A 144,179-nucleotide genomic window follows, 5' to 3' on the forward strand; every position below is an offset into this window, starting at 1 on the left:
TCTAATTAATCCTGAGTGAATTCAAATAAATAACACCCCAAATTACCGATTGGCTCTTATTGAAACTATTTGTACATTATGCAGAACAGAGATTTTTTGCATTTTATAAAGTTGCTATGTGGTTGCTATGAGGTCCGAGTCAAAATTGGGTGGTTTTTAATCACAATGTTTGGGAGTTGCTGCACAATTGCAATTTTAATTGTATTTTAGCATTTGCTAAGTGTTTTCTAGTTCGTTGCCATGAGGTTTTTAGGTGTTTGCTTACTGAAACAAGTCAGAAGAGCCACAAGGCTGCTATGTTCAGAGTGGTTTTTGGTATGTTTCTAACATAGGTAGACGTCGGCACGCCCACCATCTTGGAATGGACAGTGTGTCGTCACTCACAGTAAGAATCAATAATGGCAACTTACTCTTGAATGTACACAGACCAGTTTGACCATTCCAATATGGTGGATGGCTTACTTTAAGCGACCCATAGAAACAGCCACTAATGAGGCGTCTATGTATATAAGTATCTATGGTTGCTAACATGTTCTGAATGCTTTATAGCATGTTGCAATATAGCCACTAGGGTGTTCTTGATACTATCACGTTACTATGTGGCTGCTATGTGGTCCTTCTCACCCCTCTCTGAGCGGAACCAGTATCTCCGGCATGGGAGGTGGGTGCGCAAGGACGCTAAATTTAGCAGTCTCTAGCGTCAGACGCTATTGTGCCTCTTACGATCGGGGGAGTTAGGTTTACCTGCACAGCTCTCACTAGCTGGCCTTCGTTAAACTCACCGTAGAGATGCGCGGATGGGCTATTATTTCATCCGCAACCGCATCACAAAACTCATCATCCGTCCGCCATCCATACCAACGTTTTTGACCAATTTTCAAAACCGCACCTGCCCGCCATCCGCTGATTGGTGTATACATATATTTTTCATTTGATTGCGCGGAAACCGATCCGCGGTTTATCCGTGGAGTCCGCGGCTGTAACGGCCAACCGCGCATCTCTAACTCACCCCCTTAACTTTACTCCTATCTGGGTCACATCACCAATGTAACCCCCCCCGGTCATTCTCACCCTGCTCTGAGCGGGACTCAAACCGGCGTCCCTGGCATGGGAGGTGGCTGCACTAACAAAGACACTAAAGACCGCAGCCTCTAGCGTCAGTCGCTAGCTCGCCTCTTGAGATCAGGTGAGTGAGGTTTACCTGCACAGCTCTCACTAGCTGGCCTTCGCTACACTCATCCCCCCTAAACCTCACTCCTATCTGAGTCATGGCACCAATGTAACCCCTCCGGTCCTACTAGCCCCACTTCAAGTGGGACTTGAACCGGCGTCTCAGGCATGAGAGACAGGTGCGCTAATAAGGACGCTAAAGACCACACTGTCTAGCATCAGTCGCTAGTGTGCATCTTGAGGCCAGGGGAGTGAGGTTTACACAGCTCTCTGTAGCTGGCCTCCGTTACACTCACCCCCCGAAACCTGATTGCAGCTCTTACTAGCTGGCTTCCACTACACTAGGAGAATACCTGCCTGCCCAAGTTAAAAGTACAAATCCTGATGTATAAGGTATTATGGCTGGATACTAGCACTTTACTCTGTGGTTGCTGCAAAATTACTTTTTTAATGCGTTTTAACATGTTGCTAAGCTTCTTGGACCAAGTCATAAGAGCCACAATGCGAGGGTGTTGTAGCTATGTTGTTGATAAGATGTTCTAAGTTGTTTTAACAAGTTGCTATTGTTCTGTTTGCTTACTAAGCCGAATCAAAACAGCCACAATGCTACGTTGTATCTGTTCAGCTAGGAATGTATTCTGAATGGTTTTTAGCATGTTGTGCTAAACCCTGGGTTTTAGGCACCATGAAAGTGGTTCGGCTTTTAGCAGTGTTCAGTGGCTTTTACCTGCGCTAGTTAAAAGTACAAAACAGTATGAGAAATAGTAATAGTGACACTAGCCTAAGTAAACAGTACCAAAATTTAACCCAAATGACTGATTTGGGTTTGGACAGATTGGTCAGTAGGAACTATTACCATATTACATTGTGCAGTAACTTTATAAAAAGCGTTCCCTCTAAGAGTTATGAAGGAGCATTACTTCAGTATACACAAATGATCAAAAAAGCAACCAAATGTTCATTAAATATTCAAATGCCTTCATGGCATGTTGACAGGCATATATCCGACCGCGCCGTCCAGAAACATGCGTATCAGGGAGTTTAACGCGTGTTTGTAGAGCACAGCTCAAGAGTCTATTGTCTACGCTTGACTTCCCTCACTGGGGCCCTTTTAATGGAGCCCCCAGATCATCGGATCAAGTTACTTAAGTAGGCATTCAACATTTAACAACTCCGTTAAACTGTGTTTAGACAAAAAGAGGAAAGGGGAGCGAGAGCGGAAAAAAACTTTTTAGGCCATTTTAGACCAAACATCTCGAATTCGAAACAAACACATTTGGAATACTTTATTCCTATCAAGGGGTCTTGCCGGTCGATTTCGGTTGTACTTGGCTTCATCTCCTATTCGGAATACTACTTCTCTGTCCCTTCCTCGTGTGTCTGTTCATGAATAAAACAACTGAGCTCAATGTCTGAGCTCAGCTTACACACACACAGCGCTGGCATCTTTAAAAGGGGGTCCCTGCCTACTGGCTTTATCATCGAGCCAAAGGCTGGAGCACTTCCAGACTCCTATACGAACACACACACACACACAGTCGAACACTTTCCATCACAGACATCCCCTCCATGAAACTCTCACCTTGGGTTTAACGGCGTATCAGTTCGTTCATTACACAAAGGTGATTAGCAACTAAACTCAACTGACTGTTCGGTTGATATGACGCTTGTAACTGCATGGGATTTTATTTCACTGTTTATGGAAAATGGCTCATATACATTTCTGCACGGTGAAAAATGGAATAAAACTGAACTGGTAACAGTACTTTTATGATAAATTGTTTACCGCCAGTTTTACAGCATAAAAAATAAATCTTTATTTGAAAACGAATGGCCATTATTTTACTACTGCTCCAGAGCAGGTTTTTGCAATGCTACTAATGGCCAACAGGTGGCAGCCAATGATGCAAGTAATCTTTTTTTGATGCAAGTAATCAAGATGCAACGCAAACACTTTACTGCGTGCTATTTGAAAAAAAATGTAAACTGTAGTATATTTAATTTTTGTCCCATTACGTCATTAATTCAGTGAGTGCCATTCAGTGATCTCAGGGGGAATTAAAAAAAAATGTATAATAGTATATTACTGTGTATATATCAAATGATGAGTGTAAAATGCAATACTATCCGCTCAACATATTGCTCCAAAAGTCAGGTCTAATTTAACCCTAAATTAACCTGTTTTATGTCTAAACGACTTTTCCAAAAATACAACTATATTTCTATACGCTCATCCTCAGTTTCATTCGTGTAATTTCAAAAAGTCCTTTAAAGGTGCCATATGTAACAATTGAGGTAAAAATATCCCAAAAATGAGCTACACACATCAAAAGAATGAGAAGAAATAAGGGCGATGATGTCATTAAAAAAATGTCAAGTTATAGTGCTGCAGAGATATCAACCTTAATTAGCATTAGCATTACTAGCCACGGCCCGACAGGTGTCGTAATACCAGTTTCGGCCATGGGAGGCGGTATACGGGCAACATAACCACCAGCCAAACATGCAATACACGAATAACTCGCACGGCTTGTGGGCGTACTTGAACCTGATGTGGAAAGTACAGCCCACTACTACATTTCAGTTCAGGGAAGAGAGCGGAAGGATGGCTGAAGCCCTTGGCAAGAGACCCCTACCACCACCCGCTGCAGGGAAAAAAACGCGCTCTGAAGCACAAATAAAATCTCAAAAAGCTATCCGCCACACTGGCGGGTGAACGATCATACCAAAATATGACATTTTAAGCGCGCACGCGCTCTTCTGCCTCTAAGAACTAGCAGAGAGAGAGAGCGAGCCCCGGCCGCGCGCGCGCGCACTCACTCACTATATTCAGAGCGGTCAAGTTTCCCCGTACTTTTTGACAAGCGTCCTTGACAGGGCGGCCAGAGCTTCTTTGCAGCTCAAGTCGGCGGCGGTGTATACAGTTTTAGTAACGCTCTATCTGTTGACGGCGCTGAGGAAAAAGCTCCCGCCACTGGAAGAAGCTGTCGCCGCCCATTTGTGTCCTCCTGCGCACCCATCAAAGCCGTGCAGAACGTCTTCAGCACTCACGGATCGCGCATACTCCGCCGCTGGCCAGGCTGCTTCTGCTTTACACACCCTGGACGCACGAAACGTAACGGAAAACATTGCAAGGTGTAATGAGACCGAATGTTTTTTGGTGACTAATGATAACTTAGCTAGAAGTGGTATTGCTAATGAAAATCAAACTTGATATATGCTGCTAAATTAGCTTCAGGCGGGCAGCGTAACACTCTAAATAGATGTTGTCCCTATTTTAACTTGTATATGTGCAGCTAAGAAGGTAGGGGCGGAGCATAGACCAATTCACTTTCTGGAGGTATACTGCCCCCATCTGGTATGGAATGTGGAGTATGACTTGATTTTTTTTTGCCAGACATGACATATGGCACCTTTAATGAAAATTTACAATTAGCCAAAATATCCTAATTCATCCTGAAGAGCGGAAAAGCAGCACAGCGTTTGTCAATTTCACTTGACATTTACGATGACATGAGACTGTTTATTTAACAGCATTCAAAATTACAAACACGTTTTCTTTTTTTGTGATGACAAATACAGACAATACAGTCTTTCAATTCCTCTCAAATCGGTCAAAAAGGCATAGAGGAAAAAGAAAAGAAAAAAACAACCTAATAATGTATGAGACTGACTCTTCCTCAGTCCAGCAGAGTCCAAAGTCAATTTGAATATCTCGAAAAACAAACCGTAAATGCTGAGCACCATTTCTGATCATCTTGGCATAAAAAATATTAAGTGCCCTTGTATGTAAGAACAGTCTGATGTGTGTAGGGTGAGGTGCTGGCCGTCCTGGAGGGTTTTGGATGAGTGTGTTACTGAGGCGGTAAAGGGATGCCGCGGGGGTCCGTGACCTGACCTTCCTGTAGGTTTTTGACGAGCTGTGAGAGCCAGCGTTTGGTGGTGGAGTCGTCCTTTAGCACTTGAGCAAACGTGGTGTCCTTCAACTGGTCCGGCAGACACTGACGCAGAGCTTCTCTCGCCCTGAGAAAGAGGAAATACAGCGTTTTAGAAAGTCAAGTACACTGTAAAAAAATTACATGATCAATAAGTTATGACAACATATGCGTTTACATTGCTTTAACTTAAGTGGTCTTCAACTTTTTTTATAAGTTATACAAGATTTAACTCGTTTTTTAAGTCAGTTTAATGTAATTTAAGTTGAAATTACTTAAACATCCAAGTTGATTGTATTTAATTTTTTTCTAATTTGTATTTAACTTTTTTTTACAGTGTAATATATATATATATATACACATTTTAATACAAATTATTTAAATGTAATTTAATTAAATCAAATAAATGTTTTAAATTAGAAAAAAATTTAAAATATTTATACGAATATAAAACATTTTCTAAATATACATTTTAAATTGAATTGTATTTTATGTTGTATCCCTTTTTTTTTGGTTCAAAACGTATTTGGTTTAAATTTGGTAATTTTGTGAAATATTATTACAATGTAAAATAATAGGTTTTTTTTTATGTAATTTTTCCCTGTGATGCAAAGCTGAATTATCAGCATCATTACTTTAGTCTTCAGTGTCACATGATCCTCCAGAAATCATTCTAATATTAGTGTATTTAACCAGGTTTTTATATTTCATATTGCAAACATCAAATGATTAAGCAGCACAAATGGGCTCCCAAATCTTCAACTTTTCCCAACTGCAACGTTTGTGCACCTCCTACAGGCTAAAAAAATTAGCAAGGAACTAGAAAATCAGAGAAAAATAAATACCTGGAGTTGTCAGAGAGTCGTAAATAACATCGCACGACATGTTTCAGTAGGCGAGCCGAAGGCTCCTTAGACAACTGAAGAACCATCTTCCCCTGCAAGACAAAAAGCACAAAAAACCCACACATAATCCTTAAACTTAAACAGCATTTAAATGAGCCAATCACAATCCAGAACTGCAAATAGCCAGCGAATCAGAGACATTCTGCCCACAGTGTCCAACAACATGTTTAACTTTCAGTCTGATTGACATAAGTAACAGATGCCAATCAAGCATAATAATAATTCTGAACAATACAAATAAGTTACTCACCAGAATCATGGCAACATGCGAAAAGCGTTCGTAGGTCTGGCAGATATACGCAAGACCCGTGTCATCCAAGAGGATCTTCTGCAGTATAAAAGTGGCCACCTGAGAGAAAGAAACAAACGCTTATGTGGTTTAAACACCTGCAATACATGCATCTTTCTGAATTCTGGATTTACCCCAATATAAGGTCAAAATTGGCCAAAATTTTATATGCGAGAAGAAATGTTTGTGTTGTTTTTGTAACCGTACCGTTTTCGAAAGCTCGCTGCCGGACTCCATGATGCGCAGACAGAGAGGAATGATTTCTGTGGTCAACAGGAAGTTGATCACCTCCTGCTCGTCTGTTTTCACCAGCGCTCCTATAAAACAACCACATGTCATTGCACTCTTTTTTACTAAAACAGTTTTTGGATTTTTTCCTGCATTAGCCGGTTTCCTTACCGATAACACCCAGACTTGTGAGTCGCAGGTATTCGAAGGGTCGAGTTTTACTGACCGTGTGCAGGAAGGGATACAGAAACAGAGGGATGTGAGCTGCCAGGAAAGCAGAGCTGAGGATAAAAAATAAAGTCAGTGTGGCACAGGATTAAAGACAGTGTCATATCTGGTGTATACAGGAAGTGAGTTACCGTGTCTCTACGTGAGAGGCCACACACTGCAGCAGTGCTAAAGCGTTACACACTCGGTTAGACTGGTGTGCTGTCAGTGTAGGGGGATTTATGGATGGGTAGATGTTCACGATTTCCTGTAAAAAAAAAAAAAAAAGAAAAAAAAAATGAAACATAACCTAGTAATATCCCTTTAAAAACAAATATAAACTGTTTGAACCTTTATTATGAAATCTAACCTTTACTGTTATTATTATTTATGTTATCCGTATATCATTTTCTAATGTTTGGATTAGTATTTGAATACCTGAAAGATTACTTTCAAATTATTTTACTGTCAAATATCAGAATTTCCATTCATTATATTTATAAACCAAATTTATAACCTAAAAAAAACAATCAAATCAATAAAAATGCAGTTACAAGTCACTTTATATGTGAACATTTTAAAGTAATAATTTTTGTGTATTTCTTTAATAACTAAATTTATCAATTGCAAAAATTTCCATAACTCCATAAAATCAATTTTCCCCCTTCAAAATGACAAATTACTTATAGATAAATATTATTAAATGTTCATATTATTGATATCCCCTTTAATATTTCAATTAATATCTGAGTTACTGAAATGTCATTGTCATCAAAATAAACATCAATAAAAATGCAGTTACAAAACACCTTTTTCTTTTTGTATTTCTTTAATTGTTTTTGTATTTGCGAAATTTGATACTATATTTTATACATATTTTAATTAATAATTTTTATGCAAATTGATATTAATTTGTAATATTTTAAATATTATTTTAACTTTTTCCCTTAAATTTTTTTCTGAAATTTGAATTTAATATCTAAATATTTGAAAAATTGTTGTACTGTTGTACCATCAAATGTCATTAATTTTTAACACAATAAATATAGGTAAATTAAAAAAATTGTTTAATCAATAAAAATGTAGTTACAAATCTCTATATATTACAAATCACAATTTTATATAAAAATATTCAGTTTAATAATTTTAGTTCTGTTTTTTTTTAGGCCTGCACAGTTGTAATTTTATTTAAACAATATTTTAAATATTAGTTAGTCATTCTTAATATTTTATAATTAATAACTAATCAATAATGTGTATTATTAATCACACATTCATATTTTATCTAATGCCAACAGGTTTATAGCCTATATCAACAAATAAATACAAAGTTCACTCGTGAAACTCTGCCGAGCAGCTGATTGGTTCTCTTAAAGCCGACCCCTTTGGCCAATCGGTCTGTTCGTTGCATCTACCTGACCTACTGATTTCCGTCCCAAACCGGCTCAACTCAGGGTGCTTCTCAATACTCAAATTGATGCTTCCTCGCTCCTACGCCCTCCAGCCTGTGACCCGGAAACCGATCATACTCAGGCATCTTGAAGGGCATCTCAATTCTCTAATTGCACATCAAGGAGACAAAGGAATGAGGAAGCTCGCCGAGGAGTCATAAGCGAGTATCCTTCCCTCACATCCTAAGGGAGTTGGAGCCAAGACGTGAGGGAAGGAAGCGAGGGAAGGAAACGAGGATGCACAGTGCAGCACGCTATGGGAATTTTCCTTGCCCTCCCCTTCCCCAGCATCCCCTGCCTAGATCTGATAGGCGGTTCTCACATGCTTGCCACTGTCGCCTCTGGCTTGCTTAGTTGGGGACACTTAATATTCAACATTATTGATCTTACTGTACTGACGCTGCTGTATGAGAACTCAGCTAATCTGGACGATTACATAATTTTATGCAGAACTGATTTCTAGATGAAATTAAATAATTGATGATCTTTACAACTAAACTGAATCAACACTGAACAACCACCAAAATGCATAATTTTCCTGTTATCACTGTAAAGGCCTGTTCACACCGGGACGAATTTCACGCGCGATATTCGCCGACGTTTAACGCCTCGTGACTAAACAAAGGGCGCCAATGTGAGTGTGCACACCGACGCGAAAAACGCCACGCGTAAAAGCGTAATTTTTTAAAAAACGCCTCGGGTTCGGTTTTTTGGTTTGACGTGCCGCGTCAAAAACTATCCGACCAATGAGATTGGCGCTTTTGTTCACATGTCTGGAGCTTCTGAAGTTACAGTAAAACACAACTTGGGGGCGCTCAAACATAAAACGGTCTTGCCGAGCACACATACGTAACAGCGAAGAAGATATACGCCGAGTAGCGTCTAAACACTGCCGGGAAGAAATAAGACGAGGAAGATGCAAGGCAAGATGAATGTAGAGCTGCTGGTCTCGTTGGTGTCGGAACATAAAGAACTATATGACAAACGTGACAGCGACTACAAACATCTTGATAAAAGAGAACTGTTATGGAGTGGTTTCTGTTTTACATTAAGCGCCATCTAATGTCAGGGAATGAATTTGCATGGTCACTCGGCTCATTGTCAGCGAAAATCGCTTGGGTGTGAACACAAAAAACGCGTTGAAAAACACTGGCGAATAACGCGCGCCGATATTCGTCCCGGTGTGTATGGCCCTTAAAGATGCTTTGAAACAATCTGAGCTACGTTTTCCAAAAGCATTGTGAGCCTTGATTGTGAACTCCACTGCCACCAATGTTCTCTATGGTTCTGCGTTTTTGGGGAAACGCAGCCCAGAATTGTATAAAGCGCTATGACTTGACTTGTTGAACTCAGCATTAAGTGATTGACAGGCACCTGTAGGAGAGCCGCTATAGTCCCGCAGGAGTGCCAGAGCATCGGGGCCAGATCCGTCACGGACTCCCTCTTCTTGCTGAGCTCCAGCAGGGCATTCTCGCGTGTCTCAGGACTGGAGAGCTCATTGATCCACTGATAGATCTTCTCACGGTCCACCTGCGCCAGACCCGCCGTGGTTACAGTCTACAGGATAGACACAAATCACACAGCTTACTTCAAACTAAAACAAGAGAAATCCAAGCAACTGATGTATATTAGCAATTCAGAACCAACTTTTATTAGGCAGTCAAGGCTGATTCCCATTCCCATTTTTTATTACTGGAAATGTATTTATACTCTGTTCTGCTCAATTTCTACTTCTTATTATTGCTTGTTTATGCTTTTACGTTCCTTCTAATTATAATGCAATAAACAATTATATGAATTACAGATTTGATATCTTTAAATGTTTAATATTCCTTATCTAATCCTTAATTCCACATTCATAACTAACTAATTCCAACACATGTTTACAAACAGCACAGGACACATGTGGAGAAACTCGATAGACTCACTTCCTTACGCGATACGCACGCGAATAACTATATAGAGTCACACTGCGCAGGATATATACGCATATTCTAATATAAAGCAACATATATGCTTTAATATATCACCATAGTAACCGACTGCAATAGCTTTAGCCGTTAGCTCTCTCAGGCCCCGGCATAAACAATCGTAAAACGCCCAAAACCGTTAAAAACTCACCGCTCCTGTAGCCAACATCCTCCCTACCACTTTATTGTGATCTCCAGAGTAAAATTGAGCGGTAGTTTTTAAAACAACGAGAAATATACCGGGTTTACATTAGCAAATGAGCTAATAACAAAAAAAACAACCGCCTTCCGCTGGTGTTTCTTCTTGCACGGTTCTCTTCCGGTTGGCGTTTCTTGTTCTGCGCGAGTAGTTGGCGGGTAATGACGCATCCAGTGTTCTTTGCTGCCCCCATGCTGACTCTGTTAATAAAATGTATTGTTATTTTTATATAGAATTAATAATAATATGATAAATTATAATCATTATAACTTATTATTGCAATGTATTATTATAAGTATTAAAATAATAATATATAATAATAAGGACAATAATAATAATAATTTGAATCTGCATTGAAAAGCATCCTGAAAATTGATATTGCTGAATTTTACTCATTCTGTTTGCATCCCCATAACTGTTTTCTGTTTTTTTGTGAACTTTACACTTCTCATTCTTGCATAATGTCAGTGTTGCTTTGAGGGTATTTTTGTGCCATCCAAAAACATGGGGAGGGGTAAAGTTGTCCTCGTCCAACTCTTTGACCCCTTTCTGGATCATTCATTAACCAGACATCACAGCCTGTTTTTTGTTTACTTTTTTTTTTTTTTTGGATCTGATGCAACTCTTTTGGTTCTTTTCATGAGTCATTTATTAAACTGTATGCCTTATCTAGTCTTAGGCTATGTTTTTTGCTATTGACACTGAAAGACAAATGTCATTAAACAACCATAAACCCAGCCGCAGCCAGAAACTGTTTTCAAAATGACAATGTATAATGACCTTTTCGGGAGGTTTTCCCAAAGTCTGAGCAATGTTTGATGGGAAACCCTCCCCAAAACTGGTTATCTGTGAAGATAGAAGAATCATTGCCAAATGACCTAAATCCAGTCCACAGGACAGGTTAATTATTCAAAAGATATGTTTGCTGACGCTTTATAAGTTCCACTTTGGGGAACCAGGGTAGTCAGTAGACAAGTGGATGAAAGGAAAGTTAGTGTTTTCTTGCAGTCATGGCTAAATTAGTGGAATGTGTACCCAATTTCTCAGAGGGGCGGAACAAGGAGGTAAGACTGACTGGATTAATTAAAAAGGTCATTTGGTACTGAAAACCAAAATTATGAGTAGCCTACCTATCAGGAACTAAATTATCAGGTTCTTCCGTCGATGTTGACTGAACACTGTACTAAAATACTCTGACAGAGTTTATTCAACGAAGCCTCAATCAAAAACATGCAGTCCGTCTGACTGTAGTCCGATTCCCGAACGAAATGATTCACATGAGCCGGTTCTAGTCCGACTCCCGAACGAACAACTCTAATTTGGTTGTTTTAGTGCATTAAAAATATACACAGAGTCAAATCAGAGAGTCGTTTCTTTTTATAATTTACAGCACGACCACTGTAGTCTTATTCCTGAATGAATGACTCGTATGCGCTGGGTTCTTTTAGTGAATCAAACCGTGCAACCGCTGTCCGATTTTCAAACAAATCACTCGAACGAATCGGTTATTCTTAATTTTCAGCAAGGTCAATCGATTCTTGAACGAATTATAACGAAGTAATTCTTTTAGTGAATCAAAAACAAATATTGTGACCTTTGTAACCATATTATAGAACTAATGACTCCAATGAGTTGGTTCTTTTTAGTGAATCATTCACTTATAGTTTAATGCAACTCTTAAGAGTAGAGTCATTACCTGGTTGTTTATATGACAAATACACATTAAGTGTTTTTGTTCCGTTTCTTTGTTTAGTAGCCTACACAAAATTAATAATGTTTAAATGTTGTTGTTGTTGTTTGTTTATAGACCATATACAGTAATATTAGTGTACATTAGCATTACATGACAATATTTTGGCCAATATAATATCTAGGTCATTGATGCCATAGCCGATGCCATCTCTGCCACAGAGGGCTGCAGCTTGCTGGACGTTGATCCAGGGTCTTCGACGAACAGGACGGTGTACACTTTTGTGGGCCCACCCGAAGCTGCAATCGAGGGGGCGCTGAACGCTGCCCGTGTTGCGTTTAAACTCATAGACATGACCAAACACTCAGGTACAGCTGTGGAGGCAGTAGCTGATATACTGTAAAGTCATACATCACATTAATTTATTTTGTGAAAATGATGTTTTTGAACAGGTGAACACCCTCGGATGGGTGCGATGGACGTGTGTCCTTTCATACCGGTGCAGAACGTCACCATGGAGGAGTGCGTACAGTGTGCCAATAAATTTGGCCAGAGATTGTCAGACATGCTGCATGTGCCAGGTGGGTTTATATGGGCCGAGGTCATGGTGTCTATTGCCTGAACTATTTGAGAATCACTTCAGTCCCGTCCTCCATTCTTCTTGTCTTTGTCTTGTAGTCTATCTCTACGGAGAGGCGGCTAGAAAAGAAAGCAGAAGGTCACTTCCCTCTGTTCGTGCAGGAGAATACGAAGCATTACCGGAGAAGGTAAGAACTCACCTAGACCTCAATTCTCTGACCTCTCATTTCTGAGATCTCATATGATGTCATATGATGGAGTTGCGATAGTCTTTTCTTACCTGTTGTGACATATATCCGTGTGAAACAGCATCGCGAACAAGAAAAAATGTAGAGCGGGACTTGATTTTGTCCAACGGCAATTCATTGGATCATTGGACTGTTGTGGTTTGCTATTGGTCGATCTCATGTGAGTGACAGGTTGCCCCGCCCTCGTGCAAGTAAACATGTCACCAGAGAAGACTCTGCAAGGGAAGTTATTTTGATTAAAGATTACGGGGCCACATGAATTGAAAAAAATAATGTGCACAGATAAATCATTTACCCTGAAATCAAAGAACGAAGTGGTGTAATTTTGAACAACATCAGGCTAAAACGAAGCTCATTTGTAGTTTGTTTTGGGAGTTTTGAAACAGTTTGCCAAAGCAAACTTTCCGGAAATGTTTGCTCCAGTTACATTTTCAAGCTACCATTGGTCCGTGGCGATGACATAATAGTTAGGTGTGGCTCTGGGGCTCTTCTTTTTACTTCTAAAAGCCCCGATAAACTCATGGCGAAGTTCTTTTTCGTTCTTCGCTTTAGGGGTAAAAAGAAATTAGAAGTATGCAAGCAGCGGTATATTTGTGAACATCCTGACGCCGCCCACACCACTGAGAGCGGCGTTTAGATGAATATGTAAATATGTGCTTCGCACTTTGCTCTCAATAACAAAATAAACACAACAGAAATGACAGCGGAGAGAAACCAACAGTTAAGAAAGCATCCGATCATAGCAAACAAAAGCAATGATCCAGAGAAAATGTACACTCCAAGTGGGCGGAGCCACAGAGCCACACCCACCTATACGTAACCGCCACTGACCAATGGTAGTTCGAAGGTGTTAACCAGCAGGAGAAAACTCCCAAAACGAACTTCAATTGGGCTTATTTTGTTCAAGACGACTTAACACCAGTTCGTGACTGAAAACTGAAGTATACTTTGACCTTTAGACCTCAATTATGTGACCTCATACCTGTGGCCTAATTTCTGAGAAACAAACAGCACTGTTTACATGCCATATTTGCAACGAAATAAGTATACACCTTGTTAAAATAAATTATTTTCTTGCCCTTTTGTGCTTTGTCCCCCATGCAGTTGAAAAAAAGCGAATGGACCCCTGAATATGGCCCTGCCACCTTTGTCCCCTCTTGGGGCGCCACGGTCACCGGCGCCCGGAAGTTTCTCATCGCCTACAACGTGAACCTTCTGAGCACAAAGGAACAGGCTCACAGAATCGCACTGGATATTAGAGAACAGGGCCGGGGCAAAGATCAAGTATGTCTTTTTTTGATGTCACTGTATTGGTCTCGGTTTTCAGTGTGCGTCAAATCTAGAACTTGAGAATCTATCTATCACTTCCTTGAGGTTTTTTATTATGTTCTTCTTCCTTCTTGTTTGTGAATGCTTCTGCTGCAGCCCGGGCTTCTCAAAAAGGTTCAGGGAATGGGATGGTACCTGGAAGAGGCCAACCTGGCTCAGGTGTCCACTAACATCTTGGACTTTGAGTTGACGCCCATGCACGTGGTGTATGAGGAGATCTGTAGAGATGCCAAGGTGAATCGCTTTCAGTCATTCAAATCTCAAATGGAAACAGAATCAGAATAATTTGAAATTGCATGAATGAAGAGTTACATTTATATTCATTTTACCTGTATAGGATTTGAACCTGCCAGTGGTGGGGTCTCAGATAGTGGGTCTGATTCCTCTGAAGGCCATGCTGGACTGTGCAGACTTCTACATCCAGAGAGAAAAGCTGTTCGTTGTGGAAGAGGAGCACAAAATCCGACTGGTGGGTTAATATCAACACGGTCAAACGTTCAACACGGTAGCAAATCAATCTCTCATTATTTTCCTCCCTCAGGTTATCAGCAAACTGGGACTCGACTCTTTGGGGTCATTTGTTCCAAAGGAGAGAATCATTGAGTAAGTCGCAAAAGTATGTTAGTGGAATAACAATGATTTGCCATCTCGATGACTAACAGAAGCACTGTATCTAATTGGTTCACGCTGAGTTTAGGTATATGGTAAAGGACAATCAGGGCGATGGGCGGCTTGCGTCTCTGTCTCTGCAGAAGTTTGTCCACAGTGTTGGGGCCAGAACAGCGGCTCCTGGTGGAGGGTCAGTTTCTGCTGCAATCGCTGCTATGGTAATCATAATTATATATATATATATATATATATATATATATATATATATATATATATATATATATATATATATATATATATATATATATATATATATATATATATATATATATATATATAATTTTTTATTTAAATGTAATAATAAATGTTATTTATTATTTATATATAATATTTTTAGAATATCAAATATTTATTAGATACATATATACATTATAAAATACATATTTTATAATATATATATAAAGTATGTAAAATAATTCTAATAATTATTTTTAAGCAATTTTATAAATGTATTAAATATAAAATGTGACTGTAATGACTGTAAATATGTATTATCTTGAACATTTCACATATAAATAACATTTTATATTTCATATATTCAGTTATTTTTATTACAATTATTATAATTTGCATATACATTTGACATAAATTTTACATTTATATTTATAATTTACATATAAATATACATTTATATTTAATTTATTATAATTTTTGTTTTGTAATACCTTTAAATGATTCTATAAATACTATTGCTGTCAAATCGATTAATCGTGATTAATTGCATCTAACATAAAAGCTTGTTTAAATAATATATGTGTACATACATTATTATATTTATATATATTATATATATGTCTGTGTGTGTATATACTGTATACACACACACACACACACACACACACACACACACACACACACACACATATATATATATGAAGACTTAAGATGCAAAAGCCTCTAAGTGCCATCTGAAATTTTCTTCTAAAATGATCATTTTTATAAAGCTTGTATGTTTATGTTCAGTTATTTCACTTTAATGGCAATAAAAACGACCTATTAATTGTCATTAAAGTAAAATTACTGAACCTAAATATACGAGCTTGATAAAAATGCTCATTTTAGAAGAAAATTTCAGATGGCACTTAGAGGCTTTTGCATCTTAAGTCTTCATATATATATATATATATATATATATATATATATATATATATATATATATATATATATATATATATATATATATATATAATGTAAATAAAATAAGATATATTCACACAAATAAGAAATAAAAACAAACTTTTATGCTAGGTGTGATTAATCGTGATTCATCGATTTGACAGCACTAATAAATGCATGTATCTCATTGTAAGGGTGCAGCTCTGGGATGCATGGTCGGTCAGATGACATACGGTAAGAGGCAGTTTGAGTCTTTGGATGCGGAGATGAGGAAACTTATCCCTCCATTTCATGAAGCCATGAATGACTTATTGTTAAAAGTGGACGCTGATTCAACGGCCTTCAACAGCTACATGGTACATAACCAAACACAAACAACATTCAATGACTTTAAAAAGAATATTAAATGTATGAATGAATTTGCCATTTTAAATACACCACTTTTGTAACATCAGACCATCGAAACTGCTGTAAAATATATACAGTAGAATCTAGATGACAATAACAGGGTATAATTATTTATTTTGTTACAGGCTGCCCTGAAATTACCCAAAGGCACAGCAGATGAGATCAAGCGGTGCGGTTTATCGCCTTTGTGACGTTTAATCAAGCAAAACAGAGCTTCTCATCCATCAAACTAGAGACCAAACATGTCATTGGACAATTGAGGAACATTCTGTATCCTGATAAACCAGTTTAATTGTTTGGTTGATGTAAAAACATGTCACGAATCACAAAAAGAAACAAGAAAGCCTAGCAAAGACTTGACAGTTATATTTGCATAGGAGAGCCTGACTGATAAAACTAATATTACACAACCATTCAACCTGCGTTTATCTACCTAAGTAAACTTCTTCCTTTGCGGAAATGTAGTTACAGAACAGCATTGGCAAAAAAACACATATAAACATGGCACAGTAGCTACAACGACCTTTCAAATGGATCAGACCCTTAATGTTGCTACAATTATTTTAATAATTGAGTAATGAATACTGAATCTTGTTCATGGATTGTACAGGAGGGAGGAAGCCATGCAGGAGGGTCTGAAGGCGGCGGTGGTCGTCCCTCTGTCCCTGGCTGAAAGAATAAACACACTGTGGCCCGTTCTCAAAGAGATGGTGAAATACGGAAACATGGCATGTAAATCAGACATTCAGGTGAATTACTAGTTGTCCTTCAGCTGCTGCTTTTGAAATAAACCTCATTCAGTTAATGTGAACTATATCGATGTCTTATTCAATCTATTATATTTTAAAATATATGACAGACATTGTACATTAGATTATTTCATATTTACCATGTATACAATATATAATATGATAATTATATAATATATTATGTAATATAAATCAATATATTTTTCAACATATTTAATATATGTTCCCATATAAATCTGTTTATATTATCTTGTACATTGAGGTATATTATTGCATATAATTTTACATATATATTTACATATATATACAATGCCTCTTCCAATATATAATTTCATATAATGTGGGATATATTTCAATATACATAACAATATATTAAATAGTATAATAATATGTATTTATTCAATATATGAAAACGGCAATAATTGCAGTATTGTCCCATATATTGCAATATATAACTTACATATATAATATATTATTATATAATATATCATATGATATATTACTATGTCAATTTCACAATATATGGAGAACCATGAAATATATTGTCACGTAATATATTGAGAAATATATTTTTGTTGCGTAAGGGAAAAGACACAAAATTAAAACATCCTTCCAAACAAAGCACTTTGCACTAACAGTAAAAATCTTGACTTAACAAAAATGGCATGACTTTCAAGGTTAAAAAAGCTGACATCAGTATTTATTTCAATGCGTGATTCCTGTCATGTGCAGGTAGCGGCTAAAGCTTTGGAAACGGCAGTGTATGGAGCATATTACAACGTCATTATAAACCTGAAGGACATCACGGATGCTTCATTCAGGGCTGCTGTGAGTATCTGGAAACATTTAGGTCAAGGTTTTCCCTGCATTTAATAACCCACACACAATGTGATACGAAACTTGTTTTGAGGAACTCATAAATGTCAAAAAACCAAATTGCTATTGTTCCTGGTGATCATGAACATTTTTGTGGTTTGTTGATTTTTAGACTGAAGCGAAAGTGTCTGTGCTGTTAAAGAACGCCAGTGAAAATGCCAATGTTGCACTGCAGATGGCTGACCAGAGGAAATGATGACACAGACGGCAACTCACTACAGATCAAATAAAGACTCTAATCTAGACACACTGGCATGCAATTTGTGTTTTGTTTTTTATCTGCTGTAAACCTCTACTGCATTACTCTAAATGCATTTCCCATTTCTTTATACCCACTATACAAACATGAATGATAACTAAAAATCGTGCAGCTTGTTAAGGATATATTTGTTATTACTTTCTTAAAGGGATGGTTCGGAGTAAAACCAACCTAGGGTCCTTTGCACCATGACCTCGAGCCAGAAGCTGTTTTTCCCTTGGTTGAACATTATTGAAGTTAGAGCTAATTTAGAGATATCAGCCGAATGGCCTAGTGCAGGCGCTAACGAATCCAAGGTTGTATCTCGTAAATTACCCCATTAATAATGCCCAGAATGGCACCAAACTTCTACAGTAGTACAAATAGGTTCTGTACTCATAAAACGACGCATTGGAAAGTTTGTAAGTACATCCTTATCGCTTTCTGCCAGGACTTTTACGTGCTTTGCCCAAATCACTGAAGTGACGTCGACGTCCGGGTTAGCGGTAGCATTAGCCATCAGGCAAGTGTTATTTAAATAAACTCTTGATGTACTTACAAACTTTCCAATGCCTCGTTTTATGTGTACAGAACCTATTTGTACTACTGTAGAAGTTTGGTACCATTCTGGGCATTATTAGTAGGGTAATTTACGAGATACATCCTTGGATCCGTTAGCGCCTACACTAAGCCATCCAGCTGATATCTCTAAATAAGCTCTAACTTTAATAATGTTCGACCAAGGGAAAAAAGCTTCTGGGGGGTGTTTGGCTCATGGTGCCCTAGGTTGATTTTACTCCGAACCATCCCTTTAAGGAACTGGATTCACAATTTTACCATGCTGGACCATAAAGGTGAACGTGATTTCAACATCTTTGTTGATCCTGGAACAACATTCCAATCAACCAATAAGATTTGAGGGACAAGTTTACAGTTTATATCATGTTTAGGCTTATAATCAGGGTTTGGTGCTTCTACATAAGTGTTATTCATCTATCATTTCCCTCTGATTTTAAAGATAAGTGATGGGTAGGGTTAGGTTTTAGTGTAGGGATATAGTTAATAGGACTACATTTTCAGGCAGAAATGTTGTTCTGGGATTAACAAAATATGCTGATCCAGGAAAATCATGGTTGCCAGACCATAAAATGGGCCAGAGTAACAGAGATTGAGGTTGGATTGACTCAAGCAAACAGCCAGAACATAGCAATCACCTCTCAACACCCTTGCAACAGCCCAAAATAACTTAGCATAATTGCAGCGAGTTTTGCACTGACAAGCACCACTCATATTTTCATTAGACAACATAAAACCTTCTTGCCACTTCCAAGTAATTATTTAAAGCTTGTAACAATGTAAGCAATGTGATAATTGCAATGTAAAAAGTTCTAAAACTTTTTAGATATATGCAAAAGAGCCTGTTTAAATGACATTTTTCATAAATGAGAGTTTGTGCAGTGCAGAGTTTGTGAGTTTGGCTTGTTCAGTCATATTTTGAATTAGCAGACCCACCCGGCATCTGCATCATTCTTGAAAGAACTTGATAATCCACCAGCGGGTGGTGCTGTGACTGACCCACCAAAGGCCACCCTCAGTATCCCACTCCCTCTGCTATCAGCTGTTGTTATTTATGCATCTAATAAAGCTGCACTGCTGGACAAAGAGAGACAGGGAAAGCAAAGACATCTGTATCGGCAAATGTTACAGAACAGCTGTAGCAATAATTTCCTCAGTCCACTTCCCTGCATATTCAAGATGCACCACATCACCAAAACACAACATTAAAAGTTACAGCTGTGGTCGAAGAATGAAAAGAGCCCATTCGCCAATATAAACTGGTGAATGCACCTATTTTCAAGTGTTTAGACAGAAGATATTTTGTACAATACTAATCAGAACAATAGCATCCTCCTAGCAACTCATATCATGACATGATGACATGTAAAACAAAAAAGAAAAGAAAAAAACCCAGAAAACTCAATGCACCATCGTATAGCAACAAGACAAAAATCACTCAGAAACCCCAAGCAGCCACCTAGAAACATTGTGTCAACCATATAACAACACTTTAAAAACATGTCAGAACAACCTAGCAACCCCTAGTAACAATCCATAACACCAAAGTCACAACACAACAACGTTTTAAGAAGAAAATTCTCCATTGTATAGCAACAAGATAAAAATCACTCCAGCAGCCACCTACAAATACAATCAAACCACATCTAGCACAGTAAAAACCTCTCAGAACAACCTGGCAAACCCCTAGTAACAATCCATAACGGCAAAGAAACAACATGATGACGTCTTAAAAAGAACACTCTCAATTACACATTTAGAAACCCCTAGCAGCCACCTAGAAACATTGTCAACCATATAGCAACACTTTAAGATCCTGTCAGAACAACCTAGCAACCCCCTAGTAACAATCCACAATGGAAAAGCAACATCACGACGACGTCTTAAAAAGAACGCTCTCAATTGTATAGCAACAAGATAAAAATCACTCTAGCAACTTCACAGCAACCACCTACAAATACAATCAAACCACATCTAACACTGTAAAAACCTTTCAGAACAACCAAGCAACCCCCTAGTAACGATCCATAACGGCAAAGCAACAACATGACAGCGTTTTTTAAAAGAACACTCTTAATTGTATAGCAACAAGACAAAAATCACCCACAGACCTCTAGAAGCCACCTAGAAACATTGTCAACCATATAGCAACACTTTAAAAACCTGTCAGAACAACCTAGCAACCCCCTAGTAACGATCCACAACAGAAAAGCAACAACATGACGATGCCTTAAAAAGAACACTCTCAATTGTATAGCAACAAGATAAAAATAACTCGAGCAACATCATAGCAACCACCTACAAATACAATCAAACCACATCTAACACTGTATAAACCTTTTAAAACAACCTAGCAACCCCCTAGTAACGATCCATAATGGCAAAGTAACAACATAATGGCGTCTTAAAAAGAACACTCTCAGTTGTATGGCAAAAAGCTAAAAATCACTCAGAACCCCCTTGCAGCCACCTAAAAACATTGTGTCAATATAACAACACTTTAAAAACCTGTCAGAACAACCTAGCAATGCCCTAGCAACTACCCACAACATGTATAGAAATATGCAAAAACTTCCAAGCAACCATCCTATCAACCACATAGAAATGTCCTAGCAATACATATAGAATCTTCAGCAGCATGATAAACATACATTTCCAGTGGACCAAGAAGTATTTTGAAACATCTGAATGGCTACACACCCGGACTCATCAGATTTCAATTGATCATTACAATGAAATTCATGTGATATTTATGGTATTTGCATAATAAATTCATGGTATGTGCAACAAAATAGACAGCTCCTGAAAATCCTCAAATCAAAACTCGCTTTCAGAATTTACGCACAGTGCAGAACATCTCTGTGCTGTCTCATCTAGACTTGTTCTTATCAATCCAGCCAATCACAGGATATCTAACAGCAGGGAATCTTAAGTATAAAACTGCCTTGGAGGCTGTACATCTGTCCAGTTCTGCTTGGAGAGAGTGCGTAAAGGTGCTGTCCATTTCCAAATGTGTAAACGTCTACAAAGATACATCAGAAGATATGTTTCTCCTTCTTTATCTGAGCTTTTGGAGTGTGCTGAGCTCACACAGTCAGAGCCTGAGTACAACAACAACATCGCAAGCATTTGTGACACCTGGAGACGACAGCGGCCAGTGCACGACCTGTCAGTTTAGACAGCAGAGTAAACTCATGCGCCTGCACTCCATCAAGTCTCAGATTTTGAGCATCCTGCGTCTAGAACAGGCTCCGAACATCAGTAGAGACACTGTCAAGCTACTCTTACCCAAAGCACCTCCACTGCAGGAGCTCCTCGACCAGTATGACCAAAATGGAGGCATTAGTGAGAATGAGGAACAAGGCAGCAGTGAGACCATTATTACCATGGCCACAGAATGTAAGTACCACAGTGTACTGCAATATATAGTGAACCCAAAGATATTCGGACAATGTATGTCATTAAAATGCATGTTAAGTTAGTTCTGAGAAAGGGTTAGCATCATTTGCAGATGCCACTTGGTTTGTTATTTTGTTGTAATGCAATGAAACTCATACTTTTTGAAGTGTGGCTTAAGTGTCCAAATACGTTTGGGGGCAATTGTACTATCTGAAAGAGTTGACTATGAACCGACTATGGTTCATTCATTCAGCTGTTGTTGGAAGATGGCCAAAGGCAACAGACCTTGCAGAGCTGTGCACAAGAAACAACATGCAAAGCATATTTGGCCTGTGAAAATAACTCTTACAAAGATGTACAATGGAAACCTTAGTTTCTGCCAAAATACAGTAGTTACTCCATTGATGTTCCGTCAAAAAAACTGGAAACTGATACTTTCCACCAGTCTCATCAGAAAAAGTAAGATTAATAAAAGGTTTAAATTTTTTTAGGGCAACTCTGCTCCTGGATTTTAGTTTGACCATAATCCAACACACTGGTAAGACTTCAATTTGATTGGACAAGTGAGTTTTCTTATGTTTTTTTCTTAGGGTTGAAACTAAAATTCCTGGGAAAGTGGTCCCAGGAGCAGAGTTGCCCATCCCTGAACTATAGTTTACCATGGCAAATGTTTTTACACTGTCAGAAAAATGTGCAGAAATTGTTTCTTTAAAGAGACAATTTATCTACCCTTAAAAGAAGCGCCTTATAACTTTAGAGTAGTAATGTGTATCCTTAAAAGTACTACTATGAAAATTTAGTAGTAAGTTTGTAAAAAGGTACAAAAGTTGTCCCTTTAAATGTATTACCTGAGTAACACGCTGTTGTACCCCTAAAGCAATTTTTTTCTGAGCGTGTAAGGTGAAAAAGGTGTACATGGTCTTAGTAAACTTAATACCTTGCAGCGCAAGCCATCACCCATCTTGAGGGAATGCCGAAGTGTTGCATTTTCTCACTGAGCCCAAAGATTATGCCCGACAGCATCCTGAAGGCCTTGCTCTGGATCTATCTCCGACCAGCTGAGGAGCCAACCACAGTCTTCATGCAGATATCTCAACTGCGGTCATCTTCTGAAGGGAACAGCCACTCAAGAATACGTGCACAAAAAATTGATGTGAATGCCCAGACAAACTCCTGGCAGCACATTGACATGAAGCAGCTGCTGCAGTTGTGGCTCAAACAGCCCCAGAGTAACTTTGGGATAGAAATCAAGGCCTTTGACACGAATGGAAATGATATGGCTGTGACCTCTCCAGAATCCGGAGAGGAAGGACTGGTAAGTCGGTGCATGATTGGTACTTAGGTACATTCTTCTTTAGAACAAACTACAATTGTCAAATGCTGGACAAATTTTGATTAACAAATCTGCAAAAGGTTTAAGGGGGTGTACATAGTCCTACCTTACAGAGTAGTCTAGTGGATAAAGGAATACTTGACCGAAAACGATTGTCATCAAATTCTGGTCTTCCTCTCAAATGTGCACCTTGTGGAGTTTAAGCGTACCTTTAATAACCTTGCCCTCTACCATGGCTGTTAAATCTTATTCAAACTTGGCACATCCTGGCAAGTCTGAATGAGATTTGAAAGCAATGGTGGAGGGACACAGTATGTTTGAACTCCACAAGGGGCCGTACTTCTACTACTTCACCTTTCACCCTTTTTGGGATATAGGCCGTCAACCAGAGCTCGCCATTATACCATTGAACAAAGGTTTAGTTGGATCAGCTTGGTCAAGGGATCTTCCTGTAACAAGTGCATTGCAATTCATGTCAAGTATGTGCTTAATTGCACCTTTGCATACCTAGTATGTATGACCATGACTTGTTCTTATGTCCGCCCTTCCAGCAACCCTTCTTGGAGGTGAAAATATCAGACGCTGGCAAGCGGTCCAGAAGGGACACCGGCCTTGATTGCGATGAGCATTCCACCGAGTCTCGTTGCTGCCGGTATCCACTCACCGTCGACTTCGATGACTTCGGGTGGGACTGGATAATTGCGCCCAAGCGCTACAAGGCCAATTACTGCTCCGGTGAATGCGTGCAGAAGTATCCTCACAGTCACATCGTTAACAAGGCCAACCCTCGGGGCAGCGCCGGCCCCTGCTGCACACCAACCAAGATGTCACCCATAAACATGCTGTATTTCAATGACCGTGAGCAGATAATCTACGGAAAAATCCCTTCAATGGTCGTAGACCTTTGCGGCTGCTCTTGAGCCCAAGGGCTTTTCTAGTCACTATGACAGCAAGCCCTAACTGCTTTGGACCAGAGGGAAGTGAAAACAACCTTTACCTTGTCCCTTACGAAATAGTTCCTGCTAAAACAATTGACCACACCCGGGTCCCAACAAGCCAACTTAGCCAAATCTTTTAGTTTGTTGACATCAACTGTTGTACACAAGGACAGTAAAAGGTGACAAGGATTTCTTTGTTTTTGAAGGTATAAGTCTTCCTTTGTGAAATCATTTGAGCACAGAGATGACCTGATGGGCTTTACCAGTGTGATTTCAGAATGTAAAAATTGCAAAAAGTACTTTTAAGTTTTAAATTAATGTCAAAGGGGGTTGTATAGTTGATTATTTATATAAAGCTGCTTATCCCCCAGTGACCCAAAAACAGGAACACTGACCCAGAAACTTACTCAACATGACATCCAAACAACAGACTTTTGGAATTCTGCAGTTGGTTCATAGCATATGGGTAGTTGACAAATTACATGGATAGGAAACTTTTTAGTGCTATAACTGGTCACAATTTCAATGCTTTTTAAATAGCTTTAAACATTGCTGGAACATGTCAACCATCCAAAAGCACGCTTCTTATATTCTTGTCAAAAAAACTGCCAATTCAATAGTTATCCTACAAAATGTCTTAGGCTAGAAAGGGTCAGTGATCTTTTAAAACATGGAATTAATTGCATAGATTGTATGGTTCAAAATCATGTTGTAGTTTTGATCTGTTGTACCAAGTAAAATGCCTGTTACTGATGTGTTTGAGTAGTTGTTTTCACGTGTCCTTAAGGGACCTCTTCAATTTTGTCCCTTCGTAACCCTTAACAGAGTGACACCATTGACACCAATCCAAGCATGTGGAGCACATTATGGCGCTCAAAAGCAACAACCCCATATTCCATGGAAGCTAAAGCCTCTCCTGTGTTATTTTGTTATTTTGAGGGCTCCCCAGTGTGATGGAGGCCCTGTGAGGCAACAATAGTAGAAGTCTGTCCACAGGACAATGAGTGCACTTCGAAATGTCCTCATTTGCATTTAAAAAAAAAGATTTAGCACACTTTACTGCATGATTTAATAGTTGCACACTTTGAGTTGGCGATTAAGTATGCTGAAGTTATCTTGAATTAAATATATAATACAGAATGAAAATAAGATATTCCCTAAGTGGGTGCTTTTTTACCCCCTGAATGAAACATTCAGCTATCAGAAGTATCAAATATTAATAGAGATCTTTTATAGTTTGCACATATGTTGAAACTGACCTACAATGAGGTGACCTCATGCAAATGGAGAAAAAAAAATTCTCTTCTGTAAATGAAGACACGGAAGATACATCCTGGTTTCGGAACAACCTAACAGGAGGATGAAAAGAGGGCAAATGACGCAACTAAAAAAACGCAACTAGGCCTATAATTGTGCATAGATGTGATTGCAAAAAATAAAATAAAAACAAAAACGGCTTATCAAATTTTAAAAACAAGGAGAAATCACACTAGTCCTGGTCTCTTCTAAAGAACAAGACTGCACTGCAATGCAGTAAATCAGATGGAGCATCACCGTTTTTGACCCCACATTCCATGTACTATTATTATTTACCTCTTAAAACACATATGTTTCTCATAAAACACTATAAATCAGATCATAACATGCAATTCTCCTACAGTTTTTACGTAGTGATGAAATAAGCATCTTTCTCTAGTATACTACGCAGTTTCAGTTTCTTATAAATCACGTGGGCTGCGCTACAACGTTGGTCCAAAATTCCAGTTGCGTCATAAAAGGACAGCAGGACGCGCTGATAGGCTAGTGTATACGTAACAAACAAGACTTTGCTCCCTGATTGGTTGACCTAGCTTTCACTCAAACACACACACGCGTGCTACTCGCGCAGAAGAAGTCGGACATCTACTGGAAAGGCTAAAATAACAAATCGACAATAACAGGGAACTTGCCTGTTCTTCCGCATTATTCTGCTGCTATAGAAGACACATCAAACTTACATCTGCGGATTCTTACTTTCACCGTGTTTGGAGAACATTTGGGGGTGAGTAACAAAATAATAACTTTAATTTCCGCATTCATCATTTTTCTGCTTGATATATTACAGGAAGTTTGATCTCACGTTTGATTACTTCGTGGTATTCATGCGTGTAATCCTAAGATTTCACATGTTATTTGAGGATTTTAGTTACTATTAAGAAAGCAATGGAAAAAACACATAAAGGACATTTATACACACAAGGCCATATGTAAACGGATCTATTTACATGTGGTCTGAATGCAGGCAAAACAATATCATGCTATTATGTGTTCATGCGATTCTGTTATACTAAAATAATGATACTATCTTTCAACGTAACTATATTATTATTATTACTACTATTATTATTATGGATTGATTCCAATTTATACAGAAGGATAAAATTTGCTGAGCATTTAAAAAAAAAATTTAACACACACACACACACACACACACCCCTCATACATGCACCCACCCACGTTTCCCAAAGCTATCAGAATGAGGACGTGCCATAGACGTCTTTTGTATTTATATTAAGCCTCTAAAAATGATTTATACAAAAACAATACTGCCAAACTCTACATACACGTGAAAATATATACATATTATTAATAATTTAAATTCTACAAAGTCTTTTTGACAACACTAATGTTCAGTAAAGACATATGCATATTTAACCTAATGTATGTTAATGTTATTCTTATTGTACTCTTTTTAAGTTATACCTACTATAGACTAATAATATAAAATCTATTACATGTTTCTCTGTCTTCGAACTCCACAAACACACACAATCACTACAGACTAAACCTAATCTTTGGCCTACAAGAAAACATTTAGTATTTTTTAATAATAATAATATGAAATAGTATTTACTTAATTTTTTACATATCTTTCTTGCAAAATGTTTTGGCAAATCTGTTAGTAGCTACTAGGTTAGAAACACACACAGCACAAATACCTCAAAATGTCCGTGCCTAAATTGAAATCTCCTCATCTTGCAAAGAAATGTATGTCTGCTGCTGTCTTCCGCCTTCATTTTACTTTGATTTCTGCAAGAAAATTTTGATTATGCAGTCAGTTATTCACTGTGGCCAATCCTTTACCAAACACTTATCTTCAGTTATTTTACCTCTCTGCCCACAGAGACGCAGAAATGAGTCAGTGGTTGGAGCTTCAACAACTTGATTCAAAGTTTTTGGAACAGGTCGACCAACTGTACGATGACAACTTTCCAATGGCCATCCGGCAGTACCTCAGCAGCTGGATAGAAAGCCACGACTGGTGTGGATGAAAGATTTTATACCTTCTTTAGCTTTATAACCATATCAAACACATAACCACAATCTCCTGCAAGTATAATAATGCTAAACTAGAGTAGGCAACCTGTTGATTTTCTTATTTTATTGTTGTTATTGCAGGAATATATACAGAAATTTTACAAAATAGACATATCAACCAACCCCCCCCCCCCCCCCCCCCCCGAAAACAAAACACAGATAAACAACAATATAAGAATAGACAAAAAAAGAAAGAAAAAAAGAAAGACCATATAATTTGAAATATATGTCTTAGGGGGTGTTGAGTGTTTTGAGGTATTCAGTAATTTAACTTAAATCTTTTAGCTTTTCTCTCGTCCCCCTATTCTCCTCTCCTCCCAATCCTCCAAACAATAACAATGCTAATATAGTAATGATTTTATGATTAATATGGCTATATGTGCACAACCCCGGGTGAAGGACACACCGCCCAGAAGCTCAACCCCTTGATTTTCAACAAAGTCTTCATAATAAATCTTTTTCTTTTTAAGTGCAAGTTAATATTTATTAAAATATAACAATTATTTGAAGAAATATTTGAATGTGCATAGACATTTGTAAAGGTATTTAGAATACCATTATTAAAATGAATTAGGTCATTCATTTTATTATTAATTAAAATTTCAACATTATACGAGAGGCGGCTTTTTGTGCGCACGCTCTGGATGTGCCCAGCACAGAAAACAGAGCGCGAATGCCAAATTGAGATCTCTTTCTCATCTTATTGCACTTGAATGGTTTAAAACCACATTAAAAGGTGCACACAGGAATCGATAAGCGGAATAGAAATGTTAATTTTGACAAATATCCGATTCCTGACCTTAAAGGTGCAGTAAGCGATTTGAAATCACCAAAACAAACACGCCCTTACCCAAAAGGATCACACCCCTATCTTGATAGCCCCGCCCCTAAATCCACAAACAGGCACCTCCCCCTTATGAGTTTATACGCCCCCTACTACTGATTGGCTACAAGTGTGTTTTAGTGCTCGGCCCGATCCACTTTCAGCAGTGTTTCTTAGAAATCGCTTACTGCACCTTTAACTATCAGATTTCAGAAGTAGAATACATTTTATCTGCGGTAACATCATATATAGGAATCATGGGTCCTCCAGAGCTGGTGGGGGCAACAGAGAGGTAAATACTGCCGTATCAGCTGTTTAAGAAGACAAATAAGAGTCAGCACAACATATACAATTACTTACTGCAGTTATTATTGCTAAACAAAGTGTAGCAGTGATAACTACTGACTATTTTATATGTCTTTATCATCTTACTGTAAACATCTTAACTTTCTTATTTTATTGTCATCCCAATAAGAGGGATTATATAGGTACAACTATAGGAATTGTACTAAAATAGAATTCAAACCAGTCTCAACTTTAGTTGACGTAAATCCTCTGTTCTTTGTTCCCCAAAGGGAGCATGTGGCTAATGTGGAGAACGAGTCCCTGGCCACCGTGAGGTTTCATGATCTTTTGACCCAGTTAGATCACCAACACAGCCGCTTCGCGATGGAGAAAGACTTCCTGAACCAGCACAACATCCGCAAGATCAAGAGGAACTTGCAGGTGACTGACTGCAACTGGCTACATGACCGTTTCCTTTTAGTGTTGTGTCGCTTTTAGTTAATTTGAACCTTGTTTTCCAGAACCTCTTCCAAGACGATCCGGTTTCCATGGCTATGATCATCAGTAGGAACCTTAGCGAAGAAAGGAAGATTCTGGCCGCTGCCCAAATGTCAGAGGTCAGTAATTAATAAATGACAACCACTGATCTCCACCACCTAAACCTTAGATTTAAACATATTTTAAGTCAATATGACATTTAGATCCCTTTTGTAGGTGTGACGTTCTATTATTAGAGGAATAGTTTAACCAAAAACAAAAATTCATTTACTCACCAAACCTGCATAACCTTCTTTCGTCTGTAAAACACAAAAGGAATGAAGTTAGTAATTAGTATTTCGTTGCAGAATCGAACCGAGAGCACTCAAAACGACATGATCGTGGAGAAACATCGAGAAATGGACGGAAGGGTGAAAGACATAAAGAATAAAGTACAGGTGATGTATACACACAAAAAATTGTCGCAACTGCAAGATATGTTGGATACACTTTATTTTGGTTGTCCACTTTAGACATTCTTCTAACTACAAGTAACCTGGCAACTACATGTCTACATTCCCTCAACTACATTCATTAGAGTGTTAGTAGACTATTAGGGTTCGGGTTAGTGGAATAAGTTGACGTAGTTTCAAAGTTACTGATAGTCAGAAGAATGTCTATTGGGGGAGCATCAAAATAAAGTCTTAGCAAATATTAAGCAGCCAGTCTTCTAATACTCTAATGAGAGTCAGTTGACATGTAGTTGCAAAGTTACTTATAGTTAGAAGAATGTCGGAAGTGGACCATCGAACAAAACATTCTCCTTGTCAAGTCGTCTGAGAAATCTTTTTTTTTTTCTATTTCCGATTAGGACACCGAGCAGATCATCAAAAATCTGGAAGATCTGCAAGACGAATACGACTTCAAGAGCAAAACTCTTCAAAGCAGAGGTAACGGGATTGAAAAATGCTTTCTTTGTAGTCGAAAAGAGTTTGATTAAACGTGTGGTCCACAGACTGTAAAAAAAAAAAAAAAGATGTCTCCCCTTCTTTCCACTGTAGAAAAATGGAAGCCAAAATAACTCAAGGTCTTTGTCAATTACGTTGTTTGGAGCCAGAGACTGCGCGGTATCAAGCTGCGGTATTAAGGTCCCGCCCACACTCCCGCTCCCGCAAACTCATTCGCAGGCACAGCTGTCAATAATGACGTTACACTCCGTTTTTATAGCATCAAATAATAACTAAAACTAAACTTATTTCGAAAATGAACATTGCACATACGTCTGCGTGATAAGAACTACCTAGATTAACAGAAACCATCTTTGGGTGGTTGAAACCATCTTTGGTTATGTGTGTTGGCAGTGTGTGTACACAACCACCCTATAATGATAAAAATCCACCCAGTGCTTTTTTTAAAATCTCCATAAATCATAACCACTGTCTCAGAACGAGCTGTTCTCAGATTCGGTGCAATGTGACGTCACTTTGCACAGGCCCCTCCCACGACTGTTGATTGACACTACAGTTTGAGCATAGACCCGCCCTGAGTGAGCTGGACACAGAGTCCGCCAGTGTTTCGACGCCGGAGTAGCTGTAGAAAAGAATGTCTCCTAAGCGATTGAGGTGTTTTGTTGTTGGATGTAAGAATGAACTAAGCAGTCTTTATTTACTCCTGTTGTTACTCGAGGATGGATCTGTACTGTTCTAGATCAAGCTTACAGTCTCCGGAGCGACAGGCCTAACGTTACTGATCACGGCAGAAATGAAAGTGAGAGCGCGCACTTTATAGCTCATCGAGTCGTTTTTCCAGTTTATTAAGCACCCACTGAAAAGGTGTGTATATATTTGTTTACTGTTGGTTGGTTGTAACGAGTGTTTTGTGTACTTCGCTGTGTGCGTTGATGACAATGAAAGGGAGAGAGAGAGAGAGAGTTTATGGATAAGACTTTATTGTGCACTGTGTAGCTCTTACAGAGATTCTCTGGAGTAAAACTAACGCTTCATCTTTTGTGTGATGTACAATAAACTTCATTGAACTCATCAGTATATTTTGGTCATCATTCGGATGGGTTTTGCTACAGCAGGCTTGTATTAGTGGATAAAAACAGATGACTAAACGATACCTGTTCTATCTCTATACAGCAAATAATCTCTGGCTCCGTGGGCATTATTGTCCGAACTGGGTCGAAATCAACAGCGTTACTGAGAGTTTCTGTTTTGATATTATCAGATGAGATTGTCCTGACTGAAGCGCGAGCTCGTGAGGCTCCGCCCTATGGGCTGCCAGCAGCAGCTCACTTGCATTTAAAGGGATACACACTAAAACAGTGCGTTTTTCTGAGCCCCAAAAAATGACAATTTAAACATGCTGTAAAAAATGATCTGTTGGGTATTTTGAGCTGAAACTTCACATACACACTCTGGGGACATCAGAGACTTATTTTACATCTTGTGAAAAGGGGCATAATAGGTGCCCTTTAAGACCTATAATGCAGCCAGCCACCGGAGGGGGGCGAAAAAATGCTATGGCTTCACTTTTCAGGACTTGTGCAGCATACTTGGTGTGGTCACATTTGCAAATTTCTCAAGCAAAAAATTGTCTATCGTCAGTAGTGTAGCGATGCATATTCACAAAAGAAGTCACTTTGAAACCAAGCAGCTTTCTGTTGGTCAGTGCAGCGAATTCGCCTGACCAAATTGAATTTGTTATCTGTCTTTCGCCCTTACGCAAAATTCCCAATCGTGTGGATTTCGCCAGCGGGAAATCACTGTACAATGGTAAATGTGACCGCGCCTTAAGCCAGAACTAGCTATTTTTTCACGATAAGCATAGAAACTCATTTTGATTGCAAAAATTCAACAAACAATAATAAAAGTGACCACAACTTAAGTCAGAACTAGCTGTTTTTCCACAAGTACAGAAACTCAGTATTGCTTGTACGTCTGTTTAACAGAGGAACTCAACGGGACCATTTCGGTGGAAGACCTGAATCGGGAGAGACTGACCATCCGCGCCATGTTTATGAAACTCCACACCACAAGAGAGGTGAGAACATTGGAGATCCATCAGCCTTTACTTTGGTTAGTGAAAAGAAGCCATTGCGTTCAACTCTGTGTGTGTTTGTGTCCATGTAGAATGTGATTGGTCAGATGTCTGAGGTGTCGAACCTTATGGATCCGGTGATCTTTGAGCTGATCTCAACAGAACTGGCCGAATGGAGGCGCCGACAACAGATGGCTTGCATCGGTGGGCTGAGCAATGTCTGCTTGGACCAGCTGCAAAACTGGTAACAAACCACAAATTAATTAATATTTTCCTTATAAACATATAGAGTAGCAATACTAGCAATATATGCAAGTTGTTTTGTTGTTCTTAAATGTAAAAACGGAGCTACACAGCGTGATGGAAATATTTTAAACCAGAATGATCACAATGTCATAACGACCAACTCTCATAGTTCTAGGGGCGTCAAATAATCCAAAGTATCGATCATATTTTGAATGTACAATATGTATTTTTACACATTTTGTGTACTGTTGATTACGAATAGCAAAATGGTGCGGTTACATTTATTGTGGAATGGCGAATTTGTCGCTGACAAAATCCTTTAATTTCAATAGGAATCCCACAAATGGGAAATTTGTCTGAGGGCGAAAGATTTCCTGACCGATTTCGCAACTTGACAAATTGGTTGTGCGAATTTTCTGCACTAACCAGAAATGCTCTCCATACATCGTTACGCCGTTGACAATAGACAACCTTTTTTGCATGCCAAATTTTATGGACCTTTTCTGCGTTGAAATATTGGCTTATTAAATTATTGCAACTATTGTCAATGGACCTTTAATGTGGCGATGCCTTACAAAATCATGGCCCGCACTTTAAGTCATATGTTATTGAGTTTTGTTTGTTTTTCCCCCTCAGGTTTACCTCTATCGCAGAATCTCTGCTTCAGCTCAGGCAGCAGCTCAAGAAACTTCTGGAGCTGGAGCAGAAGTTCACATACGAAACCGATCCCATCACCCAGAGCAAAAGCACCCTGGAAGACAGGATCATGTTAAACCTCAAAACTTTAATCACAAAGTAAGAGCACTTCTTTGCTTTTTAAGCCCCGATATACTCACGGCGAAGTTCTTTTTCGTTCTTTGCTTAGGGGTGAAGTTTGAAATACCTTAAAGGAGAACTCCATCTACGTCGGTGTTGCCTACACCGTGTTATCCTCTTTTTAAAATTTGCACCCAGTTGACTTCAATGGGGCAAGCTTTAAACCTGCTTTTAGCCTCTTAATATCCTTGATGTGTCAATACAAGTGCACGGGTCATGTGAGTGATTCCTTCTGAGTGAACACGGGTGAATCTGACTGCAGTAGATGTGAAAGATATGAATAAAAATGATGTTTATTCAGCCAGCGCACATACCTGTATTTACATCCTGTTTTCGGTTGAAGTCCATAGTAATCGATTGTCGAGTTCACGCACATTGGTTTAGTACCTATGATCATGCGCGTGAACTCGACAATCGATTACTATGGACTTCTACCGAAAACAGGATGTAAATACAGGTATGTGCGCTGGCTGAATAAACATCATTTTTATTTATATCTTTCACATCTACTGCAGTCAGATTGACCCGCGTTCACTCCGAAGGAATCACTTACATGACCCGTGCACTTGTAATGACACATCAAGGATGTTAAGAGGCTAAAAGCAGATTTAAAACTTGCCCCACTGAAGTCAACAGGGTGCAAATTTTAAAAAGAGGATAACACGGTGTAGGCAACACCGATTTTTGTCGTTGTTCTCTGTATTGACAGCACTCCAAATGTACAAAAAAATGAGCTCAATGTTAAAATTGACCGGAGTTCTCCTTTAATTGTGGAATATTTCCATGTCAAAGAAGGCAGAGCCTCAGAGCCACACCCACTTATTACATAACCGTCATGGACCAATGGTAGTTCAAAGGTGTTTACCAACTTTTCTGGAACTGAACTCCGAACGAACTTTGTTTTGGACTGATTTTGTTTGAAGTTACTTCACACCTGTTTGTTCTTCAATTTTGTTTGAAGTATAAGAAAATAAAGCAGAAAACTAAGAAAGTCATCTACTTATGATGTCAAGATGCAAGGTTGCAGCTGATTGGTTATTCTGTGGGTTATTCTGAGGAGAAGTGCAGCTAGAGGAAAAAACGTCACTTGATTTTAGTCTTGAAATGTGCTAAACTATGAATATTAAACCTTTATTCTGTATGTTTTCTTGGATTTCGCTTGAAGTATATCGGGGCCTTTGAAATGTGTCGCTGACAATGAATAATTTTGGATTGCATGTTTTCAGCTCCATGGTAGTCGAGAGACAGCCATGCATGCCGACCCAACTACAAAGACCTTTGGTGCTGAAGACGGGTGTTCTGTTCACTCTCAAATTACGGTAAGTTTAAACATATGGCAGATGATTCACACTTCTCTGGAAGTAGAAGCCAGTTAATGTTCAGATGATGAATGATGAATCTCATGTTTTGTGCTCCAGGCTGCTCATAAAACTTCAGGAATTCAACCACACTGTTCGAGTGAAAGTCCATTTTGATAAGTAAGTATTTTGCAAACCTTATCTCCACCTTAAGTCATAGATACTTTCTTTTGCCTGTAGATTACTTGCATGTGTTTTTTTGTGTTAACACGAGTCTCTTTTTGCCTTCCAGGGATATCGTTGAGAAACGGAAAGGGTGTGTCTTACATAATTTCCTTTGCATACCATAATAAAGGAAGAGTTCCACTAAAAATGAAAATCTGTTATCATTTACTCACCCTCATGTCATTGTTGTGTGTTTTCCTTTTTGTGGAACATAAAATATGATATTATTTTAAAATGTTTGTCACGAAGGTCTTGAAAAACAACAACAGTTGATTGAAAAAAATATAAAGTCCACTACAAAAAAGCGAGTGTGAGATAATAATGACAGAATCTACATTTTTTGCTGAGTTGTTCCTTAAATTCAGTTTTTAAATTTGTTGAATCCCACTTGAATTAAAGGGATAGTTCACCCAAAATTCTTTCAACATTTACTTACCCTTATGTTGATCCAAACTTGTATGAGTTTCTTACGTCTGCTGAACATAAAAGAAGAGATTTTAAAGAAAGTTGGTAATCAAACAGTAAACGGTACCCATTGACTTCCATAATAGGAAAAAATACTATGGAAGTCAATGGGTGCCGTCATCCATTTGATTACCAACTTTCTTTTGTGTTCAGCAGAAGAAAGAAACTCGTACAGGTTTGGAACAACATATGGATGAGTAAATGATGACAGAATGTTCATTTTTGGGTGAACTATCCCTTTAATATTATTCTGCTTACTTAGCTATGTTCCTGTTTCAGGTTTCGGATGTTCAACATTTTGGGAACAGCCATGAAGGTGATGAACATGGAGGAGTCCAATGGAATGGCTGCAGAATTCCGTCATCTGGTAAAGTGAAAAGAAAAACAGAGCAAATTATACTGTAGCTCCAGTTTAAAAAGTATAATTCAGTCAAATAAGTAATAGTAACAATATTCGTTTTACTTCACAGCAACTGAAAGAGAAGAAAGTTACCGGAAACAGAACTAGTGAGGTGAGGGTTCGGTCTTTACACTACCGTTAAAAAGTTTGAGCTCGATAAGATTTTTAGTAATGCTTAAGTCTCTTGTGCTCACAAAGGCTGCATTTATTTGATCAAAAATTACAGAAATATTTTTACAATTTAAATGAAATGTTTTCTATGAGAGTATATATTAAAATGTAATTTATTCTTGTGATTCAAGCTGAATTAAATAGAAATCTTTTGTAAGATGTCTTTACTGTCACTTTTGATCATTTTAAAGGGATAGTTCACCCAAAAATGAAAATTCTGTCATCATTTACTCTCCCTCAAGTTGTTCCAAACCTGTATGACTTTCTTTCTTCTGCTGAACACAAAAGAAGATATTTTGAAGAAAGTCGAAGTCAATGGGGACCAGCAACTGTTTAATTACCAACCTTCTTTAAAATATCTTCTTTTGTGTTTAGCAGAAGAAAGGAAATCATACAGGTTTGGAACAACTTGAGGGAGAGTAAATGATGATCATTTTTGGGTGAACTATCCCTTTAATGTGTCCTTCCTTGCTGAATAAAAGTAATTAATTTCTTATAAATTACTGAGCCCAAACATCTATTGTATACTTCTTAAGATTGTCCAAAATACTTTTCTGTGTGACTTTTCTTCAGTGATGGTCTTTCTTCAGTCTTAAAGAGAGGGTTCACATAAATCTGTCATCATTTACTCACCCTCATGTCTTTTCAAAGCTGTATGACTTTCTTCTGTGGAAAAGCTCCAAAAATCACATAAAAGTATCATGAAAGTAGTCCATAACTCTTGTGTTCTATTTTCCACGTCTTCTGAAGTCATACGATCGATCTGTGTAAGAAAGAAACAGAAATTCAAGTGTCCCCTCTGCTGTAGCTCTGAATCTCATTTGAGCTTCTGCGTGTTCAAACTTTAAAACCTGTTTGAACAAATGTATTTTTTTTGGCTAAACTGTTTCTTAAATGTTTGGCAGGGCCCTCTGATCGTCACGGAGGAACTTCACTCCATCGCCTTTGAGGCTGAGCTTTGCTGGTCTGGACTGGTCATGAACTTTGAGGTCAGAAGATCCTTCAGAAGAACAGAGTTCGAAACATAAACCACCAAATCATGATCATCATCAACTTTCTTCTCTCTCTCCATCTTCAGGCTACATCTCTGCCCATAGTCGTGATCTCCAACGTCAGTCAGCTACCCAGTGGATGGGCCTCCATCATGTGGTACAACATGCTGACCTCTGAACCAAAGGTTAGTCCTCCTCAACACTAATGTTATGCACATAACAGATTTAGCACAAAATTAAATAAATTAAAATGTAAACTGAAAATATCAATATATGATAAAAAACTGAAACTAAACAAAATGTATCGAAATTTTGCCTTGGCAAATAACTAAAATATGTTTAAGTTGAAGCACTAGAATTGAAATAACTGAAATAAAATAAATTAAACCTAAATAGAAAAGAACAAAAACAAATAAAAACGACAAAAGCACATAACAAACCTAAACAAAATTTTAAATGAATACAAAAAATATAAATATTAGATGGAAAAACTTCTAAATGAGAAATGTTTGCCTTTAAAAACAACTGAAATACGTTGAAGGACTAAAATTACTAACTGGAAATAAATACAAGTGAAAACCAAACTAAAAGTAAAACTGAAATAAATAAAATTAAACCTAAATAGAAATATTTTTAAAAAGAACAAAAACTAATAAAAATGACAAAAGCACATAACAAAATTATTAAAACTTAAACTAAAATTGAAACAAAAACTGAAAATATAAATATTAGATGTAAAAACTTTTACTATTAGATGTAAGAAATGTTGCCTTGGCAAATAACTGAAATAAGTTCAAGTTGAAGCACTTAAATTACTAACTGGAAATAAATAAAACCTGAAATAAAATAAATTAAACCTAAATAGTAATTTTGTTATGTGTTTTTGTAATTTTCTTTTTAAAATATTTCTAAAACTTGAACGAAAATGAAAAATGAAAATATAAATATCAAATGAAAAACTTAAAACTGAACAAAAAATGAGAAATGTTGCCTTGGCAAATAACTTAAATAAGTTTAAGCACTAAAATTACTCACTGAAAATAAATAAAAAACTAAAACTGAAATAAAAATGAACCTAAATAGAAATATTTTTTAAAAGAACAAAATCTACTAAAAATGACAAAAGCACAAACAAACTAAAAAATAAAATATAAAAATAAAAGCAAATTCAAAGATAAGTCATCAACGCCCATGTTCTTGTAAAGTTTCGGCAGTAGAAATGAGCTTTACTTACGTCAACACAAAATAGATTGCAGGGCGTGTTCGCACAGGTTCTGACTTGCCGTTTCTTCTCCAGAACCTTTCGTTCTTCGTCACTCCTCCTTCAGCCACTTGGGGTCACCTAGCGGAGGTGCTGAGCTGGCAGTTCTCCTCCATCACCAAAAGAGGTCTTAATCAAGAACAGTTGAGCATGCTGGGAGCTAAACTGCTGGGTGAGTGTGATTGCTACTTGTCTGCCATTGAGTGGCTGATTCTGTCGGAACAAATTAACTAAATGCACAAGCTTGTGAACTTTGGCCCACAGGTCCTAAAGCGGCGATGGATCCTGAAGCTCATATTCCTTGGAATAGATTTTGTAAGGTTGGTCTCTATACTATATATTTTTATTTATTTGTTTACGTTTAGCCATTAGGTCACATCTTCTGGATTGAGCGCCCTAGTTTTGTTACCCATGATTGTTAAAAGTGATTTGAGTCTTGTGTATGATGTAGTCTGGCAGTGAGAAGAACTTCACCTTCTGGTTGTGGATTGAAGCCATTTTGGATCTTATAAAGAGACACCTGCTGAGTCTGTGGGATGATGGGTAAGAATTTACATGTTTAGATTATGAAAATTCTGCTAGAATCACATGATCACATCTTGATCACATGCTGTTGGGGTTAAGATCAACCAGGTAGACCAGCTAACTAACGTGACCATTTTGGACATCTACGGTACCATATTTCACATATCAGGGTTATATTATCGTTAACTAGAACTAAGTCTATTAACTTAAAAAAAAAAAAAAAATTTATTAAATAAAGCTGAAATGAAATATAAATATTAGATAAAAAACTGAAAGTAAATGAAAATGAGAAATGTTGCCTTGGCAACTAACTGAAATAAGTTGAAATTGAAGTTGAATCACTAAAATTACTACCTGGAAATGAAAATATATTTTTTTAACTAAATAGTAATATTTGCATAAAATGACAAAAAAGAAGACAAAAGCACACAACAAAAATACTAGACTAAACTAAACTTAAGTTAGAAATGTTACCTTGGCAAATAACTTATAAAAGTTGAAGTTGAAGTACTAAAATTACTAACTGGAAATAAATAAACTAAATATTAATATTTAAAAAGAACAAAAACTAATAAAAGTGACAATATCACATAACAGTTTACACATTTTTTTTTACTAAAATTAAAATGAAAACTGAAAATATAAATATTTGACGAAGAACTTTAAACTAAAATGAGAAATGTTGCTTTGGCAAAACATACTTACTGGAAATAAATAACTAAAACTAAAAATAATAGTAATATTAATAAAAATTACAAAAGCACATTGAAACAATATGACAAAAAATGTAAATCTAAATCCGAAAATATAAAAGCAAATTCAAAATATTAATAAAAACTAAAATGGGACATAAATAATATATTTTTTTTGTTAGATTTATGCTTTAAACAAGAAAAAGTTCCAGGTTAAATAAACAAATAAATACATAATTTAACCTGTAACAGGTTCAATTTTTCCCCCCTATGTTTAGTAAAAACATGCATTTATATTAAAGGTTGTATCAGTGATTTCAGGCCCAAACATAAATGTTCACATTCATCTAATCTTACTTATCGATCCGCTAGCTGCCCGCCCCATAAGCATGCCGTCAAAAAAACGCGTCTCTGTAGGCAGCCTAAGCTCTGAGATCTGCACACAAAAACAGTTGTTTTCACCCGTTTTAGCCAAACACTCAAAACCCAAACAAATAGTGTTCCAACCATCACCGACAGGGGCGGGTGTTGTGAGGTTTTTTCGCGTGCAGCCGTCATTGGCAGCCGTGCACGAGCGCAAAACCTCACAACACCCGCCCCTGTCGATGATTGGTTGGAACACTATTCATTTTGGTTTTGAGTGATGTTGATACCAACTGTTTTTGTGTGCAGATCTCAGAGCCTAGGCTACCTAGAGAGACACGTTTTTTTGACAGCATGCTTATGGGGCGGGCAGCTAGCGAAATATTAGATGAATTTGATAATTTATGTTTGGGCCTGAAATCGCTGATACCACCTTTAACTCTTTCCCTGCCAGTGTTTTTGAAAAAAAGTTGTCAGCCAACCATGCAATATATCAAAAGACCCTCTGCTTTTATACAAAAACCCATTTTATTCTAGCTTAATGGATTTTTTTTTTTATCAACACTTGAATGTGGTTAAGTTTCATAAAAACGACATTTTGAGCAAAAAGATGAGAAAATCACGTTTTTGCCAAAGACTACATCCAGATTGAATTCAGAAATTCAAAAAAACATAGATGGAGTAGATCGAGTCCATCAACACCCTCAAAGCTCTACAGCCCTGTACCTCGTCCTTGTATGACATTTCATTCTGTAACATTAGGCAGTTTTGATTTATATGCTGTTTAATGTTGGTGATCGAGTTATTTTACATATGCATATGCTTACACATGCTATCACTTGTTTCTGCTTCTTCTTCGCATGTGTTTTGATCAGGAGATTCTGTACTCTTTCAGAATATTATATAGCGCCCCCTACCGTATAACAGTGAAAATACGGAAAAACTATTTCCGTCAATGGTGGGGAACGAGTTAATAAACTTTGGGAGTCTGGCACATTGGGAGTCTGTTGGTCAAGTGGGAATATTGCTTTAACACTGTCCATCTCTCACAGGTGTATAATGGGGTTTGTGACCAAGGACCGTACTAAAGCTCTGCTGTATGACAAAGCTCCCGGTACGTTTCTGTTGCGCTTCAGTGAGAGCAACCGCGACGGAGCAATCACGTTCAGCTGGATCCAACATGACTCAAACGGTGAGACGCTCCTCCCTTCTGACATGCTGTGGAACAATAAACGATTAAATGAAAGCAAATAAAAAAAAAAGGATTTTTGATATCAAAACGTCAACATTTAGATTTTTACTTTGGCTTGAAATCAAATCCGTTTTAGTAAATGTATTGTTCATTACTGTGTTTGGCTTTGTGTTGGTTTAGAAGAGCCGCAGATTCGCTCTGTGGAGCCCTACACGAAGAAGGAACTCTCTGCCGTCTCACTCCCCGACATTATTCGAAACTATCGCGTGATGGCCGCCGACAACGTCCCAGAAAACCCTCTGCGCTTCCTCCATCCCAATTTACCCAAAGACGACGCCTTCAAAAAATACTATTCCAAACCTACCGAGAGTAAGAAACGCAGTTGTGAACTATCTAAAAAAAAAATCCCATTAAATATTAATAAATGTATTAAAAAACGTAGAAATTAAATTCTTACTCTTTCTTCGTCTTTTGTTTCTCCAGAGCAAGAACCAATGGATGTCGACAAGAAGTCAGACGAGGGATACATCAGCACCACTCTCATCTCCATCTCTGAAATGTGAGTCAGTGTTAAGGCGAGACACGGCAGGCAAAAACATTGTTTTTTTTTTTACTGGTCAATTTTGAGATTTTGGGTTATTTGTCTTCAATAACATGTATTCTTTCAGATTTTTGCTGAAAAAGTCCAAAATACACATTTAGGTCTTTATTTTACTACACTTTGTCTGTTTGAGTGTGCAGATTTCGCCTAAATTCATCAAAAGTTGGCGTTCTAAATCATCCCGCTGCTCTGCGATCGCTCTCTGTACCCCTTCATCTCATACACCTTTGGAAAGCTCTGTCTCTTCTGTACAATGCTGTCGGATCCAAATATGGTCATTTCCTTTCTATCACCAACCAATCATGAAAGTAAACCAGGCGATTTAACTCGAAATGCGCAATCTCATTGGCTGATGCCAATTTCTGACAACGTGATTCGTCCAGAATTGTCACGTGACGCGCTTTGACATTTCCGCGGTAGTTCAAAATGTCGAAAGATATGCGTGTAAAATTCTCTCAGAGAAGTCGAAAACAGTTGTCATTAGCTAGAAGACACAAGGGATTACCAACAAAGACAAAAGATGATGAAATGCCATATGGGTCTTCACAATTTATTTCATGAGAGCCGCACTGATAGGACAAGTCAGTAGGAGAGCCATACGTCGTCCTTTCAGTTTCGGTTCTCAATCGACCAAGTGTTTACATGTTCTCTCGATAAACCACCTCTTTCAATCCGATCGAAATTATTTGTAATATAGCTGACACTCTGAGTTTGTAATGGGTTATGTTATAGCCCTACTTATTTTTAATGTTTTTAAGAAATATCTGTAGTGATTGGCTGCATGATATCGCCGTATTTTTTACAGCCATGCGAGCCACAAATTAAAGCTTGGCGGGCCGCACGAGGCTCGCGAGCCGCGCAATGAGTAACCATAGTGCGTCGATGCGTTACGAACAAGCTGTAACATTTTGAACACATCTAAATGTAAGTCAAAAAGACACTACATTTCAAAGCACTTAAAACCCACAAGCCAAATCCTGAAAACAGTCCCCTCAGACAGCTGATGGTGAAGCTAACCAACCAGGCTCCCTTCAGCACTGGTTCAAAACAACTCAACAGAACAAAACTAATTATGAATCATTCAAAATATCAATATTTAGAACATTGGACAAAGCAAACAAAGTACACACTGTCAGAGAAGAAGAGACAGATCCTGACTAAATACAGGCTCAGTGACCACCAACTGGGTCAGACAGAGATGCACTTCCTCCTCCACTGGGAAAAAGTATCTTCACTAAGTGATTTACATCTTGGACAAATAGCCAAAATAATAAAACTTCCCAAAGTTAGCACCAGAAAAGAAGCTGGAAGTTCTCCTAGGAGAGGGTACAGCAGCTCCACTGACAGCTAAACATGTATCTGCCTGAGGGACTGTGATACCGGTATTTAGTTTTTCCATTCCACCTGTGTGATGGACTGTTGATGTGTTGTTTTGGATGTTATGATCAGTGATGGATGAAGCAATAATGAGTTTTGGGTGTTAAACAGTGTGATACATGGATTTTACTTGGACCTAAAGCATATTTTTGTCTGTAATTCATGGCTTTCAATAGAAATTAGTGGAATTTTGCCATAAAAATCTTTAAAGGCCGTTTTCTCAAAATGAGTTTTTTCTTGCACTCCTAGTGACGATTTTCCACTTCTGTTGCACCTACATACACCAAACTTTACAGTCGTATTCCTAACTATATTGTGAAGATTTGTTCAGAGGGATTTGTTGATATATCATTCTTGGCCTGATTTATATGACATTTTATGCCTAAAAATAGGGCGGAAATAATTTTTTTAAGGCTGTTGCCAATATTTTCTGATTTACAGGGTAACAAAAGGGGATATTCATAATGAAAATGTCTTTTCATTGAATATATCAGCAAAATGCAAAAATAATTTTGAACCTTGTTTTTTTCAATGGTCAGATTTGTCACTTCAAAATATATGCAAATTAGCGCATATTTAATTAGATATAGCCTCATTAGCATATTTTAAAATAAAATTACAGAAAACTTGCAATGCATTTTTTTCTCCTATTCATGTAAGTAATCAACTGGTAAAGTTTGATGGTGATATCTGTAAGTAACAATTTTACCCTATTCACCTGTAGTGTCTCCCCTTAAAGGGATAGTTCACCCAAAAATGAAAATTGGCCCATGATTTACTCCCCCTGAAGCCATCCTAGGTGTATATGACATTTTTCTTTCAGACGAATACAATCAGAGTTATATTAAAACATTTCCTGGCTCTTCCAAGCTTGATAATGGCAGTGAATGGCCGTATGTCTTTGGAAGTCCATTAAAGCGCATCTATTCATGATTAAAGTGCTCGACGCGGCTCTGTGGGGGTTAATAAAGGCCTTCTGAAGTGAAGCGATGCATTCGTGTAAGAAAAATATACATATTTAAAACTTTTTCCGGCAGAACGGCTGTATGCATCGATTTACACCAAAAGAGTAACACTTGACGCACAACGCAATTACAAATGACCGCGTTCTGCCGGAAGCTAGTTATTTTAGTCGATAAAGTTTTAAATATATGTATATTTTTCTTACACGAATGCATCGCTTCACTTCAGAAGGCCTTTATTAACCCCCACAGAGCTGCGTCGAGCACTTTAATCATGAATAGATGCGCTTTGATGGACTTCCAAAGACAAACAGACATTCACTCCCATTTTCAAGCTTGGTCATCAAGAGCCAGGACATTTTTTTAATAGGCTATAACTCCTATTGTATTCGTCTGAAATAAGAATGTCATACACCTAGGATGGCTTCAGGGTGAATAAATCATTATTCAGCAATTCTGATATTTTACTTGCAATTGCAAATTTATATTTCACAAATCTGACTTTATAACTTGCAATTTCGAGTTTATATCTCGCAATTCAGACTTTATTTCTCGCAACTCAGACTTTTTAACTCGCAATTCTGACGGTTTTCTCAGAATTGTTTATATTTCGCAATTCCAATTTTTTTTCTTGCAATTTCGAGTTTGTAACTTGCAATTCTTACTTTAAACTCACAATTGCGAGTTTATATCTCGCAATTCTGACTTTTTATATCTCGCAATTCTGACGTTATAACTCACAATTGCGAGTTTACTATATATCTCAATTCTGACTTTATAACTTGCAATTCTGACTTTTTACTCACAATTGTGGGTTTATATCTCGCAATTCTGACTTTATAACTCACAATTCTGACTATTTCTCACAATTCTGACTTTATCCTCAGAATTGTGAGATATAATCACAGTTGTGACAAAAAAAGTCATTATTGTGAGATCGCACTTGCCTTTTTCTGTTTTTTTCCATGGTGGAAACAAGCTTCCATATTTCTGAGCTGCTACACAGGACTGCAAAAATAATGACTTATTATAATGTATTTTTTTTGCGTGTGTTTAAATATGTTTGAATTTTAGGAAACCACAAGACTATAATGACACACTCATGCCAATGTCACCTGAGGTATTCGATCAGCTGAAGCTGGAGGTGGTATGTAAAATGATAATATATATATATATATATATATATATATATATATATATTTACAAAATCTTTTAAACCAATAGTTCAATATTAACTGCAGTTATTGTCTCCATTTCTCCTTATTCAAGAACCGATACGATATCCAACTGGAGGTAGAGTACTACTATTCCTTTTTTTATAATCTATAAAATGCATATCATCAATTTGACTTAAATTTATAAATTGTGCACTGCATAGAGTGAGATTCTGATATTGTTTTTTTGTGTGTTTTATCGCAGCCGTCAGACTTAATCTCTTAAGTCACCTGAAAGATGACAGATGACTCCGAAAAAGTAGAAATGTTTCCATCATTCTGTGTTTTTAATTGCGCAGATGAAATGGGAGCAATTCGTGTAGCCATTGGGTTTGGTATTCCTCTCTCTTTCATTCTAACGTTGAGGAAATTATTCAAAAACACTGTATACCCTGTCAACTATTGCTAAAAGACAACCAAACGGAGTGAATTAACCCCCATAGTAACGCTACTGTTACCTCAGCACTTAATCTAAAAAACTAAAGCTACTTTTAAGGCAGGGAAGTTGTGTACTAATAGCACTTCATTTAGTGTTGCACCAAGTAGTAAACGAGATAGCAAATGCCAAGAAAGTAAATGCTGAGTAGTAAATGAGTGAACGAGAAAGCTAGATGGATGAATTTCACAAAAACTGTTAAATCTAGATTTTCTATAAAGAAAATTAAACCTATTTTAGGACTACTAAGATTTGTTTTGACAGTTAAGCACATTTTAATCAAGTTTCTTTATAAGAATGCAAACAAATCATTAATTTAATTGATTTGACATGGAAAAACATTTACATCTCAGGGTTGTTTTTGTAATGCCTTTCATTCATGCTGATTTTAATCAAATAAATCCTAAAGTTTTTACTGTAATATAATGGAATTAGTGTATCACAGTAATAAATCCATTATAAGAATAATGAAAAAAAAAAACTATGTGAATGGGAGGGGAAATGTGCTGAACTGTCATGAAAAATTCATAATACAATAAATAAAATAAGAATGCAACAAATTGTCCTAAAATAGGCTTCCTTTTCTTTAAGAAAAAAGTTTCTTCTGTTAGATTTTGGGTTTAAAAAAAAAAAAAAAAAAAGTGTTTTTGTAAGATTCACCCAGAAAGAACTAAGAAATGCAGGGATTCAGGTCTGATTAAAGCTGTTATGTGTTTACTTTCCTAAACACAGTTTCTGTATATGTGGAAAAACAAATCTCTGACTTGTTTTCTTGAACTATTCCTAAACTTGCAGGTGCTTTATTAGTATTAAGTCCACTTTATGTACTTTATGTTGTTGTTTCTACTTTTTGCACTGGATTTGTTTTGGGCATCATAGAAAATTTTGGTGGAAATCCATTTTGTTTGGAATGCCTTAAAAATTTGCACCTTAGAAACTTTTGGTATAGACCAACAATACGAAAATACACCCACATATATTGGCGAGAGCATACCTGGAAAGCAGTGTTTTTTTTTTTTAAATATTGTGTACGGATGTCTTAAAATCAAAATATATCATCCTCCAGATGAAACCACCAGAAAAATTAGTAAAAAACACTTTTAATCTGTGTTCAATGTCTTTATTGGTTTTATCTAGAATTCTTTTGTGTGGAATACAGTTATCAGATTTGACGTTAAATTCGAACAAATCTAGAACATCTACAGCATTTTTTTTATTAAATAATAAAGTAAAAGGAAATTTCACAACACAATGCAAATACATTCATAGCAGTAAATAACAAATGCTGAAAAAAACGTAACAGAAGAAATTACACAAAGCAACTAAAGTGCGACACATAGAAATGAACAAATTGAAATACGATCAATGACCTACTTTTGTTTGTACTGTTCTTTTGTTCGTGTTGCTTTCCTTTTTTTTTTTTATACAATAAATAACATTTCCCAGTTAAGCATGTACACACACACACACACACACACACACACACACTCTACAAAACACATTTACAATACTTCAATAATAGCGTCCCTCTAGAAAATATTCACATATTGAGACTGACTGAGCTTTGGAGGTTCCAGGTATACGCACGCCTCTTCGTCGTCCGAAACGTACAGAAAAAAAAATCAGTGTGCTTGTGCACATACAACATGTGCTTATAGACATGTGATCTACTGTTTCCAAAGAGATTCTCAAAGTTACACAACATGTTTAGACTGCATTTTCAACATTGCAGTCAGTGTTAATACCAGTGCAATTTTTGTTTAGTTTCAACTTTCAACCTTGCTTGTCATTTCGCCATGTACTGAGAATAAAATAGGAAATATACAGATTTTTGCTTGGTTCTTTTTTTCCTATGATAGCTAAACAAAATCACATGACAACGACTTATTAAAAGTGTAAATTCCTTGCAGTTTGTCTAATTGCAAAGACAAAATCTATTTCCACATCCTGGAGTTTTGCAGAATTTAAAACATTGCAAGTCATTTGTAAAACTTTTCCAAATAATCATCCATATTGACATTTTGTTGTTGTTGATGATATAGTTATAGACAATGCAGGAAATTCCTACAGTACAGGTCCTTTAGTGCTTTAAAGTAATTTTGGTAACATTTTACAATAAGTTTTCATTTGTTAACATTAGTTATGTATATAGGCATCAATTTTACAGCATTTATTAATCCTGGTTATTGTTAATTACTATGATACCTAATTTAACGTTAACAAATTGTAAAACTGATAAAACGTACTTGGAAAAAGAAAAAAAAAACTTACCAACTGTAATTTATCATTTTAAAAAATATTTTAAAAGACAAATAAATAGATATAATAAAATAAAATAGTGCAATTATTTTTGACATTCAAAGAACAGTGTCATGTTTAAAACATATTCACAAGATGATACACAATCAAAAAGGCATAAAGAACTACTGCTGATTTATAACCAAGTTAAGACTTAAGTAGAGGATAAAGAAAAAGCAAAAGGTAAAAATATAAAAATAAATCCAAATGACATCACACTCAATGCTAGCCTCTCCAGTCAAGCTGCCGTTTCTTACGATATCTTTCTTAAATATCTATTTGACATCATCTATGAAGATTCTCAAACTGTAAATGAATGTTCATATACACTTTTTATATATACTTGTTTTGAGTATATGAAATTATATTGTATGTTTACATGGATATACATCTAAATAAGACCTTTATGACGCTACATTCCTCTGAGTTTACGATAAAACTAAATTACCATGTCAACGGAGGTTACACACACACACACACACACACACACACACACACACACACACACACACACACACACACACACACACACACACACCACAAAACAGAGTAAAAGGGGCCAAACACTTTTTTTTTTTTTCACGTTTTGTAAGTTTTCTTCTTAAATGCGTACCTCTGACACATCATCTCTACAGCAGGCCGTCCAGGTTCTTCTCGGCGGTCTCTTTTTCGCTGTCGGCGGTGCTCTCCTTGGGGCTGTAGGTGTTGTGATAGTCCTTCAGGATTGTTACGACATCATGATGGCCAAAATGAATGGCCTCGTCCATGGGAGTGTTGCCCCACCTGTACAGAGATCAAACCCCACGTTTGGTTACCGCCAAGTCATTTTGATTGAAACAAAACAACTAATATGGAAGTCGAATGGGCGAATGTACAGCATAAACACTGAAAATAAACAGTTCATGACATTAAATTAAACTTCATAGATCAACAAATAAAACATTTTACTTGATTTATATCATTTAAAAAACAAGATTTCGCTTTTAAACCCTCCAGTGCGCTTGCTCTGTAAATTTCCATTGTAAATGGCTTATTGTAAACATTGAAATGAAGCAGCATGAAATATGGTAACACTCAGTAAGTTTCTAACAATCTATATTTATTAATTAACATTAATAAATGCTAGATAAAAAAAAATTGTTAATTAGTTTATACCGAATTAATAAACTTAACTAATGTTAACAAATTGTAAAACTTATTTTAATAAAACTTACTATATACATATATACATATATATTTTTTTTTTTGCTGTAAGTTAATTTGAAAACGATAAATAATTAATATATTCACCGCAACCACTATGATAGTGTGTTAAAAATAAAAGTAATGTCCAAAATATTTTACTTGCCACCAGTATTTATTTTTCTAATGGAGAAAGTATTCCATCTGTAATTTATATAAATATTATTATTGCTAATAAATTAATGGTTAGTTAAGCACAAGAAATTGACACAAATGCATTGAAATACAGTGGTAAAATTTGGTAAGTTCAATTCATTAACATTGTTAGTTTATGATCTACCTAATCTAATTTATTAACATTAACCTATATCAATCAAAGCTGTGACAATGGTTAATTATGTAAGGAATAATTGACGACAGGCCGTTGAATTATTAGAAAAATAATGCACACCCGAGGTGGTAATGCGGTCACGACGCGAAGCGGAGTGGCCGTTCACCTCGGGTGTGCATTATTTTTCTAATAATTCAACGGCCTGAAGTCAATTATTCCGCTTATACTACAGTTACCACACCTCGAAACATTGTTCAGATTATGTATTTCAAGACGTTTGTAAAGTTTTTGTCATTAAAACGCTCTTGTATGTAGGACTAATTTATTACGCATCTAATCCAAAGCCACCGTTGCTAATTCCAAAACGTCATTTTAGAGTTAGTAACGGAGGTCTGAGCCACTGATAGCAGACTAATGCTGGGGACACACGACTAGCTGACACATTCTCTGACTGTTTTCATCGCAGCATATTTTAAACACCGACTTTGAACCGCTTTGAACACAGACTGAACGCGCTGAACACGCGTTTGGGCATGATCAGTCATACGTATCAAATTACATTCATAACCGGCCTTAAAGTGTGTCCCCAGTTTTAATGCAATTATTAGAGAGAGAGATGTTGCAATAATGAGACAGAAAAGCATGTGCATCAATATTATTATTTATTTATTAATTCAATTCCTTGTAATTAATTCGAATTCATTCTTTTTTTTTTCTATTATTGACAGATGACAGTAGACTAGCCAAATAAATGAAACACAAAGCCCTTTTAACAAGTAGGCCTATCAATAATTATTTATTTGTTATATTATCTGCAATAATAATCCGTGCTGCAGGACTATCCATTTATTTAGCCTATATTCAGTTTAATTTTCTATTGATTAGCCTATAGATAGGACTATATACTTTATTTATTCAAATTAAACTGCATGTTTCCATTGATTGTGAAGCTAGACACTGAAAATTCCAGATCAAGTGCATGCGGCTAAATGTTTTTTCTTGTTATGAATTGTATCCTATTTTCCGTTATTACCGTTAACTACGCGAAGTGATATGGAACTGTAATGCGGTCAAGACCTGCCTGGAACTACTTTAGCTGTGCGTTTCCCTGAAAATAATGCACACCTTAGAACGTTCGTCAACCAATCAGATTCAAGCATTCAACGGCCCAGTAGTATAATAGTTTATAACTAATGTTAATAACTAATAAAATTTGTGTTATAAACGTACTATAAAAGTACAACCACTGTGAGTGTTAAAAAAAGTTTTACTGAAGAAAGTGTTCCAGTGATTTCTAGAAATAATATTATTGCTAGTAAATTAATGGTTAGTTGTTAAAAATAATAAATTGACACACAAATGCATTGAAATACAGTGGTATGAAATACAACCTTGTAGAGAAAACTTGAGAACATACTATAAAATTGCACTGTATTTGTTTTGCAACGGACTTTTGTGACATACCTTTCACATTTTGGCGGTTTAAGTGGTTACGTTAAAGTTACGTAGCTTACGTAACAAAACGCAAAGATCTAACGTACGCTACTAGTTTTTGAGATTCGTACGTTACCTGTCCTTGGGCACCGGGTTCACCTTACAGGCTTCTAGAAGAAAGCGCACAACCTCAGCGTGACCTGAAAACCATAGATTATACATTAGCATGGTTTCCACACAGCGCGGAGAGAAAATAAGGTCAGTCACAACTAGAAACAAACAGCAAAAACATCATATCATGTTAACTCTAACGTTACCTTCAGCGGCAGCCACATGAAGAGCCGTCCTCGAGTCGTAATCTCTCTGCTCCATATCCATCGACGAGAGTGCAAACCTACGGCAAAAAACACATGAAGTAGGCATAAAATCAAAAGAATTGAGTTAAACTGCGAAAAATCCGCACAGTAAATGCAAAAAAACCGATTTTTTTTTTTTTTTTTTTTGCGGTGCGGTAACGTTACCTCCTCAGAGCGGACACGTCCCCTGTGTAGGCCGCGAACAGCAGGTTGATAACGGACTTGACCTGGAAGAAAACAGACGAGTCGTTTTTGGTACATTACGACATTTGGACGACATAAACGCGACAAATCGCCAATATACCCCATTCATTGCCTGAAGGGTCGAATTTGCAAAAAACAAAACGACAGTTTAACGAAACTGACAGTTGCATTGTTTAAAATAAAAAAGCAATAAAGAAAATCTACACACTAAGTAAAACAAAATTTGTTTTGATCACTCATTTATTAAAACAGTAAACCACAATGACAATATAAATAAAAATAAGTCAAGCTTGTTTAAAGATGATAATCTTATTGGCACAAACAAATGGTTTTTAAATAGTTGTGCATATCAGTTCACATTCACATCGCAGAACCATTCCATAATGTCAATGTTAATACTTCGTTTTAAAAACTGAAACAAATCATGTGACAGACATAAAAATCCATTCCAACTCTTCTATAACAGAGCAAATGAAACGCCAGTCACTTGAAATTCAGCATTACATTCTTAAAAATAAAATATTAAAACAAAACATCAAGTTCAAGTAGTCAGCTTAAATAGTAGACAGTTTGTTCAAATCATTCAGAAATGATTCCCTAAACTGACAAAGTAATGACAAACTTTTCTGTTATCAATAAACCGTTACAGTAAATATTTAATTCAAGTGAGAACTGGGTTACAGATGATTTGAATACAGGATGACATCAAGATAAACTTGCATTGTGAAGGCACTAGTCACACAATCTTTCCTGCCTGTTCATAGTCGTCTAGTTCCGCTCTAGTTAGCGTTGATCACTTGTTTGGTTTGTACTTGTACAATTCTTTCCATTTATAAGTTACAAATAACACAATTTTTTGTATGTGTGTGCAAACAAACACAATTAAACATTGTGGCTGCTGGATTGAACCCAGAGAACTGGAGGATTAAAGTAACACTTTAACAGTCTCAGATTTTACCAACACATTCACCAAACTTTTAGACATCACACAGTAGGGTAAAAAAAAGGGTGGATGAAAAAGAATAATGTAATAATGTACAGATAAAAAAAAATAATAATTGTAAATGTAAAGAACAATTCTTTCTGGAGGTCTTTGTGGTTACATATCAGAAATAACTTTAAAAACCTTTTAGTAATTTTTTAAATTGCACAAATGCTTGCTTTCAAACCGGTTTCCCGAACACTCAAGAAGTCCAACCAAAACTCACTGCTGCCGTTTAGGACAGGTTCAGGAATTCAATGTACAAATGGTTTACTTATAAATTAAAATTAGATATCTCTTCACATTAAACTAGGATAGGAGAAAGTATTTTAGCTAGCAGTGGGGGAAAACAGTAAATATATGAATCAAGATACAATCAACAAATGCATCACAATATTATTGTATTGTTACCCAGATACTGATAGTGTATTGTGGGTCCTTGCTGATACCCCAAAATGTAACAAAATAATTGCACTTTGGGTTTAAAGGTATTTGGCATGCTCAATAGTGTGCATTTCAAGTAAAACCAACAAATTCTCTGCAAAACTAAAAACCAAAAAAACAAACAAAAAAAAACAAGACAAACAACCTCTCTAATCCCAAAGACTTGTAAACTCAAGAAAACGAATGGATGACAAAACGAGGAAGAGTGGGTGCTGTTGTCTCCTCTAGTTTCTTTCCGCCACGCTTTCCATCCTATAGACTACAGAGGTGGAAGTGTCCTCGTCCGTCTCGGAAGGACAGACTTTTTTCCACATTTTGTCAGTGAGCGCTAGTTCCTTCTGAAGGCTCGTATAGTCCAGTGGTTCGAGATTCTGCTGCTGTTGCTGCGGTTCAACCAATACGGACATGGACAGATTATCAGATTAGGTTATTTCATCATGGAATTTCCTGCTTGGATTAGTATGAATGGCAGAGAAAGAAGAAAACACGGAAACGGTGGAAACTTAAGCAAGCCAGTCGATCAGAACGGCACTGAGGTGTTATTTTCTAGTGTAAAAATGTATAATTATCATATCATATTATATATTAGCAGGCGTATGCAATTCATGCAGTCAAATATTTAGCTTCCTCAATCAAGTCACATGGATGGCAGTGGTGGTTAAAAGCGGAGAGTACGCTGGTCCTCCAGCAGAGGGCAGACATTGAAGAGGAAAAGAAATACGCAATTGCCAAGAGAAGTGAAATGTTTGATAATACAGGTTAAGATTGCAGGACAGTTTGTCAGCACACATACATATTTGTAATGTATGTATGTAATCATTACACACATACATGAGCACACACTCACACTATGTCAACGTTACAGGATCATCCACATTTGTTGCATCTAGAGGTGGGATATACAGTGGATATATATATATATATATATATATATATACACACATATATATATATATACACACACAGTATATATTTAAGTTAATCCAGATAATACTTAATTACTTCAAATTAATTAACTCAATCTGATGATTGGTAGCACTAGCAGGAAAGCTTAATACAATCTAATAAGCTCTTTCTCATTGTCGGTATGAATTTAGTCCAATATTTGTTTTGTACGACACTATTCAACAAATAATGCCAGGTTATTGCCCACCCCTAGTTGCATGTTGTATTGTGGTTGAAAGGTTGAATCTGTCACTCACCCGTTGTTCTCCGCCCTCTCTGCGTGGATCCAGTTTCTTGGCAAAGTGGCGTAAATTATCATAATTGTGGAAATTGAAGAGCTGGACCAGATCCTACAAAAGGAAAGAACGAAAGATTTAAATGCAGTGAAAGAGCAAGAAATCAATCGATTCTCCTCAGTTAGCTAAGATGATGTAGAATGAGTACCGTGCAAAACTGGATTCCTCTCACACTGTTGCCCAGTTTGTCAAGAGGAGGAGACCAACACATAATGCCCATCACATTGGGCACCACCAGCAGGATGCCTCCGGCAACGCCTGATTTAGCCGGGAGACCAACCTACAGCACAACACACAACTTCAATCTGACGTAGATTGTGAATGCGTTTGTTTTTCATTGAAACTACAACCATTAGACATTTCCCCAAGTGCGTGTATGTGCGAAACTCACATGGAAAGCGAACTGTCCGGAAAAGTCGTACATGCCGCAAGAGTGCATGAGACTCAGAGTGTCTCGTACGGCCTCGGGGTTCAGCACACGCTCGCCCGTGATTGGACAGAAGCCGCCATTCGCCAGGGTAGCTGCCATCACGCTGGCACTTTCGCAGGTTACCTCAATGGAGCACAGCTTAGTAAACCAAACAAAAACATGTTTAATCATAGGTTTTCTGATATTTAAATCTTAAAGAGGTCCTATTATGCTTTTTTTTACACTTTTAACTTTCTTTAGTGTGGAGACTCCAAAGGGAGGTTGTCTCTATATCGGCAATTCGTTTCTGAACTGTGAGTGAAAATGGTTGTTTAACTTATACTAACCTGGAAGTAAAGGTCCAGGATGGAAATCATGTCTGTACCCTCTGGGAAACACTGCAAGTATGGAAAACAAAAATAAAAAAAATTATGTTTTTAGGGGATTTTTAATGGTCTCTAAATACTGTAAAATGTTTAAACGCGTACCTTCTTCTCCTTCAAGTAGTAACCAATGGCAAAATTTCTGTCACCTGACAATCGCTCTGACTGAAACCTGCCAAAAAAATTTGTTTTAACTAGGAAAGTCCAAAGAAAAGGTAGTATAGTAGTAAGTTTATACTAAAATAATAACTTTCTTTACATTTGATATCAATGTTGTGTTAAAAAGTGTTTGTGTCACTACTGTATGTCAATAATTGATTGCAGTGTGATATTAACATTTGATTAGTTCTGAATTTTAAATTTCTGAATGTTAAATTGAATTTAGATATTTAAACATCTATTCTTCTATTGTTTGCAGTTTGATTCACTTGTTTATTTTATTACTGACTGTCTACTTGATAATTTATCAGAAAGTACTTTAAGTAGTATTAACATTTGTGTTGAGCATAGTGAAATTTCATTGTTATTAGTATCTGGAGCACTTACGTAGCATTGCTGAAACCAACATACTCATTTCCGGCCAACTTCTTCATAAAGTTCATCACCTACAACAAAATGCATTAAACACCGCAGCTCTCATCATGATTAACAATAAAAATCTTAAAAAAAAAAAGAAGAGAATTAAATTGTATTATACTTACATAATCAAACTTCTCAGCATTGCCTCCACCTTGCTGAAAATTAAAAATAAACTGATGAATGTGTTGTATAATTAAAATATTTTGTATAGTTACAAACATTTGAAAGCATAGGCATTCAATTAAAGGAAACATTATTAAACTACCACATTATTTAGAGATACACATTGTAGACACAGATATTCTAAAAATTATATTGACAATTGTAGTAAATTCATTTTTCTACAGCATTTCAAATGAAGGATGGAAAAAATTAGGATTCTGGCTCACTAGATTTGAGTAACATCACTCAAAGAAATGAAGGAAAACTGATTATTATTATTGTTGTGGAATCACAAATGTAAGTTGTTAAAGGGGGGTTGGAAAAATCAGACAAAACTAAAAGATTAAAAGAACAATTTCATCACTAAATTGTTAAGTAATTTTTGTTGTCTGTAAGTTTGTTTTAGTAGAGTTCTAAACAAACTGTAGTGAGACATTGTACGTCTCATGCAATGCATTAATTTGAGGCTCTAAAATAAGTAAACTATTTTTTTCCACATTGAAGAAATGTTTATTTACAAAGAAAAAGTACTGTATTAAACACTGGAATTTGTAAGTTGGAAAGTAACTAAAAAAATAAATTAAAAAAATAAAATAAAGCTTGATTCCTTTTCCCACAGCAATTAAACAGAATCACATATGATTTTCAGTCAAAGCAATGAATTTGTCAGACTTGTGCTAATGTAGCTTAGCATTAGCTTAGTTTGAAATTTGTTCAATGAGGAAAAACAAATAAATGAAAGGGAAATTACCAACGTCATTGACCTGTTGGAGGGTCAATATTTCCCACAGTTCCTAATGCTGTAAAATACGCAACAACAATAAAACCACAAAAAAGCCTTCACACAGACATCACACATTACCACCCCGACAGGCCTGAGAAAGATGCGCATCATGCAGTGTCTTTACCTTAAACGCCACAAATCTTCCATCAAAAATTTGTAAATTACAAAAAAAGTTATGTTATAAATATCTGCTTAAACATTTTCGTTTGTAGCATTGTTTATTATTGTTTTAACATATATACATACAGTTGTAATCAAAATTATTCTAACATGCAGTCAAACGTGACACTTAACAAACCTAGCCAGTTCAGATATTTCATGTGTTCTAGCTCAAGCACACCTGGTGCAACTATTGAAGCCCTTGATTAGTTGTATCAGGTGTGCTTGAGACAACACCTGTTTTGCAGATTTGTGCTGTTGTGAGGCACTCTATTCAGGGGGTTGAATAATTTTGAGAAGTCAATAAAAGTGGCATTTTCAGTTGAATTTGGGGAAACCACCTGAAGCATTTGTTTTAAGCTATTTCAATTACTTTTGTTTGATTTGTTCATTGCAAACAGCTGAAAGTCTGTCAATTTTGCCAATAAACCTGATTTGCAATGGGGTTGAATAATTTTGATTACAACTAATGTTTGAAACACTTTTTTTCGGCTATTTGAATTCCTGACTATTATTCTTGCATCTGTTTGATCTTTTCCCCCTATCTTTCCCCATCCCACTTCCGTTTCCCTCTCTTCAATATAATCCTTTCAGCATGATTATTCATAACCTTAATCTGATGAGAGAGGGAAAGTAATCAGATTAAATCCATTCGTTCCTCTGATTCGTTCTCACGTCAAACATCCACAAACGCATCAAGCTAAATATTTGGCAAAGCTATCAATTTAAAAAATAAAGAAATAAAAAAATTCTGTTGAATTCAACACATTGAATTCTGTTGAATTTAACACATTGTGCAGGAACTACAGCTAATGGCAGTTTTGGGCCCCCATTTTTTATCAAAACAGAAGAAGGATGTGGAGAAAGAATGAGATTTACCTTGAGAAGGGAAGTGCAAACTATAGCGCCAGCGTTTACCATGGGATTGTGAGGTTTATCTGGAAAAATAGATGAATGAATCAATAAATAAAGCCTATTTTTACAACAATTCTCTATTATTCTTAGTTCTATAATTTCTATTTTTAGTTTTATAAGTATATAATTGTTTTATTTTTAATGATTTATAAATTGAATACATAACAACAAATAATAAAGTATGAACAAATACTTTAAATATTAACAATATTATTATTATTATTTTTTACAGTAATGAGAATTTTTTGCTTTATGGTAATGAGAATTATAGGGAATAATGTGCTTAATTGTCTTGAAAATAATGCGATAACACACACTTAAATAGAACAAGGCCATTCATTTAGTTCTATTTATTTCTTCATGCAAAATAAGTTTATCATAGAAATCCTTACCATCTTCGTCAAGGAAGAGCTTGTTGAAACGAAGGCCGCTGGGTTCCTTCCCTATAAAGCGGTGCACGTATTCGGTGCCGTGATCGTGAACCGCAATCGCGTATTTTAACGGTTTAACACACGACTGCAGACAAAATGGAACTTTCGTGTCACCCGCAGTGTATCTGTAACATACAAAAAGTCCGGTTTAGAATTACGATAGGCCGTAAATGTTTGATCAATCAAATTGTTTATCTAAAATGTTTATCTAAACTAGAAAATATGAACAAAAATACAACAATGTAGCTATTGTACTAAAGACAGAAAGCTCACCGTTGGCCATCTACAGTGCAGAGGGAAACGGCCCAGAGATTAGGACTGAATTTCGCTAGCTGAGGAATGTAATCTGCCACCTACACAAAAAAGTGGCAAAACAGAATGTAAACATATTTGTACAAAAATAGCATCAGAAATTCACACTGTGTTCGATTATCTTCTAAGCGTACCTGGCCACCCGACATTGATTTAGCACTCTCATAAATTTGATCGATGTGAGAGGTGAACGACTGAAAGTCGGGAATGACAAACTTTTTTCGGAAAGCCTGTGTTAGCAACACAATGTTGCTTTGCACACACCTGTAGGAAGACAAAAGTGAAGATCGTGATTTATCTTCAAATCAGGGTTATTATCAATAACTAAAGCTAAAACTATTAAAAACATTTCTCAGGGTTTCTGCAGGTTTCAGTAAGTCAAATTTAAGACCTTTTTAAGACATTTTACGACCATAAAGATTGAAATTTAAGACCTACACGACGCATTATCCAAGTTAGATAGATAGTTACCTCGAGATCATTAGAGTATCTATCTATCTATCTTTCTTTCTTTCTATCTATCTAGGATTGTCTGATTTGTGTGTGTGTGTGAGAGAGAGGGAGATGTAGATTTATTGTTGATTTTAGTTGATCATAGTTGATCATAACTAGAGGGGAAATGATGAGATGATTAAAGTGACCAAAATGATCACGGTTATCACAGAATCCTGTTCAAAAAGTACTAATACTACAGAATGAAGTAAATTCAACAAGTTTTGTCAAAAAACCGCAAATAACAAATTGATTAGCATCAATATGCACGTTTTGTTTACGTGAACATTAAAATACCATTAAAAGTGATGGCCAGGTTTTAAAAGAGTGTCTTGCAACATGTTATCTACTATCATGTACAAGTTCAAATAAAGTTTTGACAAAAAAGGTTTTATACAAAGATAAACCTCATATTTTAGCCTTTAAATATTTTTTTTTATAAAAAGAATGAGTCAAAAAAGATAAATTATTGACATTTACACATTAGCTTATATTTATTAGTAGTGTTTGGGTGCACCCCCATCCTTCATGTTGACTGAGCTTTCAATATTGTTATAGAAAGGGGTGATTGGTTGGTTCCTGTCACATGACCTGCGGTGCGTTTGCGGCATTCTGAAAAGTTGAGATTTTTTTCATCTCGTTGCGTCTGGTAAAAAATTAACGCGCCGCTTCAATTATGAGCGCGCTTGCCGCGCGCCTACATTTGAACAATTGAGCTAGCTCATATCAAGCCACGAGGTAGCACGCGAGCGACGTGTTGGAGACCCCTGCTAGAGCTCCGCTTTGTAGGCTACAACTCGATACTTTTTTGCTACTTTGTAATAACTTTCTGCGGCCAGCGATTCTGGAAATGAACGAGGGTAAACACTTTTTAAGACCTGACTAAATGAAATTTAAGACCTAGGGATGAAAATCTGGCCGTTTTTAAGACTTTTTAAGGCCTTAAATTTAAAGTTCAGAATTTAAGACTTTTTAAGACCCCGCGGAAACCCTGATTTCTGTTAATTGAAATAAAAGCTGAAAAAAATATATATTAGTTGATTTTTGATTTTTTAACTTAAACCTAACAAAAATGTGATGAAATGAAAGCACTAAAATTATTAATTGAAAATTAATAAATAATACTAAAATGACTATAGTTTTAGTTAATACTAAATACTTTTTGTGGAAAACTTAAAACAGAAGATGCTTAGTAATTGTTCTGCAAACAGTTCTGGAAACATAGAAATATCTGAAACTACTTCATAATTTCTATTTCTAATTATAACATTCTAGCATTCCCATGCAATATAAAAGGCCTAAACTTGTAATATAAAGAGCTGTATGATGTTATGTTCAAATCTTAGGCATTTTATTTTAGCTATACTGAATAATTCATATACTGCAGGACTATCAAAGGACCTTTAAAAAATGTCCTTGGAAAATTGCTGACCTATGAACAGTGACAGTAGCAACAGGACTTCAACAGACTGAAGAAATACTCAGAATTCATGCGAGAAATGGTATAAACACACTAAAACACTACAATATATTCTTATTTTCTCAACTAAAACTGTTAGTTTTAACCAAATTTGAGGTTTCGTATTATTACTTTTTGAAGAGATGTCGATCCAGAGCACCATCTGTAGTGGTCTTGAGGGTGACCTTTAACATCTCCATACACTCCCTAAGACGAGGGTCTCCAGTACGCAGACCCGTGGCCTTCAGCGCCTGAAAAACCACAACATTCACCATAAATTTACTACAAATCTTGAGTTTCATTTAACCTGCAGTTTTATTGCAGAACATAATCGAAGGATTCGTCATTCTAGACACAACTATTTGGAAACCAAGCAATGTGCTGAAAGAGATATGGTAGCAATTGCTGTGCTCTGCTTGGCCAGCAGGTGTGTTTTTACCGTGGTAAATTTGTGAGCTGGAATTTTCTCCTGGCCCTCTGCAATGGTGTAAAACAGCAGATCTTCCAGGCTGGGCAAAATGCCTGCCTTCCTTCTCCTGTGACGTGAACAGACACACAAAGAATCCAGTAAGAAGACAGACAACAAAAATATTAATAGACAAAAATATATTCAACAAAAAGAGTTTATCAGCAGCAGGAGAGGTCGTACAGAGATTTCATGTTTTTAGTTTCAGAATTACTCTCAAAATGACAGGAAGTAGGTATTTTGAATAAAATAAAACCAATTTCAAATACACAAATCTTTGTAATTTGTAAAAAGGGCCAGGCCCAAAATAACATAACAAGTCTCATTCTCAGAGTCTGCCACTAGGGGCACCGTTGCGGGTTTTAGCATAAACGGTCTTCCACTTTGGCATTTTTTTAAACTGTCAATGCAGATCAAAAGTTTTAGGAGAATCTTTTAGAACTAGCTAAATGTATTAATTATTAGCTGTAACACATATATACATGTATTTGCGTAAAGCATTTCTTTATGAAGGACATTTTATTTTACCACTGACTGACATTTTGAGGTCGTCTGAAAAAGGTTAGTCTGTTAGAAAAGGTAGTTGTGTAACATAATATGGGTTTGCAGAGGTTTACTATGTTAAGCAGCGGCTTAGTAAAGCATTTGGGAATACAACTTAAAAGGACCTCCTACAGTAGATTCAGAAGTTTGAACAATGTATTGTATTCTGGGAAAGCTACAGGATCCCATATAAGGCCTTGAAAAAGAAGCACTTTGGTTTATAAACCGACAACAAACCATCCCGAAATAACCTAAAGACACGCTAACTTCAGTAAGTTGGTGGAAAAAATATTGTTCTTAAACGTTGAAAAATTATTCAACAAAAAGTTGAAAAATTGTTTGTAGGTTGAAACAATAGTGACCAATAGCGACTCAAGGCCTTTGTGATGTCATTTCGGGATGATACATGTGGTTCTAGAACACTGAACGGGAATGGGAAAAGCAAGCATAACATTTTGCAGGAGTGAGAAACAATTGGAAGAGAAAAATAAATGACATCAAATAAAATTCACTTTAAAATGATACTTACACAAAGAAATGCAAAGTTCGCAGACCAACCAAAAGAGAGAGAAATAAAACAGAAATGAACGACACATTCAGACATATAAAACACTGACTTAATAGATAAATAAATAAATATAAACCCACAAAAATATATGTATAAAAAAATAACAAAATAATGTATACATAAAATATACAAAACATTTTCCATAATGTTTACTCAAAGAAAAAATATTATCTACGGAAGAGGATTAGGGCCAGGCAATAATAAAAAAAAAAAAACATCTCGAGATTAAAGTCATTATAATGAGAGATTAAACTTGTTAAATTTCGAGAAAAAAAGTCGAAATACAATCTTGAGAATAAACTCATTAAATATCGAGAATAAAGTCGTTGTGTTTCGAGAAAAAGCTCGTTAAATTTCGAGAAAAAAGTCGAAATACAATCTTGAGAATAAACTCATTACATTTCGAGAATAAAGTCGTTGTGTTTCGAGAAAAAGCTCGTTAAATTTTGAGAAAAAAACTCTAAATACAATCTTGAGAATAAACTCATTAAATATCGAGAATAAAGTCGTTGTGTTTCGAGAAAAAACTCGTTCAATTTCGAGAAAAAAAACTCGAAATACAATCTTGAGAATAAACTCATTAAATTTCGAGAATAAAGTTGTTGTGTTTCGAGAAAAAACTCGTTAAATTTCGAGAAAAAAAGTCTAAGTAATCGTGAGAATAAACTCGTTAAATTTCGAGAATAAAGTCGTGTTTCGAGAAAAAAAGTCTAAATGAAATGTAGAGAATAACGAAAATAATGATTTGATCAGTGTTCATTGCATAGCCTACTGATAGAGGACATGGCAGAGTTGGATCACTTAGTCAAGCTAGGCTATATTTTAGACTTTCTTTCAGTAACAAAGAATTGAACGTTCTTAGGTTTAGGTCGGCTAGGTCTTTTTAGAACAAAAAATCAGTCCAATTTGCGCGATGTACTCGCTTTTGTCCAACATGAAATTCATCGAGGTTTTGTAGTTTCCCAGGATACCATAAGACGCATTATTAAACTTGTTGATCCTCAAGGTGTGGAATTTCGACGAAGGAAAGTAGGCTACACTTGCGCTGGCCCAAATGCACTCTGGCATATGGACAGCTATGATAAATTAAAACCGTACGGCATTGCCATTAATGGCTGTATAGATGGTTACAGTCGTTACATTCTGTGGATGGAGGCGTACACAACCAACAACGATTAATAATGCGTCTTATGGTATCCAGGGAAACCACGAAACCTCGATGAGGTTGATATCAGTAGGCTATGCAATGAACACTGATTGAATGCGTTATTCTCTACATTTCATTTCGACTTTTTTTCTCTAAACACAATGACTTTATTCTCGAAATTTAATGAGTTTATTCTCACGATTCGACTTTTTTTCTTGAAATTTAACGAGTTTTTTCTCGAAACACGACTTTATTCTCGAAATTTAACGAGTTTATTCTCAAGATTGTATTTCGAGTTTTTTTCTCGAAATTTAACGAGTTTTTTCTGGAAACACAACGACTTTATTCTCTAAATGTAATGAGTTTATTCTCAAGATTGTATTTCGACTTTTTTTCTCAAAATTTAACGAGTTTAATCTCGCATTATAATGACTTTAATCTCGAGATGGTTTTATTTTTTATTATTGCCTGGCCCTAATCCTCTTCCGTAATTATCCAATGTTGAGGCTGTCAAAAGATTTTTAAAACTGACACAGAACACAAAACAGACAAATATATTGGTTGATTAATCGGCCTTGTCAATATTGGCCTTTAGTACAGCCTATAGTCAAAACAATATCAGATGCAATTACAGTGTGCCAAACACAACCCGTGCTCTGATGCGGGCCGTCTGACCTGGAACGCCATTAAACTAGGACACGTAACCTGACGAGAGCAGCCGCCCCTCCCGTCCCGTACACTGATGCTGAGTTAAGCCTTCACTTCCTAGCAAGTTCTCAGTTCTGATCCTCGCTAATGCACAGGCACCGTGCCAAACGGACTCTCTGGCGTCGCTATTTTTACACACAAACACACCGGAAATAATCCACTTGATGACACAGCTCAATAAAACATTGTTTGTTCGTTTTTATGATGGTTATTTAACATGTAACAGTTATATGAGATAAGAAAAGTTGGTAACAAAACAGGATTAGCATGATTAGCATCCAAATTGGATTACTTCTGAAATGTATAAAATCTTTTCCAGTAAATTTTAAACTTTTATACTTATATAAATCACTATTTTTCAAAACATAACTTTGACTTCTTCTAAAAGTTTTTAAAAGACTTTCCAGTAAACTAAAGCATTTAAAAAATAAAGCTAAAGCTATCGTTTTCGTCACCGTCTTGAAGCAGTAGGGATGCATGATATATCGGCAACCATATCGGTATCGGCCGATACATGTTCATTTTTAATGTCAATTTTTTTAAAGCCAATAAATAATGGATTATATAATTGGCACTTCAGATGTGTACTGTTTGCCATAATAGTTTTGAATTGCTTGAAATATGATTGGAAACACTTCAAAAAGGAATAAACAGTTAAGTGCATATGTGCAGCGCAAATCTATATAGGCTACATACAATTATTAAATTTTATTACATGGCTTGGTTGAATTTCAATGTAGAATGCAGTCTGTTATTTCTTGATAACAGACATCTGCGAAGTATAACACACCGTTGCCATGAAGAACAGAGCGTTGCTATGGACGCGGAACGGACTATTTTCTTTAGCGGAAGCAATACAATATATTGTACGCTATAACAACCACCTCGCTATACATTATCCCTTACATTATTGTGTGCTTGGGACATGGCTTTCAATGGTGAGACTTTTGTTTTTGTCATCAGGCTCTCAAAAATTATTTAAAAATTTGTATTTAGATTTATCGGCCAATATATCTGTTATCGGCTTTCAAATATAAATAATTATTGGTATCGGCTAAAATTTTCATATCATTGAATTTTGGTGATACCATAGTATTGTGTATACCACATGTGTGTTTATGTGGAAGCAAAATGTAAAAAAAGAGATTAAAAAGACAAAGATAATGTGTGTGTGTGTGTGTGTGTGTGTTTGTGTGTGTGAGAGAGAGAGAGAGAGAGAGAGAGAGAGAGAGAGAGAGAGGGGGAAGGTTTTGCTGTCCTTGTGGGGATGAAATTTCTGAAAATGACTCATGAAGAATCGCAAACTCTGCCAAAACATTTCTGTGAGGACGGCTGTGTGTGTGTGTGTGTGTGTGTGTGTGTGTGTGTGAACACCTGGAAGTGGGATGATTCTGTAACAATATCTTCATTATCTTCTTACACCTCAACGAGAATCAGTCAAACAACCAGCAAAACAGCTGACACTCCCACAGAATCGCATGCTTAGAGATTCATGCAACATATTTTGGCTTGCAGTGAATTAAACACTAGAAAATGAACCAGCTGCCACTAAGTGAAAAGTACCATAGTATTACCATGATTTTCTAATGTAATATTCCACTACATAAAAAAGAACAGAAAAAGCTTTCAACGTGACATGTCTGAAATTGCTGTTTCTATTCACTGTTCGCAGGCTTCATATCATTTGCTTGAAGATGCTCGGGCATAACCTGGCATGATTTCAATGCAGAAATGGCATGCAGAGATGCCAGAGTGTAACAAACACACACACACACACACACACACACACACACACACACACACACACACACACACACACACACACACACAAACACACACACACAGTCAGCTGGTGCCTTCATGTCAGATTAATCTCAGAGACTAGCGAGTCTGCTGTGAAGTGAATCATTTATTTGATACTCCCGTTAGTGTTCGCACTGCAGGATTTGCGTTAAATCCAACAAAAACAACTAAAAGTAAAATTAGCAATTATTTTAGTATTAACAATCTTTGTTGACTATGAAAATTACATATGCACAATATGTTGGTGACTAGCCTATATCTAACATAGGCATTATTTAAAATTATCGGTCGGAAACTGATGTTAAGGCCAATTCACATCAAGAATGTTAACTATACCAGTAATATATATAAGCGTCCACAATGACAGACTGAGAACATTCTGTTTATTATAAGCACGCTGCAGTTTTCATATTTCATATATGCTGCACGTCTGCCACTTCAAGCTCTTTAAAAGTCAGGTGGATTCTGATTGGCTGTCAACGTTTTTATCATTCATCCACTGTAAAAATCATTCTGGAAGTGATTGTGTTGATATCACCGTGTTGTTATCGGTACAGTTGTGGTGTGGACCTCCATATTCTCATAGAATTAGAATGATTATTAAAAATGTATAGTTACAGTAATTGTTTTAGTTTTCTTCCTTGATGTAGACGAGCCTTTAGAAGCTTTACTTTTTATGTAAGCTAGGCCGCAAAAGTACTAGACAGCTACACATCTTTCATTTCTACTACAAAAAGTGCGGTCGCATTTCTTTGAAATTTTGCTGGCAAAAGTGAAACTCCTAATCCCACATTCTCCTTTAGAAATTACTGGATTTTGATGCACCTTTTATTTAAAATGTATGATTCAAAATATATAAAAAACTGGTGCTTGCCAGATTGAAACTCACCAGTAAAATACCCAAGCTATTCTGATTGTTTGCCAGGGTGTTTCTATTTGGTTTGTAGTGTTTTGGGGATTAAATGTAAAGATGGAATTATTTTTTTTTTTGTGCCCAGCTTGTCGTGAAAAATCAAAGTAATTACACTAATTATCTGTAATGCATATATCAGTATAAACACCCTCTTTGTTTGGTATAAAAATGAAGAGGCCACATGCCTTGTTGTTGTGGACTCCCTCAGGACAGAGCACATGTGCCTCAGAAACCTGACACCACGAATTACAGTGCAGAGAAGAGCGAGGCCCTGATAACACGCCGAAGAGCATTATATGATGCTTATGAACACAATGAAAGCAAAAGAGTGATATTGAGGGACATTAAAAGGCTATTGGGTTCACCAATGAACTATTGGTGTATTCAATTGAACCAATCAGCAGGGCTAAAAAAAGAAAGGGGGTGGGGGGGATCGCTGTCTTCAACTCAGCATTTGTCTGAATGTGAGGTTACCATAGACAACCAGCTTATGCCATCCTCTATTCCTAAACTACTACATGAAAAATGACTGGATGTTTTCCAAATCCTGGTGTGCTGACTGTATAGGCAGCATTTGAGACATGTATATATATCCAATCCCAGAATGCATTGCAATCCATTCAACATGGTGCACGATATATGTATAGCTAATATTTCATTTCATTACTGGAAGCTATTAAAAAACAAATTGTTCAACTTAATTAAAAATTGCTAAGCTGTTAACTTAGCAACATGCTAACAACAAACTTTACTCAAATCAATTGCGAATTGTATATCCTGTGTGCTATTTACTTATTTGAGTATTATGCTGTTAGCTTAGCAACATGCTAACAACAAACTCTACTCAAATCAATTGCGAATTGTATATCCTGTGTGCTATTTACTTATTTGAGTATTATGCTGTTAGCTTAGCAACATGCTATCAACAAACTCTACTCAAATCAATTACGAGTCATGTCTCCTGTGTGCTACTTACTTTTTTCAGTATTATACTGTTAGCTTAGCAACATGCTAACAACTCTGAAAACTATTTTTTTAATAGCAAAGTGTATTTCCTGTGTGATTCTTGACAAATTGTTGCTGTCCATGCAGAGCTTTCAAAATTAATCACTAACTGTCTTTATGCAAGTTAGTATGCAGCAACGTATGTAGGTAACAGACAGGCTAGCTCACAACATTTTGGAACATACATTGCATACTGGCAAAAACTTCAATAATGACAACTTTTACTCAGACAGAAACTTACAGATGTTACAATGAGACCTGACCTTCACAACTCCTTGACAGACAGATGGAGAGAAAGGTCAATCTGTCTCTCCAAGGACAAACACTCATAACAAAAGAATGAAAGCCGTGCATACTAAGATTTAAGCGTAAGCTACTCGGACACATCCAGTGCATACTGAAATGTCTAGATGTAGAGGAAATGTTTTTTGAGAAAACCCCAGATGTCAGCGTTAAGGGAAGAGGAAGTGACTCATCTGGCCGTACAGGAACTAACATTTAACTATTTAAAAACATTATATTTAACGATAACAAAATAAGTCTGAAAAATTCCTGGAAGTAAACAGAGAATTTACTCAAAAAAATTAGAATTTTTCAAAGCTGTCAGTGGGTTTTAGAGTTGGACAAGGATCCTCATGACAACAAAATATCAGTGATTAATCAGTCTACCATTAATTTGACTTACATTAAAATAATAAAGACAATCAGATTGCACATAATAATCAAATTTCTAACCTAGAATAAATAGTCAGTACAGGTTTATCAATTAGGCCTACTTATTTTTAACATTTAGGGCCCAAAATCTTAAATCACAATGAATGAATCTAGAACCTTCTATACAACCTGATTTGTCCCCAAAAATCATCATTTTGGGGGAAAAATGCTTCAAATGTATCAGAACCCTCCCTTAAAGCCCAACCTTTATGATTATTCACAGAGGCCCTTGAGAATTTACCCCCCATCGTTTATACAAACTCTTTCTCTCTGTGCACGCTGACCTACACATCTTGTCCACCTAGAAAATGTAGAAGGTCTAAAGCTCTAAATATATTAGAAAAATCTTTCACATCCATCATCGTGATCAAGGTCTGGGATTCATTTGTCGGGATGCTGGACCCCCCTAAGAATGAATGAATGGATGGACGGACAGGTTAAATCCATTCATTTTAAAAAGTGAAATCAAAGCTGATCTATATTCTATAATGACCCTGTTCTATTAACCCCCCGCATGGGTGACTGAGGTTTTGAGCTGATTTGTTTTTCAGCACTACTCACTTCTCGTTCCTGTCATCTGTCTGCGTGCACAGGGACCGTCTATATGAAGATGCGCATCCTCCGGCGGTCGCTGTATGATCCGAATTATTTTTCCAAATGAGCCTTAGATTGGGTTTGTAAAACTCCTTTAACGCCCACGAGAACCTAAACGGTAACATTTCAAACTCGACAGGCCAAACAGAGTAATTTCCGACAATAGTACTAGTAATATTACAGTATTGTTTATGAGAATGTTCGTTATTTTAGATAGTCGTGCCGGTTCCTTCCCTCGTCTCCCCTGCTCGTGTGTTTTCACGCGAGTGACGACGACGGAATCGAAATGCTGCTCGCACTCCATTGGTCGCCGTCACGTCATGGCGAACGCTGATTGGCTCGGGCCTCCGTCAATCATCATTATGACGCCCATTACACGAGAGAGGCTGGCTGTGTGCGTCCTGCGTAGTGTGCAGTATACACTGCGTACTGTATGTGAAAAAATAGTATGCCAAACAGTATGTAACAGCATCCCCACGTCATCACTACAGCTATGACCTCGGAAAAATACACACACACAAATATTTATGTGTGTGTATGACCTTCAAATTGTACCCATCACTTAAAGTTGGTCAGAGAGCCATTCTTACATTTGTGAGACAATATTATGCAAATTTACAGCGGTACTGCCCTGTGTGTTCAGAGCTTCTCAACGGATGACTAGCCTGCTATTAGAAGCGCCAATGCAAACACAATGAAAGCCTCAGCGGGGTCTCATACTGTAGGTTTAGACGTGAGATTGAGGAATTCGGCGCTACAAAGACGAGCTATTGTTCTGGATATCCTCAAATCCAACCTGCATAGTTGAATGTGGATTTGAAACCCTCATGAAAGCCTGCTTTGATCCAAAACGTCTGCTTTAACGTAGGCTACATCAGTCTAATCAGCTATCAAACTGATTCCGAACTAAAGTGTTTGTTTGCACCTCGTCTGTCAAAAGTGTATTAATTATCAATACTTGTTTTTTTTTTTCTCTCACAGCAAAGAAAATAATATGTATAATGATGTATAGCCTAATGGAACATTATACAAATATGCAATTAGATTAAATTACACATTGTGCACATATCATTACACACTCTTTTCATTTTACAAAAGCGTGCCAATACATTAGGCTTTTTTGCCACCTTGTGGTCAGTTGAAAAATTACCAGTCTTATTTTTTTTTCTTTTTTTTTTTTACTATTTTTGTTGTTTATACAGTCAAATGGAGATCAGCGACATAAACACTATACGTGATAATAATGCAGGTTTCAATTTATATATATATATATTTCATAAAATGATATTATCAATAAGTTATGACCACATGTTTTTACATTGTTTTAACTCATCAAATTAAGTTAAGCAGTTTAAAAAAATGATTAGTTATACAAGATTCAACTTTTTTATCAGTTTAATATAATTTAAGTTGAAATTACTTAAAATTTGTTATATATTACACATTAAAATATGAAATAATATTTAAATAAAAAATATAGTAATGTTTTTTATTAAGGTAGATATTTTGATTATATATATATATATATATATATACTATTCGTGTATATACATACGTGTTTGTATTATTTAAATAATTCATATTTTAGTGTATATATAATATTAAATATATGAACTCATAAAAATTCCACATATATATAATTATTATAATAAATAATAATAAATATATCTTATATATATATATATATATATATATTACAATATATATTACAATTATTATTTGCTGTTTTTATTTATATATTATATAACTTTTTATTTTAATGCACAAGACAACTGAAGTAGATTTGAAAAGTAGTTTCCACTATCCCTACATGGCCTTTAACAGAGTGAGATATCAGGAAACACACGTTCATGGTTAAACCCAATCATGTAGGAGATGCGTCATGGGAAATCCTGCACTGCCGAGCCAAAATAAAGGTTTCAGAAACCTTTACTAGTATTTTTTAATTTTTTTGAGAGCTGATGTTTTGCATTGTTTACTGCTAATCCCGACCGGTGGATCTTTATTTATAATAATAAAAAAAAAAACAACAAGCCAAGTTCTAAATAAGTGCACCTAACCCTATCCCACTACATCAAGACAAAAGCCTTTGCAGTTCGAAATGTTTCCGACCACATTCAAGCACACCCACACATCTGGGTCACCACAGGGGCACACGCAGAGATTCTGGAGGTGCTCACTGACGTGTCTCCCGAGGAACACCCGTGTCGGCCTTCTTTAGGTCTAAACCACTGGTGTGTGTGTGTGTGTGTATAGAGCGTGGGCGGATTTTAGCATTAACGTATGTGTGTGACATAAACAGGAAGCTGCTTGGATCAGCTCAATTTATTAACTGCTTCCAGATTGAGCCGTGTTTTTCAGACCGATCTATAAATAAACTGTTTTTAGCTTGCTTATATAAAGTTTAATGGCAATCATAAATGAAAATGGGTAGTAATATATGTAAATATTAAAGTCACCATAGGGAAGTCTTTAAGTGCCGACTATATCTAAAATTCAATGTAAATGTATTGATATTTTACACTTACATTTTACATGGTGATGGAATAAAATTAGATGGAAGGAAAAATCATTTCCTTTGCTTGCATAACTTTTGTGTTACCTGAAGAAAATTGGCATTAGTTTGCAAAAACATTTCTCTCGCAAAAGTAATATAGCTTCCTCCCAAAATCGTGAGAGCAAATGCGAGAAAACACGAAAGCACTGAATTATATTTTTTTCTTTGCTTTTCTTCTCCATTAACATGTTTATGTTATTACAAAGTGAAGAGAAAAATTCATGAACTACATTTTTCCAGTTTGGTCTTTATTTGTAGAACGATTTCACAAAGACAAGACACAAAAGAGTTAAACACGACAGATGTGCATAGAAAAAGACACAACAGACTAGCATAGCCAACTAACAAAACACCTTCATGTGTGAAGAAAAAAAGTTTGCGAACTTTTTTTACGAAAAAAAATCACAGTCACAGTGTAACAGTTAACGTTTACTGAGATACACAATATTGTAAGGCCTGTTCACCCCAAGGACAATAACTATAACAATTAAGATATACTTCTAAAAATCCCTCTAAATATAAAAGAATAGCAGAGTTCACACCACAGCTATAACGATAACGGCACAGAGAAACGATATCGTTGGAATCACTTTTCTTCCCCAGATGAAGATCAATAAAAACAATGACAGCCAATCAGAATCCACCAGACTTAAAGAACTCTAGAATTTAAAGTGGCAGACGACAAAACTGCAGCATGCGCTTAGAATAAACAGAACGATATCGTCCGCTGGTGTGGATGCTAATATAGTTATCGATATATTTATAGTTATCGTTTTTGGTGTGAATGGGCCTCGCTGGTTTCTGGTAACAAATACAGAACACAATTTTTTCAAGTACTAACATCTAAAGTGACGCAATCACAAAAACGCGCAATGCTAATTCTACATATTCAGTATTCTTTTACAAAGTACACATTAAGTTCATCCTCACTGACAAACCGATACGAACAGATGAATGTCATCATTTAACTTTAAAATGATCAACTAATCTAAGGACTACACAACCGTTTTCTACGAAACTTCAGTTGGGGAGTGCTTCTGTTGAATAACGAATAGTTTAAATAAAAATAGTTTACGAATAAGACATGCAATCAAATAAACAAACGCAGATTATGTACAAAAAGATGCACAAATACGCCCTTAGACAATTTCTCTGTGTACACCGACTGCAAGACGTTCATGTTTTTTGTTTTGTTATATTATTAGAAATAAAAATAATTTTTAAAAACTAAAAATCAAAATAAATTGATCTCTGGGCATTTACAGTTCTTAAGGCCACACAGTTTCAGTACTATATCCACTGAGCAAACAAAACGCAGGTTTCATTCAGAGGCTGAAGATGTTATCTGGAGTCCTCTGGTTCTGATTTGATGGTCTTCTTGTCCAGAAGCCTGAGCTCTTTTTGAGACCCGTTTTCTGAAATAAAAAGGCAATGGATTACAATCATAGACTTGAGATATACAAAGATGGTGCACTCATATTACTATGAACAGGAGAAAGTGCAATGGCGGAATAAGTCCCGCCTTCTAAATAAAAGAGCCAATCGCCAATGGTAAAATCATTGCGTCACTCACTGCAGATGCCTTCAGAAGCTGGTCTAATCTGAAAAATTCTTTTTTTTGTCATGATTTGAGCGTTTAGAATGAAAATGTATGAGACAATTGTCAGATTTAATTGGTGATTTCAAATCGTTTCAAGGCGTTTCAAATATGGCCGGTGAATGAAATGACAGTCACAGTTAATTTGTTTAATATGTATCAAACAATGGTTGGTTGGCTTGCTTGCATAAAGTTAAACGGCTATGAAGAAATGTGTGGAATCGAGATTCAAGATGATTATGTGGAAATAAAAAAAAAATTCTAAATTCAAAGTTCTAGAATGAGGCATTAGTCAAATCAAGCTAAATAATACTTAACACATATTTCTCAACATTAATGATAAAACTTTAATGCATTAACTAACAATGAGCAATAGATTTGCGACAGTATTTGTTAATCTCTTTTTTACATTAGTTTATAAAAATGCAAATGTTCATTTTTAGTTCATGTTAGCTCAGGTTCATTAACTATTACCATATATATATATGTAAAACTTTTGATTTTAATAAAGTATTAGTAAATGTTGAAATAACAGATTTAATAAATCCTTTAGTATTTTTCATTGTTACTTCATGATAACAAATACATTTAACTAATGTCAACTTACTGTAAAGTGTTAACAAAATAAATAATAAAAATACTGCAGAGACAACAACAGTACTAGGTGGAAACTTTTGCACTATAAAATGATCCCTGAACCCTGAATTCATTTAGATTTAATTTGTTGGATGTGCTGGGAAAGGTTTACTTAATATCTTTTTAAAATAAGTTGTAGTTTCTGTAATTTCTGTAGTGCATAAGTGCATAAAAACACCTTGAACCTCACTGCCTCAATTCTCGCATCAGAACAGTTTCAATATGTTGGAATTTTCAGTACATTCCAGTAAACAAAAAGCATGTCGTAAGTGTTTACGCCAAGTTTAAAGGATGGTACTTTTTACTGTTTCAAATCTATATCACTGAATAGACAGTTGAGGGTATTAAATGTATTTTTCAAATATTCAAATCAGTTCAAACGACAAGTGTGCTCAGTAAATGACACTGATTGACATCAGGGTCTGCCCACATTGGGGCGGAAGAAAAAACCCAAAACGTCAAAAAGACGAGTAAATCCTCACCCCCTTCCTCACCTACTCGCGGCGCGCTAACGCAGCTTGCACAGGCAGGTAGGAGTTTCAGAGAGAAAGTGCTACCTTCAGAGGACATTTGCATGCAAGAGATTGCATACATTACAAAAAGTTCTCTGAAGCCCCGCTGATACGTGCAGTACGTTGACACATCAGGGTTTAATGGAGCGGTGTAGGTGTCAGTGTGACAGGATGATACTGAGATAAACCTGTGCCAATCCAGGCTACAACATGCATGCAAATACATGGTCCAACAAGACCCGTTTCATTATGTACACCATTTTTGAGTTGGTTCTTTGAAGATTACAGCTCTACCTAGACAGCATTTGAAGGCTGTTCCAAAAGGTAGGCGGAAACGTTACGCTGCCTTCTGAAATCCCACATTTTGGCCAAATTATAAGGCAGAACCACATGTATCTTTTGTGAATAGTCTGGGAATCCCAGAATGCAATTCGACAAGAGAGAAGCTGCAAATGGTGTGTCGCAGGTCTTAGAATTTCTGCTTATTTAGATGATATTATTGAGCTGAATCAGGACATATTGAATGCACAAATAGAAAAACAAAATTACTGATTATATCTGCATATGCCTATAATTCTTTTTCCAGATTAGTCACTTAGGAGGTTACATTTTAAATATGATGTGGCTGCTTATGTATACTAAGTTTGGGGCCAGTAAGATTTTTTAAATGTTTTTGAAAGAACTAATTTATGCTCACCAAGGCTGCATTTATTTGATCAAATTGACACATTATTATGATTTAAAGTAACTGTTTTCTATTTGAATATGCTTTAAAATGTAATTTATTCCTGTGATGCAAAGCAGAATTTTCAGCATCATTACTTCAGTCTTCAGTCACATGACCGTTCAGAAATCATTCTAATATGATGATTTTATGCTTATGATTTTAAATTAACACTTGTGCAGCTTAATATTTTTGTGGAAACAATGATGCATTTTGTTCAAGATTCTCTGACGAATAGAAAGTTTAAAAACAGCATTCACTTAAAATGGAAATTCTTTGTCAAAAAATCTTTACTGTCAATTTTGATCAATTTAATGCATCTTTGCTGAATAAAAGTATTCCTTCCTTAATAAAAAAAATAATAATTATCTTACTGATCCAACTTTTGGATCGTAGTGTTTGGCAGCACACTAGGTTTTGTCACTAACCTGTGGCTGCCGTCATTCTCTCTTCAGAGTTCTGCTGGTTATGATGTCGTTCCTCTGCGTTCTGTTTGTGATGTCGCTTCAGCTCATTGGCCAATTGCCTGCCCAGTGGAACATCGGTCAGACGCAAGTTTAGGGGTCTCTCGCCTGCATTTAAGCACAGAAAGGTACGTATACTCAAACCACTGATACGAACAATTGCAACAGTTACAAAGTAATAGTGCGCAAATAAGGAGAAATGTACCAGAGAGATGTGAGAGACTGCTGTTGCAGTTCTGAGCGGTGGGAGCGAGGTATTTCAGTGCCGCTGTTGGAATCCGCCAGTCCAACGATTTCAATCTCTCCTGGATGGCAGCATCACGCAAGAGCTCCACCTGCTTGGCCAGCAGAGAGTCCAGCTGTCCCTACACACACACAAACACTGAATGTGAACTGAACAGACAAAATGTTCACAAAAAGGTTTCAAAAAGGCAACGTTTTCAAACAACTTCAAAGCGAACATTTCAAACAAATATATATTCAAAATAATGTTTCGAACAAAGTAAAAAAAACTACAAAACAAAACCTTAAACATTCAAACAAACATTGTTTCCAAACATACTGAGGGTCAAGCAACTTTAAAACAAACATTTACTAAAAACATTGTTTAAAACAACGAAGTTCAAACAATTCTAAAATAAACATTCAAAGCTCTTTCAAATAATGATTCTGTTGAAAAAAAGCTTTCTAAAAACAAATTTCAAACAACATTAAAGGTGCAGTATGTAATATTGACAGCTAGTAGTTGAAATGGGTACTGAAGTCAAAAAATGTTCTCCCGCCCCCTCCTTCTCAGACTCGACGCGCTGGTTGCCAGATTGAGGACACGCAACAAAAATGAGCGCAATTAAGGAGACTTACACACTGCAAGTTGATGAGTTGACTTATCCGTATTTTAATATGCCTCTGGATATAGAGCTTTTTAGATGGATGCTGATGCTTTTTAGGTCGGGTAGAATCTGTGATTTCTGATGCAGTTTGTTTGCTGGCTTCCATCGCTATACACAGCGTTTTCCGCCAACTGGCAACCTGAGATGTCGAAATACTATTGGGTAAATTGGCAGTGGGCGGGTTCACACAGACCCAAAAACAAAACAAAAACAGACATTCCGACACGGAACTCAACAAGTATGTGAACTTAGAATATTTCCAAAATATCTGCAAACATATTATTTTTGTGCTTTAGCAAAAAAAAAAAAAAGAAAGAAAAAAATTACATACAGCACCTTTGAAACAAAATAACTGAAACTACCTTTCAAAAATGTAAAACTAACTTTCAAACAAAACTTTAAACACTCAAACATTGTTTCCAAACAGAGTTAAAGCAATTTTGAAACAAAAGACTTTTTCAAACAATGTAAAAAAAAAAAAAAGTTCAAACAATGTTGAAGCTAACTTTAGTTTAGACAAACATTTAAGCACTGAAACAAAAGTTTCAAACAAATCATGCAAACGACAGACACCATGTTTTGCGATACATCGCAGACTCAAACTACCTGCAGGCTATGTCTGATCGTCTCGTCTCCTTTAGATTTGGCGATTGCGAGCTGCTCTCTCACCGTGTCCTGGCGCGTGTGAAGAACGTGAAGGGCCTCCTGTAGATCGTAGACACCGTCCTACGAGAAAGTGTGAAAAAGTGAAAGAGGGATGAGCTCTTGGTAAACTTTCATTTAAACTAGCAGACAGGGGCCGGTTGCACCAGCTGGGCGTAAGTTATAACTTAGCCTAGTTTTGACGTAAATGGACACCAAGTTACGACTTGCGCACTTCTAAATATTTTTGCGTTGCACCATTAAACTTAGTTGAAGCGTAACTCTACGTTTAAACTAAATATTTACGGCAGCCTCCGATCAGGAGTAACGGATGGAATAAAATATCAAACACACTGAACTTCATCAATAAGCTATTATTTTACCTGACAGACTTCAATTCTTAATACATATATGATTATGCAGACATTTACACTTGCTTACATTTTAAGAGAGAGAACATTATGTGAAAAGATTACTTTGTTAGAGGCTATCTTTAACACAAACCCATCCTAAACAGCACGTCGCTGTGTGCATCGGTCCATGGTGTGCATGTCAAATATCAGTCATAATCAATAAACGTAATTTCTTATGCTTTTTGTATCAATATTTATTTATTTATCCTTATTCATTTAATTTCAAATACAGTTTCTGAATGTTACATATAAAAACACTTATGCTATTCATGATCAAGTATCGTATTTAATGGAAACTTATTTTTACCGTTAGTAACGTGAGGCAAAAGAATGAAGGATAAACTGAAATTCACAGCATTTCAACACAACATCTGCTCACGTATTTGAAGGCTGCTATTGGATAACCGAGGCTAAACGTCATATTATGCGACTACGCATTACTTTACGGAGAGCTTACGACCTACTAGCTACGTTCTGCCTTGCGAACAAATGGTGCAACGGAATAAAGTTCAGAGTTAGTTACAAACTAGCTAGTAGTTACTAAGCCTCTAGTGTGGACTTTACGTTCCAATTTAAGAAAGAACTTACGAACGGCTGGTGCAACCCTACCCAGGAGTTTTATATATCCATGATGGCTTGATTTATTTGCATCTCTGGTGCAAACATGACATTTACGCAAATGAAGAAAGCTGTTAGCACAAACTGAGTCATCACATCTGTAGTCCACAGTGACAGAGTAAGTCATGCTGCTGGCGAGATGAACCATCCAAATAATCATATTTTACACTTTTGTAACATCTACCCCCCGCACCCCACCCCACCACACCACACACACACACACACACACATACACACCACTTATAAATGTCAAAGTTTTTTGGACAAATTTTTTTTTCTTTTCGTTTATGACCATTTTCCCCCTCTGTCATGCATAATTCAATCATTTATATAACATTTGTTGTACAAATACATACGGCTAAAATATAAGAGTTATAATAAAAGCTAAAGAAAATTTTGTTTTCAAATAATATTCACTTTTTGGGTCTTAGATACATAAAATCCTGCAGACATTTTTTTGTTAATTATTGATAAAAAAAAAATTAAAGCCTCAAAGCTCATTAACCTCACATTTAAAATATATATTACAGCTAAATAAATATAGTATTTTATTTTTTATTTAAAAGTAGTATTAAAATAATATTATAATTTTATTTGGAAACATCAAATCTTAAAGAACAATTTTTGTGTAAATTGTTCATAAAACTTTTAAAACCATAAATCCCACTGACCTCAAATATAAGAGGTACAGTACAGTAAAGCTTATATAAAGTAAAAGTATAGTTTATATATAATTTTATTTTTAAATTGAAATTTGATGATACTTGGCCATAATACTCTTTTGGCTATTGGATACATAAAAGAAGAATGATACATTTGTGTAAATTGTTCATAAAACCTTTAAAAAAAATAAAATCAAATATACTCTGAGAGGCATTGTGAACTTTTATTTTTACATTTGGTTTTAGTATTAGCATTATTATAATTTTTTCTTTTTGAGTTTTTAGCATACAATTATGAAAAACAATCCATTGGTCCTTTTTTGAATGTTTTAATCTTGGTGAAAACTTCAAATAAACTTAAAAATACTAACGCATAATAAAAAAAAACATTCCGGTTTGTTTCTCACCAGTATTTATCTTGTTATTCTAACAGATTGTCACCTTTGAACGAATTTTCACTTCGTGTCGCCCCTTGACAACCTCCGCATTTTCCTCTGAGGTCATCACGCATGTGTGTGTGTGTGTGTGTGTGTGTGTATGTGTGTGTGTGTGTCCACGTATGACGTTAGACTCAGGCAGAGACAGCCACAGCGATGCGTGGGTAATTCAGTAAGCACCCACAGGATGATGTCAATTATGTGTTTCAGTCCACTGTGTACTTCTCCGCCTGTGTGGATGAATGATTGTGCGTCTGTACTAAGCTTTTCTTTATCCAGAGAACCCAACAAAACAACTTCCGTCAAAAACACGCTTTTAAAAGTGAGCTAAAATTAATCACATAGTGTTTTAATTTGACGTCTTGAGAGTTTTGTTTGCTACCATTTTGTTGACTTAGAGGCCTCACAGAGATACAAAAACAGCGATATCATTTACTTTTAGATGTTCACCCAGAGGCGCAGAACGTCGCTCATGGGAAAAAGCTGTGAACGCGACATTTCGGAGTGAATCATGACAGTAATTACTCTCCTGAGATTATTAACAGAGAGAGTGCACACACAAACACAGCATTAATTCAAACACAATGGGAAGGCGGCTGGCAATAAATATCATGACAAGAATGCAAAACTAATAAAGAAGTCCCGAGAAACCACCTGGAGCTCGAAATGATTACAAAGCTCAGGCGTCTCATGCAAATAAAGCAATTTGTCGCAGTTGGGTTTATGAATATGAACTGAATCTACAGAACTTGTTTAAACTTACCTCAGATTTGATTCTCTTGGGAGATGGTTCATCTTCATCACCGCAGTGGGACCTAAAAATAATGATTTATTTTCAGTTTCCCACTTATTTTTACACCATAAACAATCATTGTTTATCAAAAAGATGGTGCTTGTATGAATAAACGAAGACCATGAAAATATGTAAAACTAAAAAGCAAAAAATGGTCAAAATCTAATAGGTTTTATGACTAATAAAATGCTAATATGCTCTAAACAGTTGACTCAAAGGCCCTGTTTACACCTGGTATTAAGATGCGTTTTGGTCGATCGGATCACAAGACCTCCTGCTTTCCCCCTACTGAATTCGTAAACAATATGGGAAGCGCGCTAGCTAGACGGGATTTAAAATTTGTCGGCTTGGTTTGAAGATGAATAAACGTACCAAGCACAATGTTCTCTCACCATTCCTGATTTCTAACACACAGCAGAAACTAAATCTGCTGTTCTCCGTACGTGTTTTCTTTGTTATTCGGCACTTTCGTATGTAAATTGCATACGTTTATTTTGTCCGTTAGATCAAAAGAAAAAACCCATTCAAACCCATAAGATCTGAAAAAGCCCATGCATTTAACCGCCCATAGACCCTCCCCTCGAGGAAATCATGACAGGAGTGATTGAAAGTGGACAAAAGAGAGATTAAAACAGCAGTTGTAAACGGGTCTCCCTCGTTTACTTGTGATCCGATCTACCTTAACGCATCATAATATCAGGTGTAGACAGGGCCAATAAGCATTTAAAAATGAATATGGGACAATAGACAAGGTCACAAGGTCGTATGCAAATTTTTGTCCAATAAAATGCTCTTTAGAATGACAATGTCCCTCCCACAATATTCCGGACTTCTATATAAACAAAAGCAAAGCCCTTCGATAATGTCAACAAAGGGAAGGCTTATACACTATTTAAAAAATATATTTTTTCCTATAGATTAAAATGAAGAATTGAAGAAATTGTGCATTACCTGCTGGTCCTGCGGGTGTATTTGTAGGTAACTTCGCGTGAAATCTGCCTGGCCAACGAGAAAAGCTCGTCTCTTCTGGTGAGCAGCGATAGATCTTTCATGCACAGCTGAGCAGATGCTTCATTCACCGTTAGCTACACAATCAATGAAACAACAATGAAAACATCAAACGTTTAGAATCTTACGGAACAACAATTTCTGTTAATCGGCACAATTATCGTCCGATGCGGCAATCCCGATATCTTAGCATTCACCCCAACCGGAGGAATCAAACCAACCTCGTGCATGGTAAGTTGCCGGCCATCCCGCCTCTTGGAATCGAACCGCCCATAGATGGCGCTGTATTTCCGAATCTCCACCTCCTTCTGCGGATCGTCTTCGTTCATCTCGCAGATGTGGCCGATCATCTTGCTGAGCTTCTTATTGGCACGCACGTGTTCTTTGACTTCTGTGAGGTCGCTCTTGGGCAACGTTTGGGATAGTCGCTCTACGCACTCCATCACGCACTGGACGGCGGTGGAATCGAGAGTTTCGAGAGCGTCATGTGGAGAACACGGGGAACAGGCTCCAGACGGAGATAGGCTGTGCTCGCTCTCGCTTCCCCAGAAACGACTCTCGCTAGCCCCTTGCAGTGGGGAGCAGCCTGGCGTCCCGTCCCTGCTGAGATCCAGCCTTCCAGGACTGGGGCTTGTGGGTAATAACGCCCTGGGAACCGCAAGCTGGTTCTGTTGCCCATTGCTGTGGATGCCCGGGGAACTTTCGGGTAGCTTGTACACCGGTATACTGCAAACGGGAAGAGATGTCAATGGTTGGTTGAAGAGGGAAGGGTTGGTGACCCAATCCCGTAGAGACTTCTGGAGCCTCCGAACATGGAGGGGTTTGGTCGCCATTCCAACAAGGGCCATGATCTCGAGGAACTCTTCCTCGCCAGCCTCGCAGAGCTGCTGCACATCGTCACCGCCCTGCTGGATGAAGGCTTCGTAGTAGCAGAGCAAGTTTGCCTTCTGCAGGATCCGGTACAGTTGTAGCTCACCCAAGGAGCGCGGCAGGACCACTGACATGGCTACACATGCAAACACATAGAGCAAAACATAGCACTGTCATTCCAAGCTTCTTATCGACAATGTTTGAAGTCAACATGTTATTTATTTCCCGGGAAAGGTCTGTGAACTCTAAGTACGACTGTGACAGTTTGTCTACAGTGGTCATTCATGAAGCCGACGTGTTTCTGTTTGTAACGCCGGTGAAGGAGAATGACAACAAGAGCATTTAACCATTGCTTACTGACCATGGTGGGAAGAACAATAATTAAGCTACCCGCAATGGACAAATGACCGCCAAAACAGTTGAAGGGAACATATGCTGCCCAAAGATATAAAGTTAAACAATGTAACTAATAATTAAGAAAGATAAAAAGTAAAAAAAAGATTAATAATTCTGATTTAGCGCACACAGTTTTAACTGGAATAGACCTTAGGGTAGCACAATATTACATTTTTGACAGGAATGAAAACTAAGCTGTGAGGGATAGCAGTATAGTGTGTTCAATGGATTGTACTGTTGTTTACTAACATGCCAATTATTTGACTGATGAAACATCTTTCCAAAAAAAAAAAAAACTTTCAGTAGACAAAAGCTCCATTAAACCATTTTGAAAGTTGTGCGTTTTGAAAATTAAAAGGCAGGGTAGGCGATTTCTCCCAGAAAAATTGTTTTTGTTGTGCTGGTTGAAAGTCTCTTCACATCCTGATAGCAATCACTTAAGTTAAGTGGTCTAAATGTTTTTATATATATATCTTCTGTGGAAGGCGTAGGACCATAAAATATTCATCCAATCATTGCATTCGGACCAAGTGCAATGATTGGACTGTCCATCCTGCCTGTCAACATATGTCTTTTCATACCTCTGCTCACCCTGCTGCAAGTCTATCCCTCACAGCCTCGTTTTCATCCAAGTAAAATTCTCTATGACACCTGCCCTGACTATAAAATCCAGTCGGATGGTCACATAATGTTTATTCACACAAGTTGCAAACTTTCAATGCATTTAAAGCTCAAATTGGATCTAAAAATCCTGCATCCGTAGAGAGCTAGAACTCAATGCAACCTCAATGCTGTCCTACTCTCAATCAGAAATGAATGACTTCAAATGGAAATTAATGACCAGTGTATCATCTTTTGTTTGTAGTAAGTGGTGAAAAGATGGCTTATTGTTGCTTTTTAACGTTGAATTAACATATTAACATTGAAAAACATATACACTTTACCTTTAAGTAGTTATTTAGCAGATGTTTTCATTCAAAATGAGTTATTATATGCTTATTACAGGTACAATCCACTAACAGGTGCTTTCAATACAGGTACAACAAGCACAGCCTGGGTTGTTCGAGTGTCTTGCTCAAGTAGACTAGTGACCAGATCTTTTATCATAACATCACATTAAAAATGTTGCAAGTAGGCTGTGTCACATACGTTCAAACTGATGCAAACACAATGGTGCATTGCATTATTCTTCACACAAGCATGGACAGGTTCCTGCAAGTGCAAACTCTCCTGAGAAGATCTCAAACTATTGCTTCACATGCACTCGGGAATCTCTAAGAGATCAATGCATGCAAATAAATCGGATAATGAGTTAGCTCAAATCAACATGGTTTGACAGTCTATCCTCCCCATCTGAATGTTTATGGATGAAATGTTTATATTAGTCCTCAGGTTTACGTACCTCTCTTTCGGAGCTGGTGCGCGCGACTGCTCCCGGTGCTCGCCGCTGTCTCGAGGCAGTGCTCCGCCTCTCGCGCAGGAGAGAAAGTGCGTTGAAGACTCATCGGTGCTGTCTCCCTCTCGCGCTGTCTTTCTCTCTCTTGTGCGGGGATATTCCGATGTAAACTGCATAGCTCTCTCACTCCCACGCGCTGGCTTGACGCAAATCCTCGCGTGGGCGGCGCTGTGCGCGTGGGACAGAATACCGAGAGAGAGAGAGAGAGAGAGAGAGAGGACCTGAACGGTCACACACACACGATGACATATTGAGGAATATTAAGCGGTAAGTTAATACAGTGTGTTTTTTTTTTCAACACGAACCCACACAGCCTTCAGCACACCATATGAAGGTTTTTTTTGTGGTGTCCATGTTCGTACATGTAAATAAGGGAAACCTGGGCAGATTGTCGCACTTTTTACCACAGTGAATTTTTATCATGATATGTTTACTTTTGAGAGTCAGTATCTGTGAAAATAGATGCTTACACGTTTTGTAACAATTTGTTGTAAATACATGCTTTAAAGTTTGGGCTGCAAAAAAAATATAAAAATAAAATAATAATAATAATAATAATAATAATAATAATAATAATAATAATAAAATGTGGTTGAATATACACGAAGAGAGTTAAATAACTTAGCGATTTCCAGCGACTATTGATTCAACGGTTTTCAACGAGTAGCGATTTAAATGTTGACTTTAAATAGCACCAACACAAAATATTTATTTTAAGTACTTATTCAATGACATTATGTCATTTAATGTGTGACTTTTATTTTAGTTTTCATAAACGCATGCTGTAATGTCAAAAACCTTGCAACATTTTTGCAACTTACAATGCGGTCGGATTTCTGCATTAATGCATTGTGTGACCATTTTTCTTGTCCCCAGACAGTAAACCCCACAGGAAATTCACTCACACTCTATGTGTGCAAAATCCCCCTGAAACCCACCTCAGTAAACTGCTAAAAATGGTCAGAAAGTTTTTTTCTCTCTTGCATCTCAGTAAAATTACAGCTTTAAATAAACACCTAAAAACACACCACAGCAGAATCTACCTATAAAGTTAAATAATGCCTTTTCTTTCTTCCCCCACACTGGCCTTAAAAAAAAAACAAACAAAAAAAACGCACAAGCTGCATATTAAAATGAAATATAATCATAAATCTAAAAGGCTGGATCAGAGGGGCGCATCAGCAGCCTCCCATCTGCCAGAGCATCTTGAGCTATTTTAGGAAGGAGGTTGGGCACAGCGAACAGCCCCTGGGAGGAAGTGCGTGGTGGTTGCTGTCATCCCCAGTTTTGTGTTAGTCTATTCCTCAAAACAAAAGCTTTTCCAAGTCATTTTACATCTTGTGTGACAAAAAAATGACAAGCGACAGCACCTTGACTGCAATCACGGATCCTTTTACTAGAGTTTTGTAAAGTGTATCTGCTCTCAAGGGAATGTGATGTGATATATATATATATATATATATATATATATATATATATATATATATATATATATATATTTATATATATAAATTATTATACACACACACACACACTAACAAATGGGTTAACGTTTTTTCAATGTGGGGAATGTCATTTGAAAAATGTAAAATTGCTTTTGTTGTGTGTATATATATATATATATATATATATATATATATATATATATATATATATATATAAACATCCCTACAGTTATGTGTGTGTGTGTGTGTGTGTGTGTATATATACATATTTATCTACATATACACCATGCATGATCTTGTTCCTTTTTATATAGGAAATAGGTGACCTCTAACATAAGCATGAGAAACATAAGGAAAGAGAGGGAGGGAGAGAGAGAGAGAGAGAGAAAGGGGGGTGGCGATAAAAAAAAAACTAAGATTCCTTTAATTTGCTGAGCCTATCCGAGTCAAGCGTGTCTTCCTACTCAAACACGCCCACACACGCTTGGCCGCCTACGCATATATGCACACACACATATACATAGGCACTCTGTGACGTGCAAACATATCTCGGTTTGTGTGTGTGTGTAGGGGCCCCCTGCTCAGAGTGGGTGTTGTCATTGCAGGGTTGGGCTGTTGACAGGGTACGCGTGGGTTTGCGGTTTTTAATGGTTAAGCTGACAGTTACTCAGAAAATCCTCTTTCTTCCTCCTTTGGCATGCAACTTCACGCTCACTTTCATATTTAATTAATTGACTCTAGTTTTAACACGCAGAAGACAGTTCTGTCTATAATGCGTTGGTAAACTTGTCTGAGAGAGTAAAACAGTAATGCAGTGATGGATTTTTAACCCTTGAATGCATACCTCAGGTTTTTATTGACCTGGGATGTCATTCACTAGCCTCCCCCCTCATTTAAGTTAGTCAACCTTCTTAGTATAAACAATATAATGGCAAAAATACAAAAGAATGTCTGTTTTCTAATTATTTTTTTGTAAAAGGTGCATAGAGTCGTTCGTGACCCGAGGTGTGTAATAGTGTAAGTATATTTATCTCTGTGCAACAATTGTATCTCTGATGACTAAGTCTGATACACAATGATGAAGTGACGTTTCACTCATAGTTACCGCAGGCAGAAAACAAAAGAATAGGGAGTATCATCAGCAAAACTAGAAATGGCTCAGCGATTTACTGCAGAGCAAGAACGAGGACAGTGACGATAGTAAAAAAGTCACCTTTATTTCTATAGTGCTTTATACAATACAGATTGTTTCAAAGCAGCTTTACAGTGATAAACAGGAAAATAACGATTCAATGATGCAAACAGAATTCAATTCTGCTATAAAGCAGCTCTAAAGACAACAGTAAACAGTCATTATTTATTTGAAATCAGTTCAGCGTTGATTCGTTTCAGTTCAATAAGTGTAAAGTTCATCAATTATGAATTGAGTTCAGCTATAAAGCAGATGTTGAAAACAGTGATGCCAGTTGAGTTCTCATCCAAAAGGAAATGAAATATGCTTTAATTTATTCTTTTGTAATTGAGAGTTTTATACTATTGTGACAGTTAGAGATCAATCCATGTTAGATATAGATCCGGGTCGCTAAAGACCCAAATATGTATTAATGATTGTTGAAACATTCATGCATTTAAGGGTTAGGAAATGTTTTGTGTAACTTAAGTTTTGTTAATTGGAGATCTTTGTTTACTTCAAATGTTATTTAACAAAACTATATAAACTCTATAAAGATATTGTCCCTTAAAATACCTTTGTGGGTTTACATTTCATAATCCAGTTTCAAAGTCAACTAGCTAACATAACATAGGTAACATATTCAACTAATAAGTTTAGGACCAGAACTATGCTGCAAAGTCACAATCTGTTTGTTCAGTTTAGACAGGGTATGGGCCTTCATATGAACTGAGATATGACATCCCTTAACTGGGATGAATTTGTTTGTACTGAACAAAACAAAAATATATAAACATAAGCAGTGACGTGTGTCAGATTACCATGGCGATGTCAGCGTTTCTGCAGTGCGTGGATCCTGTATACCGTGGCTTTATTTGGCAGGATTAGATGGCGTGCCGTCGGCGTGTTTTAAGATTGTGGATGCCACAAAATAACCCAAAGTGTGAAATGGATTACTGGCTGGAGCTTTAACCACAGATTAGATGACAGCAGTTTACAAGCAGACGCGCCATCAACACACGCACACTCATACAGACACACACACACATTTGCCTGGTCATTAGCCCCCTTATATAACGCAAGAACACCTCCACTGACCTTCAGTGCCCGATGGCAACCAACTGGGGGGAGATTGTGTGGGCGAAATTGACATACAGACCGAGAGAGATCATGCTATCCTCTCTGAACTGTCAACGCCACAACAATGCCCACATATTTCACATATCAGCCTTACATATCAATCACACTTAGTGCTATGGGGTTGTTCAAATCACTAATCCTTAGTTTTAAACTAACACGTCCCACAATGATTTGATGATTTTCACCTGGCAGACAATACAAGAGGGGAAAATCCTATAGCTTTGAAGGTGTGACCCAAGCCATATCCAGGAGCCGGAATATCCAAAAGACTAGGGCCAATAAGTAAAAGCAACACGCTAAAACTGCTCAGAAACCCTTAGCATTGTGCCATTTCACAGTGTTGCAGTTTGTTTTAAGTTAACTAAAAATAAATAAATAAATAAATTCTGAAATCGCATGTAAAAGTAAAAAAAAAACAAAGTATTTTGGTTATTAAAAAATTATCATGACCATACTGCAACTATACATATACATACATACATGCATACATATATATACACACATATTATATATATATATATATATATATATATATATATATATATATATATATATATATATATATTAGCCTCATAGCATAATTTTTATTAAATATAAAGTTATATAAAAAAAAATGACTTTAGCAATTATGCTATGAGGCTAATATATATATAAATAAAAAATCAAAATAAAACATTTTGGATACACTGTGGAAATACCTCTGGTACATTTTTTTTTTAGGTTTGAAAATACCGTCATATTAATAACATCTGCTGATTTAAGTACATGGAACAAAATGATGGCTCAACTTTTTTTTTTTTTTTCAGGAAATGTAAAAGTCCATATTCATCTTATTGTCAAAGGTTTTATCTCAACATGAAAGATTCCGCATGCGACGTGAATAATGTGACATTTCTTCACGAACAAAGAAACGAGAAAGGAACAATGGAAATTCTGAGATCTGACAAACAAAGGACTCATTAGACAAGAGCAACATTATTGAAGATAATAAACTCAATCACCCCTTTGAAATGCAGTAAACACATCAGGCGTGATGATTATCATTTGGAGTCTTTGATGTTTGGCCCTTCAGCTTTGAAAAATGGGACCCATGAGAAATAGCCCCGCCCACAACTCCGCCCACCACACTGGAGGAAATCCTGACTCAATTCATCAGGCCAAAATAGAGAAAATAAGCCATAAATTCAACATGACTGGAAACGAACTGAAACCCTGCCAAGCATCTCTAAAGAAACCTTTTCCTGAATTTGGTGTTGTTTAAACATAAACCACAAGTTTGACTAAAGAGTGTCCAACTAAATGATTCAAACAATATTTGCAGTCCAATCCTCAGTGGTTCCAGTTTGCCTTTCACATACCAATGACTCATATTTCTTGTATTTCAGCTCATTCTGCATAACAAACTATTAACCACCGTCTGTTTATATGACATCTGTGGCCTCCATCTATTCAATGCATTTCACTGTAATTGTGTCATATTCAGACAGCCATTAGTTGTTTTACTTGGCATTTTACTTCTCTTCAGAGGTCAAGAGGGCCATTCAGCGACCCCATAAGGACACGTTTGCCTACTTTTTAAACCATCCAAATGACTTCCCTAGTTTCCCAATAATCCCTTTCCTTTGCCTGGATGTTCGCTTTCGGAATTTCAGAATAGGCGGTGACTGCCCACACTCGGCTGCCGTGTGGGAACAGTGTTTAAGGGCCGCTGAAATTTTCACACAGAATGCCACACTATTCTCTGGATCTGCACAATCTCAGTTGGGGGTTAGAAACCTGCAGATATCTTTTCAGAGAAATGATGATTAAAATTAATTGTGAAACAAATAAGTCTGTTAAGGCCAATTTACACTGCACTAACAGAAGCCAACCAATGCGGACAATCACCAGATTAAAAAGTAACTTCTCAGACATGCCACGAACAGATAAACGGCAGACAAATTTGTCGAAAACAAGCAGCAACCAACAGCAACAGACACAGGTGATCCAACAAAATCCGAAGAAGTGTCGGTTGCCAACTGTTGGTGCAGTGCGAATTGGCCTTGAGACAAATTTGAGGAAAAAGATGACCTAGCAAACTTTTTTGGATCCTACTTGTATTGTAGTAAAAAGTATGGTGGCAGCACTATGGTACATAATGACATTCAAGTTTCGCTCAATTGAGAGTTTCATCTTCAATTCGTTTAAATTTGTTTTTGGATCTACATAAGAAAACGATCATGAAAAAGATTTAATTTTAGTGAAATGTTTCGAAACATTTTGGTGCAAATTTACCACTTAAGGGTACATTTTTACCTGGTGGTCCGAGGTATTTTGAAAAATTATTGAATTGCTTTATTGAATTAAAAATATTGGTACCACTTTATTTTAAGGTGACGTAGTTACACGTTACCTCATGTGCTTCCTAAAAACAGTAAATTATGCATAATTACAAGTAACTAACCCTAAACCAAACCTTAACACTAACCATAACTCTATAGTTAGTACATGTAGTTAATTAATATGACTCAGTTCTTATTTGAGTAAGTACAATGTTACTATGTCACTTTAAAATAAAGTGTTGCCAAAATATCACAATGGGAAATATCCAAAGAACAGCCAGAGAATCGCTACTAAACTCTTGGATAATGTTTCCCCCCCAATATCTTGCCAGCCTTAACTGGATGAAAAAGCCAACATGAAACAAAGAAGAAAAAACAAAACAAATTGAACTAAAATAAATAAAATGAAAGAAAAAAAGAAAGAACCCAAACATTCAGTTGGTAAAAGCAGCCAGAGAATCACTACTAATGGATCTTTGATAACGTTTTTTTTTTCACCCTAATTTCCTGCAAGACTTTACTAAACAAACAAGCAACAAACAAAAATTAAACAACAGGAAGCAAAAATGGCAACATCAAAAAAGGAACATTCTAAAACCAAACCACAAAAAACAACCCAAACAAACCACAAAACTAAAACAACAAAACAATTTAGCAGGCAAAAAACAACCAGAGAATCACTACTAAAGGCTCTTGGATAATGTTTTCTTCCCCCAAGTTATCTTCATGTGAAACTGTGTCAGGCAGTGCTTTCAGTATGAGTGTGGCAGCAATTTTTTTTTTTTTTTTTTTTACATCTTTCTCTCATTCAAACATCCCGATATCATAAATTGCATTGAAGCGATGTCCGACACTTGGCAAAGCATTGTTGCAGGGCATATCGCGTTAGTGACAGCTAATCCCACCGGAGATGAAATATGTGCTGTGAGTGGGTGTGTGCTGCAAATAAGGCGTTTGATTACACCGAAAGAAATGAATTCTGGGAATAATAATAATAAAAAAAAAGTTGAATCCTTGTACACGGTGAGCACACATTTTAGCAGGTAATTCAAGTCTATCCGATCATTACCAAGAAGCCACCTATTAAGCAAAGCACTGTGGTCTGGTTTACATAGGAACAGGAGACGTCTGACATAATCATTTACCATATGTCATATGTAATCATAATCATATGTCAATTACCAAAATTCTAATTCAAATTCAATGATGATCTAAAGCTGGTGTCTTTAATGGTGAGAGGGGTGCTTGCCGTCACGCGCAAAAATAAACACAATAAAATCCCCTTGCAAAAATTTTTCAAACTCTTTTACACCTACATTACAAATCACAGGTGAAAGTGTGAAAGCAAATGTCCCTGTCATACACAACAACGCAATGATGAAATAATGACGTTAGTGAGTGTAAGTCAAGTAATTCACCTATTAAAGTTTACTTACATTTATAGTGTTTCACAAGGAAGAAACAATTATTAAAGACCTCATAAAGCTCAATTGTGTATGGGCAGAATGCCCAGGCGCTGCTGCCCTCTACAGGTCGAAGAAAGTGAAAACAGGCACACGTTACGGTTTAAAACCTGCCAGGCTTTATTTAAAGCTTGTGCAAAACAACTGGAAATAAGTTAAAAATCATACAAAGGCACTTATGCAGCGAAGTACATTCATCTTCCTTGTATTTCCCCAAGTAGTTCATAAAAAAAACTTCACAAAGAAAACAAAATTAAGTCGGTCTGAAAAGAAAATACGCGCAGGTTACCGAGTCAGTTTGTGGCATCAGCTCTATGTTTGTAATATAGACTGTGGTGGGAATTCCAGCTGTGCAGTGGCCCCTGGGGGCCCGGGGTCCTCCTGGGATTGGACAGCGCTGGGAAAGCTTTCCTGCCGCAAGGCATTGCTAGAGACTGCAGGTGATAGGTCATCTTCTCGAGAGTCTGAGAGGACCTCATCTGTGTCCTAGTTAGAGAAACAGTCAGTTTAAAACTTTTAATGAAGTTAATTCACATCTGATGACACCAAATAGAATACATGCTGAAAATAAAACACAAAAAACAAAACTGCATCTTCGCAAAGTTATAGCATAATGTGATTATTTTATTTAAGGCTAGGTTGATTTTTCATTGTTCAGATGCTAATTGATTCATGTAACTAAACTTTTTTCCCTGATAATGCCAGTTTGTTTACTTGCATGTGTGCTGATCCATTCCCCCCCCCAGAGATTGTTTTAACTGTTTGAATGCGAAAATTATAATGATGAAATAACAAAAATATGCACAATTTCGCTATGAAAAACCAGTATTTTTTTGGTGCAAATAGTCTTGGTGTAGAAAAAATGATTTACAAATATTTTACAGTGTTTAGTCACACTTAATTTGCCTAAGTAAAAACTGGAGTATGCTGAAAATATAAACACAGTTTATAATTTTCAACTAAATCTATGCGTTCTCACCTTTCTGCCAAAGAATGCATAAAAAGAGAGAGAAAAAACACTCAACATACAATGTACTATTTCGAAAACATTTAGATTCATATTATTCATTATCATCATCATCATCATCATCATCATCATCATCATCCTACTATTTTCCCATGATCCTCTGTGCTACCTGAAAGGGCTGGGCATCAATAGGGTGGTGTGTCTTTGCCATGATGATCTTCTCTCTGATTTGGTAACACAGTAGAACGACTGAAACCCACGGCGACCCGGAGGGAACCCAAGCAGGCTTGTTCAGATCCTCCTGGTCTTCCTGGTGCCTCGTTTTTCGAGCTGGAAGTTTGGGCTCGGGTCGAGTTGGTGCCACCATGTCTGGGGTGTTCTGAACCAGATCGATGGTCGCTATGGGAACGGGGCTGAACGGGATAGGAATGTTCTCTGCTAGCATCTTGTCCTCTGTGGGGTAAAATATAAACAATTTAAGATTCAAAATAAATAAAATCTAAGGTTAAATGTTCTACATTTCATTCAAATGTGGGTGAAAATACTTAAAACTATATGTTGAAGCTGTAAAGCTTCTTGTAATTTATAGAAACTATCTTATAGTAGGCTAAACCCTGTTAAGAGGCTAGTAACAAATATTTTAAATTTACTTCACACTTAGTTTACATTAAAAATACAACTAAAAAAAAAAAAAAAGATTGTTGAACAAATTAATCAAAAATTAATTTAATATTTTAACAAACCATCCCAATAAATTGCTGGGCTAAACTAAATTGGACTTCCTGGAGAAGACATTTTAGGGGCCGTTTACACGACACCGTTCTCAACTAAAAACGGGGAAAAAGGCGTTTTGGGGGTCTGAAAACGGGTTTCAAAGTGCAAGTTTTTGAAAACGATACTGTTGTGGTCTCTGTGTAAACTAAAAAAATGTGAATTTGTGAAAACAGCAACACCACGCGCATGTGTATTACATGTTCAGTCAGGGGCGTAGTGTTTCTTTACAAAGTGGCATCGCCATCTACTGGCCTGGCAGCAGAATACAGCTTTTTTTGTAATTTTCACAGATCATCATGAACGAAATTGTTTTGACAATGTTGTCGTCTATACGAAAAAATGCAAAGGAAAAACTTTTCCTTTTTTTAGTACATCGTTGTTGTGTAAACGTATCCTCAGTTTGATTAACTTACCTCACAATACAATGTCACATAATACAAATTTCACTATTTCGAAAAGATACTTTTTTTTTTACTACAGATTTTAGAAAAAAAGTGCTATTGTTATACTACTGAAAATGTTTATTTTACTTATAATGAATTAGACAAAATGTAGTTAAGTTAGTAGTGTTAATACTTATAGTTAGTAACTCCCCAATAATTGTCAAAAAGTGTGATTTACATTTTTTCGTTGTTCTGCAGCTGTTACTTTACAACAATAAACAATGAATAAGATTGTGCTCCTCACCTTTTTTCTCATTCTGGCCAGTAATGCACATAATTAATGAAAATAAGAGCAAAATTACAAGCGAGGTCATTCCTATTCCTCTGAACGTTTCGGCAGCACCTGAAAAACAAGATAACCCCGTTTATACACACATTGTTATAATGTGTGTATATTGGTACTAACCACTGATCTATATAGAATGACATAATGTCATTCTATATAGATCAGTGGTACTAACCCTAACCCACACACACACACACACACACACACACACACACACACACACACACACACGCATTCTTAAATGTCATAAAATTATAAAAACAATCATTAGTGTTCATGTACCAAAGTAGTTGACGAATATCCCGCCAACCATGGCCCCGCAGCCCCTGCCCAGGCCGAGGTGAAGACCCTGCAGGATACCCTGAGCTGACGTCCGAAGCGCCGGAGGTACGGCCGCGCTCAAATACGAGATACACGATGCCCAAACAGATGCGTGCGTTATTCCTGTGCAGGTACACAAAATTATATTATTATATAAAATTATAAATGCATTAACATAAAATGATACAACATAATATAAAGCTTAAGTGTCCAAAAAAAAAATATAAATATTTTTTAAAAATACATAAAAATAAAAGCAATTATACATTTTTGTATTCCCCACGTTTCTGAAAAATTCTACTGATATAAAAACACAATGGTGTTTATTTAAGGCAAGACAACCCAGATGAACAGGGTAAAAAAAAAAACTAATAGATATCACCATACTTCCCCAGTTGACTGATTACATGAAAAATAGCAAACATTTTTGTATTACAAGTTTTCTTAAATGTTATGTTTAAATATGCGATTGAGGCATTGTGTAATTAAATATGCACACAAATTTGCATTTATTTTCAGATAAAATCTGAACATTGGATAGAGCCATGTTCAAAATTCTTCTTTCACTTTGTTGAGACAATAGATTCAAAAGTTTTTACAGAAGGGATTTTGGATATCTCTTTTTAGCATGCCATAAACCAGAAAATACTGTCAACAACAGCCAGAAAAAAAAATGTCACCATGTTTTTAAGAATAGAATGTTAAAACCAGGCAACTGATATATGAACCCAACAACATAATTCGAGAATGTCTTCTGATTCAAGGGGAATCAGAATGCCAAATCCTGACTGACGAGAGGAGGAGCTGGGGATGGAGGAGGGTAATAGCTCCTGAGAAACGCGATAGCTGCTGATAATACTGAAGGAGCTTATATATGGATACAGTGATAGGCGTCGTATTCCTTTAGGTAGACGTGGATCAGCTAATGGACAAGCTGATGCGAGCTTGACTAACGTGACCTGCCAGAACTGACGCTACGCTTAATGTTAAGTGTTTTGACAAAGTTATAAAAGTTCAGCCTGTATCTACATGTGCAAACACACAAATCTGTCTCATGACATGAAAAAAAAAACTTTTGTTATAACTTGGACTTATAACAAAGAAAAGAAAGAGAAGGCGGATAATAAGTCTGTTAACTGTGCTGACGTTTCTTTGAACAATCAAAACAGCGTCTGTGTTGAATGTAAACAGACTTGATCCAGGTCTTCATTCCAATGTATTCTCTCTGTAATGCGTCTACAAGCTTGCTTTTTTTATTGATCGTTTTGCCACAGGAAAGGGCGGTGAACCTGACAACGCCAAACTGACTTGATATCTTCACCCGAAATGAAACCTGGCTTTTCTTTGTTCTGCACATCTCTCTACTTTTATTATGACTTAATTTGATGGTTTAAAACAGAACACATTTTTATGATTGTAGTATTTGCTTTTTCCCCAGGATTGAAAGCTTGATGACTGCCATTCATACCTTGTAGCACTTCCATGGGCAGCACAGTCCAGGCGTTCTCCAGATACGAGATATACAGGTAGCGTGCCGTGTTGCAGGCCAGGCCGATGTACAAAACTCTGACAAAGAAGAAACACAACACACAATTATTAAAAATACATGCATGAACCTCACAAAACATGTCAAGCTCATGTTTCACCCCAAAAATCTACAGGAAAAATAGATATATTTCAATTAAAGAAAATAAAGTCTCTTTTTAATTAAGTGCAACCTATGAAAATAGGACAATTAAATGTAGCCTATATGTAAACTATTATGATTAAATAAATAAATTAATAATAATACAGTAATTGTAGTTTATATTGCAATACAAAAACATTTTGATGGTCATACAACCTAGTTTCATTTTCTCCATGCAAATGATGACTCATTATCTTAACTTTCTCTGTACGGTAAAACAAGATTCTAGTTTAGATTTAACTGCATAGACATATCACAAAAATATTTACACTCTGTAAATATTCATCTTTAAAGAAGAGTCTATAAAATATACAATGTCGAACAGGAAATTCCTTCTTTTACAGCCTCTTACAAGAAGTTGTATCGCCTGAACCTTTCAAAGGTGAGATTACTTATACATTTATATTGATCTGTCAATCATTCAGTCATATGGTTTTCACTATAACTTAAGTAGTTATAGAGAAATAGTTAAAACACCAAAAGAGCATAAATGTTCCCTCTTTGAAAGGAGCCACACAGCGGACACTGTAGCTGCTGTGCAATGTATTCTGGAACTGGGCCACCGCTGAAAGAAAAAGGCTGTGTTCTTGAACCAGGCCTTTTTAACCAAACAATGCCTCACTGATCTCAGTGCAGACCTACAGAGTTGCAAGACAGCACCACGCACAAAGGCTCACTGATTCAAGGTCAGGATCAAATGCACTTGAGTCACAAGGTGCAGTGAGATGGTTTGGGTTACCTGGACAAGTCTCTGCTGTGACTGGACTAAACTCCTACTGTATAATGGTTTGATTCAGAAGTCGTGGTAGATATGTGAAGTCAAATGAGTGGTCGTGTTCTGACCACTAGCGAGCTGCCTCGTGGCCTACATAAGTAGAAACCAACCAAAGTATTTTCCTAACTGAAAGGGAACCTCATAAATAAAGGTGCATCCCATTTCGCATACTTGTGCACTATTCAATGCCATTTTGAAGTATAAATAGTGCGAGTAGTGTGTTCACACTGAACATTTGAAAATGGATTAATTTACATGGATGAGTACAAAGTGCATAGTATGAGTGCATCATTTGAAACCTTAAAAGTTGATTTCAAAAGAATTTGATGTTAGCATGCGGCTAAGCTAACAACCTGATACACAAACACCTTTTGATTCGGGCCAGTGAGCAGCCGCTTAGCAGCTACACAAAACAGTAAAAAGGATACTTTATCCTTGAAAGATACTGGCAGTACTACCTTAGATATTGTTGAAAACAAAAAATATTTTTCAAGACAATTATAAATTCTTACATTTTTACACATTTGCACTTAGAGTGAACCTGTAATAGTTAGAACTTTGTAGGCTACCTTATGAAAAGTGTGTTACCGTAAGAGATATTTACTAAAAAAAACACTGAAATAAAGTTTAACTTTAGTGAATCCAGATTAAAAACTGGTCATTCTAATTCTAAGATGACAAAGAATCCTCACCTGATGTGCCCCACCAGTTCAATGAATTTATGGCTGGTGAAATAGGCAGCAAGCTCCGACACATGACTCAGGACAGAGCAAACACCAAACAGCGTTGTGGTTCCTGTCAGGTCCTGTAAATGCCAGTAAAGGAAAGTAAAAACAAACCCATAGCCGAAGCCCATGAACCAGGCAACGAATAACACAGTGCCGTACTGTACGCCGCACAGCAGTCTCATCAAGTCCCAGAAGTGGAACTCCTCAGCTTGGACAATTGTTGGGATCTCGGAGTTAGCCATTCCAGGGGAACCTCTAGGTTGGGCGTGCTGGTTGCCAACCTCGTTTTCTTCACTGTTGCCTTGGTGCGAAACATTAAACTTAAACTGAGTGGCAACGATCAGAGCGACTGCCATTAATACTCCGAACACGATGAAGGCAATACGGTAGTCCTTGTAATTTTCCATGACGCATTCCATTTTGCCAATGACAAGGTTGGTGCTAGTGTGGTCAATCCAGATGCCAACGCAGAGCATGGCAATACCCCAGCCTAGAGATCCCCACATTCGCTGGAGACCGTAGCGGTCACGGTGCGGACCCAGGTACTGGAGCGTCACCTACAACAATCCAAATAGACATGCACCAGTTTTAGACACAACAAATACCTCTTTTCCACCAAAATGGTGCTGGTGCTGGGCCCAGACAGAGGATCTAAGTTTCCTTGAGAGCTGAACAGCAATGTAATTCCTACATTCCCAGGGTACTAAATTCCCCAGATTTATATGGCACATAACGAATGTCTCAATGTTCCCAGGGTTAACTCTTATGCTCCTATAACCCTAGCTATGATTCTATGATTACTGTCGTGGGCAAATGGTTAGCAAGTCTGACTGGTAATCCAAAGGTTGCTGGTTTGATTCCAGTACCGGCAGGAAATGATCGGTGCCATCATTGCACCTAACCCCTAAATCTCTCCCGGCGGGCGCCACAAATAATGGCTGCCCACTGCTCCAGGTGTGTATCAAGGTTTGCAGTTCACTACTCTGCTCCTAATGTGTGTGCACTAACATGGATGGGTTAAATGCAGAGGACAAATTTGTTCGGTTACCATACTTGGCCTTCACATGTCACTTTCACTTTCTACATAACCTGCCCAAAAATAAACATTTTGACAGAAAATGTCTTGAAATCTTGTTTTGTTTCACATCATCCAGATTGTTACTCTGCCAACTTTACTATATACTGAAATTTGCTTCTGGTTTTAGGGACCAGCATGGAGCCAAATTTTCAATCCTAGAAGCACCTTTTCAGAAGTGGAAACACGCGGAGTGGTTCCAGATTGGAAAGTGGCTCAAGCACCAACACCCTTACAGTGGAAAAGGGACTGTAGTTTGGTATCATGTCTGATGTTTAAATACAATGGAAGTTCATGGTCCTACATGGCCTATAAAATGGACTAAATGATATGACTTAACATTGAGTTTATTTTGAGGAGAAAGAGTTACGTACCGTATCTACGATTGTAATAGCTGGAGCGCTGAAAAACTCGCCAACGATGACGACGAGCAGAATCAACAGGAAAATGGCATGAACCTGGTCCATGTTATATTCAGGAGGCGTCAGATTTGGTTTCAGTGTGGTACTTTGAGTAGTGCTACTGGACGTTGTGTTTGTGTTGTTGGGGGTTGACGTTGAGAAGGATGTACTTGGCTCAGGCTGCGTGGTCGTGGTTTGGTCAGATTCTGTCGTGTTAGCTGGTTCATCTGACGCCACAGTGAAACTCGTGTTGGATTCCCGTTTGAACCGGTGTTCAGAGCTGTAGCCTGAAGACTGAACAGACAAGAGGGACGTTCGCCAAGGGTAGTGTCCGTACAGATCCCTACGCTGTCTCATCTGATTTGTTGATAGGAAAGAACTGATGTTGGGGTACAATGTCTCGTTAGATGTGGTAGGATGGATGGTCGTTACCATTGCTGTGGTCGTCGGGAGGTTCTCTTTACACTTCATGTCTGGTGGCTGCACAAAGCCTATCCCAGAATTGAAGAAGAGCCAACATAACATTGAGAACAATAAGACCGCTTTACCTTTCCTGTAGCGATCTGCAACAATGCCCCAAAAAGGGGCACTACAGAACTCAATGAAATATCGGATTCCCACTAAGAGACCACTTTGGGTGGGATTCATCCCCAGCTGCTTGTAGAACAGAGCAAGAAGTGGATGGAGGGAACCATATGCAGCATAGAAGAATAAATAAAACACTTTTGACACAAGGAGGCGGCGGTTGACCCGTAGGAACAATCTTTCGCAGCAGCCCATGTTGTGTTGAGGTGATGGAGTTGTTGCCGTATCGTCAGGTACATTGTTCTCAGATGGTTGGGATGGTTGATCTGATTGAATCTCAAGCGACAGACGGTCAAAGCGCTCAAGGTGTCTGCTTTTCAGCTCTTCTTCATCATCAGTTAAGATGGCTATGCGGTCGTCTGCCATCTTTGCTGGGGTGCTTTGATGTTCCTAAGGTTGGGATAAAGATCATATTAACATATAAATGTCTAAAATGCATTCAATATTAACATGAGAGACTGTTTGTAAATATTATATTCACAAAATATTTGATGAAAATGTAACGCAAGTTAATAGGTTCAGTTTTGATTCCATGTTGACTTTAAAGTCACCAGGAAATCAAAATTGACAGTTATTATTTTTTTTTAAATCAATGTGCCCATCTTTAATCCAATAATAAGGAAGAGTCAAGCGCAACTTCCATTTCATGCCAACTTTAAAACACAGAGAATAATGATGAACATCATCATTATTAATGATATTATGATTATTAATAATAACCAAACTGAAAAGAAAACTTACCATCAGAACACTAATTATGGCATTAAAGACTGTGCAGCAGTGCAAGTATACTATCAACAGTATGCAAAATAATCCAAAATAATTGGCTAATGTGACAAGGTCATGTGACAACAATGTAGCATACTACTATATTATGAAAGTATTGGTGCATACTGGGCAGGGTTCATATATTATATCAAAAGAGTAAGCAGCAGCATAGTGTATGCTGTGCCGTATTCACTAGGCTAAGTGGTAAACGATAAGTTTTTTTTTTTATTGTGCAAGATACAGATAGCAAAGACAAAACAGAAAACAACAATGAGGGTTACATTACATGAACACAAAGCATATTATGCTAGATTATATATATTACACCATAACAGAGTCTTACAAGCAATTGAATTTTAAAATTCCTTAAAGAATTTAAATATAGCGCAACATTGATCGTGATGTATATTGCTCAATAACGTAGGCTAATGGAGGTTTCTGGCGCGCCTGTCTCAAGTTGATCCACTTTTACGGAAGTATCAGCACTTCCTTTAATGCCATGTATTTTAATAAAGGATAAACCGTGTTCGTTAAAGTCTTTCAGCTATTTCTAGAGACTTCTTTGTACTGTTTCTTATGAGAACCTAAGCGACTAAAACGGGTCACAATTCACAAAACCGTCTTATATCCAATAATTGCAGGAAATGGCGAAGAAAAGTCCATCAAGTCAAAATGTTGTGTGTAGAATTACATAATTAAAGTTAAATAACCGAACGTATGTCATGAGAAAACAGTCTCTGTGCATTTACCTGTAGTCTCGGTACTTTCAGGTGAGTTGGCTACTTTGAAACCGACGAGTTTCGATGATGAAGTTGATTTTCTTCCATTTCCAATGATTGTTTTGTTTAATGGACCTTGTTTTGGTATTTTGGCTTCTCTGCCAATCCAAACAGGCAATTTCTCCCTTATTTAATGTCCTGTCAAGGCATTTTTGCTGCTTGGAGGCAGGAATCCAGCGTTCACCTGAGCACAAACCGACGGACTTAGGGCTTTCCTCATGAATATTAATTAAGTGCTGACGTTGCTAGCTCATATTCTTCTGGAGAAGGCAAGGCTTCTGAATAGTAAGTCAAACGTGCTGACGTTGCTAGATATCCATATTAAGAAGGTAAAAAAAAGAGCAATTTAAAATAAATAAATCAGCACTGAGACAGAACTAGTATTTTATAGCATCCATTTTCCACGTTGTATTTTAGATTTGCAAAGGTGCACTTTCACACACGGTCCCATGTAATAAAGGAAGTGCTGATATATATATATATATAATGTTAAGAAGCTCACTCCGTGACAGCAGCTCATTTATAACATGCATTAGCTTAAACTACCCTGGAAGGGTAGATTAGGTTTTCACAACAATGTTTATCGTGATCAATGATAAAGTCACTTCACATTTCACATCATACATACAGATATATTATCTAATATTTATAGTCTCCAAATTCAGTGAGGTTTCTCATACTCACTGTGTACTTTAACGTTGATGAATGCAGTAAAACGCGTTTAATTCAGTTCTTGTGAATTAACCATAGACTGTAAAAAATAATTAATATAAAATCTCCGTCGTCAGAATGGACTAGATATAATTTAATCTGTTTTTAGTTAAGTTGGTAATGTTTTGCGGCAGATTCGCCGTGCTGTCTCGTGATGATGACGTACAGCTCGTTTTCATTAAAAATGAATACGATGTAAACAAAGATGATTGGCCACTCTTTTATTTGTTTAACAATATTATTATTGTAACTGCATGAGACACTCTTAGATAATATTATAAAAATACGTAATATGTAATAGATGAACACACGATGGTTTTTTTTTTCATTGTTTTAGTGTTTCTCATTATTGTCGTGGTGTGAAAGTGCATGCAGCTCAACCCGTTGACTTCCATAGTAGAAAAAAAAATACTATGGAAGTCAATGGGGTCCAACATTCTTCAAAATATCTTATTTTGTGTTTAGCAGAAGAAAGAAATTCATACAGGTTTGAAACAACTTGAGGGTGAGTAAATTATGACAGAATTCTTTATTTTCTAAAGTGAACTATTCCTTTAAATCTAGACTAAAATGCATGTTTAAGATGTTTTAACCGAAAATAACTCGCACTCAGATATCTTAAAATATGTCAGTGCCATTGTTTTGTTTCAAGATGCACACCAGTAATGTTTTTTTTTTCTAAGGCACGTTTATAAAAGCTTCTTAAACGTCCTAGACTAGTTGAGTTTAATCTAAACCTGTCTGTGAAACCAGGTCAAAAATAGCTATTTAGCGCCATCTTGTGTAAAAGTTATGTTCAGTTCAACATGTATGGTGAACACTGAACATAAGCGTTCAATTCTTGTTTTGGAGCTAGTTCTCTTCAGGAAGCTTCATGTTCATTTCAAATGTGTATACATACTATACATATCTGACTGGTTACAAGTTCACAAAGAGTTCACATGACATTTTATTAAATCTTTTTATAAATTAGTAAGACATTTGGGTAGGAGTATAAAGCAAATAGATATTAATGTTCCTTTTTACACTAAATCGTCATTCGTTCAATCGTGTGATGCACAGGACAACTCGCTAGCTTCCGTCCAATGCTTTTCTTTGTTCCTTTTCCCCCTTTTCTTCTCCGCCATGACGATGGCAGCCACAACGGTGATGATCACCGTGATCGTAATGACCAGGACGGTAACCATCTCGCCGGTGCAGGGATCCAATTCATCCGAAGGTTTTTGAATGCAGATTTCGCAGTCGTCCAGGAACAGCCGTTTGACGTTACAGAGCTTCCTAAAGACTCGCTGCAGATCGCAGACACAGTCCCACTTGTTTTTTTTGAGCAATATGTGCGTGCTGTACGTATTGAGACTCAAGAAGGTCATGAATTGAATAGTGGTAAAACTGTTGTTGTTGAGGTCCAGTAGAGCTAGACTTGTCAATGGCGAAAGCACTCCGACGTCCAAGTGGTATATCTGGTTGAAACTTAAATTTAGCACTTCGAGATTTCGTAGCATGGAGAAGATGCCATTTTTGAGAACCGTTATATTGTTCCAATCGAGTTTTATCTGGCGTAGGGTACTCATGGCCCCAAACGCCCTCATTCCGATCATTTCGATATTGTTATGGCTGAGGTTGAGTCTTTGCAATGCGTCCAAGTGGACGAAATAACTGCTGTTCAAGCTGGTCAAATTGTTCTCAGCCAATGACAGATCTCTCAGTGAACTGAGACCCTGTGAAAATCCTTCACTCAGAGATGAGATTCGGTTTCGGCTCAGGTCCAACCTCAACAGATCTTCCAGCAGATAAAACGCTCCATCGGCTAGCATGTAAATGGCGTTGTCGTTGAGGAACAGGACGCGAAGTCTTCGTGTGGTTTGGAAGGCTCTGGGCTGGATGGCACTCAGGTTGTTGCGGGACAGGTCCAGTTGCTCAGTGAATGGTGGAAGGGCGATGGGCAGGCGGGTGAAATTGCTGTTGGCACAGTTAGCGCTTTTGAGCTCCATGTGGCAGCTGCAGTCACACGTGAAGTTGTGGTTCATGGAGATGGACTGGACCTCCAACACCAAGGGAAGAATGAATAACAGATGCATCCTGGAGGTTCTGTGGAAAAACAAAGAGAGTTTGTGTAAAGCCACGTTTGTATCTGTTATTTTGATGCACTGGGATATAGCGTTCATGTCATTGTGTATTGAAAAATTAAAAGTCTCTATGATGAATGTTTCCGTTATGTGCTCCATTAGATCATTATCGGATTGAATTGTGGATCCAGCTCGGGTTTGTGGAGCTTTTACACAAATGTTTTCCAATATAACCTGTATCAACAGGACAATTACATGTTGAGCTGCACTAGGTGTTTCCATACAGGTGAGCAAACGAACGTTCAAAGCCTGTTACACAATAACTGGTCAAGGACGGTTTAGTACTGAGCGTTGAACTTGTTTATATGTGTCCACAATGTTTTAATTGATTTTGATCTGATCAAAATTATATTTTAGGTTAAAATTTATAGGAAAAAATAATCACAGGTTGCGTAAACAGTCGCTATTTTCTTTTCCCCCTTTTAACCTGTATATATTCTAAACTATACTTTAAATTGTCAAATACAATATCTAATTTATAATTACAAAAGCGCATTGCAATTTATTAAATATAAATGCATAATAAACAATACAGAATTTCTACACAATAGAACAGTTGTGTTGTGTTAGCTATCGTATCTCGCATCTTCTGTCAGGACTCAGGACACAGATCTTATCGTGAAACCCCTGTATGCTCTCTGTTCTGGGGTTCACTTCAGCTCTGAAAACTTAAGGTCAACTTATATAGAAGAAAGTAAGTTTAAATTGCCTTTTACCTGAGTTTAGTGTCTGTCATCAGGGAAGCAGCTGCAGGTGTGTGTCTGTGCACACGAGACTGTGTGTTTGGAGCCGGGAGGGAAACGCTATTGTACAGGAGCAGCTGTTGGCAGAGAAGAGAAAAGAGAAAGAGCAAAGTGATTAATATTTCACGCCGGCAGTTGAGGGTGCAGACACAGCGAGGGGGTGCAAACCGCATCACTTCACAAGGGCAATTATGAATTTTGCATTTTTAAAACTGGTGACATATAATAAAATGACCCAAAAGAGCCAGGTTTTATTTTACTATGCAAAGAAAGATGCATTAAAAAAAACAAAAAGCTCACAGGTAAAAGCATACCTTGACTTCAACATAATCTGTTATTAATATTTTGTTGGTTCTCTCTTGCTTTTGCATGTGTATTTCTTTGTATGACAAAAAGGATGTCTGCATGTTTCATTGCATTATCACAAATAAAACAATTGACTCCAAGCACAACTACACAAAATCATCTCCTTGCTAAATCACATATTTGAATAAAGTGTGAAAATGACAATTTATTTGGCCGTTTCAATCCAGTAGCACTTTCCAATCCTTGTATTTTCTTATGATTTGATATATTTTGAACAGAAAGGTAACGAACAAACATTTGTTTTTAACGTATTTTAACGTTTATCCCATTTGTGACGCCAAGTTTTACTGACGTACTAGTGTAAATGATCTCATAGCATGGTGCATTATGGGATATTCTCCATCCGTCTTTTATACATTATCAAATCAGACTCGTAATCTCTCTCGGGATTGAAAATATATAAAAAAAATCTCATCCATCTCAGCTATAAGCGCAGTTTCTCCTTACACCAGCTTTAATGTCAGCCTAAATCCTGTCCATATACATGCAGATGACAGATTTAATGAAACAAAGAGTGAAGGTTATAACCAGCTTATTTCTTTGTGTTGGGATATTACTAGAGGGATAAAACTGAAAAACCCCTGTTGAGCTTTCCATCCATCTTCAGATCGGTAAAAGGAAAGAGGGATAGAGAAAGTGGGATTAGATCTAAAGCTCTCCAAAGCCTCACTTTGTCCTGCATTATTTCAGTTCTGCTGAGCACAAATGTTAGCCATGTAGAAATAATGTGGATTTATTTTAGATTTTAAAAAATATTGTATGTATTGATATTGTACCTTGTGTTATTTGTCCAATCTTGATCTGACTGACCTAATTTGTGCTCTCCGCTGCTTCAGGATTGGGCGGTGAAAGCAGGTGGGCCGCCCGCCGCTGTTCACCTGAGCCCCTCAGATCATGTAACTGTGCTGGTATCTGCGGTAGGAGGGTTGAGTTTCATTCAGGACCTCTGATATAAACTGCAGCTCTGACCTATAAAGAGTCTTAAATCAAAGGAATTGTTGATTTATTAGCTGTTTTTTTTTTGTATCATATAGTATCTACTATTGGCTTTCCATATAAAATACTGAAACAAATAAATAAAGAAATACAGTCATATAATATACAGTAAATAACTGTTAACCTTTTTACACATTACTTATGATGCATCATGATTAAAGGAAAAATGTAAATGGCTAACTAGTTTACTGTATACATTTAAAAAGTGAATAGTTGGGTCAACTTAAAAAAATTACTTCAATTTCTTTAGGTGTTACCAATTGAAGTAATTTTTTTTAAGTTGATCCAACTGTTCACTTTTTACAGTGAGTAATGCCATAATTAGACATATAATTAGACCATAATGCCATAATTAGACAATAAATATAGATAGATAGATAGATAGATAGATAGATAGATAGATAGATAGATGATAGATAGATAGATAGATAGATAGATAGATAGATAGATAGATAGATAGATAGATAGATAGATAGATAGATAGATAGATAGATAGATAGATAGATAGATAGATAGATAGATAGATAGATAGATAGATAGATAGATAGACAAACAGACAGACAGACAGAAATATGAAAGATAGATAGACAGACAGATAGATACATAGATGGGTAGACAGATGATAGATAAATAGATAAATAGATCAATCGATAGATAGATAGATAGATAGATAGATAGATAGATAGATAGATAGATAGATAGATAGATAGATAGATAGATAGATAGATATAGATAGATAGGTTACTCACTGTTATAGAGGATGGCATCACATGCAGTGTCAGGATACAGTGCAGCGTGTGAGACGGTCATCACTAACACACACTAGTGATTTGTGCTGTTTGGTGGGATTACAGCACACTCAAGATGCTTCATCTCAGAGTAAACGGCTGATGTGCAGACTGTGAGAGATTGAGTGAGACACGTTGAGACTGTAATCCTCTGCCTGGATTCAATGGATTACAGGATGGGCAATTCATTTTCATCCAAGCATTTCCTTCAATATTTCTATCTAGACCTGGACTGGACTTTTTGAAGCACCACTTTCTGCTCTTTTTGTATAATGTTCAAATGAGCAGTTGTCCATGAAGTGCCACCAGAGATCACGGTGGCATTAATGTTGTCTGTGCAGTTCACTTCCCGACCAGCAGAGGTCAACGGCGTTTAACATTTAAACATTGTACTAGAGAGAAAAACATCAGAGATCCTGGAACGGCGCAATGAGTGGGCCATAGATAACTGCACAAAAACACAGACCACCCATTAGAATATGTTTATAACAAAGCTTTAAAATGCCACCCCTCTCTCTCTGTCTCACTGAGTCTTATCCAGCTGTTCTGTAAACATACGCTCCAAAAACACTGAACATGAACTTAAATCATCCGATTCTAATGAGTCACAGGATGAATCAGATGTTTGGTAATGAAGTTAAATGTTAAAAACAGAGGGTTCAGTGGAAAGTCAAATCCCCTTACAAAAGAGTATTGTTTGCAGACCATGGTACATTGATGGCATTCTCAGATAGTAAAACCATGGTATTCATTAATCATACTCAAAGTCACCAAATCACCAAAAGGCATTTTAAGTGTAGTAGGGTCTAAATGACTTGGTCCAACAGTTTAATTCACCTCCACGGCAATGTTTATGACATTATGTTTATTAATGATGAAAGGGGGCTCCAGTACTCAATCAAAGCAGACCAACAGAATTGCCAGTAAAAACAGCTGTGCGACAGCTGATTACTTACATTTACGCTGGTGGAATAAGTTAACTGGGGCAGAGGGGATATAGAGATAGAGAGGCTTGTACATCCCATGGTGGACAGACTGTCCGGTGAAAAAAGGGAAAGACTTTGAACTAATGACATTGATGTTGTGGGCAGGAATGCCAAGAGCTCAGCCGGGAGAGAGTGAGTGAGAGAGAGAGAGAGACTTACTAAAACAGACAGATCAAATGTAACACCCCTCGTGTTTTACTGCAGGGGAAAAGAGGATCGAGAGCGACAAAGAAAAAGGTTACAAGAGGAGAGGAAAGCCACTGTATACAGAAGCTCATTTAAACTGAAAACCATGTGCTTTTTACTTTTACAGGTAAAAGATGTTTGTCTGAATGCTATAACAGAACCATTTACATGTCTACATTTTTGTTGCATGCCTGCTAGTTCTTTATTCTAGCAGAGTTAGGATTAATGTGTCCCAACATTGAAAATAACGCAAAAGTGCTTGGATGATGTGCTTATATGCATAGGCAGTGTTGGGGAAAGTTACTATTAAAAGTTACTTTTATAGTTACTTGAAAAAAGTAATCTGATTACGCAACTAACGTTACTTGTAATGCGTTACCCCAAACGCTATTCATAAGTAGTAGCATGTAGCATGCTATCTGGGCTATTATTAACCACAATCCTTTGCACAGCAGCGGAGGTCGAGCTTGTGACGTTTTTGTTGAAATAATAAGAAACGTAAAACACTGAAGCTGACACATTTTTAAATGTACAAACCAAAAAATAGTAAAGGCAATATACTGTATAACTAGATGCTAATGCTAAAGGCACCGATAGACTTCATCGGTAAAAATCTAGTTAGCTCCGCCCACTCCCATGAAGCACCACAAATGACGTAATCAAGTGGGTCTGCCTACTGTCTCAAAAAAGTTTAAGATTTTATTTACTTTAATATTTTGCTATAAACTTAAAATATATTGCTTCAAATCAAAGTTTGTAATTCATGGCTTAAAACACTTTAGTGAAGACTTTTTTGAAATCCCATTGGGGAAATGAATGGAGAAAAAAAAGGGAACAGTTGCACTCTATTGGCTGAGCCAATGTTGCTGTGTTGGGCTTAGCAGTAAAAGTACATTAAACATTGAAAAAAATAGACACTATACCTTTAAGGAGGACTAGGAAGGTCGTAAACCCGATAAACTTCAGCAACATCCAACAACAACAACCCTGAAAAACAAAGAAGAAGAAATGGATCAAAGAACGGAACAAAAATGAAAGGTCAGCGAGGACACGAAATAAGTCATGGGCAAATATTTAGATTCCGTCGACTGCCTCACATCTGCCTCCATCATGATGACGTCACTAATTGACTGCTCATCTGTTTGGTTGGAAGAAAAACAGAGAAGATAGAAGATATTTTCCCTCACTGTTTACCTTCGAGGATAAAGCCCGTTTTTCTGTTGCCCTGTGCATTGTTTCACTGATTCACTTGTTTACATCTGCGGTTCGTATCGAGTACACTACTTCCAAAAATGTCTGTTTTGACCACAAAGCTTAAATTTCTGTGGTGTAAAATGTCCTAATTTGGCACACAATGCTCGTGTGTGAGAGTAAAGTGGCATTAGCAGTTCATTCTCTCCTGCCTGCTAATCTGGAATGAGTTAGCCATGTTTTTTTGTGCAAGTTCTGCTTATAATTGAAAAGAAAGGCTGGTTTAGATCAGCATTTTACTCCAAAGCTTAAAATTAGAAAGATAACAGTGTTATTTAAACTTCTGTTTTTGCCTCTATGTTCTTGAAGGGGTTTAATTGGTTGTTAGCATAATGCTAAGTGTTTTTTATGCTGTTCTGGGTCTGGTTGCTAATGTGTTGTTAAGTGGCTAAAGGATTTTTTCTCAACGAGCCACGTGATTTGAGGTATTATTTATGTTTGTAGTATGAACAGTGTGGGATGAAAGATATTTTAGAAAGACTAAAAACAAAAAAAAGTCACTCTTGTGCCTCCATTATTGGTTGCAGCACAGCTGTAGCCTGTAAATCTTAGCGCTTTTGATAGATTCAAATAAACATGGAAAAAACATGTTTAGAGAGATGCTGTATTTTTGCTTTAGTCATATTGACAGAGAAATGTTAAACACAAAGCAGACATATTTTTTGGGTGTTTTTTTTGTCTTGGTTAATTCAATTCAGGAAAAATTACCAGTGAAATATTGCCAGAATGGTGACAGTTACTTGGTTCCTCGCAATTTATGTGGAGATATTTTCCTAAAGGCCAAAATGTTTGTCATTTATACAGGCAATTCACATGCTTATCATTTCTGCTGAACACAAAATAAGATATTTTGAAGAATGTCGGTAACCAAACAGTTTATGGACCCCACTGACTTATAGTATTGACCATATAAGATATGATTGACCATAGAGTATTTGGGGCCCAACTGTTTACTCTGTTCAGATTGGTCAGATGCCCCAGTCTGTTGTGATTGATCTACTCTGCTCTGATTGGTCAGATGCCCCAGTCTGTTGTGATTGGTCTACTCTGCTCTGATTGGTCAGATGCCCCAGTCTGTTGTGATTGGTCTACTCTGCTCTGATTGGTCAGATGCCCTAGTCTGTTGTGATTGGTCTACTCTGCTCTGATTTGTCAGATGGCCCAGTCTGTTGTGATTAGACTACTCTGTTCTGATTGGCCAGATGGCCTAGTCTGTTATGAATGGACTACTCCGCTCTGATTGGCCAGATGGCCTAGTCTGTTATGAATGGACTACTCAGTTCTGATTGGTCAGATGGCTCAGTCTGTTGTGATTGGTCTACTCTGCTCTGATTGGTCAGATGACCCAGTCTGTTGTGATTGGTCTACTCTGCTCTGATTGGTCAGATGTCCCAGTCTGTTGTGATTGGTCTACTCTGCTCTGATTGGTCAGATGTCCCAGTCTGTTGTGATTGGTCTACTCTTCTCTGATTGGTCAGATGGCCCAGTCGTTTGTGATTAGACTACTCTGTTCTGATTGGTCAGATGGCCTAGTCTGTTATGAATGGACTACTCAGCTCTGATTGGTCAGATGGCCTAGTCTGTTATGAATGGACTTCTCAGCTCTGATTGGTCAGATGACCCAGTCTGTTGTGATTGGTCTACTCCGCACTGATTGGCCAGATTGTCAGTCTGTTATGAATGGACTACTCAGCTCTGATTGGTCAGATGGCCCAATCTGTTGTGATTGGTCTACTCTGCTCTGATTGGTCAGATGACCCAGTCTGTTGTGATTAGTCTACTGCTGGAAATAAAACGTCCATTACCATATCTGGATTTCATCTCCAAAGCTTCCTCAGCACTTGATACACTGTGATACAACAAATACATTTTTTGAGAGCGGGTCAAAGTTGTTCGTGGGAAGCCAATGAAGACCATAGGCTTCCATTATGCAAATTTGTTACAAACCTACATATGTTTGTAACAGGAAGTGAGACTGGAAGTACTAACAACTCGTTCCAGGCAGTTTAGATTTGATTCTTTCTTTTGGGAGACAATAACTCCATTTGGCGTGCACTTTGATTTTGGAAACTTTGCAGACCTTTTACTTTCACAAACAGCTACACACCACATGAAAGATAATATCCGAAAAAGCATACTAGATGGTTCTAATGTTTGTAAAGAAGAATGTTGAAATGTGTTCATTTTAATAAAAATCAACAGCTGCGAAAAACGCCCAAAGTTGGAGAAACCCTGAGTGTGGCTCATGTTTGTCTTCTGTATAAACTTGCACACTGCCTGTTTTCCATAGAGGTGTGTGACCTTAAGATAAGAGCAGACTTTAGTCTTTAGACTAAATAGTTTTGTAGGAAATAAATTCTGTGACGTACAAGCAAAGAATTTGCTGGGGCCCCACTCTGTGCTCACGGGAACTGTTGGATTGATTAAAAAGAGTCCTCTTTGAACTGTGCAACAATTTTCCTGTTTTTCAGAGAAAGTTTTCCCTTGGGAAACCAGTTCAGATGAATAAGAGTGGGAATCGAGCTCGTTTTGAATAAATACTGTCTGGTTAGCACGGCACAGCGTCTGGGTGTAGCAGAACGCTGAAATGTTAGCATCAAAACTAATGGATCTTGACATAAGTATTTGAACAATTAAAATGAAGGCTTCGTATCCTCAAAAAGACAATAAAACAGAAGCAGTGATGGAAAAAATAACGATATCTAGTTTCTCTTGAAAAAAATAATTTCCCCTGTCAATTTTTGGATCTTTCTTGACAGCCCCCCTTTTTTAAAATATAAATATATGGAAATATGTACTATATAGTATATAAATATGTGTGTGTGTGTGTGTATTAAAGTATGTTGACACGGTTGACAAATCAGTGCAGTCAAGACGTTTTAATGTCCAGAAGTCCCATCAAAATATTATGAGCGAGTCTTTTGCTTTTCTTTCCTTGTTTACATTTCCTTTAGGCATTTGACCAATCATGAGACTTACTCATCTGGAGTGTCTAGGTCACTCCATTATGAAAGTTAACAACAGCAAAAAAACACATTAAAGGGATAGTTCACCCCAAAAAGATTTGTCATCATATACTCACCCTCATGTTGTTCCAAACCTGTAAGATTTTCTTTCTTCTGTTGAACACAAAAGAAGATAAATTTAATTAGAAGACTAGAATTTAAAGGCACACTATGCAAGATTTGTACCTTAATGCAAGTTTGAGAGGTGGCGCCCCGACAAATCTCGCGAGAATCACGACTTGCTTTACGGCAGGACGTCACATACATCAACAACATATGAAGCAGCCTCAATGGAAGACACTTGCACGCATTTCAGATGTGAATCATGGCAGAGTCGACGAAGAAAATGAAGAAAGTGCGGTCGGAAGAGTGCAGAGACGGCTCTGGATTAGTGGTATTTACGACAGTAACGTTAAACACAAGTACTCCACAGCGAGTCTAGGGGGCGCTGTTTGAGATTAACGGAAACTGCACAGTGTGCCTTTAACGCACACATTGACTTCCATAGTATTTTTTTTCCTACTATGGAAGTCAATGGATGCCGTCAACCGTCTGTCGCTCATAAAGACAGTCTTGTCGTCACCTACTGGCGTATCGATTGAACATGCAGAAAGGGGTTTGGTGAGTGGTAGTTATAGTGATCATTACCTTATTCAGAACTCCTAATAAAGATATTGCTGCTTCTATTAAAGCACAGCTGTAGTCTTAAAAACCTGGCATTTGAGTCCGGGGTGAATCATTTATATAATTTCTGCTTGGAATTATAAAAAACGGTCATTACTGCTAAAGTAAAGGAACATAGTGATCCCGTTAAACATAATTAAGATCCCACGGAGAGGTCAGAATGGATGCCACAGTATTAAAATGGCCAAGGGCAGATGCCAAACAGTTTATTGATCAGTTGGGGTCTAACAGAGGAGCCACAAACAGTCAGTCTCATTAGTGGTAACAGAAGAACAGAGGTAATTTACATATATGGTGGAAGTCTTAAAAAGGCACAGTATTCAACTGAATCTTCTAGAAGAGATGGAGTCTGGTTAGAGGAGAGGGAGGCATGGTTGGTCTTCTGGGACACAGGCTGTATTAATATTTGATATTCGTTTTTCCACTGTGTCCTGTGAAACGTGGCGGACCGTGACTGGAGTCGTTGTGGCACGGGGACTCGGAGGACAAGCTGGCAGCCAATATTCACTTGCTGTATGTTCTCGGGAAAGGTCAATGTACAGCATACCTGAACTCCCTCAGAAAATGACCTATGAATGCTACCAAAATACATCAGAAGTGTAGTTTAATAGCAGAATATACCTGTTAAATTGTACCCTTCAATATAGACTTCAATACAGAAACTATAAAATCTATACTAGCCGCTTATTATGACCGCCGCTAGCGAAAGCGGTCATATAGGGATTGTCAAAGTTTTTTTTTTTTTTTTTCCCCGTCACCTTACTGAATTTTTCGTCAACGATACCAGGGACACCGAAGCACCGGGGAACATGAAATTTGGTGGGCATGTAGCCCCACTAGACTTCTAAGGAAAAATTTCGTTTGGTCCCCGGGGGCCACTCCCCCCCCGCGCTGGGCCCCCCCAAACCCCAAAAAATGCAGTTTTTCCTAAATAACTACCTGAACCGTGGCACCGAGGATGAAGAAATTTTTATGGTATGTTGGTCTACTAGACTTTTACGGAAAAATTTCGTTTGGTCCCCAGGGGCCACTTCCCCCCCCCCGCGCTGGGGCCCCCTTAAATTTTTCGTCAACGATACCAGGGACACCGAAACACCGGGGAACATGAAATTTGATGGGCATGTAGCCCCACTAGACTTCTAAGGAAAAATTTCGTTTGGTCCCCGGGGGCCACTCCCCCCCCGCGCTGGGCCCCCCCAAACCCCAAAAAATGCAGTTTTTCCTAAATAACTACCTGAACCGTGGCACCGAGGATGAAGAAATTTTTATGGTATGTTGGTCTACTAGACTTTTACGGAAAAATTTCGTTTGGTCCCCGGGGGCCACTTCCCCCCCCGCGCTGGGGCCCCCTTAAATTTTTCGTCAACGATACCAGGGACACCGAAACACCGGGGAACATGAAATTTGATGGGCATGTAGCCCCACTAGACTTCTAAGGAAAAATTTCGTTTGGTCCCCGGGGGCCACTCCCCCCCCCCGCGCTGGGCCCCCCCAAACCCCAAAAAATGCAGTTTTTCCTAAATAACTACCTGAACCGTGGCACCGAGGATGAAGAAATTTTTATGGTATGTTGGTCTACTAGACTTTTACGGAAAAATTTCGTTTGGTCCCCGGGGGCCACTTCCCCCCCCGCGCTGGGGCCCCCGTAAATTTTTCGTCAACGATACCAGGGACACCGAAGCACCGGGGAACATAAAATTTGGTGGGCATGTAGCCCCACTAGACTTCTACGGAAAAATTTCGTTTGGTCCCCGGGGGCCACTCCCCCTCAGCGCTGGGCCCCCCCAAACCCCCAAAAATTCAGTTTTTCCTAAATAACTACCTGAACCGTGGCACCGAGGATGAAGAAATTTTTATGGTATGTTGGTCTACTAGACTTTTACGGAAAAATTTCGTTTGGTCCCCGGAGGCCACTTCCCCCCCCGCGCTGGGGCCCCCGTAAATTTTTCGTCAACGATACCAGGGACACCGAAACACCGGGGAACATGAAATTTGGTGGGCATGTAGCCCCACTAGACTTCTACGGAAAAATTTCATTTGGTCCCCGGGGGCCACTCCCCCCCCCCGCGCTGGGCCCCCCTTAACCCAAAAAAAATGCAGTTTTTCCTAAATAACTACCTGAACCGTGGCACCGAGGATGAAGAAATTTTTATGGTATGTTTGTCTACTAGACTTTTACGGAAAAATTTCGTTTGGTCCCCGGGGGCCACTCCCCCCCCCCGCGCTGGGGCCCCCGTAAATTTTTCGTCAACGATACCAGGGACACCGAAGCACCGGGGAACATGAAATTTGGTGGGCATGTAGCCCGACTAGACTTCTACGGAAAAATTTCGTTTGGTCCCCGGGGGCCACTCCCCCCCCCGCGCTGGCCCCCCCCAAAACCAAAAAATGCAGTTTTTCCTAAATAACTACCTGAACCGTGGCACCGAGGATGAAGAAATTTTTATGGTATGTTGGTCTACTAGACTTTTACGGAAAAATTTCGTTTGGTCCCCGGGGGCCACTCCCCCCCCCCGCGCTGGGGCCCCCGTAAATTTTTCGTCAACGATACCAGGGACACCGAAGCACCGGGGAACATGAAATTTGGTGGGCATGTAGCCCCACTAGACTTCTACGGAAAAATTTCGTTTGGTCCCCGGGGGCCACTCCCCCCCCGCGCTGGGCCCCCCCAAAACCAAAAAAATGCAGTTTTTCCTAAATAACTACCTGAACCGTGGCACCGAGGATGAAGAAATTTTTATGGTATGTTGGTCTACTAGACTTTTACGGAAAATTTTTGTTTGGTCCCAAGGGGCCACTTCCCCCCCCGCGCTGGGGCCCCCGTAAATTTTTCGTCAACGATACCAGGGACACCGAAGCACCGGGGAATATGAAATTTGGTGGGCATGTAGCCCCACTACACTTCTACGGAAAAATTTCGTTTGGTCCCCGGGGGCCACTCCCCCCCCCCGCGCCCCCCCCCAAACCCCAAAAAATGCAGTTTTTCCTAAATAACTACCTGAACCGTGGCACCGAGGATGAAGAAATTTTTATGGTATGTTGGTCTACTAGACTTTTATGGAAAAATTTCGTTTGGTCCCCGGGGGCCACTTCCCCCCCCCTGCGCTGGGGCCCCCGTAAATTTTTCGTCAACGATACCAGGGACACCGAAACACCGGGGAACATGAAATTTGGTGAGCATGTAGCCCCACTAGACTTCTACGGAAAAATTTCGTTTGGTCCCCGGGGGCCACTCACCCCCCCCCCCCCCGCGCTGGGCCCCCCCAAACCCAAAAAAATGCATTTGTTATTGCTTTGTAATTTGTAATTGTAAACATTTGTAATTGTTATGGTATGTTGCTCTTAAGGGCCCACATCAACCTAGCCCATAATCACTCATTTGTGATTTTCGCCCCTCCCATAAAAAATGAAAATGCAATATTATTCTGCTTTGATCGCCCCTATCTTCAGTGGAGATGTTCAGAACTGCACCATATTTCATGTGTATGATTAACTTGACATCCTCTGGGGGTATCCTCTGCTAAGTTTTGTAGAATTTCATCCATGGGGGGGTATAAAATAAATTCATTTATGTGCACATTTAGTGACTGTACACTCATCGGCCTGTAGATGGTGCTGTTGAGCGAAGGGTTGCTGGTTTAGGATGATACTGTCACACACACACATGCAGGAATACAAACAAACGCAAGCATGCACACACACTGACATCCACACGCACAGACACACACCCATACACACACACATACAAATCCACATGCACAGACACACAAACACACACGCGCACACATGTACGCACACATACATACACGCACAGACACACACACACACACACACACACAGACACACACATACACACACACACACACACACACACACACACACAGACAGACATGCACATACTATTACTTTTTTTAGGTATATACATAAACACGCAATACAGCCAAATTACTCCACGTCATTTATTTTTGTGGAAAGCCAGTGCAGGCCTGAGCGGCGGTCATATTTTGTACCGCGATGCGGTACATCTAGTTTAATCGCCTCATTCATAAAATCATAAGAAGTGTCTTTTTAAAAAAATGTAGTTAATGTACATTTAAACTCAGGGTGCACAGTATTTTGATATAGGCCTACCTTATGCAGAGACGGCTCTGGGTGAGTGGTATTTACGACAGATACAAGTACTTGTTAAATACAAGTACTCCACAGCGACTCTAGGGGTCGCTGTTTGACAAAAACGGAAACTGCATATTAATATTGGCCAAACAACATTTCATTCAAATGTCCACTTAATCTTTAATATTTGGCCACTTCTTTACAGTAGAAATGCTACAGCCACTCTAATTTCTTGAACAAGAATGTGAACATCAAAACATGCAAACTAAGAGCAACATTTATTATAAAATTGCAATGAACAACAATTTGCATATTTAGAAACATATTGATTTTAGAAACATATTGAGGTTTATAAATGATTTACGATACAAATCTGGTGAAATGGTGCACGTTGTGTACCCAGATGAACGTTGTAAACAGCCCAAACTCACAGTTTGTTAACTGAGCTGCTGTGATGGCTTCATTACACACGTGTACACGATCACAGTGCAACAATTCGCTATGAAACACGAAAGCACGTCAGACTTTACGTGTTCCTTAATGCACGTTATCTGAAACCCAAACAAACAGCACAGCGTTTACGGAGTCGCTCTGAGACGCTGGGAGAAACGCATAACCTGCACGCATGTAAATAGATAAAGTGCCGCGGTTTACTCTGAAACACAGAGCGCATTTATTTATTTAATTGAATCGCAGACTTTGGGATTTCACAATAGCACCATGCTATATTATGATTTTTAAATGCAATCAAGAATTCAAATGTAATGAAGGAATCTTGACAGCCCTAATTGCGACTTTTTATATCACTATTTTTACTTTTTTTTTTTGCAACTGTAACTTTATATCTCACAATTCTGATTTTTTTTCTCTCAATTGCGAATTCATATCTCAGAATTCTGACATTTTCTCTCAATTGCGAGTTTATATCTCATAATTCTGACTTTTTCCTCTCAATTTCAACTTTAGCCTATATCTCATAATTCTGACTTTTTTTTTCCTCTCAGTTGCGAGTTTATATCTCACAATTCTGCCTTTTTTTCTCTCTCAATTGTGAATTTATATCTCACAGTTCTGACTTTTTCGCAGATTGTGATATATAGTTATACAGTCCAAATTGCGAGATATGAGCTTGCAGTTCTAAAAAAAAAAAAAAAAAAAAGTCAGAATAATGATATAAAAAGTCGAAATTACCTTTTATTTTTTTACGTGGTGGTGGAACACTGGACATCTTTTGTATTTTTATATTTATTTTAATAGAATACAAATTTGTCACATATGTCTCTTGTAGACATAAATCCGTTGCTAAAAGTATGGTCTGAAAGAAGGGGTAACTCGCGGGCAGAATGTCCTGACTCGCCCTTGAGACTGTGCCCTGCTTCCACACACACACGCACACACACACACACACACACACACATAAACCCCTGCTGCTGTGACCCCTGCTGAGAGAGTGAAGCCATAATGGACGATACTGGACAAGCCATCAACGAGACCGAGATGGGAACAGAACTAGCGGAGGTGTGAGAGACATACACACACGCTCTATTTCTGCTCTTCACACACCTTTGATTCCAGTATTGATCTTTTACCTTTCTTCGTCCACAAACACCCCATCCAATCTCTCCCTCTCTCCGTGTCTCGGATGACAGAGTCGGACTCGTGGAGCGCAACATGGTGACTCCCACTGATCTGCAACAGGCGAATATGCTCTCAAATCCATGTGTGCTTGTGTATGTGTGTGTGTGTGTGTGTGTGTGTGTGTGTGTCAGGCTCAGTAACATTCTGTTAATAGATAAATACTTCCTAGCAGTGTTGAGATGGTTACTAAACGTTGAAATTAAAAAATGTTTTTGGTTGAAGTAAAGCTGAAAAACAATCAAATAAATTAGATAAATATAAGATGAAAACTATTAATAACTGAAATAAAATAAATTGAAGAATTACAAAAAAAAACTAAAATAAAAAAATAAAGCTAATTACAAATAACTAAAAAGACACAAAATTTCAATTAATACTACAAATATTTGTATAGTGCCTTTCCAAAGCTCAAGATCGCTTTACACAGTTAGATAAAAAAAAAAGATCACAGACCAAGAGCTGAAGAATATACAGAGAATGAATGTGTTTAAAAGGGTTTTTGAAGGAAAGAAGGGAGGTATCAGTTTAGTAGATTGAATTATGACATTACAATTTTTCGTTACATCCAGCCAAAAACAACACAACTGCTCTGATTTTATGTTTAAACTAGCTCAGCTAATTTTATGTTAGATAAAATAAAATATCTAATAATTCTCAACATTTTTTTTTAATATGCCTCTAATACTTACTCCCTGTTGCCGTAATAACGTCATGGTGCAATTTTGTTTCTATGACACTGGAAATATAATAACTTGATTTGAAGGGTGCATAAGATGGTAGGCCAGAATCAAGCATTGAACACAATGGTGCTCAGTCACCTACTTTCGGAGGCCTGTGTTGAATTATGATAGCGCGGGCCGGCCATTTCATCAGCAAACTGAAAATCAATTGAGCTGGAAAGAAAAGAGAGGCCGGAGAGATGTAGTTGAACTAATAACTATTGACAGACTAAAGGCAGTTGAGAAAAAGAGACAGGATGAAAAAGTGTCTTGTGTAGCAACAGTCTTTCTTGGGGATTTGGAGTGAAATGGCAATGAAAACATTGAAAATACCAAGGACAATGCAACAAAACGGTTTAATATCTGGGGGAAAGGCCAATCTCTAACTAGTTGACCCAGACGCAACTCATTGAATAGTCGAAGTGAACAACTGCTACCATTTTCAAATGAGTTTTACTGAGTGCTGAGTTGTTACCGAGGCACTGTAAATGGCTAATGCTAGAACAGTGCTAGTGTTGTTGACGCAAATGTATCGAGGAAAAGAGACCATTTAGGACTTTAGGTTCAGAATAAGAAGTTCAATTATCTGTGAAAACTACCCAAGTTCTTTACTTTTAAAGAAAAATCCCTGTTGATAGCACAATTTAGTCCAGAACTAAACTTAATCGGTGTCTGGGAAACTGGCTTTGCGGTGTGCACATTTATTGGCTAACAAAACTTTATATAGACGTGCAACATTGTTAACACGTTGTGAAGAGATGCCAGGCCTGGGAAAGCGAAGGCTTGATAGAAACATCACTTTCATTCGCTGTAAATGAACCGCTGGGCGACAATAAATGAAATCTTTTGTTCTCCCTCTGTTTTTTGGGGTGTGTAGCGCAGGGACGTGACAGACAGCCTTGCGTGAGAGTCAAGCAGACAGTGAACAGGAGCCCGCGGGTTCCCGGAGAGGAGATGACTCGACTCATCCGCACTTCCAAACATGAGCAGACACCTCAGTCTGGGGCCAGAGCCAGACGGCAAGAGAGAAAGACAACATCCTTTACAAAAGAATACTGTGGTGATACCATGGTATCAGTGAATCAGAGCAATACTATGGTAGTTTGATAAATGGCAGAATATTGAATGATTGCCATGGTTCGGTACATCAAAGAATACCATGGTATTACCACAGTAAAAAAAATGTACAAGCTAATGCACCTCACTGAATGTTTAGCAACCTTTAGCTTCCTAAACTTCAAAACAGACATCACATTTAGTCTGTGTTGATGCTTGTGTGTATATTACTACAGCTAATATCACATTCATCAAATCAATTCAAATCCAAGGACAACACAACTGAATATTCAGGAATAAAATCCACTAAATAGGATTTGAAACTGCTCATTTACACATCAGTAGGCGTTAGCTAGCTTGGTAGCTAACTACTTTTTACTAGCTGCTAGCTGCTAGTATAACATAACCCTGGGTATGAATATAATGTCCAAAAATCAAGGGTATAATCATGGTACCATATCCAAAAACCATGGATATCATGGAACTTTTCTGTCAAGAAATCTAAGAGTAGAAAACATTTCAATAAAAACAAACATTGTTTACAGTCACATAACTGTGTGCATCTGAAAACTATTTGTAGCATCTGACAATAGTGGAATGTTTTATGACAAGGGCATTTTTGTCTGACATTTATTAGGGAAAAAAATGATTTCTGGAAAATGTCTGAATGTAATTTGTCTTGAAATGATTATAAACTCCTCAACCCTGCTGAAATCCAGCGGGAGGTGGTAGCTGGTTTAAAATGGCTACAAGCTATAGCCATTTATGGCCATTAGCTGATCTAGAAGGCTGATTAGCTAGGGTTTAAAAAACATAAGAGTGAGTAAATTAAAAAAATATTTTTTTTAGGTAAACCTTTCCTTTAAAAGCAGTGAGCACATTACTAATAAATGCTAAATGGTCGGAATGCTAGTCTTTCTGAACATTAAAAGTGATCCTGGTGCACTTTGAGATGACACTCATGTGCTTTCAACCATGTAGACAGAAAAAAGAGATCAGTCAAATTAAAATTATCTACCCAGTACGTATGTATGCTAAACTTTGAGGCTGGTTTGGTTAGATCAAGCCTTATTTAAACTAGATGTACCGCATGGCGGTACAAAATATGACCGCCGCTCAGGCCTGCACTGGCTTTCCACAAAAAGAAATGACGTGGAGCAATTTGGCTGTATTGCCTGTTTATGTATATACCTAAAAAAAGTAGTAGTATGTGCATGTCTGTCTGTGTGTGTGTGTATGTGTGTGTGTTTGTGTATGTGTGTGTCTGTGCGTGTATGTATGCGTGCGTACATGTGTGTGCGCGTGTGTGTTTGTGTGTGTGTCTGTGCATGTGGATTTGTATGTGTGTGTGTATGGGTGTGTGTCTGTGCGTGTGGATGTCAGTGTGTGTGCATGCTTGCGTTTGTTTGTATTCCTGCATGTGTGTGTGTGACAGTTAGGGTTGCCAACTTCAGAAAAGGAAAATGCGGGACAATCGTGGTTATTTATAGGAAAATGAGGGACACTCAAAATATTTGTACTGTATCACACAGTGTACGTCATTTCAGTGTCTGCAGTTAAGTTTGTGTTTAAAAGGTTATCAGACATAAACACATTTGTATTGCTTAACCTATTTATGTATTTAATTCTAAAAATAATTTTAATGTCATACATGAAAAAAGTCACTTTACAAACAAACCATAGTTCAAAATAACAGCATCAATAGAAAGCTTTTTTAACATTATACACTAGGCTTACAGTTCAAAAGTTTGGGGTTAGTAAGATTATTTTTTGGGAAAAAAAATAAAGAAAGTAATTGCCTACTTTTATTCAGCAAGGATGCATTACATTAATCAAAAGTGACAGTTAAGATAATGTTACAAAAGCTTTCTATGTACTTTCTAAAAGCTTTAAAACATTAATAATAATCAGAAATGTTTTTTTGAGCATATTATTCCCTCAGGTAGATTACATGTTTTCTTGCGTGGCTGGATGTTAGACTCATGAACAATAATCACGTTGTTTGCATTCGCCAAAATTGATTAGCCGAAATCAAAACGTGGACAGTGAAAGGAAATTACCGTTAGCGCGAGACGAGTCCGGCTTGAAGCGGAAGCGACCAGACGGCAGAGGATGTTCGCAAATCAAACAATGATTTGTCTCAAAACAGTGATTAAAAAAAGCTGTGATTGGATGATGACAGGTGTCGGTGATCATTCTCAAGTGTCGTGGTCAGCACTGCTGCTGTTGCTGTTGTATCAGTCAGTGGTTTATCAGCTTGTCAAAAAACGGGACACGGGAGGTCACGCAAGGGACAAATAAATTAGGCCCAAAATGCGGGACGTCCCGCCTAATTCGGGACAGTTGGCAACCTTAGTGACAGTATCATCCTAAACCAGCAACCCTTCGCTCAACACCACCATCGACAGGCCGATGAGTGTACAGTCACTAAATGTGCACATAAATGAATTTATTTTATACCCCCCCATGGATGAAATTCTACGAAACTTAGCATACCCCCAGAGGATGTCAAGTTAATCATACACATGAAATATGGTGCAGTTCTGAACATCTCAACTGAAGATAGGGGCGATTAAAGCAGAATAATATTGCATTTTCATTTTTTATGGGAGGGGCGCAAATCACAAATGAGTGATTATGGGCTAGGTTGATGTGGGCTTTTAAGAGCAACATACCATAAAAATTTCTTCATCCTCGGTGCCACGGTTCAGGTAGTTATTTAGGAAAAACTGCATTTTTTGGGTTTGGGGGGGTCCAGCTCAGGGGGGGAGTGGCCCCCGGGGACCAAACGAAATTTTTCCGTAAAAGTCTAGTGGGGCTACATGCCCACCAAATTTCATGTTCCCCAGTGTTTCGGTGTCCCTGGTATCGTTGACGAAAAATTTCAGTAGATGACGAAAAAAAAAAAAAAAAACCTTTGACAATCGATTATGGGCTAGGTTGATGTGGGCCCTTAAGACCAACATACCATAAAATTTCTTCATCCTTGGTGCCACGGTTCAGGTAGTTATTTAGGAAAAACTGCATTTTTGGGGTTTCGGGGGGCCCAGCGCGGGGGGGGGGGAGTGGCCCCCGGGGACCAAACAAAATTTTTCCGTAAAAGTCTAGTGGGGCTACATGCCCACCAAATTTCATGTTCCCCGGTGTTTCGGTGTCCCTGGTATCGTTGACGAAAAATTCAGTAGATGACAAAAAAAAAAAAAAAAAACTTTGACAATCCCTATATGCATAATAAGGACATTTTAGTAGCTCTTATAAACGTGCCTTAGAAAGAAAAAAAACATTACTGGTGTGCATCGACAAAATAATGGCAGTGACATTTGTCAGTGCAAGTTGCTTTCAGTTAAAACAGCTCAAACATGCATTTTAGTCTGGGACTAGACTTTAAGCACTGTCTGTGAAACCGAGAGTTTCTGTGTTGTTAGCTTAGCCGCATGCTAAAACCAAACTCTACAGGATCAATCGAGTCAAGTCTGCAGTGCGCTTCCTGTTTAGGGAGTTCCAAATCAGTCAGATAAGGTTCACCTCCACTTACTGCTGCCTTAGAAGGAAGCTAACTGGCTAGTTAGCCACCCACACATTTCAATCAGGCCTAATCTCCGATTGTAGCCTACAGTTTAACTGACCACACTTTTTTATTCATTGACTTGAAATAAGTTTTATATTTATGTTGAAGAATTGTTCTTTTAATTCTTTTAAATTAATAACACATGCCCTGACTAGGCCTATCCAACTTCATTTTAATGTAAAAACGGGCGAGGCCATGAATGTGCGAGGCTTCCTCTGTCATTGCTACTTGACATAGCAAACAGTAAATAATATAGGTTACCATATTATTTCAATGTATCATCATAATTCTAAACACTTCCATTCCTTCTCTTTACACGTTTCCAACTCTTGATTCCCTTCCTCTCTAGCCCCGGGCCACTTCCTCTTCCCATTCCGGTCTTTCTTTCCCTGTCTGGCTCCATCTCCAGGGATCTCTGTTCCCCTCTCTCTACATCTCTGTTTTGTCTGTGCTTCTGTTGCTAAGGCTAAAGAGAGACGGAGGAGTGTTAGCATTCCTCTCGAGCGACTGATCATGTCACAAGTGTACATAAATCACACACCGATACAGAGAGAGAGATTTGTATCATTTAGAAGCTGCACTCCACATGACAACAAAAATATAAACTAGGCCTATATTTTCTCTGCGCTTGCTACAGTTTTCTAGGTAGATTTTAGCATTGGATAGTGCGAGGAACTGACTGAAATTTTGTTTTCTTGGTGAATAATCTGTTTTAGCTCGACTCCCAACCGCTTCCTGTGGCACTTGCTGACTTCTTCAGGTGGGAGTTTGTTTAGTCTCCTGTGGCGATCTGGCCCACCCCTACATGTTTGTTTGCTTTCAGCCAACCTCTTTCTTCCCACCATGCTAGGTGTGAAAAGGAGCCATTTCGTTCTGTTCGTGGCACGGTCAATACAGACTTGAGGATAAAAGCGCTGAGAGGGAATGTTTGAAAACCGGTGAGGCACATTCTTGTGAGACGGCCGCATTTACACCAAGCAAAGTTGTGGGAAGAAGGAGGCGTGAACTGGCGAACATTCAAAGACTTTAAACAACAAAACGAAAGTAAAGACAGCAGCCCCTCACGGACGACTGCTGTCACATATAATAAAACAAAACACAACATAAGACCAGGCCTGTTCCTCTCTCAAGCTTCACTGTCGTCGCTCATGTTGCTAAGCTGACACTCCAATACTTTAAAGTCGTCATGAAACGGAAGTTGCGATAGTCTTTTCTTCCCTATTGTGACGTATATCCAAGTGAAATGCTTCTCAAACAAGAAAAAATGTAGGGTAGGACTTGATTTTGTCCAATGGGAATTCATTGGATCATTGTGGTTTGCTATTGGTCGATCTCATGTGATTGACAGGTTGCTCTCCCACCAGTAAACACGTCATCAGAGATGTTGCTGCACGAGAGAGCTGAAGGTAATTTGATTAGTAAGTTAGAAGTTCATGAATTTAACAAATATTATGATGTGTGCAGATAAATTATTTATAATAAATGCTGCAATATTTCATAAACAATAAGAATTGTTGATTCTGATTTCATGGTGACTCGTGGTCGACACTGTGTTCGTGTGTAGGACACACCCATCAATATGTCCTGCCCCAACTTCCTGTTGCAACAGGAAACGTTACTGTGCGTTCACACCGCCGGCGGCTAGAGAGTCAAAGTGGCCGGAAGCCATTCATTTTCAATGAGAGCCGGCGGCGAGCTCCGGCGAGTCTTGGACAGCGAGAGGAGTTGAAAACAAGTCAACTTTATGGTAATAAGCTATGACGCGGTTCGGCGGCAACCAGCGGCAACCAATCGGAATGTAGAAGTCCTCCGCCTGGGAGGAAAAAAATCACACATTCTAATCTACGTCAGAGCGTCCCCGAATCTTTCTACGGCGTCGGTGGCAGGGCGGCGAGAGCGAATTTTGCCGCTCTCGCCGGCGGCGGTGTGAACGTACAGTTAAGCCGCTTGTCCACCAGCGTCTCGATTTCTGACGCGATGGTTTCATATTTAAAGTACACACAAACCTGTTGCTATGGTTTCATATTTAAAGTACACACAAACCCCGGCCCCAAGCAGCGAAAATGTCACAGGCGTCGCGTCGGAACAAAAATTGATCGGACGCTGGTGGACAAGCGGCTTTACTGTGCGTTCACACCGCCGGCGGCGAGAGCGTCAAAGTGGCCGGAAGCCATTCATTTTCAATGAGAGCCGGCGGCGAGCACCGGCGAGGGCGGCGCGGCGCGTCTTGGACGGCGAGAGCGGCGAGAGCGGCGAGAGGAGTTGAAATCAAGTCAACTTTATGGTAATAAGCTATGACGCGGTTCGGCGGCAACCAGCGGCAACCAATCGGAATGTAGAAGTCCTCCGCCTGAGAGGAAAAAAATCACGCATTCTAATCTACGTCAGAGCGTCCCCGAATCTTTCTACGGCGTCGGTGGCAGGGCGCCGCGCCGCGAATTTTGCCGCTCTCGCCGGTGCCGGTGTGAACGTACAGTTAGCCTGTGCTGGTAGATGCTGTAACTTCATCTAGGTATAACTCCTTGGTTTCAGTAGAAAAATAAATACAAATTGGGATCATAGGAAGAGAACATTTGTTAAATACGTATTATATGCAAAATTTGAAACCAAGAACATTTTTCAAATGACAAGATTCAGAAGAAATTATTGTGAGACCTGTTGTGATTGCACAAATTCTTTAATTAAAGGACCAAATTGTACATTTCAACAAGCAGTCAAATGACAAAAAGACAGAACTGCATTTGTACCTATCATCTCGCCTACTTTCAGTGTGTTAGAATATTAAAATAAATCCAAATGTGATTAAAAAAAAAATTAACACATGGAAAAAAAAAACATGGCAAATCATTGACATGGATGACATAATTTCTAAACAAATATTAAAACATTTAAATTCTGGAAAGTAAAATTTACCAGTATGGCACCACGTTCTTTTTATTTAAAGTGTAAAACTTCTTCTTAAAATATACAAACAGAACACATTACCTGAAAAAATTATACAATATTTACTCCAAAAAACATCTCTCTAGAAGCCTACATCTTGTGCCGGAGAAAAAGTAAAACCTGGTTAGGTTGCAGTGCTCTTTAAAATAGTGCTTACAACAATATGAAATAAGTTTTTTGACTATTTACAAACTTGTACTCTTTAAACATTTTTGTAAATGATTGTCATATTGTTTTCTCATATACGTGTTAAAGAAATTTGAATCCATAGATGAGCCAGTGGTAACTCTTATAAGAAATGTCTGTAAATACAGCATATATATGTATTTTAAAAAGAAACATAAAAACAAAGAGGCTGACCTGGAGGTTCATTTTCTCAGTGACTTCATAATACTATAACAAATAACAATTTTATTCATTAAACACCTTGCAGCACCATATTCTTTTTCTTTTTTTAACTGCTTTACAATATACTGTACTCAACACATTCAACAATGTAAGCTTCCAGAATCTCTTTTCACAGACAAATACCCTGCTCTTGAACTGGTTTTTAAAATGCATTATTGATAAGTTACGAACAACAGTCTAATGACAAAAGCATAATAATTTGTATTAGTAAACCATGTTAAAAAATACAAAGTGATGTACGATTTTCTCTACAATTGAGACAAATCAAAAGAAGTTTGTAATATATTATAAGTTGGCTTGTACAAAATTCCAATTGAGACAAATAGACCAATTAAAACAATTTAAAGTCAATGTTAACATTAATGTTATGTTAAAATTTTATGACTGCGCCCGATTCTAATTCAAATTATTACGCCTTTGTCGCGAGACTGGGTTGGTTCTGGAATCACTATACACATGAACACCTGAATCTAAAAGGTAAGTTGATTTGTAAAGTTGATCTAGAATCATCTTTCCATAATCTAATCTCACAAAATGTAACAGTGAGAAGGGTTCAGATCTACATGTGACATCTACAGAGGAGTCTCACTCTTTTTCGTACTGCTAACTGCTTTATTATTGACATCTCACATATTTTTTTCCCGTTAAACAATCGGTTACACCCTTGCTTTTTCCCATAAATAATATTCATCCCAATCTTCTGTTCATATAAACATCAAAGTAATTTACTGCGATTCAGGACAATCAGTTTTGCAAGAGCTATACGTTGCACATACTCTCGAAGTGATTTACAGTCACGCAAGCATGATTTTGCAAACAACTTGCGCAAATTTGTGCAGCTCGTGTTCATTGAATGAAGCCCAATGATTGGCGATTGGCGTCAACACACTCACACGTACATATGTTCAAACACGCACCTGTTACAGACGGATTATCTCAAATTGTGATCAACTGCATTGCCAACTGGAAAATTTCCCTACATCTCACAAAGCAGCAGTAAATAATGACACTTAGAGAAATAACCCCCCCCCCCCAAAAAAAAAAAACCCAAACAAAACAAAAAACAAATTGGACATAATATCAATGAGAATACTATCACATTATGTTATGTGAGGAGTATTCGATATTCCAGAGGTCAATCTGGCTCATTTGAATTTAAATGAATGTAATTCAAGTTGGTAAGCAAATCAAGTCTTTTTTTAAATGTTTTGTTTGACAGTCTTCCCGTGATTGATGGCATCTCTACGGACGGATCTTTATTAAGTATTTTCAGAGGTATACACCAGAGGTCTGAGGGTCTGGGGGAGGTAGGAGGGGCTCAGGAAGGGGGTGGGGACTGTTGCCGGGTGTGGCCACTGCATTGCCGTTGGGAACCAAACAACTTCCTGAGTAGGCCACACTAGTGGAGTTGAGTATAAAGCCTGTCTCCATCTGAAAACAAACAAACAAAAACACAAATGTTAGAAGTATTTCGCTAAAAAACTAGCTAAAAGTGAAAAGGTGTGTTCTCGCCATGTCGTTATTATGAGATTCTGACTTGTATAATGCATTTACTTTCGTGAGGAACATGTAATTACAACTAGTAAACTCTGAATTTTCTGAGAGCTCCAATTTGTACCACATGACCGCTGTACCACCTGACTGATGAAGATTTATTTTGCCATTGATTTGCCAGAAGATCACGTAGTGTCATCTCGTATTTACGACATGTATCTAGCTAAAAAGGTTTGAGTGAATCTCAGAAATGGATATTGTCCTTCAAAATGTCCAAAATCTGAATCTAAAATGCACCACATGGCTTCTGTTAGGTTAGCTAAACATAGCTTTTAAGAGTCATATAGGGCCCTCTTTTAATGATCTGAAACGCAAGTATCAAACGCGAAACGCAAGTAACTTTGTGGGCGGATCTCGGGCGCTATTGCTATTATACCGGCGGGATAAATGACTCTTGCGCCCGACGCAAATCGAAAATGGGTTGGTCTGAAGTAGCTATATTACTCATAGGTGTGGTTTGGGCGTAACTTGAAATAAACCAATCAGAGCATCATCTCACATTCCCTTTAAAAGCAGACGCACTTACTATTATAACGGCGGATTTTCCAGGCGCACGCCAGGAGCGGATAAGACAGAAAAGTGACATTGTATGGGGATGGGAGAAACCCACCCAAATTAGCTTCGGTTAAACAGGCGTATAATAATTTGGGTAAATGTGTAAGCTAGATTTATGCCTATTTTTTCACATCTTCATGGACACCACAATGATTTCCCTCGTGTGGAATATTTTTCCTTGTAATTATGTATGGTTTGCAAAAATGGCAACTGCTGCATCTGTGTAGATGAGAGAAGCAAAGTGTATGTGCGTTGTGCACACGCTACATTATGGCCAAGCATGCGCCCTTAAAATAGCATCTGAATAACGCGCCACTAGGTTTTTCCTGGTCTGTGGCGGAATTGTTTTCTGAAACTGCAAAATAGCACCAGGGAACGTTTGCGCTGGAACACGCCTCCTCTTTTCGCTGAACCACCCCCAGGAGTGCAAGTTCATTCCCTAATTTACCAACGTGCGTCTGTCGAGGGAAAGGTCCGCTGTGCGTCGGGTGCAAAATAGGAATGATTCATGCGTCGGTGTACAAAGTCAATTGCGCTGGGTGCAAGATAGGACCCATAGTGTTAATACAGAACAAAAAATCCACAGCAAGCAACCACGACAACTCATTAGCATTACTCATTAGTGACTTCTCTACTTTTGACCTAAATTACATAGCTCACTTATGCCACTAGGACAACGGTTGCTTATTTAAGCAGGTTAACGGCAGCTGGACAACAGATGGTGTATTTGGTGGGGTCATTTAAGGTCTTCAAAAGATGCATTTGTAACCGGTCCTACTCGGCCCACTCCAAGTGGGACTTGAACCGGGGTCTCCGGTGTGGGAATTGGGTGTGCTAACAAGGACGCTACAGACTGCAGCCACTAGTGTCAGTCGCTGCCGCGCTTCTTGAGGCCAGGGGAGTGAGGTTTACACGCACAACTTACTAGCCTACGTACCGTTACACATTCAATAGGATCACATACAGAAACACAAACTAATTGCTGTTTTTAGAAGTTAACTCATCAAAAATAACTACATTCAACATGCAAACCAAAGTGTATCTTAAAGATAGACTTTGAAATGCATTCATAAACTTGGTTTAGCTTTATAACAGCAATAATTCCAACCCCCACTAATAATTCTGCTCAGAGTTTTAACATGGATTAACACCGAACAGACAAGACTGGATACTGACTACAAGAAATTACAAGAATAATAGAAAATTGCTGTTGAAATTTTACAACTTATCATTCATTCATTAATTTTTGGGATGATGTAGGAATGGTGTGCAGATGATAAGTAAATCCCTGGCAAAATCACAAAGCTCCAATAGCTAGTATTTGAAAGTGCAGTGTTAGTATGCATGAGGTAATGTTGATGCCGGATTGTAGGTCATAGCTGCTCATGCCTGACTGGGCATTTAAGCTCTATTATCCTTTCAGCTGAGAGCAATGACCCTGAATACAGACACATACCCAAAGCCCTGAGTGCTGGACATAGACTGATTTGTCTCCCTTTCTGTCTTGCCTTGCCCTTTCATTGATAATTCACTTCTCTGTTTAACATCCTCATTTCCATATTATTTCTATCCATATCCCTCTTTTTTGTCTGCAAAAGTTGCTCACATTTTCTTTTCTTATATCATAGCATGCATCTTTACAAACTAGCCAATAAACAGTGCAAAAGTCACCACCACAATGTCAGGGCGTTGCAGTGCAACTGATAAGGTGTTCTGCATGAGCATGTTGCTAGTTTGTTACTCACAGGCCCAAGTCAAAACAGCCCACCCCAAGTCTCTATACGAGTCTTTGAGGTCTAGATATGACTCTGGTTCCTCCTTCAGTCTATTTGATTTTTTTCATATGTTTTGGTTATCAGCTGGGTGAAGTGCATGTCTAAATGCTTATAAAAGTAATAGCACCCCTCTTCCTCAACAAGCCATATGATTTTAGATATAATTTATGTCTGTAGCACAAACAACAACAGACTTGTTATGCACCAAAGTCTCCTTAGCAAGCACTGCTTAAAATCTAAAGAAAACACAATCCCTATATGTGGAACAACAGCATGGTGGCCCTACATGAGGAAAGGCAAGACTGTCTGGATAAATGAGTGCAGACAGGGGCCCATGGTCTCAGAATATTGCCTGCTGCATGAGCGGTCCTTTTGTGGAGGCTTCTCTTCCTCTATCTCTCCTTCATGGCCTTGGGCTCCCCATTTACAATAGACTAGATGCTACAGTTGGCTGCCATCAGTACAGCGGAAAATGCTGGTGGGTTGACCTGGAAGCTTACAGAGTGTAAGCTGAAGATTACAATCTTAACCACAGTCACCATGATAAAGCAACACAGCAGGCAAAGCAAACATCCACCTGTGTGGGGCCCCACAGCGGCTCTCCAGAGACTGACAAGACTTTGTAGGTCTGTCACTGTGCATTATGCAATCTCAGCACATTAGCTTTGACCCATCAGATCTTGGTCTCTTATACAGAGCACAATTAGGTCAGAGTGAGCATTTAGGCCAATGGAAATAAAGAGATGGAGGAATATGGAGGGGGTGGAATGGGCCATGTCAGGGTTTAGACCCCAGAATATCTTTAACCTACTATGCTAGACAATCCAAGTTGTCTCAACATCACATACAATGTAAAATGGAATATTGTGAAGGGTGGTCAGAAGGAACCTTACCATTATATGAAATGTTAAAGACAAATTGACACAATTTCTAGTGTGTTATCGATCTATACCAAACTTGACAATGTTAATGCCAAACAGGGTTGGACAGGGGTGTCCAATCCTCCTACTTGGAGGGCATCCTCCCTGCAGTGCTCAGCTCCAACACACCTGGATGGAAGTTTCTAGTGACCCGGAAGACCTTGATTAGCTGGTTAAGTGTGTTTAATTAGGGTTAGAGCTACTGCAATACCTTATCTTGGTTTCCCTTATCTAAGGTTTCCCTTATCTTGGTCTTGGAACAAAGTTTTTATCAACCATTCATTAACCATCTGAAATTAGGAATTGGGGGTGTACTTAGGTTTGTAGTTAAGGATTAGGTTTGACCTGTAAAAGTTTAATAGCGATGCTGATCCGCTTGTCCGTCTTGGTTAAATCGCACTGTGCAACTATATCCTTCTTTAAATCTTACCTTACTGTCATGGGTCAGTTCAGAGCCGTAATCTGTCAATGAGGGAAGGTTTGAAGGTGTGGCTAATCCCAGTATATGCTCCAGAGAGGAGTTATGTTTGGTATAGGAGGCATAATAATTGGGTGCGAACTTTGGCTGCTGCTGCTGTTTCTGATAACCCTGTTGATAGGACGAAGACCAGGCCATGGCTGCCTGAAACTGCCCTGCATCCACAGCTGAACTGCTGTTCATTGTAAAATCCACCCCTGAATTGTCAGTCATATTGCAGTCAACATGGGTGCCCAATGTCTGTGTGTGTGCCTTTTGGCCATTGGGAAAACAAGGTCCATTTGTGACCAATTGGTCTGTGAAGTTGTATCCATGCCACTGGGGATCATTGTAGACCCCATTCGGAGGGGTGTCACTATCTTCAACTGTTTTCTGTTTATACTGGAATGGGACAAGCAACTGGCTGTGCTGCCATTGCTGTGGCTGTGCTTTGCTAGTTATCTTGTCACCAAGTTGAGAGTTCAAGTTGGCTTGTGTGTGTTCAGAGACCCAGTGACCATTGTGTTCAACTGGTACCGAGTTCACCAACAATGTATCATGCTGGTTAAAAGTAGTAGTCTCTGAGTCTGTTGTAGACACCTGAGGAATTGGCGCCTGGATCCAACTCTCGGTTTTGTCACAAACCGACTGGCCATTGAGATGTTGCTGCATACGCTGTGAGAGATGAATTATGGGTGCTATCTGTTTTTGAGGCCAGAAAGGGACGTGAGGAGCAGGTAGTGAGGAAGTAACTTGAGGAGCTGACTCGGAAGCAGAACCTGGCTTAGGGGGTTCAACAGAATCTAAAGCTGTGGCAGGGTTTTGAGCATCTGTCGAGTCCTCTATCCGGTTCTCCAGTGAGTCGTGGATGTAGGAGAGGATTTCATTGTTGGTAAGAAGATCATTCAGAGATGGTATGTAATCCGGTTCCATCTCTACTTGGATCATCCTCTCATCCAGAAGCAGCAACTCCAGGTCCTCTGCGTTGAGTCCAAGATTTTCCAGGGCACTGAATAGCTCACTGTTAGAGCAGCTCTCCTCAGTTTCCAGGGACAGGGAATCTAATGTTGCCAGTAGTGGGTCAAAACTTGATGGCTCCTGTTTGGAGACTGTAGTTACACCATTCTGCACCGGATTCCAAATTTCATTCTCAGAAGAAGAGAAAGTGCTAGTCTCTCCTCGCTCATTGAAGAGGCTACTGTGGAATGACATTCTAGGCTCCATAGCAGGCTGGCAAACATAAACAGACTCGTCCTGTCTCATCATGGCTCCCAGCAAAGAACTTGGGTCCACATCATCCTTTGAGCTTTTGTCCACCTTGGTCTTTTTGGTTTTGTTGTTCTTGCCTTTGCCCTGAAGGGTGTCGGGGAAGCCTGGCATGGGGTAGCTGATTTGGTACAGCATAGCTTCTCCAGTAGCAAAGGTGAAAGGATGCATAGATCGCTTCCTCAAATGCTCTCCGCCTTCTTCTTCTCTGAATAGATGAATAAAAGAGCTTTGTCAGTGGACATGTAAAAAGTACTTTCATCAAACTCTTGCTAATTTGCCATGCTATTTAACAGTTCAAAGGTGAACACTAGCATGCTAATGAACTATTTTTTATACTGTTAACATAGAAGTATAAATGGATATTAGCCTTTTACTTACACAAGCGGCCTCTGGGTGGCAATGATGTAGTCAGGCTTGCCATTTTTGTAGACAAGTCTAGCGTTAGCTTGTACCCATTTCCAACGGTTGTCCTTTGTAAGCAGTCTAAACACAGTCAGGCCACTTTCTCCAGTCTTGATCACTGCAAAGGACAATGCAAGAGTTTGTAAACCCAGTTGAAATGTATAGACCAGATCTTTTTCTGGTATAGACTGTTGGTTCCATATTCAATACTGGATTTAGGGCTCTAGTTCACATGTCTCTCTGCTCTTATGACTTAACCAATCTCCTTCATAATCTATTGGATTATGGGAAAACATTCCTCTTCCTTTCTCTTGCTCTGTCTATTTGTCTCTTTTTTCCTCCACTCTTGCGGTAAACCAGCACAGAAAAATCAGGATTCACCAAATCCAGACACATCTTGCCCATAAAATTGACATTATCAATCGCCTCCTGTGAACCACACTGAATGAGGGGACTATCACTTGTTTAAGTATTTGTCTAAGCAAACAGGGTTAATGTCTTTTAGTGTCACTAGAGTTTATTTTAGACACCAAGCCTTTGGCAACAATGTCAGCATGCATCAGCAGAAAGACAGTTCAACATAGCTGTTTCTGAATCTTAATGGTATTCATTCAATCACACTATTGGTTCATTGAACTTGAAGGTTAAATTGAACTTTCTTTCTGAATTGAACAATAAAACTCCAAGATGACAAATCTGAAGAAATCGGAATATCTTACTCCTGACGTGGTTCTCGGCGCAGTAGAGCATATCGGCTGCATGGATGAACTGATACCCTGAACCTCGAACTCGCAGCTCTGCCTCTGTGTAGCCAAGAACGATTTTACCCCTAAAACACAGGCAGAACCAAAATCAGTGATTTCTGTGCCATTTAATATTGTATTACGAAGATACCATATAACTAGGATAAAAACACTTTTACACAGTGCATGTTATTTTATATATATGTATATATTTAAAGAATTGTTCAGCATTACTTAGCATCACAGGCCATTGGTGTGAAGTCCAACTTGTGTTTGGTTCTAAAAATCATGTTCTTGGTTCGGATCTCCATTATGGAAGGAGGCTGTAGGGGCGTTGCTATGGCAAACAGGGCGAGCTGGGGTGGCATCTGGCCTCCGTCATCCAATTGTCTGTTCTGTCCATGCAGGAATTTCAGACGCCCTAGAAGATTCAGGGCCTTAAAGGGGCATAAATAAAAACAAACCTTGAAATATCTATTATACAAAACGGCATAACTTGAAAAATATCAAAGTGGAATTTGATATGCAAAGAGGATGTATTTAAACTTCTAAAATGTAAACTTCACAACATCTAATTAAAAATATTTAAAATACATGGCAAGTACAATAAAAAGAATAACAACAATATGCCATGCAGAACAAAAAAAAATGTCGTATTGCATTTGCATGAATGCACATGTAATTCATATGTACATACACAGCTGGAGTTAATGATTTTGTTGGCATGCCCTTGGTGAACCACACAATTTGTCTCTGACTCAATGTGGCAATAGAGTTCAAGCGACGTCATCTATCAATAAAGGCTGTACAACCTGTCTAGAATTTGTCATATCTGAATGTTTTCATTTTTTGTGACTGGTTACTAAACCTTACACTTTTTGTTCTGATTGGCGGAGATTATGACATCCACGAGTGAGTATTTTATGTATGTCATCTGTGATTTATTTAGTGTAACCTATAAATATGCACACACACACACACACACACACACACACACACAAAAAAAAACACTACACATTTCATGGCTGGAAGGCACTCTCGACAACCTATTTTTCATGTCATTCCATTTCTGGGTGAGCTATTCCTTTAAAGGAGTAGTTCACTTTCAAATGAAAATTAGCTCATGATTTACTCACCCTCAAGCCATCCTAGGTGTATATTACTTTTTTCTTTCAGACGAATACAATCGGAGTTATATTAAAAAATATCCAGGCTCCTCCCAGTATTGTAATAACAGTGGATTGCAACCAACAGATTGAAGCTCAAAAACGTGCATCCATCCGTCATAAACCAACTCCAAACGGCTCCAGGGGGTTAATAAAGGCCTTCTGAAGCAAAACGACGAGTTTGTGTAAGAAAAATATTAATATTTTATTAATTACTAACCCTAAAGTAAAATAACTAGCTTCCGGCCAAACAAACATACGAATTCCAATGTAAAAAGCAACTTGTGCGAGTAATGCGATGTACTGCTGATATTTACTCTAGGCCATAACGCACTACGCTACTTCTGACGTCATAAATTCCGTAAGTTGCGCATTAGGGGCAAGTAGACTGTGTATGGCCGTTTGGCCAGAAGCTAGAATTTTACTTTGTAACGTGTTAAATATGAATATTTTGAATATATATGAACCAATTGGGCGGTTTTGTAATCTGTTTTGCGGGCAAAAATGGGTTTGGGCGGGTTTCGGATCAGTTCGGCGGCGTTTTGTTGACGAAACACCGGCACTTCAGATCCTTCTTCCTGCGACCCAATGTTCAGCAGACAGCAGTCTCACTCACACACACACACACACACACACACACACACACACACACACACACACACACACACACACACACACACACACACACACACACACACACACACACTACAGCTCTGGCTGACATGCCCCCTAAACTGACGTGCGCCCTTCAGGCCTCAGCTAACACTAGATCGCGGGGTTTTCAAACTTATCTAGCTGACTATTAGCCTAGAAATCTAGACGCACCCTAGCGGCAGCAAAATGTATTTCGCAGCCAGGGGGGTCTAGCAACTCTCAATAGACCTTCTAGCTGCAAAAACCTAAATTGGGTCAGGCCAATCACGTCGTGTATAGAGTAGGCGGGGGCGGACTTAACATATGACGACAGAGTTGCGACGGCTGCCACTTGAAAACAAAGAATGGCGGCTGCTGCTGGAGAACAACGGTCTTTCGAATCAGCTTTGGCCGCGACTCTGGAGGACTTCGAGTTAAGTTTTTCTTTGAGAAATGAGCAAAGAACGGCACTTAAGTCATTCTTTAAAAAAGGAAGATGTGTTCGTCGTTTTGCCGGCCAGATATGGCAAAAGTTGAATCTATCAACTAAGCTCCGCTGTTGGGAAAACGCTCTGGGGTGCGTTTCCCGAAAGCATCGTTGGCCAACTATGGTCGCAAGTTCATCGCAATGTCCATTGAACTCTATTGGTAACGACGGAACTTGCGACCATAGTTGGCCAACGATGCTTTCGGGAAACGCACCCCTGGTTGGTTTAAGCACTGTCCAATTGCGTGCAGAGGGAATTTGAAAGACAGCTGTTTATCCCGCCCCTCGGATTGAGCCGTGTCTATGGTGAGTTTCCAGACCTAACATCTTGATGTAGGTCTGGCTTGCCAGGCTAGCTGACTATCACTGCGGTCTCATGACAACTCTCTCCGGGTCAGCAGCTGTGCCAACACAGATTTGAATGTTGCGATATGATTTTGTCAAAGGTTTAATAGACAGACGAAATGGAAGAAGATCGCGTGAGTGTTTGAATCGAAATCATTCTTTTATAGAGCTGGTAAGTCCCGCCCCTTCCGCTAACCCCACTGGACCTCTAGGTTGAAAAATCGTCAATGCAATTGAATGGGAGAAAATAATTCTTTTCTGGTTCCGTTTGAATTGTGCCATGAATGTGAACATATGTTGTCTGTGAATTTTTAATATAATTTTTCGTGTAAAGAATGCTACAATTTAGCGGGTAGAAGTTTGATACGTTTAGACTTTGTGTGAGAGCACTTTGTGGACTACAACTCTTCACTGCTTTCGACGCGTTTGAAACGTCACCACCACTCGCACACGGACACTAGCTCACGGATCCCGCTAAACATGGCTGTGTCTTTGTCTTTCTCGTTATGTCTTTTCCACAACTGCTAGCTGAAGTATCGTACAATATACTGTCAAACTCGTAACATGAAAAATTATATAAAAAATTCACAGACAACATATGTTCACATTCATGGCACAATTAAAACGGGACCAGAAAATAATTATTTTCTCCCATTCACTTGCATTGACGATTTTTCAACCTAGAGGTCCACTTGGGGTTTTACGGATGGGCGGGACTTACCAGATCTATAGATACATCGTGCAGCTCTGTAACGACACATTTCATCCTCTGTTGAAACGAAAGTGGCTAACTTCTGTCAACCTCATCTATAAGCAAGGGCAAAAATAAAGCAATTTAATTTGAATTAATATAGGTAATATTCTGTAATAAAAAAAATCGATTTTAAAATCGTATAAAAAATTGCGACACTAGGTGAATCGATTTCTCCCAGCCTTAATGAATATGCATGTTTTATGTTGCTATTTGAAATAATTGAAATGTTAAAGTGGGTTATTTTATGTCCATATATCAATGTTTTTATAGCCTATTGAATGCTTTTGTTCCAAGCGACTTTTAGTGACAATAAACCATACTGTCTGTGCAATAAACAGACTCATTGATAAGTCAGTTGTAGCCTACTTTTACGTTCATTTGATTAAATATTGTTTCTAAAATCATATAGGCTAAGTTGAAAAATGGGTAATTTTAAAGCTTGTTAATGATTTCAATGTGTTTAAATGAGAAACAAGGCAAAAAAAATTTTGGGCTTTTTTTGTGCATTCTCGCGGTTTTTGACAAGGTTTTGGGCTGGAAAATCTTGTTGGCACCTGGCAACCCTGCATATACACCTAGGATGGCTTGAGGGTGAGTAAATCATGGGCTAATTTCATTTCATTTCAATTTCAAGTGAACTAATCCTTTAAGGCTTGTAAATTTTGTGGCGGCTTGTGCAATACCTGATTTAAATTAGTCCTGCTTATGTAAGGCTACACAACAAATGCCTCATGGTACGTTTACACGACGAATATGTACTAAAAACATAAAAGTATTTCGCATACAGATAACGACACCATTGTCAAAACGATGACATCTGCGAAATCTGCGGATTTGCGAAAAATGACCAAAAATGCTGTATTCCGCTGCCAGGCCAGGAGTTGGCAATGTCACTTTGTAAAGAAAGACTGCGCACATACGTATGTAAAATACGCATGTGCATGACGTTACCATTTTCACAAATTCACACTTTCGTAGTTTACACGTGGGCGATAACGGTATTGTTTTCAAAAACTTGTAAAAAAAAAGTTTGCATTTTTCAGGCCCCCAACATATGGTTGTTGTGTAAATGAATGGCCAAAACGCATAAAAAGTTGAGAACGGTGTCGTGTAAACATCCCTTTGGCAATGACTTCATGAAGTATTCATACAGAGACACGCATTAGTCACATTAGTGACGTCTATATTTAATTTGACGCAACAAGGCTCTCAGTGTGAGTTTCCGATTTAGGGGTGTGTCAACTAAATACTGATGGTGGAAGCTAATTGGCCATAATTGTATTTTCATTGTGAACCTCCCAAGAGAACTTAACGGTTGCATTCTAAAATACCAAGCGGACCAAAAAATAAATAAACGTAATGGAAAAGAGCTTCAGGTTGCTTGTATTTATAGCTCATGCTAATGAATTTCTCTAAGCACACAGGGAGACCCCTGTTAGCTTTCCGCTGTGTAGTCATGCTATTCTTGAGGGAGATTGATTCGGTAAAGATGGAGTGGAGAGGAAAGAAAGTAAAAGAGAGAGAATGAGAAAAATAAAGGCCAAGAGAATCCTGCAGTACTGAGTTTTGCACGCATACAGATATCTTTACTACCGCATTGCCAAGATTAGCAAAGAAAGAGACAGCTGTCTGGCTGGAGAAAATGAATGGGAAAAATATTTTCGGAATAAAGACTGCTGAAAGAGTCAGTGGTCACTCTTGCACTCTATAGCTAAAGTCTGATTTTCCTCAAATTAGCTTCAATTTAGGCTAACTTGAACAGGTTCTTGTACTTCTTGTTGTTTTGCTAATTTTTTCTAGCACAAATTAAAACCTTTTCCCCATGACCCTATTGCTCCTTTAAGAGGGATTACAGAGGTGTTCCAACAATTCTGATCTCTGGCTGCAATCCAACACAAGTGCTAACCTAGATGCTAACTCGCTCTGTAATCTGGAACATCAGGGCTTAGAGACTCTGAATAGCAAGGTATATTCCAACATACAAACATTTCCTAATATTACATTAGCAGTTCCTATGTAGGTTTTAACTCACTAGGTTTTTAGAGCAAAAGGAAAGCTTTAGCCCAGCTTAGCTGGTTGACACTGACCAGGAATCCAGAGGAATTGTCTAGGAGGCATCGGAAACGACAGACAAAATTTCTCTCCAGGAAAGAGGAGTTTTCTGGAGGCAGCTGGTCAGGGTTGCACATCACCAGAGACATACTTGGGGCAGGATCTCCATCTAAGAGAAACAAAGAAGAAAGACACGCTTTCAGACTTAGTGGCGTGTCTAGATTTTTTCAACAAGGGGTCATCATTGGATTATCCAATGACCACCATTTCTGTTTTTATCCTTTCTGTTTGCAGTTATCCTTAATTAAAATGGACGTTTTAGTGACCATAACATTTATTTTGCAACTCCGGGAGCTTCCACTAAAGGTCAAACCACCCTCGTCTCTCATTTTAAAAACAAAACAAAACAAAAAACCCTCTCTTTCATTTTCGGTTACTCTCTTCTAACTCAGCTGCTCTAAACTTATTCATTTGAATATTGACTAAATTATTTGGGTCTTTTATCAATAATTTGTAATGAATAATCATATTTTTTGGTTTGCGTCCATCAAGTTCCAAATAAAAAAAGGAATGAAATGAAACCCCTTTCATATATAAAACATTAATTCACTGGTTCATCAAAACATAGGCACTGCCACATGGTTATTTGATACATAAGCACATTTTTGCAGAATTTCGAGCAAAATTAACTATATAAAAACCAATACATAGTGCTACCATGATATAAAATGATATATTTCCTGACCTTGTGAGGATTCTTCTGTCTGTTTGCTGGTTGGAGGCGGGTTCAGAGCCCAGTGCAAGTTGTGTCTAAAGGCCTGCTGGTCTTCAGTATGAATGAGATCAAACACATTTTGATGCATCACATCCGTCTGGGTGATCGAGGGACAAATGAAGAGGGACAGTATGAGAGAAATAATGTTGAAAGGATGCAACATTATTTTATGGGTTTCAAAAATTCCAGGGCCAATTACAATTATATTAAGTATCTTATGCTTTTGATCAAAAATACAGTAAAACTATTATGAAATATTATTACAATATAAAAGAAGTTTTCTATTAGAATATATTTTAAAATGTAATTTATTCATGTGATGCAGAGCTTAATTACTCATTACATCATTACACCAGTCTCGATTGTCACAAGATCCTTCAGAAATCATTCTAATATGCTTATATTTGGATATACCGTATATATACAGTATATATGTATTTATACACACACATATATTATATATTTACAAACCGTTGTTAATCGCGATTAATTGATTTGACAGCACTACTATATATATATATATAAGAACAAAAGGAGGACACTGTAAGCACATAAAATAAATAAGTATAGTGATGCCACAGTTGGATAATTCATAAGTAAATTATGATGAATTGGATTAGACCGTGCCAGACTGAATCTCAGAGTAAAGCCTATTTGATTAAGCTCATTCAATTTCTACTGCATTCAAGCTGCTCCTCGAGAGACACCGCAGTATTATTCAGTATTAGGCAGATCTGATGAGTATATATATGTGTGTGTGTGCTAAGAATAGAGATGAGAAGTATGGAATGATTATCCAACAGCTGAGCCTGACGTCATTTTGATTCTGGGAATATGTACGTACAGGGGATACTTATCAATCAGATTAAAACTGTGTCCTGACCTCAGTTAAAATGTGAACAGACAAATTACATGCCATGCAAAACTTGTTACATCACGCCTGATTTGGAAATAATTTAGCTGCATAAGCAGCCTACTTCAAAATAAAGGCCAATTCACACTAAAAGAATTACACTTTTTTTTTAACACTTTTTAAAATTTTGTGTCGGAACATAATATGGAGAAACATTTTTCATTTAAATATGTTTAGTTACTATTTCAATATCCAATCCCAAAATTCAGGTTCCAGTGATATTAATTCATCTGTATACTAGATTAGTATTATAACAGTGACTGTATGATAAATACAGTATCGCTGTGTCCTAAATCAAATACTTTCCTTCTATATATTATGCAAAAAACAGTGTATGCCAAAAAGAGTAGTGTGTCAGAATACATACTATTCGAAAAACAGTAGACGACTTCCGGCGAGATTCTGAAGTGTGCATTCGATGGCCATGAGGCCACAGGAGAGGATTTATGAATGGCAATGAAGCAACGCAACTGACGCTGGAAGGTCACGTGACAGTAACAACATGACAGATGTAGTATGTCCGAATTCATACTCCTATATAGAGCGTACTTTTTTAACGATCGAGAAGTAAATTCAAATTCAAATGTAGTACCTACCTACTCAGACAGCAGCGAATGTGTTGAGACTGTTGAGAAGGATAATTACCTGGTGGAATCCTAAATAATCCTGGATGGTGTGAGAACAGTAGAAAACAATCCCCTCAGCAGTGACCACCAACACAAAGCCATTGAGCGCCTGTGACCACACATGAACGAACAAAGAAACACAGAAAATAAAACTATTAGTTTACTGGTCATTATGGGTCAGATAGACAACCTGCTTTTAATGAAGGACTAGTTTGATTCTCTGTGCGTTTCTTATTTGCCCTAAAATGGATTGACAAGTATAGTTTTCCTTCCTGTGTTTATGTATTTCCTGGTAAAACAGGAAGTTGGAGCGGGGCATATCAAACGACAATTTTTTGAGAAATGTTCAATGGGCATTTGTTTACATTACATTCGTTATATTTACCTAGGTGTTGTTCAGATACAATTTAACCAGGAAGAGCAACATTTTCCCGGGAACAAACATTTTGTACATTTTAATTGCTTATATGCGCTACAAGTCAAGTTATCTGCATATGATGGCTAACGGCTAACAGATGTGCATTAACAGCTTCAATCTTGATTTCAAGTGGACTTTAGCCGTATAAATATACACTGATTTCTGTTTCACAGGTAGGTGTTTTGCAATTAGAAAACCTTTGGATTTTCAATTTTGGTTGCAAATAACCAATGCTAGACAAAAACAAAAATATGAGGACTATTAATACACAGAAACTAATGATTAAACATACCTGGAATCACTGAACAATGATATGAAGAAAGAACAACTTCAAAATAAAAGCCCCATTTTAAAAGTTCACTCCAAAATAAAACAACATGAATTGAGATCTATTAAGAAATATTAGCTACAGTATATGTGTGTTGTGTGCAAAGAAAAACAAATGGATCATGCAAAACCAGCCAAATATTGACTGCATAAAAAAAAAAACGGTATTACTGTATATTTTGATGAAAGAATAAAAAAAAAGGCTAAAAAAAAAAAACAGACAGTTATTGAGAAAGTAAATATTGCCCGTTTCATGCTGTCTTAAATACTTTGTGTGAGCATGCGCTCTTGTGCTGTGTGTATTTTTGTGGAGGGGATTTTACAGCTCATCACCATCTGGTGGGCTCTGAGAGTGGATCTGTGTGATTAGTGTAATCTGATGCATCGACAGCACAGACACTACAAAAACAAACATTTACTGTAAAAGTCACTGTAAAAAAAACCCCACTGTCGATAAAAGCCAAGACCACTGGCTGTGAACTGGTTATCAAGGTTAGACCAAGTGTGGACTAATAAATTAATTAACAAATGCACAATACATTCATACATATAGTGCATTTATTTGAATACAAGTACCCACATTTTTCAAGAAGGCTCTTAAATAGAAAATAAAACTTAATTAGTACTACATTTTAAAAGCCTGGCTAACATTATAAGTTGACATCAGGGAAGAAATGTACAGTATACTACTAAAATACTATAATATTGTTGAAAATGGTTCCTTTTATAACAGTCATAATAAGATGACAAACTCTGTGCATCCTCTGGGACTTCCGTCTGAGCGTAAATAAGGCCTCTCTTGAAATCCTATCAATGTTTTATGTAGGCTGTGCTCATGTTTGTTTTGCAAACATACTGATCTAGAACCACTCTTTCTAAATGCAAACTGAATCCTATAAACTAAGGTATAAACTAACAAACTAATATGATGAGGCAAAAAGCAATACATCACAAAAAATAATCTCTTCCACGTTAATCTATGATTGTCTTTGGCAGATTATATGCACACAGAAATGTGCTGCAGTGTATTAACATAAAGCAATAAGCCACAAGATTCAGAGTGGGTAACCCCATCATAAGTCGAACAGCAGTTTTAGGGGTTATATCTTCCAGCGCCCCTCTCATTTGCTTGAACATCTGCGTTGTATGCCAACACACACACATATGCTCATTCATA

General features: G+C 37.7%; 9 protein-coding genes across 16 annotated transcripts in view; 3 read left to right on the forward strand and 6 right to left on the reverse strand.

The window, feature by feature from the left end:
• Positions 1–4,561: 4,561 nt before the first annotated feature.
• Positions 4,562–10,555, reverse strand: cnot9 (CCR4-NOT transcription complex subunit 9). Its single transcript, XM_081385162.1, has 8 exons — positions 10,307–10,555; positions 9,560–9,742; positions 6,887–7,002; positions 6,699–6,808; positions 6,507–6,616; positions 6,261–6,359; positions 5,951–6,042; positions 4,562–5,193 (listed from the first exon to the last, which is right to left on the reverse strand). Exons 1-8 carry the CDS (start codon positions 10,322–10,324, stop codon positions 5,025–5,027), a joined length of 897 nt encoding a protein of 298 aa, XP_081241288.1. The 5' UTR covers positions 10,325–10,555; the 3' UTR covers positions 4,562–5,024.
• A 762-nt stretch (positions 10,556–11,317) lies between these two features.
• Positions 11,318–18,276, forward strand: ftcd (formimidoyltransferase cyclodeaminase). 2 transcript variants are annotated; one of them, XM_081385163.1, is made up of 14 exons: positions 11,318–11,418; positions 12,229–12,412; positions 12,497–12,625; positions 12,723–12,811; positions 13,976–14,155; positions 14,297–14,434; positions 14,538–14,669; positions 14,742–14,803; positions 14,898–15,027; positions 16,180–16,341; positions 16,519–16,562; positions 17,004–17,142; positions 17,875–17,970; positions 18,131–18,276. In XM_081385163.1, exons 1-14 carry the CDS (start codon positions 11,365–11,367, stop codon positions 18,212–18,214), a joined length of 1,623 nt encoding a protein of 540 aa, XP_081241289.1. In that variant the 5' UTR covers positions 11,318–11,364; the 3' UTR covers positions 18,215–18,276. The 2 variants fall into 2 exon arrangements, with proteins under 2 accessions (XP_081241289.1, XP_081241290.1); XM_081385164.1 differs by having other exon boundaries at positions 11,321–11,418; positions 12,266–12,412; positions 18,131–18,267.
• A 3,600-nt stretch (positions 18,277–21,876) lies between these two features.
• On the forward strand, positions 21,877–24,484 carry mstna (myostatin a; the record flags this gene model as incomplete). Its single annotated transcript, XM_081385165.1, has 3 exons — positions 21,877–22,231; positions 23,176–23,546; positions 24,116–24,484. 3 exons carry the CDS (start codon positions 21,877–21,879, stop codon positions 24,482–24,484), a joined length of 1,095 nt encoding a protein of 364 aa, XP_081241291.1.
• Positions 24,485–26,341: 1,857 nt separating this feature from the next.
• On the forward strand, positions 26,342–46,830 carry stat1a (signal transducer and activator of transcription 1a). The gene is made up of 25 exons (XM_081385203.1): positions 26,342–26,543; positions 27,666–27,803; positions 29,258–29,408; positions 29,489–29,584; positions 29,813–29,902; positions 30,316–30,394; positions 32,398–32,489; positions 32,579–32,730; positions 33,369–33,527; positions 34,775–34,867; positions 34,967–35,026; positions 35,139–35,162; positions 35,816–35,903; positions 36,007–36,048; positions 37,013–37,096; positions 37,186–37,284; positions 38,397–38,532; positions 38,625–38,680; positions 38,812–38,903; positions 40,993–41,132; positions 41,313–41,501; positions 41,616–41,691; positions 45,147–45,219; positions 45,342–45,365; positions 45,492–46,830. The coding sequence occupies exons 2-25, from the start codon at positions 27,676–27,678 to the stop codon at positions 45,510–45,512; spliced, it is 2,244 nt and encodes a 747-aa protein (XP_081241329.1). The 5' UTR covers positions 26,342–26,543; positions 27,666–27,675; the 3' UTR covers positions 45,513–46,830.
• Positions 46,828–69,023, reverse strand: glsa (glutaminase a). 5 transcript variants are annotated; one of them, XM_081385204.1, is made up of 18 exons: positions 68,708–69,014; positions 60,719–60,815; positions 60,412–60,530; positions 58,463–58,592; positions 58,290–58,369; positions 57,978–58,141; positions 57,550–57,608; positions 55,688–55,720; positions 55,533–55,591; positions 55,092–55,158; positions 54,951–55,001; positions 54,586–54,762; positions 54,343–54,474; positions 54,156–54,248; positions 51,489–51,550; positions 51,285–51,361; positions 51,104–51,167; positions 46,828–48,803 (listed from the first exon to the last, which is right to left on the reverse strand). In XM_081385204.1, exons 1-18 carry the CDS (start codon positions 68,863–68,865, stop codon positions 48,650–48,652), a joined length of 1,776 nt encoding a protein of 591 aa, XP_081241330.1. In that variant the 5' UTR covers positions 68,866–69,014; the 3' UTR covers positions 46,828–48,649. The 5 variants fall into 5 exon arrangements, with proteins under 5 accessions (XP_081241330.1, XP_081241331.1, XP_081241334.1 ...); XM_081385205.1 differs by having other exon boundaries at positions 48,525–48,803; positions 60,719–60,809; positions 68,708–69,023; XM_081385208.1 differs by lacking the exon at positions 68,708–69,014 and adding an exon at positions 61,818–61,936 and having other exon boundaries at positions 48,525–48,803.
• Positions 69,024–71,525: 2,502 nt separating this feature from the next.
• nab1a (NGFI-A binding protein 1a (EGR1 binding protein 1)) lies at positions 71,526–83,500 on the reverse strand. Of its 2 annotated transcripts, XM_081384316.1 has the most exons (9): positions 83,362–83,500; positions 80,915–81,699; positions 80,637–80,770; positions 79,656–79,707; positions 76,727–76,846; positions 76,092–76,259; positions 75,436–75,595; positions 75,195–75,338; positions 71,526–72,712 (listed from the first exon to the last, which is right to left on the reverse strand). In XM_081384316.1, the coding sequence occupies exons 1-9, from the start codon at positions 83,462–83,464 to the stop codon at positions 72,639–72,641; spliced, it is 1,740 nt and encodes a 579-aa protein (XP_081240442.1). In that variant the 5' UTR covers positions 83,465–83,500; the 3' UTR covers positions 71,526–72,638. The 2 variants fall into 2 exon arrangements, with proteins under 2 accessions (XP_081240442.1, XP_081240443.1); XM_081384317.1 differs by lacking the exon at positions 76,092–76,259.
• A 6,791-nt stretch (positions 83,501–90,291) lies between these two features.
• On the reverse strand, positions 90,292–101,452 carry mfsd6a (major facilitator superfamily domain containing 6a). 2 transcript variants are annotated; one of them, XM_081384733.1, is made up of 9 exons: positions 101,229–101,404; positions 100,515–100,852; positions 98,386–99,387; positions 96,901–97,493; positions 95,215–95,312; positions 93,708–93,869; positions 93,384–93,482; positions 92,092–92,375; positions 90,292–91,441 (listed from the first exon to the last, which is right to left on the reverse strand). In XM_081384733.1, exons 3-9 carry the CDS (start codon positions 99,361–99,363, stop codon positions 91,268–91,270), a joined length of 2,388 nt encoding a protein of 795 aa, XP_081240859.1. In that variant the 5' UTR covers positions 99,364–99,387; positions 100,515–100,852; positions 101,229–101,404; the 3' UTR covers positions 90,292–91,267. The 2 variants fall into 2 exon arrangements, with proteins under 2 accessions (XP_081240859.1, XP_081240860.1); XM_081384734.1 differs by lacking the exon at positions 100,515–100,852 and having other exon boundaries at positions 101,229–101,452.
• Positions 101,453–102,186: 734 nt separating this feature from the next.
• LOC308702588 (uncharacterized protein) lies at positions 102,187–106,385 on the reverse strand. Its single transcript, XM_081385547.1, has 4 exons — positions 106,236–106,385; positions 105,301–105,470; positions 104,098–104,201; positions 102,187–103,343 (listed from the first exon to the last, which is right to left on the reverse strand). Exons 3-4 carry the CDS (start codon positions 104,115–104,117, stop codon positions 102,299–102,301), a joined length of 1,065 nt encoding a protein of 354 aa, XP_081241673.1. The 5' UTR covers positions 104,118–104,201; positions 105,301–105,470; positions 106,236–106,385; the 3' UTR covers positions 102,187–102,298.
• A 19,755-nt stretch (positions 106,386–126,140) lies between these two features.
• ahr1b (aryl hydrocarbon receptor 1b) overlaps positions 126,141–144,179 on the reverse strand; it is a 46,699-nt gene continuing 28,660 nt past the window's right edge. Inside the window, exons 4-11 of the mRNA XM_081384023.1 lie at positions 142,277–142,366; positions 140,689–140,815; positions 139,979–140,112; positions 134,741–134,943; positions 134,483–134,592; positions 133,740–133,881; positions 132,066–133,566; positions 126,141–128,262 (exon numbers count right to left, since the gene is read on the reverse strand). Of these exons, the coding sequence (XP_081240149.1) occupies positions 128,101–128,262; positions 132,066–133,566; positions 133,740–133,881; positions 134,483–134,592; positions 134,741–134,943; positions 139,979–140,112; positions 140,689–140,815; positions 142,277–142,366 (2,469 nt within the window). The 3' untranslated portion in view covers positions 126,141–128,100. The remainder of the gene's footprint in view (positions 128,263–132,065; positions 133,567–133,739; positions 133,882–134,482; positions 134,593–134,740; positions 134,944–139,978; positions 140,113–140,688; positions 140,816–142,276; positions 142,367–144,179) is intronic.

This window comes from Scardinius erythrophthalmus, assembly GCF_964197995.2.
Source record: "Scardinius erythrophthalmus genome assembly, chromosome: 14".
In the NCBI taxonomy this organism is placed as follows: domain Eukaryota; kingdom Metazoa; phylum Chordata; class Actinopteri; order Cypriniformes; family Leuciscidae; genus Scardinius; species Scardinius erythrophthalmus.

What these genes read in the sequence shown, in the direction of transcription:
- cnot9 (XM_081385162.1), bottom strand. An exon ending in CACAAGTCTGGGTGTTATCG is followed by an intron (nt 6,617 to 6,698) that starts GTAAGGAAACCG and finishes GTTGTTTTATAG; the next exon opens with GAGCGCTGGTGAAAACAGAC. An exon ending in CGACTCTCTGACAACTCCAG is followed by an intron (nt 5,194 to 5,950) that starts GTATTTATTTTT and finishes CCTCTTTCTCAG; the next exon opens with GGCGAGAGAAGCTCTGCGTC.
- stat1a (XM_081385203.1), top strand. Translation starts at nt 27,676, where the DNA reads ATGAGTCAGTGGTTGGAGCTTCAACAACTTGATTCAAAGTTTTTGGAA. An exon ending in TGGATAGAAAGCCACGACTG is followed by an intron (nt 27,804 to 29,257) that starts GTGTGGATGAAA and finishes TGTTCCCCAAAG; the next exon opens with GGAGCATGTGGCTAATGTGG. An exon ending in GATCCAACATGACTCAAACG is followed by an intron (nt 41,133 to 41,312) that starts GTGAGACGCTCC and finishes GTGTTGGTTTAG; the next exon opens with AAGAGCCGCAGATTCGCTCT.
- ftcd (XM_081385163.1), top strand. Translation starts at nt 11,365, where the DNA reads ATGGCTAAATTAGTGGAATGTGTACCCAATTTCTCAGAGGGGCGGAAC. An exon ending in AGACATGCTGCATGTGCCAG is followed by an intron (nt 12,626 to 12,722) that starts GTGGGTTTATAT and finishes TTTGTCTTGTAG; the next exon opens with TCTATCTCTACGGAGAGGCG. An exon ending in AGGAGCACAAAATCCGACTG is followed by an intron (nt 14,670 to 14,741) that starts GTGGGTTAATAT and finishes TTCCTCCCTCAG; the next exon opens with GTTATCAGCAAACTGGGACT.
- LOC308702588 (XM_081385547.1), bottom strand. Translation starts at nt 104,117, where the DNA reads ATGACAGACACTAAACTCAG. An exon ending in ATGACAGACACTAAACTCAG is followed by an intron (nt 103,344 to 104,097) that starts GTAAAAGGCAAT and finishes GTTTTTCCACAG; the next exon opens with AACCTCCAGGATGCATCTGT.
- glsa (XM_081385204.1), bottom strand. Translation starts at nt 68,865, where the DNA reads ATGTTACCGTTTAGGTTCTCGTGGGCGTTAAAGGAGTTTTACAAACCC. An exon ending in ACTACTTGAAGGAGAAGAAG is followed by an intron (nt 55,002 to 55,091) that starts GTACGCGTTTAA and finishes CCATACTTGCAG; the next exon opens with TGTTTCCCAGAGGGTACAGA. An exon ending in GAGAGGGCGGAGAACAACGG is followed by an intron (nt 51,551 to 54,155) that starts GTGAGTGACAGA and finishes GTTTTCTTCCAG; the next exon opens with GTCAAGTCCGTTATCAACCT.
- nab1a (XM_081384316.1), bottom strand. Translation starts at nt 83,464, where the DNA reads ATGAGTCTTCAACGCACTTTCTCTCCTGCGCGAGAGGCGGAGCACTGC. An exon ending in GGCAACTTACCATGCACGAG is followed by an intron (nt 80,771 to 80,914) that starts GTTGGTTTGATT and finishes TTGATTGTGTAG; the next exon opens with CTAACGGTGAATGAAGCATC. An exon ending in CCAAGAGAATCAAATCTGAG is followed by an intron (nt 76,847 to 79,655) that starts GTAAGTTTAAAC and finishes ACTTTCTCGTAG; the next exon opens with GACGGTGTCTACGATCTACA.
- mfsd6a (XM_081384734.1), bottom strand. Translation starts at nt 99,363, where the DNA reads ATGGCAGACGACCGCATAGCCATCTTAACTGATGATGAAGAAGAGCTG. An exon ending in GCCCATGGAAGTGCTACAAG is followed by an intron (nt 93,870 to 95,214) that starts GTATGAATGGCA and finishes GTACCTGCACAG; the next exon opens with GAATAACGCACGCATCTGTT. An exon ending in TGGCCAGAATGAGAAAAAAG is followed by an intron (nt 92,376 to 93,383) that starts GTGAGGAGCACA and finishes TTTACCCCACAG; the next exon opens with AGGACAAGATGCTAGCAGAG.